The 144179-nt window shown below is 35.4% G+C and overlaps 1 pseudogene; it reads left to right on the forward strand.

Annotated features, from left to right (window-relative positions):
* The first annotated feature begins 50173 nt into the window (after positions 1–50173).
* LOC122479490 lies at positions 50174–99128 on the forward strand (annotated as a pseudogene).
* The last annotated feature ends 45051 nt before the right edge of the window (positions 99129–144179 follow it).

Raw genomic sequence — 144179 nt, forward strand, 5'->3', positions numbered from 1 at the left:
TTCAAACTTCAGTCTTTATTTTGTGATAGCATTAAAGCACATTTGAAAGGAACATATGTAATTTAATGGGATGTTACCTATTATATTACTAATGACATTTCCTAAAAAGCAAAACTTAATAAAAATATGAAACAAATATTGAATATTTTTGAATAGCAGGTGACATTGGACAGAAAAATAGCTCTTCTGTCACCAACATTAAATGGAACATTTTAGATGGAGGGGAATTCCTGAGGCGTTAGAATACTAAATCCTGCATTTATTGGGGGATGCAAGATGATGAGATAAATAGATATGACAAAATAAAGGGAGGATGGAGTTGGTGCTAGGTAATTCACTGAGGAGGGCGGAATAATCTGTACTTGGTAGGATTTAAGATTGCCGTGAGACCCACTGAAGGCTTCTGCGCAGCATGAGGAGAGAATCTTGTCTTAAATTATCAAACAAATTAAAAATAGCAAAATTTTGGTTAAGACAATCCATCTGTTCCAAAGCGTTAGACAGAGAGAGACTGAGGAAACCTCCAGGAAGGCTCCTGGGGTCTAAGAGTAGAAGGATGGTCACCCTGCAGCTGATTCTCCTCTGGGCCTCATTCAAGTTTATTGTGCCTGATCTAGCCAGGCTTGAAGGTAATATTTGGGAGTTAGAAAGTGAAAATACCTGAGATCAATATTTTGTAAAGGTACCCAGGATTCCAGTGCTCAATAACAAGGGAAGACAGAGACAAACTGATGCTGTAGCCATGGTTCCCAATGCTGGGTCACAGTAAAATTGCCTGGGGGGAGCTTTGGAAAAAAAATTCCACTGCCTGGGCCCCTCCTAGGTCATTCAAATCAGCCCTTGGGGGGTGATGCATAGGTATTACAAGGATTTGTTAAAAACTCTGCAGGTGATTTAATGTGCAGCCAGCCTTGAGAACTTCTTTTCTATAATAAGAATACAATAGCAATACTTCCCATAGAAACAGGGAGAGCAATCTCTCTAATCAGACCATACACTGCTATTTGGCAAATTTGATGTCTGTAAATACAAGAGAAAGATGGAGGGTGGGGTCTTGTCCTTTAAGGGGGAATATATCTGTTTCTTTTGTGGACAAAATAATTTCCTAGAGTGTAAATTATCTTTTAAAAAAAAACAATTCTGTAGGAGACATTTCCAAGAATATATCAGCTTTTTGGCTGGCAGGAAGAAGTCACAATCTGGTTACAGAGAGAGCCAATATATTATATAAGAACATCTTGTCATAGACTTAATTCTGTGATTCTGGTGTGCCCGTGAATATTTTTGATGGTGAAGACAAGTCTTAAATTATTTTTTCCTAGCACATAAGCATTGAATACGAGGAATTTGAGATTTTGTCTGTTAAGCATTCTAGTTCTATTTGCAAGTCAGAGAACAAATTCAGATGTATAGACCTTAGTAGTTTTATTCAGCAGAAAGCAGAGGGAAAAAATGTCAATGAACAACCACTGGTGGAACCCAGGTGATTTTCAGTGACTTGGTGCCATTTTATTATTTCAAAGTCAGTTTTTAACTTTTTTTTTTTAATGTTTATTTACTTTTGAGATGGAGAGAGACAGAGCATGAGTGGGGGAGGGGCAGAGAGAGAGGGAGACACAGAATCTAAAGCAGGCTCCAGGCTCTGAGCTGTGAGCACAGAGCCTGATGCAGGGCTCAAACCCACAGACCATGAGATAATGACCTGAGCTGAAGTTGGATGCTTAACTGACTGAGCCACCCAGGTGCCCCTCAGAGGCAGTTTTAATAACAGTCATGCCTTTAGGAAGCAACTACCCTAAAAATAAAAAGAAGAACCACCAAGAGTGTCTGCTGTAAATTGTGAGAATTAATCACCTTGCTGATACTACCTTGAGTGACGTCCAGCAAGTACTTCAAGGCATAACAGGGGGCAACGTCAATATCTCATGCATGAATAAGGCCCAGAAATGGGAAAGTCTAGGTTATTGTACAGTGAGCTGGAATTATGTGGTGGTTGTAGGAAATTTGCTTATTTACAAAAGGACCCTAAGCAGAGATCAGAGGCATGAAAAGCAAAGTCCAGCCACCTAGAAAAAGGCAATGGCCAGGTGAGTTAGCAAGAGAACAAGAGAAGAGGTTCTGGAAATAGATCCATTCTGAAGGGGACACCAGTCATATTAAGGCAGAAGCCCAGATCTACACACTGAGCCATTGTGGAAGAAATAGGGTATAATATCAGCTACATAGGTCCCAGAGTAGTCCGTTGATAGCCTCCAAGTCCCAGTAGAAGGTAAGATGAAGGCTTTTCAAATTCTTGCTGCTCCAGCTAGCATTTATTGTGGGTACTGGAGCTAGACTGGTGTGCAGGTGGGGCTAGATGGTTGATTCAGGTATGGGGGGGCTACAAAGATACAGAAGAAATGAGGCAGTAGCTGATCAGGAGTTGCTCCCAGGGAATATGATCCTGATTTTGCCACTTCCAGAAATAGCCAGTAATGGTACACCAAGAAAATTAACTTATTGTCACCTACCAAAATAATTTACGTCTTTCCTCTCTTACTTTCCTCTTTGCTAATGGAGATAGAACACTAAGTATAGTTGGAAGAAGGTTCTCTTTATTTTTTTTTTAATTTTTTTAACCTTTATTTATTTTTGAGACAGAGACAGAGCATGAATGGGGGAGGGGCAGAGAGAGAGGGAGACACAGAATCTGAAACAGGCTCCAGGCTCTGAGCTGTCAGCACAGAGCCCGACGTGGGGCTCGAACTCACAGACTGTGAGATCACAACCTGAGCCAAAGTCGGACGCTTAACCGACTGAGCCACCCAGGCACCCCAGAAGGTTCTCTTTAAAGCTCTCAAATTTTATGTAGGCTCCAAGCAGAGGTTTTCAGTTGGAGTGCATCACCTTTGGAGCTTTATCAAACTAAACATACCACTACCTTCTCTTCATCCCCATATTTTTCTGGAAATTCTGATTATGTTCTTTCCTTCTATCCCTCAGCCTCCCTACCCAGACACAATGCAGAAATCTTCCATATTTAAGATCCTTTTTCAGTGTCATTCATGACACTTGTAACTATGTATTTAATGTATTCCCTGCTAGGATGTGGACCATGATATTGATTTCTATGAGGGAGGAATCTGTGTCTGAAGTGGAGAAAGCATTTAGTAAATATCTAAATGAATGAGTGAGTCAATCTACTTGCTTATTGGTTTTTTAATTCAACACATTCATTGGCCCTCCTGCTTTAACAACCATAATGTAGAGAACATCTGAAGTCTTTTTATTTATTTAAAAAATTTTTTTAAATGTTTATTTATTTTTGAGAGAGAGAGAGACAGAGCATGAGTGGGGGAAGGGCACAGAGAGGGGGACACAGAATCTGAAACAGGCTCCAGGCTCTGAGCTGTCAGCACAGAGCCTGATGCGGGGCTTGAACTCAGGAACTGTGAGATCATGACCTAAACCAAAGTTGGACGCTTAACCGACTGAGCCACCCAGATACGCCTTATTTATTTTTTAATTATGTTACTTCCTAATCATCGTTCTCATTTTATTTATTTATTTTTCTTTTTTTTTTTCCTAAGATGTTTTTAAATTTAAATTCAAGTTAACATATAGTGTAGTATTGATTTCAGGAATAGAATTTAGTGATTCATTCCATTTTTATAACTTTCAGTGCTTATCCCAACAAGTGCTCTCCTTAATGCCCATCACCCATTTAGCCCATCCTCCCACCCACCTCCCCTCCAGCAACTTTCATTTTGTTCAAACCCTAGGGTTTGCCTCCCATTCTGTTTTCATCTTATTTTATCTTTTCCTTCCCTTCCTCTATGTTCATCTGTGTTGTTTCTTAAATGCCACATGAGTCAAAGCATATATTTGTCTTTCTCTGACTGACTTATTTTGCTTAGCATAATATACTCTAGTTCCATCCACATTGTTAAATATGGCAGGTTTTCATTCTTTTTGATCGCCAAGTAATTTTCCATTGTGTGTGCGTGTGTGTGTGTGTGTGTGTGTGTGTATACCACCTCTTCTTTTATCTTCGTCAGTCGATGGACATTTGTGCTCTTTCCATAGTTTGTCCATTGTTAATAGTGCTGCTATAAACATTGGGTTGCATGTGACCCTTTGAATCAGCATTTTTGTATCCTTTGGATAAATACCTAATAGTATAATTCCTGGGTTCCTGGATAGATCTATTTTTAGTTTTTTGAGGAACCTCCCTGCTGTTCTCCAGAGTGGCTGCATAGTTTGCATTCCTACCAACAAGGCAAAAGTGTTCCCCTTTCTCTGCATCCTTGCCAACTTTTGTTGTTTTCTGAATTGTTACTTTTAACCATTCTGACAGGTGTGAGGTGGTATTTCATTATGGTTTTGAATTGCATTTTCCTGATGATGAATGATGTTGAGCATCTTTTCATGTGTCTGTTAGCCATCTGGATGTCTTCTTTTGAAAAGTGTCTATTCATGTCTTCTGCCCATTTATTCACTGGTTAGTTGTTTTTGGGTGTTGAGCTCCCACTAGCATGCATGCACATACTCTCACGCTCTCTCTCTCAAAAATAAACATTAAAAAACAACAACAAAAAGAAGTTGCTGCTGCCAAGGTCAAAGAGATTGCTATGTGTTTTCTCCTCTAGGATTTTGACGGTTTCCTGTCTTATGTTTTGGTCTTTCATCCATTTTGAAATTATTTTTGTGTATGATATAAGAAAGTGGTCCAGTTTCATTTTCTGCATGTTGCTGTCCAGTTTTTGCAACACCATTTGCTGGCAACTATCTTTTCTCTTGTTTTTTTTGTTTTTGTTTTTGTTTTTTATGTTTATTTTTGAGAGACAGAGTGCAAACAGGGGAGGAGCAGAGAGAGACACACTGAATCTCAAGCAGGGTCCAGGCTCTGAGCTGTCAGTACAGAGCCCGACACGGGACTCGAACCCATGAACCACAAGATCATGACCTCAGCCGAAGTCAGCAGCTTAACCAACTGAGCCACCCAGGCGCCCCTAGACTGTCTTTTTTCCATTGGATAGTCTTTCCTGCTTGTTGCAGATTAGTTAGCCATATATCTGTGGGTCCGTTTCTGGGTTCTCTATTCTGTTCCACTGATCTATGTGTCTGTTCTTGTGCCAGTTGCCAATACCATGTAATATAGCTTGAAGTCTGAAATTGTGATGCTTCCAGCTTTGGTTTTCTTTTCCAGCATGACTTTAGCTATTGGGGGTCTTTTGTGGTTCCATACAAATTTTAGAATTGTTTGTTCTAACTCTGTGAAGAATGCTGGTCTTATTTTGAAAGGGATTACACTAAATGTGTAGAATGCTTTGGGTAGTATTGACATTTTAACAGTATTTGTTCTTCCAGTCCATGAGCATGGAATGTTTTTTTTTTAATTTCTTTGTGTCATCTTCAGTTTCTTTCATAAGCATTCTGTACTTTTCAGCATATAAATTTTGATCATCATTCTCATTTTAAATGACTTTATATATGGGAGGATGAAAAAGGTCTATATTTATTCTGAAATATACTACAAAATGCACTCTTAGACAAAATTTCTCCTTTCTGTCACCTCAGATTATTGAAGGCAAAGGGATATGGATATTATATGAAGGAATCTAGTTGATGGCCTCCCAGAGATGGAGGTTATACTCTCTGTCCTATTATCCACTATCATCAGCATGACTAAGTAGTTTTATTGTATCATAGAAGTTATGTCTCCTCAGAACACAGCAATACTATGCAGATGAGTGAGTGAACTGGATAACAGTACATTTATGTGCCAACTTTATTTATAGTTCCATGGTTACTGTATTATGATCATTCTTTAACTCTGTGAGCTCCCTGGACTTGTTTTTGTTTCTTTATTATAGCTCACTTATTATTCAGAAAGCTTTACATAACAGTTCCACTGATTTGATAAGAGTTGGAATTACCTGATAATATTGAATGTTTGGCCCAATAAATCAGTTGATGAAGAACGCTTGTGTGAATCATGGGAATATCTGATGAAAGAATAATGAATGCTCTTCCAGCCACTGGGGTTGCTTCAATGATAGCTTTTGTTAGATAGGTGTAATTTTGCTAAGGCTCAGTCTGGATTAACCTGGTCTAATAGTTGTTTTTTTTTTTAAGTTTATTTATTTATTTTAAGAGAGAGAGAGAGATAGAGGCAGAGAGGCAGAGAGAGAGGGAGAGAGATTCCCAAGCAGGCTCTGTGCTGTCAGTGTGGAGCCCAATGTGGGGCTCAAACTCACAAACTGTGAGATCATGACCTGAGCCGAATCCAAGAGTCAGCTGCTTAACCCACTGAGCTACCCAGGCACCCCATGATCTAATAGATTTTTATGGCAAATGTGAGTTTTCAAAGTTTCCTGTTTTTCTGCATTCTCCTCCCAACTACCATTTATGTCTTTTGGCTCTTTGTCTATGAGAATTTAGAATCCCTGTTACCCCTTCAGTTTTAGGGTTTTTTTCCTACCCTACTGTAAGTGGACTGTAACTTTTCTATGAAAGGCATGTTATCTACTTTGTCTCAATTTGTGATATCTGGCACCTAAATAGAGCCTAGGACAATGAAATCCTGCAGTAAAAACCTGTTGAATATGTAAACTTACCTACTATCCCACTTTGAATAAGGTGAGGGTGAATCTGATTAGCAAGTGCATACATTTTAAAAGTAACTAAATATTGACTGTATCCTACAACTTATCTGACTTGACTTTTTGGTCTCTGTAGAACTCCATATTTTATGCACGTGATATTCTTCTGTGGCATTTGTACTAACTATCCAGGCAGACCACTGTTGTTACTTTCCTGTGACCTTATTCTTCTCTTCTCCCCTTTGGGCCTACAAGTAAACTAGATCAGAAATCTCTCTTCTCTGTTCAGCGAGTTGTCCTTTCAAATTCCTTCTCTAAAAATTTTAACAATTCTGATTTAGGAAGCTTTATCTCAAGGACAAAAGGGTTGGGAATATGAAAGAATCTGAAAAAAGGCTACATCTCCCCTTGCCCTGCCAAAATCCCCCACATAAGATGGTCTTTTTTTCAACCTACTGATTTGCTTCTTACAGCTCTCCTTTAGGATGTAAACCCATTGGACACAACAGTGTATACCATTATATTTCAAACTGCTTCAGGCGATTTAGATTTTCAAGTCAGGGTAAAAACAATACAGTTTCAACTGTCATGACTTCAGTATTATCTGTGGTAGGAAAGATTGTAATTAACAGAATTATTATAGATACTAATTTTTGAAACCTATACTGAGATGTTTTAAAGTTGAATCATATTGAAAATCAAGTGAGACATAATTAAAATTACTTGGTCAATAAATATTTTTAAGTAGCTACTCTGTCTTAACTTTAGGTTTTTAGTTTTTGGTTTTTGTTTTTTTGAAAACAACAGAAAATAGACAAAAGAACATTAAAATTTAAAGATAACAAGCAGCATTTTGGTATATTTATTTGACTCAATGTATTATTTTTTGTATGAATTCAACAAAAATCAGCCATGCCAGAAGCAATTTATAACCCATATGATATTGGTGGATATATCATAACACACTCTCCTTTAGAATGAACACTTCTGAAAAAGCTATACATTTTTGAGCTGAAAGTGAACCATTAATAAATATTTCTGTTAGTGGTGGTTTTGTGTTTTGTTTGTTTTATAACCATATGTGGACCTGGTAGAAATCCTTCTAAGCACCAAGGTTTATTAAAGCAGACCTGGGCAACACCAAGATGTTAAAGAACAGAGAGATTATGGGTGCTGAGAGCAGGGATCTGGGGTTGGAAGATGGCATTAAAGGTAGCAGGGATCTGCTACATGTTTCTCTCCTGACAGAAACACATCACGAAGCAAAGACATAGCAGGAAACAAAACAATCAAAGGTCAATCTTCTTTTCTTAAAAATAATGCTACTGTATAAGACTCTTTAAAAAGATATATGATTATGAAAATAATTCAACTTCTTACATTTATCTTTTTGAAATTAGGGATTATTCTGTCTAGCTCAGTAAAGATGCCCTGCTTTCAGTGAGACACAAATCCACTGTGTAACAATTTGGAGGTCATTTCGACAAAATCTTTCGACATAATGTGGTATTTTTTTCAACTGCAGGCCTACATATGTCACCTCTTAATACTCATTACATAGGGAGGGAGTTTAAGGTAATAAATAGACCAGAACATGCCCCATGCTTTAGAGCCCTGATCCACTTGTCTGACTTTGTTCTAATTTATTCTAAATTGGATATAGAGTGAACAGTACTGTCCCTTATCATTATATTTCATTATAATAATTTAATTTTTATAACTTATTGCTCTACCTATGTCATATGGCCAAATTTCCCCTTCCATTATTGGAGCTAGCTTGTTGAATTTGAATTAGAGATGGGTCACATTTCAGAGACACCACAACTTTGTTCTGGTTAGAATTCTTATCTGAAACAAATAGACCATTCTTCATATTCAATTTTAGCCGTGAAGTTAATCCAAAGTAAATACCAAAATAAATTGTTGCCTTAGTGTGTACCTTATAACAATGAATCTTGTGAATTATAAAGATTTCCAATGAAGTTGTGTCCAGCAAAAATTGGGGTCAGAAAAAAATTTAGAACTAACTAGTTCATCTACTAATTTAAAATTCATAGTTTTAAGTCAGATATAGTTTGTTTTCTATATCTTATGCAGAAGAGGTTTGGCAGTTCTAAATTTTCTCTGTCATCACAGAAGCTAGATTATCCCAAAGTAATCATTGCATTTAGCTCAGAAACACAACTGCCCTAACAAAATGTTTCATTACACAAGGTTTACTCTGCTGTATTTCTGAAATAGTATAGATAACTGTAGCAGAATTTTTTAATATATTACTCTAGTAGATGTGTACCTTATGTTTTGATACTGCAGCTTTAATGCAGCCCTACTGAAACAAGGGTCTTTCCCTCTCTTTTTTTATTTTGGGTATACTTTGAAGCAGACTTTTTGCTAGGAGCAATTTGATGTGGGGACACTTATACATTATACATTTAAAAAAATCATTATTGTTTCATTTCGTTACTAAGTGCTAGGCAAAATAGATATTTTCCTTATAACCTTGAAAATAGATATTTGCCACCAAATACTCTCTACTCATTGACCATGGAAATCAGGAATAAAGTGGTTTACAGGTGGAGTAAGGTCTCTGAGGGCAGAACTGTAAACCACAGAGGGTAATTCCCAGGCATTGGAGCCTAATGGAGTTTACCCAGTTGGATTTGACATTGCTTAGCACCAGTGATTCCTGTCTCCCTTCCATTTTCTTCCTTTGGAATGGGAATGTCTACAACTATTTTCCTATGCTGCTTCACTATTGTATTTTTGGAGCAGATCATTTATTCTCTAATTTCACAAGTCTGCAGATAGAGAGGAGTTTTGCCCCAGAATGGCTCATACCTAGAGTGTCATCCGTACCTGATTTAGATTATTTAGATGAAGATGTTTGAGCTGCTGGTATTTAGGTGAGATTTTTTACTTTGAGTTGATGTTGTAATTATTTAGACTCTGTGGGATATTGACAAAGAGTGAATGTATTTTGCATGTGGGATAGATGTGAATCTTTGGGGACAAGAGGATGGGTATAGTAGGCTGAATAATGACAGTTATGTCCTTGTCCTCATCCCTGAAACTTGTGATGGTTACTTCATAGGGCAAAAAGGAACCTTTAGAAGTACTCAAGTTAAATATTTTAAGACTGGGAGATTATCCTAGATTATCTGAGTAGCCTGATGTAATCACAAATGTCCATATAACAGGGACACAGGAGGAGTCAGAGTTAGTAGGGAAAGTGATATGATGATGGAGGCAGAGATTAGAGTAATATGTTTTGAAGATGGAGGAAATGGCTATAAGCCAAAGAATACAAGTGACAATAAGAATCTGGAAAAGACAAAGAAACCAATTCCTCCCTAGAGCCTCCAGAAAGAATGCAGCCCTGTGGACAGCTTTAATTTTAGCTCAGTGAAACTGATTTCAGACTTTTGACCTCCAGAATTCAAAGATAATAAATTCAGTTGTTTTAAGCCACTAAATGTGTGGTAATTTCTTACAATAGCAATAGGAACTAATACTGAGGGTCCATATGAAACTGCTTTATAAAGATGAGTTCTGGTACAAAACTGAAAATTCCTTGAATATTTAATTCATACTTCTTGAAAAAAATCAAACAAATATAAAAATAAAATTATGTAATGGGAGTGGGAGTTGGAGATGAAGTCAAAGTCAGAAATGTCTGCTGCACACATTACTGGGTAATAAAGAAGAGGAATTTTACAATTTGGCAGGGATGCTTTAGCTAGTGTCCAAAAAACTGCATTAAAAACATTTTTATTTTGGTTTTCCTAGATATTTTCTCTCCTTTGTCACCCACCCCCACTCCTCTATAGCATTTCAAGTTGGACCTGCAGAGACCCTTTTGAAGGTTAAATGAAGTTCAAGGGCTTCAATTCTTAGTTTCCCTGCTGAGACAAAAGATACACTAATTAATGGCTTTTATGAAGTCTTGGCTTTTACTGGAAATAAAACCAAATAATTCCTCTGAAGACTTTATAACTAATTGCTGTTTAGCATAATTTGATTTGAATTTCTCATGGAAAACAGTTGAATGGAAACAGAGTTGATTATTATGAATCCAAAAGTTTCTTCATTTTAAGATTAGTCATGCTAAAAGCCAGTATATCATTATAAATTTTATTCTGCAACACATTTTTTTGTTTGTTTTGCTGTACTGTATGTGTTGGAATGAAATGAGTATTTGGAGGAACAAAGAATTTATTACATTAAGTGGTCTAAAACCTTTGTTACCTAAAAATTTCAAAAAAATAAGTTGCTCTAGATTGAAACATTTTCTGGATAAAATCTATCCTTTTAATCAAAAAGCAAATGTTGGGATGAGGGGGGATATATCTTATATATTATATATGCATATAAGCTGTGTGTGTATGTGTAGAAGCCATATTTATCTTTGCATGTTTTGGTTTTTATTTTAAACATTCTGGAAGGAAACATATATAAATTATACTTAGTTGTGATTTTTAAATTATATGTGTGATATAAATTAACTTTACCTTAGTGATATTGTACTTGCAATAAGACACTATTTCCTTGAGACAATGCATAAGGACACAAGAACAAGCTTGCTGAGATGCATAAAACCTGGGTGTACACAAGATTCAGGACATGCCCATGAAGAGTCACAGGTATGGCTGTGACCTTTCTAAAATGTAGCATAAAAAAGTAATATCATTACTTACATGTTTTAGTATATATGGAAAAAAAGATAAAGTACAACTTGTTATTGCAAACTGGAGGAATTTCTTCGTAAGGCCCTGATAAAAATGGCATGTTGTAATTCAATGAGCAAAGTCCTCAACATCTTTAGGGCCATTACTACAATGATTTTATAGGACTTTTTCAAATAAAGAGGCTTCATATTTGCTAATGGTTTGAAGCCAAAGTAAAGTTTGAATAAAAACAATCTTAATTAGAATCTGCCAAGTCTTCAAATCCGAGACTTCCTAAAAGACTTTGAAATTGTACCCTTTATAAATGGCAATATGATATTTAGAATAGGATTTGTGTTTGTTACAATCCTATGTGAAATCTGGTTGTTGTATCATTAATCATCTTTTACTTAAATTGAAGTTCCTTCCTTCCTTCCTTCCTATATTTTTTCCCTCCTTGCTGTTTTCCTCCCTCTCTCCCTTTTTCTCTTCTTTTCCTTCCTACTTTGTCCTTCCATTCCTTGCTTTCCATTTCTTACGTCGCTTATGTCCTTTTTGTCTTTTTTTAGCCTTCCTTCTTTTTACTACCTAAGAGTACAAGTCGAAGTAGAATCTAAAATGCTGAGCACATTCTCTGGGGCAACTATGAAAACTTTTTAAATGATTCTCAAGTTATTGAAGTGAGGGTAAAACCTTCACCTCTGAATTCAGAAGGCACTGTGTTGAGATGTCATTAATAATATTTTGAAATCTCTTGGAACATCTTATTCTCACTGGCTCCCTAATTGTCTTGACCAGCCCTCAGTGCAAACACTCTTGGACACTTAAGAAAGGGAATGGGAAGGAACTGGTGGCGGGGGTGGGCAGTGATCATTTTCTACTCAAATGTTTCATATTGCACATGTAACAAGTGAGTTATTAAGAAATATTTTGCTGTCTTCTCTTGATATTTTAGATTTATCACTTAAAGGATGCAAAGTTGTTTTCCCCTACATGCTTCTGTGTTCTCATGTTCTAGATTTTGTTCCATGGGTGGAAAGAACTTAGACTATACTCTAAGAACATTGTCACCAATTTAAGACAGCAGATCAATGAGCAGAATGTCCTCTCCCCCATTTTCCAGGCAGTGTAATTGTAGGTTCTGCCACAATCTAAGAAAGAATGCAGGAAGATATTGGACTTACTGTTAGTCTAGTTGTATGGCTTCATCCCTAGATTTGATTTGCACAAAAGCAAAGTAATGTTATTTCTTGTACCTTGAGTGTTGTGGAGTAATTAATCTGTATTGCCCATAGAAAATAATAATAATTGTACTTGAAATCCAATTCACCGATATATAACTATAAATAGTGTGCTTTATTCAGTAACTTGAACAAAGTTTATGGTTCAGTCTTTGAGGAGACAATCAAAGTCAGTTCACGTTAAAAGTTACTAGTTATGCAAATTGAATGGATTTGGTTCCAAGGAATGACCAAAAGTTTTAGATCTTCACAGGCTTATTCCAGGCTTAGCAATTTTAAATTTTTAGGTAATGAGAAATGTATTTGATTTGATTTTGCCTTTCCAGTCCCTTTCTTCTCTCTCCCTTTCTCCTTCTTTCCTCTATTGCTAGTGGTATACCTATCTCTACCTTAATGTTTATTTCTATTTCTATTCTCTAACTCTTAAAAAATGATAATAGTTAACAGCTAATCTTTACTGAGTGTTTAATGTGTGCCAGGTATAAGTCTTACATTTATTTTATATAGATTTGAGAGAATGGTGAAATGGAGGACAAAACAATTGTTGCACTTTAAAGTCTTATGAAAAGTGAACTTCAGTTTACATTTTGAAGTATTAAGCACTCATGTGAGGAATACCTACTAATGGTATTCATGAGAGAAATGTTCAGTAAGGTTATAGGTCTGACTAAACTAACTGGTCAGAATATTATTTCCTCAATCACTAATTTATCCCTCCCCCTATTTGTCTAAGCATATCTTAGGTGCCTACTATATATAGGGAGGTATACCAATAGTGAATACAAAACAAAGAAAGCTGAGTTTTCATCCACAGCAACCTGTATCCTGTAGTAGGTGTTGCATTTCCCTGCTGGAGCTCTGTCTTTAGGGATCCTGTTCTAAAACCAGTATATCTAATGTCAAGGTAACATCTGCCAACCTAGACCTTCATAAACTAAGACTTTACTGACTGCTATCAATCAATAGGGTTCATAGCTTCCAGCAGTTTGAGCAACTCTAGATGTGGCAAACTTGCTATGGCCATGACTGCCAGAAGCAGTTTTACAGTTATGACAGGGCAGAATTTTCATTAGGTGGTTTCATTAGGTGTATAACAGAACACAATCAGCCACAGCTCTCTGAGAGTCTAGAAACACATGGGCCAGCAGGAATAGGACATAGTAGTAATGAAGTCAAAAGCCACTCATCAGGAATCATCTTTAAAACAAGTAACCAGTGTCCCTTAGAATGTATGAAATGTTTACTGTTTCTTGGAAGTCAGAATAGTTGTTTATTTATAAAATAAGTATAAATGAATTGGATAAAACAAAGTTTAGACACTTTTTTTTTCCTCTCTAAGGTATAAATGAAGCAAGATAGATTGGTATAATGTGATAACACCTATGTCACTTGAAAGTACATATTTCTAGCATCAAGTCCAGATGGTTCATATTCATTCTCTTTCCCTTTCTTCTTCATTCTATTTTCTTTTACTTTCAGTTGTTTAGAGTTGTGATATAATTATTTTGTATTTTAACATTTGTCATTTTACTTTTAATTTTCCTGAGATTTTTTATTGCCTTTGTTTTTACTGGTTTATAGAAGCAACATATTTTTTTATTCTTCAAATTTGTTTTTCCAATTACATGATATACGGATTCTCTTTTCTCCCAGTGAGATCCCTCCCATAGTCCTTGATCTTCTGCTCTACAGTGAATTATTTCGTTTCTAGGCATGCTTTACACTTGTCATTATGAGACTTCTCTTAGATGTTCTTCTGTGTTAGAGGCACTGTATCCTGGGATTTTATACATTATTCTATCTTGTTTGAACCTCATTTTGCTAAAATATATACTCAAGTTAGCGTCTCAGAATCAGGAAATGAAGAGCAAAGAAATAAATGTTTGATAATTGCATATTAGAACTACTCTCTATGGTACCTTTATCCTTGGTAAATAACTTAACTAGACATAAGATTATCTATCCAAAATCATTTTCCCTTAAAATTTGCACATGCCATATTATCTAACACTTATTTGTGCTCATCAGAAGTCATACCAAAATGATTCTTACTCTATTATAGGAGATCTAATTTTTAGTCTTTGTAAGTCTAAGTCTTTGTAAGTTCTCTTTCTCCTTGGAGTTGTGAAATTTCATAAATATGTATTAGAATAGGACCTGCCTCATCTATTGTGCTTGCAAGTAGGTGAGCTATTTCAACTTACTTTCTTCAATGCTATGTAATTTTGGAGGGTCACATTTTGGGAAATTTCTTACCCTCTGTTTCTTCTGTCTTTTTCTTCAAATCTTTTTAGTGAGATATTTGATCTCTTCTATGAAGACTTTATTTCTATATTTTGTTTGCATATCCTGTCTCCTTTTACATTGTGATATAAATTTTACCATTATGTTGTATCCATTAGCAGCGTATCTTTTCACTTTTGAGTTTTTAGCTGAATCTTTATTAGGCTTTTTAAACTAGGGTTGAGGACAGGGGCACTATGGGTTCCTGTACCCTTACTAGACCCTGGAGATACACCATTTTCAGAAATTTGTTATAAACTCATTCACTAAAGATCTCCCTTTCAATTCTGTTTTCTTTGCTGTTGTAGATTTATACTCTTCTTTATGCATCTTCACTGTCAATTCAGTGGGATTTGGAAAGGCCTGGAGGGAAACTTGTGTAGCAATTTGGCCATATTGAACTGAACAGGATGCACATTTTCAATAGCTTAATTGGATGAAGAGCCTACTAGAAAATCTGGCTTTGTGTAGGAAATCTATCCCAAAAGATTGCCATCTCAGTCAGGAAACAGAAAGTGCAACCTAAACTTTCATAGACCTGAATTAAATAGGAAATTCTTATACCCAATCCAATAGCTAGGACTTCTAGCAGACTTGCCAATGACTAATATAGAGTGAGAATTTTATTTTGCTTCAGTCTATTTTTTAAGTAGTTTTTTTTTCATGCATACATATATAATCAGTTTGAGTAGGCAAGTCTCATGGGATATAGTTAGAAATCACCATTATTTTTGTCTTCCACTGTCCCCTTAAATCTGTTTGATGAGGGACAGTATGTTCCTACCACTGAAGAAGCCCAGGCCAATCCAAGAGTTACTTTAAATTACCAAGAGTCTTGATTAAATAATTAACATTTCTTGGTCCAGATAATATAAAGAATTTTAAACTTCATTTAAAATTAGTCTTCCATTTTTTCTTCTTCCTCTTTTCTCATCAGGATAACCTATTTTCAGCCCAACTGGAGTTAGAAGAAAGCAAGGGAAGGATTACGTTATATTCTCTGATTTAGCAAATGTGTAAAACTGACTCTCTCATGGGGACTTCGGTGAATTTTGTGAAGAATCTTCTATTCTCGTGGATTCTTGCGTCCTTCTCTCTGCAACTGCTTTGGGATGGGCATTACCTCTCCTTTGCCAGGATTCTCCTGAGCCCCCAGCTTCAGTACAAGCTCTTACCATTGGGGTCCTCTTGCCTAACAGCCTGCCTTCATTAGCTGAATTCTTTCAACAATGACCTTCTCACTATCCACTGCATCCATAACTGCAGGGCATGCATATCTAATTTTCTGAGTGATTCCTTAGAATTCACTGTTGTTTTTGCTTGAGGTTAGAAGATAACACCTCCTTGGCCTTTATGCCTCAGGGGATGGACTACTAGGCTAGTTCTCTTCAAATCAATTCTCCTTTCAAATTTCAGCAGTCAGGATGATCACTCAGAATTATCTTTGCCAGCATCACCTATGGCCTTCATACCTTAACCAAAACTGAGTAGGGAAAAGTCACATTTTAATAGTGTGTTATGCATGGGTTAATACTTATTAAGACACAGTGTTGAGGACAAATTTGAATGACTTTGGAAAACTCTGTGAACTGAGGAAGATTATTTAGGCTTGAATTTCATAACTGGAGTAGAATCTCATTAAAAGCAATGAATTAAATGGAAATGAATGAGTTGTTGCAATAAATGGCTTGAGAAAGCCACTAATTTGGAAGCAAAAAGTTCTGAGTGGAAGTTAAAAATATATTGACTTTTGAGAAATTACAACAGCATAAATTTGAGTAGGAATTAGTTAGGAGTTAAATAATAAAAATACATATAAGTAATTTCATTAGGGGAGGTAAATGGAAGGAATTGTTAAAAATGCTGACTAATTAATTTTATCATTAATAGGGTAAAATAATTTTAATTTCTAGAAAAAGTTCATAAGGAACCATGCTTGATTTTTATCTTTATGAATAATAGAAAATCACCAACTTAAAAATTCAGAAATGTAACAAGTATTTCTCCCATTTGTGTTATGTGCATATATGTCCTACTTTAAATAAAAATGCCAAAAGAACTAACAAATCAGATGGGACATGAAAATATGCATTTAAGGAAGGTGATTCATAAGTATAATAATTTCTGAAAAACTATTGTCTGACAGAATACATAATAGGATCACTATTCTGGATGAGTCCCACAAATGGGTTGCAATGGAAATGTGAGTAAGGTAAAAGGGCCCACAGTGACCACTGGGCCTGAACACAAACAGGCCCATTAGGTGACTCACCTCAAAATATCCATAAGCCCTAGCTGACCAATGGGCTACATACAACAAATGGGTTGCAAATTAATAGGTTATCACCTAAGACTTACTATGAACTAGAAGCTTTCTTAGTAACTAATTATATTTTAATCAAATGAATCCTCACAGCTATGTGGCAGATATTGTTATCATTTTCATTGTACAGACAAAGAAAGACATCAGGGGTTTAACTCCTCACAACTAATAAGCAGCAGAAACTGAATTAAAAATAAGGCCATCTGGTATGAGAGCTCTGCTCTTAGTCATTATGCCACTGGAAGTGACCAGACCCTTGTGAAAAGTGGAAGTTATCATGATGTTTAAGTTGACAAGCAGACAGGGGTCATAAAGTCAGATTTCTGAAGTTCCAAATGTGGGGCGACCTGATCCTGTGGAAGCTTGTGGCACAGGCAATGGAAGAAATCACCCAAGGCAGAACAAAGGAGATAGAAATTTATTGATTACACTGCAAGGGAGCAGCAGGCCCTGAGGGCAAAGGTAAGACTGCCAGAAGGCCATAATAGGGGGCTGTAGTTAAGAGGGAAAGTGAGGAGGTATGGGAATGTATGGAATTTTATTTTTTTGGTGCCTGTGCCTGGTTGTAAGTAGCCCATTGGTCAGCTGGTGCCAGTGGGTATTGTGAGGTGGGTCACCTAAGGAGTCTGTTTGCATTCAGTCCAGTGGTCACTGTGGGCCCTTTTACCTTACTCAAGTTTCCATTGCTCAAGCCTATTGCCTAAAAGTGGCCTCTACACCAAAGTTAGTCACATTTCCATGACATGAGACTTTGGAAGATAAGTTGAAGGTATTGGGAAGTACTTAGCAATGCAGTTCTGATACTGCAATGAACATGAAAAGTATTCTAACAAGCATAATATGGAATAATGGGAAGACCTTCCACCTATTACATTTGCCTCTGAATAATGAGCACGATGTGGCTAAATAGAGCATGTTAAAAAAATGACTCAGATTTGCACAAATGTAGCTTTGGTTGAGTCAGTAGAGGCCAGAGAGTGATGTGCTCAATATTATGATGTGGCCAACATAATCTGATGATGGCTGTATGAAGAATAGCTAGAGCCAGCACATAGAAACCCTTCTTAATCTGTACTGGAATGGTCTGACTGGAATATTGCACACCATTATGGACAGACTGGACATATTCATAAGAGATACAGCTCAGTCAAAAAGAGCCTAAAACCAGGTTGATGTGGAATAGTTGACTATTATCTTGGGAAGAGGAGAATGTAAGGGGAGGACATGATTTATTTTTTAAATATGTAAAGGCTAAGGTCTGTTCATGAAAATCAACTAGATTCTTTTTTTTCCCCTTGGTCTCAAGAGGCAAGGACAGATGGATATACATAAAAGGTTTCAGAGCAATATAAGAAAACACTTTTTCAGAGTTGACAAAAAATAAAATAGACTACTTTGCGATTAGTGATTATTCAAGTATTAAACTAGAGAAAATTTCAGTTAATTAACAGGTTGTTCTGTTTTATTGTTTTGTTTCTTCACTGTTTAATACAACTTGTTTGCCTAGTAGTTTTTGGCTGATATGCCCAGATTGACTAATTATTTTGAAATTGTGAAGATGCATCACAGTCAGTATGAATATGTTCACTATAATGTAAGTCTTTTTTTCACAGTGAAAATTGATGTTAGATGGCATAGTCATTCTTCACTCAGGGTAGTTTGCTCAAAGACATCTCCATTTTACAAGAATGTCTTACCTTAGCATAGATTTCAAATGCTTTGGTGATTTGTACTATGCTTAAATAAAGCACATTCTGGCATGAAAATGAATGAATGCCTCCTGGCACTCTGTTCACATATTCCTCAGAGTTTATGATAATTAGGATGCTTGTTTAATTGCTGTCCTTTTATTTCCACTGGGTTGTGGCAGCTAAAGAGCAGCTTTCAAACCATGTGTGTAACACACACAGGTAATTTATAAACTCATTTTAGCTGTTATCAGCAGAGGAAAAAAAAAAACCTTGAATGTCAATAAGTCAATGTTTTAATCATTTTGTCCCCAGTAATAGTAATGGCACACTTGTTCTCCTTACACAGGAAAGATGACCATTTGAGTGACTGTATTACATGACTGTGTCATTTTAGCCATAAGGAAGCATCATATTACTACAGTAATTTTTATGGAATAAGAACTCTTGAGATTTCTTATAGGTGCAGTTTACCAATGCAGTTATTTAAATATCTAGAAGTATAAGGTAGCTTTCAGTTGTTATCAGGAGCAAATATTTTATTCTATATGAGTGTTACTAAATAATTACTATCACTTAAAATGACTACTAATCCTATATATCCAATTTATTATGTTAGGAATGCTTAAAGGATATTGAATTTCTGAGGGTTGTTAATTTTAACTATTACAGTGTAATCATTATTTTCCAAATAGTACTCTTTTTATAGTAATTGTTTTTTTAATAATGAGCCTAGTTTCCTGGGGTATTATTATTGGGTCAGAATGGGTCAGAAGCTGGGGAGGTATTATTCCTTATAAGGAAATCATCTGCAAGTTCACGTTAAAGGCAGGATGAAATCAAGATAAAGAAAATCTGATTGTCTTTGTTGCATTATCAAAGGATTTTATTTTATGTGTATGTGTATTTGAAGCTATAAAATTACTTAATCATTAGATTCCTCATGCCTTCCCTTTTTATATGAAAAGTAATATATTAAATGTATTGTGTAGTTTGATTCAGTCCCATTTTTTTTTAAACCTTATTTCACTTTTGGCTGTGATTTACATTGAACTTTCCCATAAAGATCATGAAGTGAACAAATATGACTATTATCCAGAGAAGCTTGAGACAGCAATGGTGAATTGCACACTCTAAGGATTTAAATAGTAGAGTTGTATTAAAAAACTGTGATTGAGGGGCGCCTGGGTGGCGCAGTCGGTTAAGCGTCCGACTTCAGCCAGGTCACAATCTCACGGTCCGGGAGTTCGAGCCCCGCGTCAGGCTCTGGGCTGATGGCTCAGAGCCTGGAGCCTGTTTCCGATTCTGTGTCTCCCTCTCTCTCTGCCCCTCCCCCGTTCATGCTCTCTCTCTGTCCCAAAAATAAATAAACGTTGAAAAAAAAATTAAAGAAAAAACAAAACTGTGATTGAATAAGTGAAGTATGTAAACATGTATAGATAAATAAGTAGGAAGAAAAAGTAGAAAGAAATATTGGAAAATAAAGCAGCTGTTGTGTAAGGATGGATGGTATTTGGGGAAATACTTACAGTTTGCTAAGTTATTAACATAATTGAAATATTTTAAAGTCATCATTAAAATGGGTACCCAGTGCAATTTCTTGCCTTTAAGCAAGCAAGATGGCATAAAGATGTTCAAGAAGGGGAAAGGTTATAAATGGAAGGAAAGATCTTAGGTAGGGACCTGGATCAAAAGCCACACATGTTGTGGCTGAGAAGAATGATGTCCAGAAACTGATTTGCTTCCATTTTGACAGCTGTGGTAGATGAAATATCACCTGATTTCTAGTCCAAAACACTTCACCATGCCATTGTTGAAAGAACACTGAATTTTATAAGATCATTCCTAGGTTTAAGCTATTTTAAAAGTTATTTAATATTGGTGGTACCATTCAGTATCTGCTTCAAAACTGAAGGTAATATTTAAAGTTATGACCCACTTTTAGAAAAGGTAAATTCTTAAAAAAATAGAGGTATATTGACTATACTTTATGCATTAAACAAAAACAAAACAAAACAAAACAAAACAAAAAACCAACCAAAACAAAACAAAAAACAATTCCAGATGGATTGTAGAAATAAATGTGAAAGGCAAAACAATAAGCTTTTTAAAAAAAATCATAAGGGAATCTTTTCATGAAATGGTGCTGGCAAAGATTACTTAAATAGCATATAAATAGCATTAACCATGTAGAAAAAAAATGAAGAAAAATAAAAAGAAGTAAACAAAGTCACATTTTAACTAGAAATTTCTGTGCATCAAATGATATCAAGTAGTGGAAAAACCCAGCCATGGAATTGGAGAACATATTTGCAATATTATTATCTAGCAAAGGCCTTGTATCCAGAATATGTAAAGAAGTTCTACAAATTAATAATCAAAACATAAACAATTGAATGTAGAAATGAGCAAAAGTCTTGGACAAGCACTTTGTCAAAGAGGATATATAAATGATCAATAGAAATATGAAAATATGTTCAACTTCATTATAGAAACAAAAATTGAATTTGCAACATAATACCATACATACTCACCAAATGGCTACTTTAAAAAAGAAAAACCATACCAAGTGTAGGCAAGGATGCAAAGCAATTAAAACTCTCATACATTGAGAAATAGTATGCAAATTGATGCAAGCACTTTGGAAAACTGTTTGCTGTTATTTACTAAAGTTTAACATACGTATACCTTATAACCTAGTAATTCCATACCTAACATAGAACCCCCCCCCAAAAAGTGTACATTTCCTCACCAAATATTTTGTGGAAGCTCTAGAACTGAAAATACCTTTAAGAACTCAGATGTCCATAAATATATTGCAATATATTTGAATACCTGAAAATATGAGAAGAAAATAAAACATAAGAAATCTGCAAACTGGGTGGAACTCACAGCATAATGATAAACAAAAGACATCAAACAAAAAAGTATATATTATATGATTCCATCTATTGTATTAGAAATCAGGATAGCCTTGTAGAAGGATAACATCTAGAAGAGGGTAAGTAAGGAGCTTTTTGGATTCTGGTAATACTGGCTATACTGATCTGTTCACTTTGTGAACATTAATTGAGCGTGCAGTTACAATTTGTGCACTTTTCTATATGTATGTAGATTGAACCACAGTGAAACTTACAGATAGTGTAAAGGACTGAGGGACAGAGCCAGAGAGAGAGAGAGAGAGAAAAAGAGAGAGAGAGAAGAGAAAGAGAGAGAGAAGGAGGGGAGCGAATAAATGAGAATGGAAGAAAAATGGTAGAATATAGTCAGCATTGTGTGGATCCTTTGAAATTTACTGCGAGAATCTTTTGACCTAATAAATGGCCAATTTTGTAAATGTTTATACTTAAACAGATTGTTTATTCTGATTTGGGAGGCAGAATTTCATATATGATTGATAACTCAAACCTAGCAGTGGTTATAAAGGTTTTTGTTGTTGAGGTTTACTGTATAACTATGTTTTGTTTTTGTTTTTGCATGGTTTATGTTTTCTGAAAGGGGTATGACAAAATATTTAATGCAAATTTTTTATTTATCACTTCTTGTTTTGTCAGTTAATCCTTTATATATTTTAAAGATTTATTGTTGGATACATGTGTCTTTATGATAAATGTATCTTCTCCATCTATTCCTCATTTTTAAAATATGACATCTTTCTTTGTACTCTATTATTATTATTACTTTTTTTTTTGCCTAAAGTTCTGTGCTTCCAAATGTTAGTATTACTGGAGCTTTCTTTGGGTTCATATGTGCCTGATGTATCTTTTTGTATACAATTCATCTCATAGTTTCTATGTCTTTTAGTTTTATGTTATGTAAATATATTGTAATTGCTATTTTATTAGTACTTAGCTTTGTCTTTTTGTCCATAATTTCAATTTTATATATCATTTTGTTTCATTTTTATTCACTTTTGCTTTCTTAGAATAGCTGAAAGTTTTTTTTTTCCTGATGGTTTAAAAATTATGAATTCTTTGTAAACTAGTACAGCCACTCTGGAAAACAGTATGGAGATTCCTCAAAAAATTAAAAATAGAACTATCCTGATCCAGAAATTACACTACTAGACATTTACCCAATGGATACAAAAATGCTGACTTGAAGGGCCACATGCACCCAATGTTTGTAGCAGCACTATCAACAATAGCTAAATTATGGAAAGAACCCAAAAGTCCATGAATGGGAAGATGTGGTATACACACACACACACACACACACACACACACACACAATGGAATACTCCTTGGCAATGAAAAAAAATGAAATCTTGCCATTTGCAACAATGTGGTTGGAATTAGAGGGATTTATGCTAAGCGAAATAAGTCAGAGAAAGGCAGGTATAATATGATTTCACTAATATCTAGAATTTGAGAAACACAACAGATAACATGGGGAAGGGAAGGAAAAATAAGATAAAAACAGAGAGGGAGGCAAACCATAAGAGACTCTTAAATACAGAGAACAAAATGAGGGTTGCTGGAGGGTAGGTGGGGAGGATGGGCTAAATGGGTGATGGGCATTAAGGAAGGCACTTTTTGATGAGCACTGGGTGTCATATGTAAGAGGTGAATCACTGGATTCTACTCCTGAAGCCAAGACTACATTGTGTAGTCTTGAATTTAACTTGAATTTAAATATAAATAAATAAATAATAAAAAATAAAAACACTCATTCTAACTTTATTATTGTAGTTGCCATAAATTTAAGAACTATACTCAGTTTATTGACCCCTATTGTTGTATTTAATATATCAATATCTTTCTTCTAATAGGAGAAACACTTTTGTAGCTGAGGGAAAGTACTGGTTGGTGATTTAATGGATGTGCGTTTTTGATCAAGATGTAAGATGTATTTTTATTGTGGCTGATAATCAAAAATGTTAATGGTCACAAATCTATTTTGTAGTCCTTTTTTGTTTTTAAATGTTTATTTATTTTTGACAGGGAGACAGAGTGCAAGCAGGGGAGGGGCAGAGAGAGAGAGAGAGAGAGGGAAAGACACAGACACACACACACACACACACACACACAGAATCTGAAGAGGCTCCAGGCTCCTAGCTGTCACACAGAGCTAAACTCACCAACTGCAAGATCATGACCTGAGCCGAAGTTGGACGCCTAACTGACTGAGCCACCCAGGAGCCCCAATTTTGTAGTCCTTTTTAAAAAAAGGTTGATGTATTTCTTTTAGGTCGTTAGTTTACTCCTCTGTCCTAGTGCATTACCAAGATCATTTTTATTCAGGTATTTATTGCAGCACACTTCCAGCAGGGAGTGGTTCTCAGAATGATTGAAGAGCATTCAGGTATAAAACTTGTAATAGGAATGTCTCAACAATCAATCTTTTATATTTCTTTAACCAAGCTCTAGATTTTCCAAGCATAATAAGTTATTTTCATCTTTGGAAATGGTTTCAAAAGAAACAAATCAAAAAAGCAACAAAGAAAAGAAAAATTACTAAAAATTAAAATGGTTTTACTTTTTATGTTTCTTTTAATTTAAAAAAATCTGAATGGATAATCTGACAGAGTAGGAAAGATATAGCCAACTTCTTCCTGTCTAATCAGTTATGGTTAATGGAAGCCATTCAGGTTAAGGAGTAGTTTTGATGAAGGAAGAATGAGAATGACTTACCACTGATATCTGAACATTATGCTTACATTGATTTCTTATTTATCAACATCATTTTAAAATCTTATCTTCATTTACATAATAGGTTATTGCATTCACTGACTTTAGGAATGGGTAACACTTATTAAAAATTGGAATAAGTAGGGGTGCCTGGGTGGCTCAGTCAATTAAACGTCTGACTTCAGCTCAGGTCATGATCTCGCGTTTGTGAGTTTGAGCCCCACATGGGGCTCTGTGCTGACAGCTCAGAACCTGGAGCCTGCTTCGGATTCTGTCTCCCTCTCTGCCCCTCCCCCACTCACACTCTGTCTCTCTCAAAAAAATAAATAAACATTAAATAAATTTTTTTAATTGGAATAGGTAAAGATTTTATTGATAGATAATATACCAAGTTGTTATAATTTCTGTTTTTATTGTGTATTGCCAGTATCTGTTTTGATAGGTTGGTCTTCCTGTTGTACATGCTTTAAAATATTTTTATTAACATGAATTTTTCAAATTGGCTCTACAAATTAATTTCACAATATCCCCTGATATAGGTTAAATGTAAAACTTATTCACTAAATAGGGGAACTAAAGGCAAAGGGAGAGATTCAAGTTTTCACAGAGCAGCCTTGCCTTTCTTATAGCAAATACAGACAATAAAGACTATTTTTTGCCCAATCTTAATTCAGTATTAATTGAATTAATTCACTAATTAATTCAATATAATTCTAGCAATTTTCATGAAAACCCTCAATACCACCCATTTCTTCTTACAAATTCTTTAGAGAACACAGAAAATAGAATGAATAGCAATTTTGAATCAAGAAGACTTGAGCTTAAATCTTGACTTGGTAGTTGACTGACTGTATAATTCTGGCCAAGTGACATAACAGCTCTGTGATGCAAAAATATCTTTTTGCTAATTATCTTTAATTTGTAAGGTGCAAGTAACCAATTAGAATATAATATACACTTTATGAAAGTCATTTTTGTTCATTGTGTGTTACATTTCTCCTAAAGTGACACATAATTAACCATGTGTCCTCTTCTTGGTTCAGTGCTTTCTGTAAGATCCACAATAAATTAAAGATGCCAAATCTTAGATCTCAATGCAGAAAAATAAAGTGGACTTTCTCCATAAAAGCCATTTATATGAACTGTGAAATCTTAAAGACATAAGATATGTTAAAGATTCATTACATTTTAAATGAATGCATACTCACTCTTATGAGCCTAGGGTAATGGCTGCTGTAATCGCTGTTGAAAACCATCAATCAACAACTTCTTTTAATTCCACTAATAAGTTGACAGTGCCATGGATCCATTCACATATACTTTCATCTTTCACCAGACTCTCACAAATATTGCATAACAATCTTGGCAGCCGCAGGTATGAGGAGTATGAGGTATATTCCCTCAGGTATATGCACAGTCCAATCTTTCGTTTTAATTTTTTAGCAGATGTTTTTCAAATATACATTTAATACTTTTTAAGTGAGGAAGAAGTCCATCTTTATTGAGTGTTTATTGAGACTTAATGTTTATTGAGTCTTATATGCATTATCTCATTTAATTTTGTAACAACTCAATGAGAAAGATATGTCTTATCCCCTCTTATGTAGATTAGAAACTGCATCTCAGAGTTATGTCACTTGGCCAAATTTACATGGTCAGTTAATTGCCAAGTCAAGAACTGTGCTCTCTTAAGAAGTAGTTGAAGGAAGCTATGTAGTATTATTAGGGTTATCCTGGAAATTTCTAGGACTCATTGGCCTACCATTGAGGTGACCTCAGGAATAATAGTTTCATGATTTTACTTAACACATTAGGCCCAATAAATCACAAAGTATCATGGTTGTTGAAAGTATTAACTACTCAAACAAATGCTAATAGTTTTTGTTAAAAATAACAGTTTTCCTATTGCACTGGTGACTTGGATGCTACAATAAACATCGTGCAGATCTTGATCCAGTAGTTGTACAATATGAATTTCATGGCATAATTAGTTCAATGTATTGCAACAGTAGTAATGCATTTATGATGTTAAGCACTGTCTTTTGTGTTGCAAAAGTCATATTGTGTTCTTCAATTTAAAAGAGTTTCTTAGCTCTTGAAAATGACAGATTTGGCAATATTTTAATATTCACTTAGAATTTGCATGTGACTTATTTCCATTTTGAACCTCTGTCTTGTAGTCCACTTTATGCTGCTTTGATTGAAAGCAATTTTGGAAATCGCTTATATTTACTTCCATTGTGCCATTGACTCCCAAAGTGGAACATAGCTCTCAGTCCCCATGATTTTTAAGCACTTCTGGAAAGTTCAGATCTCCAGGTAACTGTGAATTAACTTTCTGACTACTACTTTCTTTCACTTTCTCTTCTTGGGTGTGGGTTTAAAAACAATGACATACAGAGAAAGACAGATACCATATGTTTTCACTCTTATGTGGATCGTGAGAAACTTAACAGAAGTCCATTGGGGAGGGGGAGAAAAAAAAGAGGTTAGAGAGGGAGAGAGCCAAAGCATAAGAGACTCTTAAAAACTGAGAACAAACTAAGGGTTGATGGGGGGTGGGAGGGAGTGGAGGGTGGGTGATGGGTATTCACGAGAGCATCTTTTGGGATGAGCACTGGGTGTTGTATGGAAACCAATTTGACAATAAATTTCATATTAAAAATAAATAGGTAAACAAACAAACAAACAAACATTTTAAAAAAACAATGACTTACCTGGGGAAAAGAGCTTGTTGCAAAGTCTAATGTCCTCAATACACTCAGAGAAGCAAAGGTAGGGGTGTGAGACATGAGTATGAGAAAAAGATGATGAAAAAGAAGAGGTCATGTTGTTTATATGGTGTTGAAAGAAACTTACCAGAAGAGAAGCCAGTTGCTTCAGTAACATCCGAACATTTTCCATTGTCTTCCAATACCTTAAATAATTAATATTCAGAGCTTCCCAACTATGCTAAAGGCAATGGTGGAATAGAGTTTGTAATTAATATTGGTTCCCTAACTTTTCCTCATAAATAGGACTGCTAGTTTACCAAAGATCACAGCTGAAACGATTTTCCCAATTTCTTTCTTTCTTCCTCTTTCTTTTCCACCCATCTGAGTGAACAGATGCACAATGCTTGACTGAGGGGTGAGGTTGCTGTGGTGGTTTTCACTCCATTGTAGAGGAGTGTGTGTTTGCTTTTGATAAGTAGCATAGATACCACCTCACCACTGGGTGCTTTGTTTGCCTCTGGTTAGTGTTTCCCTGTGGGAATGAGATGGTTCTGTTTGTTAAACAACTTTCTTAACGTTTCCAGAAAAAAATAATTAGGAAAGAGACTCTGTGCCCTCTGGTTTAGAGATACTACAAAGAAATGGGGAAAAAAAAGCTTAACTACGGCTCTGAAAAAATATCTAAAAGAAAAGGAAATTCATAGTTTTATCGAATAAAGAACTAATAAGCCCCAGAAATTAACCTTTTGGGAGCTACTCTGCTTTCAAATATGATCACACAAAAAAGACAATTGCAAACTTATGTAAGACGCAGAGCACCTTGCCTGAGTAAATGAGGTATTAGTGCTTAATCACTACTGGTAAAATATAGCAATATTTAAATCTAGTTTCTCCTCCCCCAAATGGTTGGCATTATGCTTATTACAAATAAACAAACATTTATTAGATGCATTCTATTCCTAGAGTCATACTAGGTGTTGTGAAAAATATAGAAAATGCTTGAGGCATTTCCTCTGTTCATAAACACAATATGTATATGAGAGGTGGATACTAGAAAGCATTAAATTGCCAAATCAGGTAATAGCAAGAAGTACCATAGGATTTTGGAAAATGTAAAAGACTGATACACGATAAAGCAGCAAGGATGGTCTTGAGGGGGAAGTTAGGACAAAATGTCTTTATTCATATCATCATTCATACTCAAAGAATGAAGAATTTAAATCGTACCTGAGTTATAGTGCTTTAATGCACCAAGATGTATCTGATGGCCTCTTCAACTCTGACAATACACATTGATAATGGTGTTTACTATTTTCAGTGGCTGTTGGCTTTATTCACCATCTTTAGTTTGAAACAGTCCCATGGATCTGATTGTGTCAAAACCAACGTGTCTGATAATAATGTTATTTCCCAATAGATACCAATAATACCACATTATATGAAGTTACAAATGTGGACTAAAACCACTACTATAATCAGAATAGTTGGTGTCAATCAGAACATATTTTTCCTTTAGAATTTGTTCTGAAGATTTAAAAGCCTATGAAATATAAACTTGATGGGTTTTCTCCTAGAAGAGTAGTCCCAGAAAATTGATATCTGATTTCCCTCCATCTTTTAGAGCATAACTCCAAAATGAAGTTCTAGAACAAATGGAAGTTTTCTGCAGTAGTTTAAAGAGCTGTTGGAGATGTATAAATGATTCAGAATTCACATATGACCTCTATGCATTGGCATCAGTATTACTTCTGTGCCACCAATTGTTTTAAAGGACAGAATTAGTAGCCAACAAAATCTTGGAATTGTGCCTATGGCATACTCACTGAAGCTTGGTGTCAATGATATTCTACTTAAACTGGTGAACAATGGATAGAAACTGTATGTTTTGGCAAACTAGCAAATGGTAACTACAAAAAATAATAAGCAAAAATACTGAAAATTTGCTAGGTTAACTAAGGGTAATGTGGGGCTCCTAGTAAGTTTCGGAAGTAGCTGGTTCAATATAAAGTGCAGTTATCAAAGGTAGTATGGTTTTGTTTGTATAAAGACATTGTACATTTCAACAAAGCAAGGAAAGATCCATAAGCCAGAGTGTTTTGTAATAGCTGTAAATTACCTGATGCCTGAGATGGCCGTTGCAATCCATCTTTTCCATGATGATTGACCTTGGAAACCATACGAACCATTGTATCCTTGTTCTGGTAGTACTCAGTCTCAGAACATATGTAGTCATTGCTCTAAAGCTGCTGCTGTGAAGAATAAAGAATGCACACTGCTAAGTCCTACCTTCCAAAATCACTTTATTGCATGATATAGAAAAAGCATAGGCATAGTCGTGGTAGCAAATAGAAAGGGACATCGTTTGGTATTGGGATATTATTGAATGGAAGTGGCTTTTTCTAATATCACAAACTAGACATATTTAAGTGCTAATTTTGGCTAATGTGAAATGATGAAATAATAGTCATTCAGTATTCTGAGTAGAATAATATAATGTACTATAAGTAGGACATCGTTCTGGATACTACTATATAAGGAAAAAGAAGTAGAGATAAAAATTTTAGTAATTTGGTACTGTACTATCTGATATGGTAGATCCTAAATGTACGTGGCTATTTAAATTTAATTAACTTTCTAATTTTATTTAATTTAAATGAAAATTTAATTTAATTAAAAAATTAATGAAAATTTTCATTAAATTAAATAGAATTATAAATTCCAATCTTTAATTGCATTAGCTACATTGCATGTACTCAATAGTCAAAGATAGATATTGGCTACCATATTGGACAGAGCAGAATTTTCCATCATCACCAAAAGTTCTATTGGACAGGTCATTTATTCTAGAACTAAATGATTTTTATATATGTGAAAAATATGGGGAATATAAAACAATAAAGCAAATGCAAACAGGAGACAAATATTAGTATTTAAAAGAAAAGACAAATCTCTATAAATGAAATCAAGGTTAGTTTTTCAAGCATTCATATATTTAAAAGGGTACTCAAATATTCTTCCTATCTCAGCATGTCAGAGGAATTCACAAAACTGATAAAAGTGAGTCTAAATACCTCCATCATAAATTGAGTTTCTAAATTTTACATGCCGTTCTTCAAAAGGGGTGACCAAAAGGTGGTTTGATGAGTTTTGGCACATCAGCCTCTGATATGGGCTGAATTGCGTTCCCCCAAAATTCATACATTGAAGCCCTAAGCTCAGTGTGATGGTATTTGGAGATCAAACTTCTGGGCAGTAGTTAGATTATAAAGGTGGAGCCTTCGTGATGGGATTAATGACATAGGAGACAAGAAAGTAGTATGTTCTTTCTTTTTCTTCCTTCCTTTCTTCTCCCCACCTCGCCTTTTTTCCTGTGAGGATGCAGCAAGGGGGCAGCCATCTGTAAGCCAGGAAGAAGGCTCTCACCAAGAACCAAATCTGGGGGTGCCCAGCTGGCTCAGTTGGTAGAGCATGTGACCTTTAATCTTAGGGTCTTGAGTTCAAGCCCCACATTGGGTGTGGAAACTGCTTTCAAAAATAATAAAGACAGAAAGAAAGAAAGAAAGAAAGAAAGAAAGAAAGAAAGAAAGAAAGAAAGAAAGAAAGAGGAAACTGCTTTCAAAAATAATAAATAAATAAATAAATAAATAAATAAATAAATAAATAAAGCCCAAACTGCTGATACCTTGATCTTACACTTCCTAGCTTCTAGAATTGTGAGAAATGAATGCTTGTTGTTTAAACCAGTTTATCTGTGATATTTTATAATGGCAGTTCGAGCCAACCTCCATTTGGCTATGGGTTGATGAAGTGTGATAGTCAGGATTTCTTCTGAGACAAGCTAGATGTGATGTTGTTGCATTTCCTATCTTCAGTGCAGAGGAAGAGGGTTCTTTCTCCTTCACTTCATGCCAAGTAAGGGAGAATTCCAGAGGAACCTTGGGCATTCTTCACTTGAGTCTCCTAGAGATTGGGGGATGAGGTTATGGGTATCTGATTCATGCCTAGAAAAGTGTAAAGGTCAGTGGCTGGCAGGTGGGCAAGGCAGGTCAGCTCTGAGAGCAGAGCTAAGAGCAGCACTCTAGGAATGGCCTCTCCTTCCAGAGCTTGGCAGGGCAAAAGCACATTTTTTCCATGAACCTGATGTGGATTCTACAGAAGAGAGTCAGGCTTAAGTTGTCTTGCAGTGGACAAAGGACAAAACAGGACAGAGGAAAGACAGACTCATCAACCAGAAGAGACTTGCCCATGTCAGAGGATTGCAGCTAGAAGTCCTCCAGCAACAGGAGTCTGAAATCCCTCAGAAGCATCCCAGAAAACAAAAAAGAAACAGCATTTGGTTAACCAAATCCATAGGGTCCCAATATTAGGTTATACCTATACCAGTCAAGTGAGACCTATCTTCTTTTTGCTTCTCCTTTGTCTCCCCACTCATACCTGAGGAATCAAGAGGGAGCACTGTGAATGGGGGAGAAGTCTAAAAGAGCCAGAGGTGGGGAGTAAAGAAGTTGACTGTAGCCCCGGTTCATATGGGGGTATTGAGTCCAGGCTTCAGCCAGGAGAAAGAGAAATTTTCACCTGAATGAGTGATTACATTAAACTGGGCTAATCTTTGAAATACCAGAAACAACTATACAAAGAAGAAAGGAAGAAAGATATTATAGTGATTGACTGAAGGGGACTTAGTGAGAAAGAATTTATTTGCTTTCTGCTCATAACTTACCAGAAGCAGTTTATGCAATAAATCTGATACATATAACAAAAGTATTTCTCCCTAGTGCAGTTAAAAATTTTAAATCCTTTAAAGAGTCTTTTAAAAGTTCACATGCTATATTGTCAAGTCCAAGTCGAGGATCTCCATTCAGATTAATTGAATTATTTCCATTCAGAGTTTGTCATCATCATTTTTTGCACCAATTAGCACCAATCTGAAGAAGTGTTATGAGTAACCTGGGAACCAACATTTTACCATGGGTTAACTTTTAATTTTTTGAACTTATGTTTCCACATTTACAGATGGGCAATGATAGCCTCTAGAACACTATCCCTCTTCCTTAAAACAGAGAAGTTTCCTTTATTTATTTTGCTATTCCTAGTGCCAAAAATGGTGCCTGGCACATAAGAGATATTCAATACACATTGAATGAATGTCTTTCCTGCCTACTTTATAAGAATACTGTGAAGATCAGATGAGGCGGTAGACATGACATGTTTTAAACACTACACCAAAGCCAAAGGTATATACAAAGTGTCTTTATGCAGGATGGAAGTGATTTGAAATGTCCAGATGCCATATTTCCCAGACACATTTGGTATCTAGTCATTCAACTACAATTTATTAAGTGCCTGATTAGGTTAAGTGTTTTTGTTTTGGCATGTCTATTCCAATGTGTCTTGACTGCTGCACATGCCATAAATGTAAGGATCTTAAATGATGCCAAAGAGGCAAAGAAAAAGAATTGGGGGGCAAAAATGTTTTCTTAAGAAAAAAATATAAGGGAATCCGGGATAACTCTCGTGCTAAAAAATGAGGAAAGGTGCCCGAAGACCTGGTTTTTATAGGCATCTAAAAATGATGGTGACAATAATGTAATTCTAGATCAGTGGACTGGCAGACTAGCATAATATACAAGGAAGCGCAGATGCCACAGCTTCATTGATCACTGAAATGCCACCTGCTAAAATGCCAGAAGGAAGACATAATTAAAATTATGTAACCCAAGGAAGAGCCTTTTTTTTTTAACTTGAAACTTTCAGAAGTGTTCTCTACAGTAATGTGTGTGCATGTGTGTGTGTGTAGTGATTTCCAAAATGATAGAGCAAAAATAGTTTGCAAGCCATATTTAGATTGAGGCAAGTCTGTAAGTCCTAGGGCTCTCATTCCCTGCTCATTTTTCTGTAGCTGACAATGAAAATACACACTCTTGTAACAGCCTTTGCCTTTTATAGCCAAAGGGGTTGTTATGAAAGATCGCAGACTAACAGCAATAGTAGAAGGCTTACATATACTACACCTGATTTCCAGCAGTAGACAGACAATGAAATTTGAAAGTATCCTGTTTAGGTTCTGTGCCTTAGGGTGAGCATAGGAGAAGGAAGAGAATTCTTTTCCCGTCATTTTGAAGTCAACATTGCATTGTAACCAAATGCACACACATATGCCTGCACTTCTTTCCCCAGCTGCTCCTTCTGGTTAATTTGTTTATTTCTACAAGCTGTATCTTGCCAGTGGTTTTATCAGCCTCTCCTGCTACTATAAATCTACCCTATTACTTAATATGCTGCGGTAAATAATTTGTATTTGTGACTGTAAACGGTACTGGCAAACCGCTCTCGGTGATAAGCACTTCACAAAGTCTGCAGTCTTTATTTGTCCATGACAGACAGAACCCTACTGTTTTGTGTCCTGTATTGAGTGCGAATCCAAAACCGTGAGCTTCACATTTTCTGTTGGCCGTTGACACTTATACATTAAGCTATATGGGAAGGCGACAACTGCTTTGGTTGTTATTTTGTATGTGATTCATTCTTTTTTCATGTTTTTTTTTGAAGTAATGCAGTGACAAGTTGCATTAAATAATTAAGAGATTCTGTAGAGGTTTAAATGTCCACCAAAGATTATTAAAAAATGAATCTCACCAAAGGAAAAAAAAACACACCTATTTTTAAAAGAAGCATTTATGTTTACAGGATTAGGAATAGCATAAAGTAGTATAGTTGAGAAAAATTACTTTTTCATACTTTTACAGATGACATATAATTCTCCAATTGCATGCTGTGTGGACCACTGCCAAACTTGGGTCACCAGAATTAACTCCTCTGGCAAATTAGTGTGGGAATAAGAGAATTGCTGTGCTGTGCAGTCTTTTACTTGATATTCAATGCCACATTTTCTCGGTTTCTTTTTTTCTTTTCATTCTACATTTATGCACACAAATGTACATTTGTATCTGAGTACCAAAGCTATAATGATTCGGTGACTTTGTACATGATTTAAATGCACTAATTTTGTAATTATGAGCACAGTAGATGCATATGCAAAAACAGAGGCACTCAGAAAATTGTGTCCATTGAATTTAAATGAAATAAAAGAGTTCCTATTTAAAAACTGAACTGATTAAATATTATTCCGACATGAAGCATAATATACCATTTGTTGCTGCTTTGAGACACCTTTTCTTCATTCCATCAGTAATTTGTCAAGCTAAGACATGTAACCTATAACCTCAAAGTAACAATACAGGAATAATTTCTTGTGATGTGCAAGAACAGTAGTCCTCAAATAAGATGCACATATCAAACCAATAGAATAGAAGGGAAGCAACTTGAACTGCTGTTGAATATGATCTCTAATCATTACCAGGATGATATGCACTAGATTCTTTACCTCTGCAGTAGGATCTTTCCTGAAAAATCATATTCATAGTTTGTAAACCCACTGGAGTGCTGATGGAAATCTGAATCCTGAGGGGTGCTCAGGATTTGTTTATCATTATTTCAGTTTAGAGTGGACACAGCATCATTGTGTCTGTTGTATTCATCTTCATGTTCCCAGTGCCTAGCACATTCACTGGGACATAGAAAATGTTAAAAATTATTGAATGAATGATGGATGGATGAGTGAATGAGTATAATTTACACAAACTTACACAATTAGTGACAAAACTATCAGGAATGCTTATGCACTGCTGATAATTATGTAAACTGGCAAAACAACTTTGCCAAATGGTATAGCATTATCCAGTTAAGATGAGGATATGCATATCCTGTGACAATGAATTCCACTCTTATCTATATACATATATATATACATCTCCAAGAGAAATGTATGGTTATGTGCAGCACAATAAATATGCACTATGTTCATAGTAGTATTCTTTAATATAGCCCCGAAGTGGATTCAACCTAAATGTTCTTCACTAGTGAAATGGATAAAAAAAACATGGTATGGTCATATGAAAGAATATTATACATCAATTAAAATAAAATTTCCAAACATTATATTGATTAAAACTGAAAATCGCAAAGGAACACAAAATGCATTTCCATTTGTACAAGCTCAAAGATAGGCGAAACAAAACTATGTTGTTTAGGTAAAGTAAATAGGGGTAACATGATTAAGGTAAGGAAATTAGTGCTCTAAAGTCAGGAGAGTGGTTATCTCTATGGGAAAGAGAGAGCTATGGTTAGAAAAATTTGCATGACCTGGGGAGTGTATCTGGTTGTAATGATGTTCCACTTCCTGACCTGATTGATTGTTATAATAATATTGATTAAACTCTCTATGAAGGTTTGTATACTCTGCTATAAATATATTTCACAATAAAAAAGTAAAACAGGTAGAAATTCAATTTATATCTACCGTTAAAACAGTTGGACAGTATATTGATCATAAACTTCTTATGCAAGAAGCTACTGGCAAAAGTAACATTTTTCCTCAACCTTATTGAGATAAAATTGACACACAACATTGTACAAGTTTAAGGTATGCAACATAATGATTTGATATATGTATATGTTACAAAATGTTTGCCACAGTAAGTTTAGTTGAAGCATCCTTCACCTCTTACAATTTTTTGTGTCCGATAAGAACTTTTAAGATCTTACCTCTTAGCAACTTTCAAATATACAATATGGTATTGTTAACTACAATATATCTCTAACAACAGGTCTCTAATAATTTTCTTCGGATAACCAATATTATACTTATCAAGTCATTATTGGAATCATAAAATATTAACGTCAACTGTCAAGTAGTCCAGCCTTTTATGTCATGATCCAGATGAAGCCACTGCGACCAAAGGGAATTGGCTAAGTGTAGGTAAATCTCAGTGTTAGAGGCCAGAAACGCCAGTCTTGTTTCTCTCTAATACTGCAGTGTTTTTTCTCTAAATTTCTCTCCAGTCAAGACAGTTAAGGGGAAAATGCTCATTCCTCCTTTCTTCTCCTTCAGGCCATTGGCTATTCATGTCATAATACATTTTTTCTAACTTTCCCCCTCCGTAGTCTAGCTGCAGTAGAGTGAATAAGATGAGACCATGGCTTAATAGTATTAACTGACCCTGACGTGAGCTAAATTGTGCGCAAAATGAATCATTAGTTTTTTATGCAGAGGGGGTTCAGATGGAGGTTTTGATGAAAGATTGAGATTGATGCAGAAGTTTTTGAAAGCCAATTAAACTAAGAACCTAAGATTAGATTAGACTGAGATTAGACCCTACAATCTTCCTTCTTAACAACTTCTTAAAAGTGAAAATTTTATCAAAAATTTATGAGGCTACATACAGATTGACCTTAACCTGAAGAATTTAGCTTTTTCTTTTTTAGTAGAATTTTGACTTTTTTTGAATCTCACAAAATATATAATATGACATTATAAATGTTAACATTTGTAAAAGGCACATACCGTGGAAACTATAAACAAAAATGCCAGTTTTCACTGCAATAGCTCCTCTAGAGTTTCTATAAATAAGTAAGAGAGTTTAGGCCTAAAACTTTAAGTACTTTCTAAGTTCTTATAAAAGCCTTTACAGGACATTAATTAATCTTTAAATTCAGCTATCTAAAGAAAATAAATTTTAAAATGACACTGTAAACTGCCTGAGACCCTATGTATTCCAGTATTTTTTGCAAGCTGGAAATCTTATGAGATATTTTGGAATTAAGATCCACTGTCTTCTACAGTGGATCTTAGTTTTCTTCAAAGAGAATTATGGGCACCAGGAAGTGGAGAGCACCATAGTAACTACGTTTTCTGATCTCACATCTCTACAAAAGCTCCAGGACCAAAGACAGATTATCCTGGTAGCAGCAATGGGAAAAGCAGATTTTGTCTGTGACCCTCCATTCAGGGAATATGCACTTCCTGCTTAATAGAAGTGGTCCAGATTGCAAACGTAACACCCCAGAATTATTCTGGAAGGAGAGCTGGAAAGACACTCAAAAGGTTGTAATGAGTTTGCAAGTTGTGTTTGTTCTACACATATAAGCGACCAATATTTTCTTGACTACTTTAATGATAGTAAAATGCGCATTAACTGAGAACATGATGTGATCATTATTATTCAGTTCCCCATGTGCTGTAACCACTTTTTAAAGCTAAAAAAAAAAAAAGAAAGAAAGAAAACAAATGAGGGGAAATAAGGCCTGAAGATCATGTTTCAAAATTCAGAGTACAGAACCAAAAATGCATAATTAATAATAGTAACCACTATTTACCAAGGACTTAGACTAATAAAGTACTTCACATTAAATTATTGGTTGTTCCTCACAACTACATTAAGATGTATAATGCATCTTGCAGGAAAGAGAAATTTGATACAACGGATTTTAATTCAGCCTCCAGGATATTCAATAGAAAGATCATTTGAATATCATTTAAAGATTATACTTCAAACCTTGAACATAGTATCATTCTAACTCTGAATTCTTTATCTTTCATTCATATCACTTTTTTGCATGTTTTCTTTTTGGTTTCTGTATTTTTTTTTATTGGGTTGATTGGTTAGTTTGGACTATGACTGGTTCCAAAAGCAGCTTGAAGCAGCTTATGTATATATAGGTCCACAAACTCAGGTTTGCAAAAATGTCAGGAACAGGACCCATCTCTGTTGTTCTTGGTTTCATTGGCCTTCCTCTGCTTTCCCTCATCCCCCACCTTCTTCACTCACAAGAGCATTCTTCCTTCTCTTTCCCTCTTCCACAAACCCCTTTGCAATTTTTTTAAGGGTATAGGCATATGGAAAACAGAAGCAAGAAATACTTGCATGCTATTTTTGTTTCATGGCTGCTCCTTTTAGTATCTCACCTACAATACAAAGCTGAAAACATAGTACTAAAGGACAACTAAAGAATAGGTAGTTGTATAACAGGCCAAAGTAATTTGGTGCAAGAACATAATTCTTTAATTTATAAATATATGTATCTATCTCTGTGCCATCTCATTCTGAAATGCATTTGGGGAGTTTATACAAATACTGTATACTATAAAAGGCAAAGTACATAACAAGGGAAATTGGAATGTGTATGAGAATGGGGATTTTAGGAAATAGTATAAATCCAAGGTTAAGATTAGCACCCAACATTGCATGCTAAACCTTAGCTCTAAATTTCTGAATTTCCTAGTCAAGAACCCAAATGGAAACATAAACATTTAGACATTTCATGGAGTCCAAAAGATGAAGAATGAGCCAACATAGCGTGTCTGTCCTTGAGACCTGAAATTTCTTCCATCTACATAACAGAGAAACTGTCTCAAATAGTGAATAGTGCCGTCTACATAAAATAACACACACACACAATCAAATGTCATTGCATTTCTGATGAAAGTAAGTCCAATGTTGTGGTTAAGAAAGTGGAGACTTAGGGGAGGAAGAGACTTGGTTTGGATTTCAGCTCTGCCACTGCATCTGTGTGACCTCAGTTAAGTATTTCCTATGGAAGGCCTCAGTTTCCTCTGATGGAGAACAAAAGCACCCAGTTTATAAAACTGTGAGCCTAAATAATTCCTGTAAAGATGTTGTCTGTCCAGTACAAAGAGGCAACTTATGTTAGTTTCTAATATTGTCATTCTTCTTCATAATCACTTATTCAACACATATTTATTGAATGTTTACTATATGCAAGGCACCATTCTAGACACTGGGGATGCAGCAATGAAGAAAACAGATCAAAATCCCTGCCTGCTAAGAGTTTGAATTAAACTAGGAGGAGGCAGACAACAATCAAAATACTTAAGTAAAATGCATAGCATGGTAGGAGACCATAAATACAGGGAAAAAACACGAATGAGGGCAAATAGTGTCAAAGATAAGTGTGGATGGTTTCAGTTTTAAATAAGGTTGCTGGTAGAGGCCTCTCCTAATGGGTTAGCGAGAAGGCATGAGTTTATGTGAAGGAAGGCATACCAGACAGAGGGAGCAGAATAGCTGTTCATAAGTGTTTAAGGAATAACAAGGGGACTAGTTTGGCTGAAGCAAAGGAAAGTGGAAGAGAGTGACAGAAGATGAGGCCAGGGAGCTGATGAGGGGCCAGACCCAGTAAGACCTTGTAAATACCTTCTTGCTTTCTGCATGTGAGGGGGCTACTAGAATTAGAGCAGAAGAGTGATGTGATCTCACTTGCATTTTAATGAGGCCACCTGATACCTCTGTCAGGAGGCTTCTGGGTTTATTCAGGTGAGCAGTAATCATAGCTTGCATCATGATGGTAGCAGTGGAGGAGGTGAAAACTGGTTATCATCTGGATTTTTTTTTTTTGAGATTAGAGGCGACAAAATGTGATGAAGGATTACATGTGGGATATCAAAGGAAAAGAGGAGGCAGTGATGGCCCCAAAGTTTTTGATCTAGCAAATGGAAAGATTGAGTTGATGTCAACTAGATAAAGACCTAGAGGTGCTAGGGGAAGACTGTGAGAGTACCAGTCACAGGGAAAATAATATCAGCATCAACATTATCACTGTTGTTGTTAATACTGTTTTCCTGGGAGCAAAGTGATGGCATATCCCCAAACTGTAATTCAGAAGAAGCACTTAAATGAAGATCTGAGAGAATGTAGTATAAGTGTGCAGCTTTTTGATGGTCTAACTAATGCAAGGGTAAATTTAGGATATTAGGAGGAATTAATGAACTGCTTATCCTTTAGGCAACCTTCCAAGTTATTTCTTACGGCAGCAGTGTTGATAATATTTGGACAACAGAGAATTCTTTGGCATGAAACTGTCATGTTCTTTACACTACTACTTAGGGAAAACCCATGTGCTTTGATAGTCAATTGAGTGGATGGTATAATTAATGATCTAAAAGGAAAATGAAAAAAAGAATTGTACTTGAAGAGATAATCATCCCACCTTCACAAAGAAGGTGAGGGAGTACACAGTCAGGGTAAACATTTTCCTCAGAAAACAACACAAATAGAAAAATAAAGGCCCTCAAATTCTTTTCCGTGGAACATTGCTCTAATAACTTTGACCTGGCAAAATTTCAAAGGAGTATTACCAGTCACGTAACATAGAAACTTTTCGTTAACAGACCCATGAGACTTTTAATTTTCAAGTAATATAAATTCCTTATGAATTCAGCAAGACTGATTAAGTTGCAAAAATGCATCCCTGAGTAGCTATGTGGGTTAACCTTCTATAAGATATGATGTTTACTAGACAATTAAGTGTTATAGGACATCTCCCTCAAATAGAGATTTTTTTTTTTGCTTTTAGAATACTAGTCCTTAATTCTTTGTCCTGACAATAGTGAATATGATGTTTAATTGTCTATTGAGACTTCTCTTACTTTGAGATAATAAAAGCACATCAGTGGCAACTTACTGTTTGTGGTGATAGAGGTGTTTGCATTCAAATCAGTCAAAAGCAGTTTCAAGCACACCTGTTAAGAAAAGATGGGTAAAAAAAACCACTGCTTTTTCAGAGCACCTAAAATTATTATCTAAAATGTGGCCATTCTTTCTGGAAAAGGTGATTGCTTGAGAATTTTTGGCGGGTGTAGTATCCCCTTCCATTCTATGAAAAATATCTAGAAAATATAAAAATAGGGGGAAATCTGGAACAATGCTGGAAACTAAGGTTTAAGGAAACCCATAAACCTGCCACTAACTTAAAATACATTTTGCTACAATCAGCGTGAGTGGGGCATGAATAAAGAAGAATCTATTTGTAAATCACTGGCTCCAAAGAGAAGGATTTTTCTTATAGGAATTTTTGCAGTTGATATCCTGGAGAACATAACCCTTACTGGATTTGGAGAAATAAACTGAGGAACTGACCAGGCAAACCCTATGTAGGGTTCTATTGAATTACATGGATCCCATAGGTCATATGTCATAATGGCACTGAAGCTGGAAACTCAGAAAGGTGAAAGGAACAGAAAGCCTGCAGTAACAATGACTGCAGTGAGTTGGGGGAACATTCCAGTCACTTCCAAGATAAAACTGTATTAGGGCTTTAGGAGCTGTTGATCTGAAATAGTGGTAGCCTGATACTGAGTAGGAGGCTTTGTTGGCTGGAAAGTTAGTAAGACTGGTCCAAAGAAATAAGACTATTGGTGCACCTGAAAGAAGGCTGGGTCTCGCCAAATTTAGCTACTGACCCAGAGGCTTCTTTAAAAACAGGAGAGTGGTGCCGGGGTGGCTCAGTCCATTAAGCATCAGACTCTTGGTTTTGGCTCAGGTCACAATTGCACAGTTTGTGGGTTCGAGTTCTGTCAGGCCCTTCAGCATGGAGCCTGTTTGGGATTCCCTCTCTCATTCTCTCTCTCTTGCCCCTCCCCTGCTTGTGACCTCTTTCAAAATAAATAAATAAACTTAATTTTTTTAAATAAAAAATAAAAACCGAGGAGAAAGCATGCAGAGATGGAGTTAGCCTGCTGAGATCATTCACAGCCTTAGTGGCCCGAGTCCTCTTAGCAGCCCATTAGCAGCATGTCCTCCAGTTCGAGCTTTGAAAGAATTCCTCTGACAGCATGCAAGTGGAAAATGAGGAGGCCTAAGAAGAATCCTCTTGCCCTGTTTTCATGGGAAATAATAGACATAGGTGGCCTTGCCATCTTTGAAAAATAAAGAAATTCAAAGAGAGGCCTATGAAAAGATTTTATAATAAAATTGAACACAAAGCATTCAAGATGCAGAGGGGAAAAATTTTTAAGAAATAGACTTTATTTTTTAGGGCAGCAAAATTGAGCAGAAAGTATAGAAATTTCCCATATACCACCTGCTTCCACACATATATTGTCTCCCCCCATTAATAACACTCCCCACCAGTTTGATACATTCGTGACATTCAATGAACCTACAGTGACACATCATTATCACCCGAAGACCATAGTTTACATTACAATGTACTCTTAGTGTTGTACATTCTATGGGTTTGGAGAAATGTATAACGAATAACATGCATCCATCATTATGGTATCACAGAGTATTTCCACTGCCTTAAAAATCCTCTGTGCTCTGCCTATTCATTTCTCCCCACGCCCCTGCATCTCCCAGCAACAAATGATCTTTTACTGTCTCCATAGTTTTGCTTTTTCCGGAATGTCATAAAGTTGGAACCATATAGTTTGTAGTCTTTTCAGATTGGCTTCTTTCAATTACTAATATACATTTAAATTTCCTCCATGTATTTTTGTGGCTTGATAGCTCATTTAGTTTTAGAGCTGGATAATACTTTATTGTCTGGTTGTACCACAGTTTATTTATCCATTCACCTATGGAAAGGCACTCTTGGTTGCTTCTAGGTTTGTGCAATTATGAATAAAGATGCTATCAGCATCCAGAAACATATTCTTGAAAAAGATTTTATATATAAAGTAAGAAATTTCAGATTCTATTTGCTTTGTCCTTTTGACAAAGGAAGAAAACATAGACTATACAAGCCAAGAGATAAAAGGTGAAAGAAGAGAGAGGCAAGCAGGTGTTTGAAGAGAGATCAGTAACATAAGGGATTAGGTTATGAAGTTATAGAAGAATTTTAAAATGTTTTAAAAACCAATTAGGAACAGGAACTATACAACAGGCAGCTGAATGAGTGCTATAGATCTCAGAATGTGGATGATAATAATAAAAACAACAAACATTTAACTGAACAGAAAAAAGATGAGTGGTGTAGAAAGCAGCATAGAATTGCTGAAGAAATCAGAACATACTAAAAATGATACTGGGGCACTTGGGTGGCTCAGTTGGTTAAGCATCCAACTCTTGATTTCATTTTAGGTCATGATCTCAACAGTTCATGGGATAGAGCCCTGAGTTGGGCTTGGTGCTGACAGAGGAAAGCCTGCTTGGGATTCTTTCTCCTCTCTCTCTCTCTCTCTCTCTCTCTCTCTCTCTCTCTCTCTGCCCCTCTCCCACATTCCCTTCTCTCTCTCTCAAAATAAATAAATTAAAAAAATTTTAAATGATACTAAAACACATAGTAGAAGATATTCCATAGCTAAGGATGTAATTTGATAGTTAACAAAATTTATAGAATTCGTTTTAAAAGAATAAGACATGGTAATACTATTGAAATTTAAGCAAAAGGAATCCAATAAGCATTCCGGCAAGAAATAGTGAATAAATAACACTTTTCTTGCCGGGGCAACAGTATACTCAGATCTGTCTTCTACAGTTGTAGAAAAGAGTAAACAATAACTAGGCTTTTTTTTTTCCTTCTTGTTCCATTATTGAAATTTTCTAATATATACAAACATGGGGAAACTTGTATAATAAACCTTATGTACTCTCCCCCCCCCCCCAGCTCCACATTTATCAACTCATGCCAACCTGGTTTCTTCTATATCTCCACCCATTCCCCCATACCCCAATCTTGGAAGCAATTCTAAGACATTGTATCACTTTTTTTTTTTTTTAATTTTTTTTTTAACGTTTATTTATTTTTGAGACAGAGAGAGACAGAGCATGAACGGGAGAGGGGCAGAGAGAGAGGGAGACACAGAATCGGAAACAGGCTCCATCCAGGCTCGGAGCCATCAGCCCAGAGCCCGACGCGGGGCTCGAACTCACAGACCGCGAGATCGTGACCTGGCTGAAGTCGGACGCTTAACCGACTGCGCCACCCAGGCGCCCCGACATTGTATCACTTTGATCATGAATACATCATTACATATCTCTAAATTATAAGTACTCCTTTTAAAAGAACTGAATAATAACAAATCATTACCATATCTAAAAAAATACCTTTATAATATCATTTAATAGCCAATCAGTGTATAAATCTTCCCCAATTTTATATATTTACTTTTGGTTTGTTCAAATCAGGATCCCAAATACATTCACAAATTTTTGGTTTAGTCTCTAAAGTGTAATTTAAGCTATAAATGTCCTCACCCATTCTTTTTTCCTTATAACTTATTTGTTGAGGAAATAATTATTTCTCCATCCTATAGTGTTGGAGGGAAAACACTATGATTTAAAAACTCTAAATTTAGCTAATTTATTTGTCCATGAGATTAGAAAATGTACCATCCCTGTACCTTTCCTGAAATGCAAACAAACAACAAAATCTGTGAAAATAAAGAATCTCAAACTGGAAATGTTGTGGTATAGAACTGGCAATGAAAAAGGATTAACTCTTAAAATTACAAATCTACCTTACCAAGTAGAATGAAAATGTCGTGACTGATTTTTAAAATCAAAAGTACATAATGTCTGAGTCTGTAATCCTAGATGATTTCAATAAAACCATATTAAACTGATCTTTTCTTTTGTAGTGAATAGTCAACACATTTCTCCTTCATGCTTAAAGTGGGTAATTAGAAAGCAAAGTTTAACAAAATAAAAGCAATGTTAAGACATATATACTTTTTAAAAAGTTTTTTTTCAACAACTTTGCTTAATATTCATCACAAGTACAAATACACTGAAGAGGATTTATTTAGTTGTTTACCACTTTACTAAATTCTGGACTCAATATTTCCAAGAATACCTATCTTTATCCTACATTTTTTTTCCAATAATAAGTCATTTGGCAGAAGTATGAGTTTTTGTTTGGGTTAGTTCCAGTAGTTTATTTTTCCTTTGTTTCCCTTGCCTTGAGGAGCCATGTCCATAAATATGTTGCTCAGGCTCGTATCCAAGGGATTACCGCCTAGGTTTTCTTTTAGGAGTTCGCATCTCACATTTAGGTGTTTAATCCATTTTGAGTTTATTCTTGCCTCTGGTGTAAGAAAGCAAGCAGTCCAGTTTCATTCTTTCACATATAGATGTCCAGTTTTTCCAGCACCATTTGTTGAAGAAACTGTCTTTTTCTCATTGTAATTCTTGCTTCCTTTGTCATAGATTAATTGACCATATAAGCATGGGTTTATTTCTGGGCTTTCCATCCTGTTCTGTTGATTATGTGTCTGTTTTTGTGCCAGTACCATACTGTTTTGATTATTATAGCTCTGTAGTATAGTTTGAAATCTGGGATTGTGATACCTCCAGCTATGTTTTCTTTTGTGAAGATTGCTCTGGCTCTTCAGGGTCTTTTGTGGTTCTGTACAAATTTTAAGATTTTTTGTTCTAATTCTGTGAAAAATGAAATTGGTATTTCTGTAGGGATTCCTTTTGGTTAGTATGGACATTTTAAGAATTTTAATTATTCGGATCTGTGAGCACAGTATATATTTCCATTTATTTGTGTCATCTTCAGTTTCTCCCATGAGTATCTTATAGTTTTTAGAGTATAGGTCTTTCATCTCCTTGGTTAAATTTATTTCTAAATATTTTATTTTTTTGTTGGTATAATTGTAAATTGAATTTTTTTCTTAATTTCTCTTTCTGCTGCTCAAAAACAACAGATTTTGGGTTTTTAATTTTTTTTATTTAAAAATAATTTTTTATTAGTTTTCTTTATTTTTGAGAGGCAGAGAGAGACAGAGCGTGTGTGGGGGAGGAGCACAGAGAAAGGAAGACACAGAATCCCAAGCAGGCTCCAGGCTTTGAGCTGTCAGCACAGAGCCCGATGCAGGGCCCAAACTCATGAACCGTGAGATCATCACCTGAGCTGAAGTCAGACGCTCAACCGACTGACCCACCTAGGTACCCCAAAAACAACAGATTTTGTATTATACAACTTTACCAAATTCATTTATTAGTTCTAATAATTTTAGTGGAGACTTTAGGGCTTTCTATATATATATATATATATATAGTATCACATCATCTGCAAATAGTGAAAACTTTACTTCTTCCTTACCAATTTAGATGCCTTTTATTTCTTGTTTGATTGCTGTAGCTAACACTTCCAGTACTATGTTGAATATACGTAGTGAGAATGGATACCCTTGTCTTGTTCATGATCTTAGGGAAAAAGCTCCTAGTTTTTCACCACTGAGTATGCTGTAAGCTATGGGTTTAACATATATAACCTTTATTATACTGATGTATGTTCCCTCTAACCTCACTTTGTTGAGTTTTTATCATAAACAGATGTATCTTGTCAAATGCTTTTTCCGCATCCATTGAAATGATCATATGTTTTTCATCATCCCTCTTGTTAACGTGATGTTCTTACATTGATTTGTGAACATTGAACCATCCTTATATCCCTGGAATAAATCCCACTTGATTATGGTGAGTGATCGTTTTAATGTACTATTGAATTTGGTTTGCTAATGTTTTGGTGCAGATTTTTGTATCTGTTTATCAGGGTCATTGGCTTATAGTTTTCTTTTTTGTAGTGCCTTTGTCTGCTTTTGATATCAAGGTAATGCTGGCCTCATAGAATGGATTTAGAAATTTTCCTTCCTCTTCTTTTTTTCTTTTTTTTGCAATAGTTAGTTTAAAAAGAATAAGTTTTAACTCTTTTTTAAATGTTTGGTAGAATTTACTGTGAAGCTATCTGGTCTTGGACTTTTGTTTGTTGGGAGATTTTTGATTACTGATTCAATTCCATTACTAGTAATTTGTCTAATCAGATTTTCTGTTTCTTTTTTATTCAGTTTTGGAAGATTGTGTGTTCTAGGAATTTATCAGTTTTTTCTAAGTTGTCCAATTTGTTGGTATATAATTTTTTGTAATATCCTCTTAAAGTTGTTTGTATATCTGTGATGTCAGTTGTCATTTCTACTCCTTTATTCCTGACTTTGAGTCTTCTCTCTTTCTCTCTTTTATTTTTTAAATGAGTTTAGCTAGAGATTTTTTTTCATTTTGTTTATCTTTTCAAATAATCAGCTCATGGCTTCGTTATTTTTTTTCTGTTTTTTTTTAAGTCTCTATTTTATATATTTTTACTCTAATCTTTATTTTTTTTCTTCTACTAACTCTGAGTTTTGTTTGCCCTTGTTTTTCTAGTTAGTTTTAGGTATAAATTTAAAGTATGTATTTGAGATTTTTCTTGTTTCTTGAGGTAGGCTTGTATTTTTAAAAATTTTCATCTTAGAACTGCTTTTACTGCATCCCAAAATTTTAGGCTGTTGTGTTTTCATTTTCATTTGTCTCCATTTTGTTTTGATTTCCTCTTTAATTTCTTTGTTAACTTTTGGTTGTTTAGCCTCCACATGTCTGTGTTTCTTCCAAATTTTTTCTTGTAATTGATTTCTCGTTTTGTACAGTTGTGATCTAAAAATATGTTTGATATGATTTCAATCTCCTTAAATTTATTGAGACTTGTTTTGTGGCCTAACATGTGACCTATCCTGGAGATTGTTCCATGTGCAATTGAAAAGAATGTATATTCTGTTGTTTGGAGATGGAATATTCTGTATATATCTGTTAAGTCCATATGATCTAATGTGTCATCCAAAGCCATTGTTACCTTGTGGATTTTTTTTGTGGATAACCTAGTCATTGATGTAAGTGAGGTGTTAAAGTGCCCAACTACTTTTGTATTACTGTTAATTTCTCCCTTATATTTGTTTACATTTGCTTTATGTATTTAGTGCTTCTATGTTGGTTGTGTAGATTGGTACAATTGTTATATCCTCTTGTTGGATTGATCCCTGTGTCATATGTAATGCCATTCTTTGTCTCTTGCTCCAGTATTTGTCTTAAAATCTATTTGGGGGGCACCTGGTGGCTTAGTCAGTTGAGTGTGTGACTCTTGATTTTGACTTAAGTCATGATCCCAGCTTCCTGAGATTGAGTCTCATGTCAGACTCTGCACAGAGCATGGAGCCTGCTTAAGATTCTCTCTTTCTGTCTCTCTCTTTCTCTCACTCCCTCTCTTTCTGTCACTCTCTCTGCTTCTCTGTGCTCTCCCCCACTTATGTGCTCTCTCTTTCTAAAATAAAATTTTAAAAATTAAAAAAATAATCTAAAAAAATAAAATAAAGTCCATTTTGTCTCATATAAGTATTTCTATCCTGGCTTTTTTTTTTTTCTTTCATTTGCATGGAACATCTTTTTCCATCCCTTCACTTTCAGTCTGTATGTATCTTTAGGTCTGAAGTGAGTCTCTTTTAGGGAGCATATATATAAGTGTCTCTCTCTCTCTCTCTTATCCATTCAGTCACCCTAGATCTTTTTTTGTAGCATGTAATACATTTGCATTTGAAGTAATTATTGATAAGTATGTACTTATTGCCATTTTGTTAATTGTTTTCAGGTTATTTTTGTTCTTCTGTGTCCCTTTCTTCTTGCTCTTTTACCTGTGGTTTCATGGCCTCCATTAATGTTGTGCTTGGATTTCTCTTTATTTTTTGTGTATCTATTATTTTTTTGTTTGTGGTTACCATTGGTTTCATATATAATAACCTATGTGTATAGCAGTCTATAATAAGTTAATGGTCACTTAAGTTCAAACACATTCTAAAAGCACTAAGTTTTTAGTACCATTCCATGTTTTATGTATTTGAAGTCATATTTTTACATCTGTTTATGTATCCCTTTACTAATTTTTGTGGATACAATTGATTTTACTACTTTAGTGTTTAACTTCCATACTACCTTTATGAGTGACTAATCTATCTTTAGTATAAGTTTGCTTTTAGCAGTGAAGCTTTTTTCCTTTCATAATTTTCTTCTAGTTATGGCTTTTTCTTCCCACTTAAAGAAGTATCATTAACATTTCTGGTAAAGCTGGTTTAGTGGTGATGAACTTCACTTTTGTTTGGGAAGCTCTTTAGCTCTCCTTCAATTCTGAATGATAACCTTGTGAGTGGAGTATTCTTGGTTGTAAGGTCCTTTTCCCTTTTAATACTTTGAATAAATAGTGCCACTCCCTTCTGGCCTGTGAAGTTTCTGCTAAAAAATCAGCTGATAGCTTTGTGGTGTTTCCTTTGTATATGACTATTTTCTCTTGATGCTTTTAAGGTTATCTCTTTATTATTAATTATTGCAATTTTAATTATTATTGCTGTGGACCTCCTTGGGTTCATTTTGCTTGGGGCTGTCTGTGTTTCTGGACCTTGATGTCTCTTTCCTTCCCCAGATTAGAGAAGTTTTCAGCCATTATTTCTTTAAATAAGTTTTGGTTCCTTCTTTGTATCTTTTTCTGGGATACCTATAATGTGAGCGTTATTATGCTTGATATTGCAGAGGTCTTTTAAGCTATTCTTTTTTTCTTTTTGCTGTGCAACTTGGGTGCTTTCTACTACCCTGTATTCCAGATCACTGATCCATTTTTCTGCATCCTTTAATCTGCTGCTGATTCCCTCTAGTGTATTTTTCATTTCATATATTGTATTCTCCAGCTCCAACTGGTTATTTTTTTTAATGTTTATTTGTTTTTGAGAGAGAGAGGAAGAGACAGCTGCATGAGCGTGGGAGGGGAAGAGAGAGAGGAAGACAGAGGATCCCAAGCGGGCTCTGTGCTGACAGCAGAGATCCCGATGAGGGGCTCGAGCTCAAGAGCCATGAGATAATGACCTGAGCCAAAGTTGGACGCTTAACTGACTGAGCCACCCAGGTGCCCCCAACTGGTTATTTTTTATATTTTCTGTCTTTTTGTTGAAGTTGCCACTGAATTAATTCATTCTTTTTTTTTTAATTTAACATTTATTTATTTTGAGAAAAAGAGGCAGAGTGTGAGCAGGAGAGGGAGAGACACAGAATCTCAAGTAGGCTCCAGGCTCTGAGCAGTCAGCATAGAGCCCAACACAGGGCTCGAACTCACGAGCCATGAGATCATGACCTGAGTTGAAGTTGGACGCTTAACTGACTGAGCCACACAGGCACCCTTAATTCACTCTTAAGTACGATGAGTATCTGAGAGACCATTACTTGGAACTGTGTATCAGGTATATTGTTTTTCTCTGTTTCATTTTTTTGTTATATTCTTTTATTTGGGACATATTTCTCTGTTTCCTCATTTTGTCTAGCTCTCTGTGTTTGTTTCTATGTATTAGATAGATCAGCTATTTCTCCTGGTCTTGAAAGTACTGGCTTTATGTAGAAGAGATTCTGTTGTGCCCAGTAATGTAATGCCACTGATCACCAGAACCAGGCACTCCAGAAGTGTTCCCTGTGTGGGCTGCATTGCCCTACTGTTGTGGCTGAGCCATGATTGCTGTGGGCACACTGGTGGGTGGGGTTGGCCTTTAGACCAGCTGGCTATAACAACCCACTGCCTGCTTTGGTACACTGGGAAGGGTTTGTTCCCATGCTGTTGAGAGGCATGGCTGTAGCCACCATAGGCTTGCTTGTGGTTCAGGCCAACACCCAGCCTTTCTGTCTGCAGTTAGTGTCTGTGACAGCTACACGCATACCAAAGGGCAGCACTTGCTCACTGCACAGCCAGCTAAGAGGCCTGGCTGCAGGAAATCCCAGAACACTGGTGTGTGAGGTTATCTCCCTCCCTGTTCAGGGCAGGAGTTACTTTGGTGGGCCACCGGTCCTGTCAGGGGCTGCCTGCCAGGTGTGCTTGGGAAAGAGCAACTTCAGAAGGGTGCCTGTCCTGGCAGGTGGTTTGAAAGGGGCAGATTTACAGGAGAATGCTGGGGAAGGACATACTAACATGGTAGATACAGCATGTCAGAACTAGCTCCCACAGCATCTGGCTATCTAGGATGAGGGAGGGCAAGAAAAATGGCACCCACCAGCATTTTTGTTCCCAGAGAAGTTTCTTGCAGATCCCTGCCCCTCCAGCCTAAAAAGTAAGATTAATCAATAGATCTCCTTATAGTATTTCCCAGGTGCTTTTCAGATGGCTGCTTCTGTGCTGTGTCTTCAGCCAAGTTATTTAGCATGCTGTCTCTTTAAGAGTGGGGATTTAGTTTCAGACATTATAGGGACTTGTCTTCCCAGTACAGGTTCCTAGGGCTGAGGAGCATTGTGTGGAGTCTGATCTTTCTCCTCTGTGCTTACAATGGCCCTTCCATTTGTGATTAGTTACCCCTTGGTTTGGTTCCCCACCACATCTTTGCCCTTCCCCCCCCCCCTTTTGATGTGGCCTTTCCTCTATGTCTGGTTGTGGAAGATCTATTCTGCCAGTTTTCAGAGTCAGTTGCAATAGTGTGTCAATGAGGTGAGTTCAGGATCCTCTGACTCTACCATCATCCCCCTCGGACTCTGAAGAGCCATTTATTATCTTCCCAGTATGAATATTCTGATGTGAACTCTAACTGTGCTTTTTACCCTTTTACTTTAGGACTGATATATCCTCAATGTGAGATTGTTAATGTTGGCTAAGAAATGAGTGATCATTAAAGATATCCCTTCATTTGTGACACCGAGAGTCTTTTATGAAGTATGAATCCTCACATGTTTTGCAAGTGATGCTCTATGAGTAATAGATTTCCAGTGTTAACTTCACTAAATTGTTTCTGCAGCATGAAATACATGGTCTCCCCCAGTAAAATTCCTTCTTCCGGAAAAAGAACTCACATGGGAGAAAAAAACCTATGTCTGTAATCAATGTGAGAGAGCCTCAGTGGCCATTCATTCTTCAAGCAACATAAGTGAATTCATACTCATGGAGGGAAACCATAAAGTCTCTATAGGAACGCCTTCAATTTATACTGTATCCTTAGCATCAGAAATGTTATACTGGAGAGACACCATGTAAATGAATGTGGAAGAACCTTCTTTCAGAGTGTGCATGTACACAGACACCAGAGAATTAACACAGGGTGATAAACTATATAAATATAATGAATGTGGAGAAGATGTCAGCTAAAGAGCTCAGTTTTATTCACACCAAAGAACACATGGTAGAAAAACTCTATGTCGGAAATCCTTGTGGAACAGCCTCCATTGATAATTTGTCCTTTAAAAAACATTAGCAGATTCACATGGGAGAGCAGCCCCCTTTCTCTAATCACTGTGGCAGGACCTTTAGTTAAGCTCTAGCCTTGGTATGCACAAGAAAACTCTGAATTCTAGTAACATGTAAAATAGGAAAGAATGTAGGAAAGACTTTACTGAGAGATAGGCACTTTAAAAACATACAGTTTCCAAGAGAGAGAGAGAGAGAGAGAGAGAGAGAGAGAGAGAGAGAGAAATGTATAATTTTTTAAATACTGAAAGACAGGGTATGGGGAGAAATCATAAGCCCTGGACTCGGGAGAAAAATTATAAAACATATATCCTAGAAATGTAAGCCTCCTAGTTTTACATTCTTATTCTGTACCTGGGCAAAAAAGGGGGCTGGCCACATGGATTCTAGTTTATTTTTTATAAAAAATTTTTTTTTAATGTTTATTTTTGAGAAAGAGAGACAGAGTGTGAGTTGGGGGAGGGGCTGAGAGAGAGGGAGATACAGAATCTGAAGCAGGCTTCAGGCTCTGATTTGTCAGCACAGAGCTCGACCCAGGGCTCAAACTCATGAACCATGAGATCATGAGATCATGACTTGAGCTGAAGTTGGACACTAAACTGACTGAGCCACCCAGGTGTCCCATGGATTCTAGTTTAATAAAGACTGTTAGATAATAAACTAAAAGTTATACCGAGACTTTAAAATATTTCTGGTGGGTTAGATTTGTTGTCTAGTCTGCCACAGTTAATATTTAGTGTAATTTCATTGTGATTGAAGAATGTTGCCTGTTTGCATTTTACTTTTTGGAATTGATTGAGTTTGAGTTGATACCTTACTAAATGATTTATTTTTATAAATGTCTCATAATTATTTGGAAAAGAATAGGTCATCTTTGTTGGATAGGTATGAATTGCTCTGTCTTTCCATTTTGGTCTCTGTCTTTCTCCATCTCTTCCTCACACACACATAGTCTCACACACAGGCTCCCTTAATCCAAGCCACTGTTATGTCTCATCTTGACTCCTACGGTAACACTTAACTAATCTCCCTGTCCAACATTTGACCCTGTGTACTCTACGTGGTCAGAAGAATCCTTTTGAAAATGACTTATATAATGTCACTTCTCTGCTCAAAACCTTCATCTCACTCAAAATAAAATTCAAAGTGCCTAACAAGGCCTGTAATGACTTACACCATCTGGGCCCTGACACCTCCTCTGACTTCTCCTACTCCGTTTCTCCTTTTGCTAACTGCTCTACTCACACTGGCTCCCTTGCCCTTCCTTCAACCTGCAAGTATAGTCTTGCCCTAGGTGTTTTACTGTACCACTCCCTCCCTGCTACACTCTTCCCCAGACATGTTATATAGGACATGCTCTCATTACTTCCAGGTCTCTACTAATGTGTTATTTAAGAGTCCTTCCTTTGCCAACCTGTCTAACCTTTGCTAACACCTACCTATCCCTTTATGCTGATTTAATTGTATTCATTGCTCTTAATCATCACATAGAACACTATATGTTTATATGTTACTATATATTTATTTGTTATTTATTTAATATATTTGTGTATTGTCTGTCTCCTTTCACTGGAATACAAACTACATTGCTATATCCCCAGGTCCTAGAACACTGCATTTACTCAATAAATATTTGGTTAATGAATGTAACCCACTCGCATCTTTCTGTTTGCATACAGGTAGAATCTCTAACACCCTAATATGAGAGATAAGGTGGGGCTTCTAATCATCCATTTTGCTTTGACCTTGCAGCCTCCAATTCAGGAACATACTCTGCTTCAGTACTGTAGGCTAACTACTACATTGATATTTGGAAGTATTGTTCTTGAAATCTGTCCCTGAGGTTAGCAGCACACTGGTTTCTGGATATATAGTCTTCATCATTCATACTATAAAGAAATAAAAGGCAATAAAGAAATAAAAGGCAGCTGAGATGTGTTCCCTAAGATTAAAAATGGAGGGAAACAATGGCATGGTCCTGGTGGCATTATGGAGAAACATTGTATATGTTCTTTTCTCTTGGGGAATGTATCCCCAGGATATTTAGTAGACTTTCATTTAATCTTTTATTGAGGGTCTCTCTTGAGGGACAGAAGGTTCTGGATATCTGAACTCCCACTAGGTGGAGCACTTTCCACATCAAGGGGTTCTGGAAACCTTCCCTGAAGTCACTAACTCCTATAGTGATAAGTGAGCATTCATTCATGCCTTCTGATTTTGAGTGGGATAAATTGGACCTAAAAGGTGAGGTGTTTCAGCAATTGCAAGTATATTCCCTACTTAAGCAAAAAGTCTATGAACACTAATTCCAATGAGTCCTGTATGAATTGTCCTTAAGTTAAGCTGCCTGTGTGGGTAGGACATTCTGCCAGAAGCAGAAGGCACAAATTTTCCATTTTTGGATCTGATAACTTCTGCAATTGTAGGGGGTGGAAATCACTGTCTAGATTAGTTTTAAAATTTATGTCCCCATTCATATATATGATGTTCTCAAAAGCAAGGAGATACTCACAGAGTAAGGCCAATTTTATCTTCTGACCTTGAACCTAGAGAACCACACATTACTTATGAACTCACTGCCCAAGTAACATTTTAAGGCTTGGAAGTAGGTCTAGTCCATCTGTTCAACTAGCTTTTGCCTTTCTTCTTTATCACTTGAAATGATGGAGGTAATGGAGATTTTCCTAGTGTCACACATTCCTCAGCCACAGCGAAATCCCCAAATGCTTAGCCATTTCTTCTCCAAGAGTACTGATGCCACCATTGAGTCCCAGACTGCCTTCACTCTCAATGGGAAATGATTTCCATGACCTGAGCTAGAGAAATTCACATCTTTATTGCTGATGTCTGATTCTTAATAGACATTGGAAAATTATAGTCTGGAAGAGTAGAGCTATTGTCCCTAATCCAGTTCACTGTGAAACAGGATGTTTAATGGGGTGTTAGTAGTAGTTTCTAGTGAAGCCAAAGTGACAAAGTAGAAAACAATGGGTGACAATTTCTCCCATGTTCTAAAGTAAGTTATGAGACTATTTGCATATGCCTTGCATAGGAGGTTTTCAACTTTTGGCCAACTGGTCAATTGTAAGAGGATAGAGAAGATGAAAGGAGATTGGAGAGAAAATGTCTTTGTAAAAAGTTGTTGAAATGCTATGGCATATCCCCACATTCAACATGACAGGGGAAGGGAAGTGCTTTTTCTCTAACCTTAACCTCAAATAGATTGAGGGAAGTTTCAAAGAGATCATTCAGATGCCTGAAAGAACCAAAGGACAAGAAATGGAAGTTTCTTACAGAAGCCCAGTAGAAGGCTGTGATTTTTGAGAATAATCACTTTCTCAAAGACATAAAAATACATGTTTCCTGTGGATATATGCACAGAGAGTTGTGTGGAATTCTCTTATTAGTATTATTTCTAAGAGTACAACCTGGAGTTTTGGTAAAATTCCAAAAGAGATTTTCTCATGGGCTCAGACTGTTGAGAACCAAAATGTGCAATGGTGGTGATGGGGTTGGGGGTGTCATCATCATCAGCCCCCTGGAAACTACATCAAAAATTTCAGCAAGAGATTCCAACCAATGAATATCCTTCATGGAACCCACAAAGTACACTGAAAAGTACAAGTCAGCATATAACATATACCAAGCTAAGAGAGAACTGAATCCAGCTTACAACTCTTTTCATTTAAGGAGCTATTCTCTGCTCCTTATTAATCTCTACAACCTTTCCAGCTTCAGAGTATTGGCATTCCAGTGAACTGGTGTGGGTAGAGAGAGAGTAGCTTCAAATGGGGCAACAGACTAGAAGTAACTATGCCCATATTTCTCCTTGAAATGTTTCCATCTAGAGCATACAGAAGGACTTTGTATTATCTAAAATAGAACAAATGAGAGATGGGATTTGCCTGAGATTTTATCCAAGGACAAAAAAAGACTTGCCCTCAAGAGTGAATTTTCAGAAGCAGTCATGAAAAACAATTGCCTTATTTTGCCTTTTTATTCTGCCCTTTGAATATGCCACGTACATTTTATATATTTACATATATAATATATAAATATACATATATACTATAATATATATTATACGTACATTATACATTGTATATAATTTGTATGCACATTATATGTTACATGCATATGTACATACATATATCTATCAACATTGTTCATTTTCTTATTTAAATCCTTTACATCCTGAATAGGTTTTGCTTTTATTTTCTGATACCTGAGATAGTAGTGTGAAATTCATTGTGATTGTTGTTTTGTCAAGTTTCTTCTACACTAACAAGTTTTTCCTTCTATATTTTAAAGCTATATTGTTTGATCCAAAAGGTTTCTGTTATTTATTTTATCTTAGACCACTTTAATTTTTTTCAATCCTAATTTTCACATCAATATTATAAACTCTGCTTGTTTTCTATTAATGTTTTCCTAATATGTTATTTTATATTACCTTGTTTTCAAATTTATGTTATTTTGTAGGCTCTTGGGTTTGGATATACACACACTTTGCCTAATCTGAGAATTAATATTTAAAATTACAGATATCTTTTGGTATTATTTCTGCCATCTTATTCTAGTTTATTTCCCTAGTAGTAAAAACTACCCTTAAGTTTTTAAATTAAAAAATAGAATTTGAGAGAGAGAGAGAATGCAATTGGAGGAGAGGGGCAGAGGGAAAGAGAGAGAGAATCTTAAGCAGGCTCCACTCTCATTGCAGAGCCTGACATGGGCTTCCCTTAAATTTTTAATAGACATATTTAAACATATATTTTGTTATCAGTGAACACATCTAATCAGTAACCTCTCCTGTGAATGAGCAAAGATTTACTAAATTTTTTAGGTATTTATTTTTCCTCTCTATTTACTTTCACATTTTGTAGCAATTGTTCATAATTTTAGTTGCAGTATATTATACTATGTATTTGCATTATGAATCCTTAGGTAATAAAAACAGTATATTTCACAGGTACAATATAAATAATTATTTGGAATTAAATAAATGTTTTCCTTATATCTTAGGTTACCTGTCTTTTATCTCTTGTATTTTTGTTTTGTTTTGTTATTTTGACAGATATCAGCAAGAAAAACTATTAAATGCCCATGAATCATAATATTTTGAGGTTTTAAATCATTATGAATATAAAAATGAATTCAAAATACTGGTCATAAGATTTGAAGTTTGCATTCCTCATTCCTCATATCTTAGAGATACTGCTGTTTTTTTCTAAAATTTCATGTTTTAGGTTAAAATCATAGGGGCGCCTGGTTGGCTCAGTCCGTTAAGTGGCCTACTTCAGCTGAGGTCATGATCTCACAGTTTATGAGCTTGAGCCCCATGCGAGGCTCTGTGCTGACAGCTTACAGCCTGAAGCCAGTTTCAGATTCTGTGTCTCCCCCTCTCTCTCTGCCTGTCCTCTGCTTGTGCTCACTCTTGCTCGCTCTGTCTCTCAAAAATAAATAAGTAAACTTTTTTTAAAAGCGTAACATAAGATTTTTTTTTTGCTTATGGAAAGAACATTTTCTATATGGTTTTAATGATTTTTTTTTCTTTTTTCAGTTCTTAATTTTGTTGGTCTATGTGTTTTCTTTTTTTTTTAATATTGGCCTTTATATTTTCTTTGATTATTTCTTCTCCATTTTCTCTGTTGTCTCTCTCTGGAATGGCCATTTTGCTGGTTATTGGACATCTTAAATCAGTTCTCCATATCTCATAGCTTTTCTCTCAAATTTTTGCCTTTCCTTTTGCATTGTGTTCTGACAATTTCTTCTTTCACCTTTCCCTGTCCCTAACTTAATCTTTTCATTTGCTCTTTTTCTCTATTCCCTTCCAGCCTTAGCCATTATTTTATTCAGTCTTCTTGTTGATTCTTTAAAAATGATGATCACGATTACTTTTTGAGAATTCTAATTGGATATGTTTGGTCATTGGTATTATAAAGGATGGAATGTAGGAAGACCTTTTCTAGTTGCTAGACTGGGCTTATTTATCTCTAGAGGCCTAGGATAATACATGTATTATGATTAGAGAATCCCTGGCTGTCATGCTTTGGATGGAAAGTATTTGGTCAAATGGATTCTAGTATGAAATGCTCTGCATAGTTGAATTTCACCATTCATGAAGAAATCTAAAAGTTGCCTGGCGCATGACTCCATTTTTGACTTAGTTTCTAGCACCCAGAGTATGACTCTCTGGAGGCAGATTGTTCTATTGTTAAAACAGAGAGCTGGCTGTTCTTTCACTTTTAGCTGGTTTGAACTCTGAAGCTAGCAATTCTGAGAGCAGGGGAATTAAACAGATTTGTACAGCCCTTTTATTAATGGGTCCACTGATTGCCCCCAGTTCCTACTGCTTCATCTTGTATTTGTAACAAGGGTCTTCTTAAAACACTCACTTTTTGGCAGTTCTGTTTTTTAAACTATTGTGATTTCTTAAATTTTGCTTGGCTTTTCCACCAATCTCATAACATATATATGTTAGTTTTCAGAATTTCTCCAATATTTGATTTGATAGGCATTCTTTCTCATTCATCATTAGTATACTGGATTTATTCTTACTTTTATTTATATTTTACCATTTTAGTGGAATTTGGAAAGAACAAATATACAGATGCCCTTCGGGTTTTAATAACTCAGATTATTGGATTTAGATATCTGATTATTAAACAGCAGGTACCTCTTTATATTAATGTAAGATGTCTTGTAATATTTACAGAATAATCATTTGAAACAGCTGTGATTCTGATATCCAGTTCTCTGAACTATTTTACTTGCAGATAGTAGAAGTAGGATGTTTTGTTATTTATGACTTCTCCTTCTCACATTTGTTAACTTTTACTGAGGAGATACATTGAAAATCTGCCAAGATAACACATTCAGAAGCAGAAATACTCAGGAAGAATATCAGCTGCATTGCCTTTGCTTCCTGAATTCCAGATCAAAACATTCAGTCAGATGCTTTCCTCCTACTCAAACAAAGGAGATTGCCAGGGTGTAGAAGGGGAAAGAATCAATGTTCTTTTGCTACTACTAGCAAATAATGGCAATGACTCGTCCTCATATCTGCATCTTATAACTTATTAAAACAAGTAACCATTAAAGATATGATTTAAGGTGGGAATTCTACTGGAAAACGGTCATAGCATAGCATCCTAAACACAGTTATTCTGTTATCAAGCAGTTGTGTTTGGAGGCAATCGTATCTGCAAAGCTTGTTTTCAAATCATTCCCAAGTGGTAGCTCTTCCTTTCTGAGGTACTTAATGGATCAGGATCATGGACTCTTATTGATAAGCAGGTATTTTCCACCTTAAACTTTTCCCTTAAATGATAGAAGGATCTTTTAGTCCCTTGCTCTACAAAAACATAACCATTTAGGGACTTGTTATCTATTAAAGAAGAAAGAAAAACAAATGTGCACTGGGTAATTTCTAAAATAAGTCACTCTTCCTGGGAGAGACTCCCAGCCATGCAACCTTCAGAATGAAAACAAAAATGAATGAATGATTTAGCAGTAATATTGTTTTCGATTTTGATGTGAGTTAAACAGTGAAAGTTATTCAGAATATTCTTTCATTCAAATTAATCTTCCCTGGATCCTTCATACATTATTCAGAATGCTGTGGTAGAATGACCAATTCCACATGAATGCTGGATGGTTTATTTTCTTCTAAATAGAGCCTCTGCCAGCTGCATGAATAACCATAACTCAATGACAAATTTTTTAAATGTAAAATATTTTTAAAAAATATTATTCCTATTCCTTTTTAGTAACTACTTTTATTGCCATGCTGGTTTCTAAGTGACTGAATAACAGCATAGATTTATCAAAGAAAGAATTGCCACTCTTCTAGTATTTTTGGACTAGATGATTAATTTTAAAATAGTTCATATTTTGTAAACAAGGCGTAATCATGGCTATCTGCGTCTCTCAGGAGTATTTGAAATATTAATTGATGATGAAAGAGAGAGAGGTGACAAAGTAGTCACAGTGGAAAGCTGCCTACCTGTGGAGTCAGGGGCTCATTGTGTTCAGTCTGGGTGGGGCTCAGAAATGTACACTTTTAGTATTATTTAGAGATGCAGATATAAGAATTGTACTTTGAGAAACATTAAAGCACAGCGCTCTTCAAACTTAAATGGGAAAAAAGAATCAACTAAGTTCAGATTCAGTAGGTTCTGGGTTTTCCCTGAGATTCTAAATTTCTTGAAGAGCTCCCAGATAATGCCAATGCTGCTGATTCAGAAATACCCTGAGTAGCACAAGGTGTCGAGACTGGGCTTCAGCTTCACAAATCCAAAATCCCAATTTTGTCAATTCACAGGATTTGATCATGAAAAGACAACACACAACAACCAAAGAGATAAGAGGCTGATGTATAAGCCAAATTACCTGCTTAATGATTGCCCTGGTTCTTAACCCTGAGTACTGTGAGATTCACATATAGATTGTCAATATATACAGAATTGACCCCAATTCCAGAGAATTCTGATTTAATCAGTCTGCAGTGGTAGTGACATGCATAGTTAAAACTTCCCAGGTGATTCTGATATTCAGCCACATTGAGGACCGTTGATTTACATTGCAAAATAGATCAGATGCCAATGTCAATTGATCACCATGCTCCTTCCTGAAGAGATGTCTACATGGGGAGCCAATATGAAGTTGGTGGCTCACCTGAGGAAGTAGAAATCACAAAAGAAGGGGTTAAATAACCAAGGGGCTAACCTCATCAAGTCTGTTAGGTATCCTTTCACGAAAGGATACACCTGAGAGACAGGGGGTAGTGTACAGGTAGACCCCTTTGGTGCCCTTCTTCATTTCCTATATTCTTGCATTCTGAGTTCCCACTGTCTGTATACGAAGGCAGACTATCCCACCTCTGGTATTCTTCTTCATTCTTGGAAACTTATTTTTAGTATTAGCTCATGCAAGACTTATACTTTGTTTATTTCTGTTTACTGAATCATGTATTTCCAGCTCCCCAAAATTCTTAGTCCTCTTGATTAAAAGTGGACATTTCAACATCACCTCCATGGTTCACTTCATAGTTCATGCCTTAGGGTAGATTTTCTTTGTATATGACATGTATTTTCTGTTATATTTCCCACTTTTTGGGTTTCTTCTTTGACACACACCTGCTGACTTTGTATTTCCTAAATCTTTTGTTCAGAATCACTTAGATGAATACATGAAATGCACAGTATATATTCTGCTAATTTTCACCAAGTTGATGCAATAGCTGTAATATTTGAAGACAACTGAAATGAGATTGAGTAGAATGTATTTTAGTTTAGGGTCATAGAACAGTACTACATTTTCCTGTCATTTAGAAAAAGTGTTTAACGTAAAACTGAAATGATATGTACAAAGGCACGTTCTTACAAAGGCACTTCAACCTGAGCACTGGACAAGTGCCAGTGGAGCATTTGACTTTTTAAGTGGGAAAATGGCTGACCAAGAATTATTCTTTTTGGGAGGGGGTAAACTTTTACTACCATTAAACTCAATGGAAGTTTTAACAACGTATCATTTTGAAGACATATAAAAGGAAAGAGGTAGTAATCAGAATTTCTTTGTGAAGTTCTGTCAGACTAATTGAATTTTCCTCTCTGTCAGAATGATAGGACTGATATATCAGTTGAAGTAACAGCTGTAATTTACCTTGACTTTAAATGAGCTTCAGCTTCTACTTGTTTGGCATACAAATTACAGATTCTTAAAAATAAAAATAGTCTAGACTAGAATCTTGCATGGTCGGAGTTTTACTTATTCATACCAGATACTTATCCAAAATTACCTAAGATTTTTTATCTATGTGATATATTTGTATGTACTTGACACACAATTGCAGATGAACCACTGTTATATAGTAATAACAGGAATATTATGTGTGGGTGTGTATGTGTGTAAATCACAGACGAAGCCAAGAATCTGCTAGTGGAATATTAACTTGGCTTGAGATACCAGTCCTGACTTTCTAAAGAAGCCATAGCATATGGCAATAGAGCCCAGAAATGGATAGTGTATTAATCAGTTTTCTCCAGAGAACAGAGCCAATAGTACACACGTATGATGGAATGATGGGATTCTTATTTTGCTCCCCTATCTTGAAACCCATCAAAATCAACAAAACTAAAATATTTAGATCCTCAGAAAGTGAGGTGAAGCCTGAATCTGGCCTGGAGAGTGGCAGGTATTCTCTATATGTATGTTACATTTGTTATTTTTAACATAGTAAAGATATGTATATTAAGAAATTGGCTCATGTGATGATTATGGAGGCTGAAAAGTCCCGTGATCTATCTTCAAGCAAAAGATCCAGGAAAGGCAGTGGGGTAGTTCAGTCCATTTCTGAAGACCTGAAAAGCAGGAGAGAAGAGACCATAAGTCCCAGTCAGAAGGCAGAAGACTTAACAGCACAGCTCAAGCAGTCAAGCTGAGGAAGGGAATTCTCTCTTCCTCCACCATGTTGTTCTACTCAGGTTCTCAGTGGATTGAATGATGCCCACCGGTATCAGGGAGAGCAATCTGCTTTACTCAGTCCAGATTCAAATGCTAATTTCACCTGGAAATATTCTCACAGACACACCCAGAAATAATGTTTAGCCAAATATCTGGGCACCCCATGACCCAGTCAAGTTGACACATCAAATTAACTGTCACATATAGCTACATCCATCCCAGCCCTCCCCAAGGTCTTTCCATTACCTGCTACGCTGTGGAAGACCTAAAATCAACATCATCATTGCACAAAGAAAAAAAAAAAAGAAACAAAAGAAACAAAAAGGAAGTTAGGGACCTATATGGAAGGAAAAACACCTTAAAAGTTCAGAAACCAAACCAATTTCTCAAACACAATTCATACAGCAGAGAGATGTGGTTCAGACTTAGGCATCATGTAAATACCATCTGCCAAGTGTCAACCTTGTTCTCCTGGAAAACTGAATATGCAAAGAGAGGAAAGCAATGTTAGAAATAATAACCCCTTTGAATAGAATTTTATAGTAATAAACAAAAGTCCTGTTATCTCATTTGCTACTCAGAACATCTCTTTAGATGGCAGTTGCAGGACGCTAGGGTGGCTCAGTTGGTTGAGAGTCCCACTTCGGCTCTGGTCATGATCGGCTCGGATTCTTGAGTTTGAGCCCCATGTCAGGTTCTTGTTGCTAACAGCTCAGAGACTAGGTTCTACTTCAGATTCTGTGTCTCCCTCTCTCTCTGCCCCTCCCCTGTTCGTACTCTGTCCCTCTCTCAAAAATAAACATTAAAGAAAATTTAAAAAAATAAAGTGAGATGGCAGTTAGTACTGTAATACCAGGTTTTCATATAAGAAAATCAGAGTATTTAAATGTTAGTTTTTAGCACCCACCCCCGAGGATCCAGAAGCACATACAGAGGACTGCAGTTTGTACCTCTCTAAAACCAAACAAAGAACAACAAGTCAGAGAAATCTCCCTTTGGAGAACATGTTTCAAAATACCAATCCCTTATTTCAATTTATTAACACCATGCAAGAATTTAATGTATCTAAGTTCAACATTTGCAAATTGAAACATCCCCCCATGGGTTTCCATGCATGGTACATTCCATAGTTTTTCTATACCCTATTAATCCCCTAGATTGAGAACATCTAAAACATATGCTCATATATTAGACCTCTCAGAATGATAACATTAACCTTTAGGGAAAATTCTAACTGAATCAAGGTTAGCTTTTTTTTTTTTAAATGTTTTTTTTTTCCAACGTTTATTTATTTTTGGGACAGAGAGAGACAGAGCATGAACGGGGGAGGGGCAGAGAGAGAGGGAGACACAGAATCGGAAACAGGCTCCAGGCTCCGAGCCATCAGCCCAGAGCCCGACGCGGGGCTCGAACTCACGGACCGCGAGATCGTGACCTGGCTGAAGTCGGACGCTTAACCGACTGCGCCACCCAGGCGCCCCAAGGTTAGCTTTCAGTGTTTTCCCAGATTATGCAATTTTATGCAATTTCCCTTATATGCAAGTTTCACTAAATTTAGAAAAAACATACATAATATCATTTGGAAGATGAGGCAAGTTCCTTATTTTTTTTTATTTGTATAAAATACATGTATTTGTTCATTTTGGTGGGCCTTAAGAAAGCAGAATAAAAATGCCACTGCTCCTTCTTCTTAAAGCAGAATTCAGTCCTTTATTCTTAATGGATCACTCTAAATGGTATACTCTTAATATCTGTAGAATCATAGAATACCACATGTCACATTCCCTTAAAACTGTGGTCCAGCCAAACATCTATGATCACCTGATTTATGACAGAGACCAGACAGTATAATAGAGAAAATTTGGTCTTTTCAATAAATTGTGAAATGAATCTCACCTCGAATTCATACCATGCATATAAAACAACCATAGATAATTTCAGATTACATCTGGTATAAATTCAGGAATATCTGGTAAATAAAACAATAAAACTTGCAGAAGAAAACATTAAAAAAATCTTCATAGAGTAGGCAAGGATTTCTTAAATAGGAATCAAAAAGTACCAATAATTAAAGAATAAAAAAAGATAAATAGGACCATATTAAAATGGTTCATCAAAATGCACCACAGGAAAAGTGAAAAGGCAAGGTACAGACTGGGAGAAGGCTCTGTATTTGAGCTATGGGCTATAGTTTGCTAACCCCTAGTCTAGAAAATGTAAATAAATGAAAGGAAGGCTAAGAGACAGAAACATTTTTGTGAAAGAAAGAAGACATTTCTGTAGTAAACCACTGGAAGAGAATCAGACTTCAGAAGGACTGAGTCATCAAATATAAGTCCAATGGAAAAAAAAACTCACAAAATGTCTAAGGTTACCAATTTTATGTCCAGTCTGTTTATGGTTGGAAAGTAGCATTTTCCCCCTCAAATGAATATCATATCTGCAAAGGACAGGGCATATCTTAAGAAATCAGCATTGCAAAATTCAGGGTTAAGTTGTTTTGTTAGAATATGTAATACTTGTGTTTTCATTTATTTGAGAAACTTCACTTACTCAGCTGACTTTTTTTTTCTTGGAATGCAAAATGCAGATACCTGATGGAATTCCTGATGTGCACACTTTTGATGGTGACAAGACAAAATGTCAGTTTTACATCCACTTATGAAGGGTCCCCACAGCAATATCTCAGTTCATAGAGATTATTATAAAAGGCATAATGACTTCAGGTATATTTCTAGGGATTTTTTGCTTCATCAAGGATATAAGTATATTAGTTAAGATGGTTTTCACTATAAAGAAAAGAAAATTCAATTCAAATCAGCTTAAATATTGAGAGCTCTGGAGGGGTGTCTATTAACTGAATAAATTCACAGGTGGTTCAGGAAGCAAGTTCATTTCTCTGTTCTGTAGCTCTGCCTCCTCTGTGTGTTGGTTTCATCATCAGTCTCTTTATAAAATGCTTTATAAATTTGTTCCACATTTATAAGCAGATCAAAGGCAGACAGAGTGACTTTCAAAATTTGGCCCATAATTGAAGTTGCTATCCCAGGAGCCATCATCAAACCTGCCCTTACATGTCTTTGGTCTGAAATCGATTATTCACCTATTTCTTGGGCAAATCTTTATCACCAGGGGAATGACCCTGGTGTCAGCTGCCCATCTTGAATGAATCACTGAGCACTGGGGTTACCTTGAGTAACTTAGTCCACTGCTTCTCAAAGTGTGGTCCCCGAACTAGCAGGGTCACTATCACCAGAGAATTTGTAGAAATGTAATTTCTAGGGCCTCATTCTAGACCAACGAATTTGAAGCTCTGAGGGAGTACCCAGCAATCTGTATTTTATTGAGCCCTCCAGAAGAGTCTGTACACACTAAAACTTGAGAACCACTGTTTTTGACTAATCAGAAGCTTATCTAGAGCTGGAGTCAAAGCATCAAACTACACAGCTACTAATTAATTGAAGAGATGTGAAGTGCATTATAGATACAGCCATAAAGTCAACCACACACCAAGCATATAAAGTATACTTATTTGATAGGGAACAATTTTAAAAGCATTATGTGTAGTCAATTATTAAAGTTGTGAAATGTCATTTCTTGGAGTATATGTTATATGAGATACATTTTTATTTGAGTGGTTGATTTTTCATACTTTGGATTGTGCTCCTTAAAGGTGATTATAGAAGTTGCTTTATTTAATCATGACCAATTTTTTAAAAAATGTATTAGATTTAGTAGAGAGAATAAAATAGTAGAAAATAGAGTGCAGCAGTGTGAAATTTTTATTCAAATGGATATCTGCATGTGTAAATATATGTGTGCTACTAGGTTGTAATATAAGATATTTAGCAACTAGGTGTCTAGGGGCAAATTGCTCTGGCTTATAGGTTGTCAGTTTGCATAGTGTAAATATTATACCTCTCCACTGCCCCATAGCAGATGTCAGGCTACCAGTGTGGCTCCACTTGTCTGTGGATGCACAATGCATGCCACTGTAATGTGTTTCAACCCTAAAAATAAGTATAAATAGCCTCAAGCATATAGTAAAATGTAATAATTAGAAATTGTTAGGTTTTGAGCATTTATTACCTTTACTTTTAAGCATTTGATTTTAAATTATATAATTTAATGTTTAATAATGGCCATCTTTAACAACTGTTTCACAGTGTTCCCAAAAAGTTAATAATCAGCTCTTGTGAGCTGGTAGAAGCCAGCTCAAATACGAGTAGACTGTGCCAGAAAGTTTCAGAGCTAGTGGCTTAGGCCATTCCCCATGCTTTCTGCTGACTCAAATGTTGAGGGAAAATGGCAAATGTAATAAGCCATTTCAAAACCTTTATCCTGTCTCTGGACTACCTAAACTTCTCTATTAAAATAAGGAAATCTGATTTCCATCCACTCCTCTTTTCCATAATCATATTATTTTCTCCCTAAAAATTGGCAACTGTATCCATCTTCAAACTAATATACCTGATGAATTGGGTTTGGGCACTGAAGGGAAGAGAGGAGTTGAAAACCATCTGATATCCAAAGATTGGTATAATTTTATGTCATTAACTTCAATGAGGAGACAGGAATAATAATAATTTAAGTGCAGTTGACTGGATCATGTTTACCATTCAAAGGATTCCTTCAATAGAAGCTTTTCTCACAATAAGCTTTAGCACATAATGATATGATAAGAAAAATAAACAAGGGCACCTGGGTGGCTCAGTCAGTTAAGTGTCTGACTTTGGCTCAGATCATGATCTCATGGTTTGTGAGTTTGAACCCTGCATCGGGCTCACTGCTGACAGTGCAGAGCCTGCTTGGGATTTTTGTCTGCTTGGGATTTTCTCTCTCCCTCTCTCTCTCTTTGTCCCTCTCCTGCTCACATGCTCTCTTTCTCTCAAATATAAATAAACCTTTAAAAAAAGAAAAATAAACAAATAACTAATGAAATCCATTCTGCCTACATATTGTCTCTAATATTTCATGAGAAGGTATCAAAGGAAGTACCTTATGCAGGGAACAAAATTTCAAATATAACAACAAGATAATTGCCATATAATTTTTTTCTCTGGCACTTTCCTCAGAGTTTTTTGAGCATGTTAATAATAAAATGAATGCAAATTTATTTATGAATGATGTTTAATTTCCACTTAAGCTGCTGGAAAACATCATAAGCCTTTCCCTCAAGGCACAACTTAAGTCCTATCTTTTTTGCAAAATCATTCTTAATGACTTGCTCCAGTTTATTTACTTTTTATTTTTCTGATATCTATTATACATATTTTTTGTGGCAAAATTAGAAAGCTGTTGTTCTCTCAGTAACATCTTACCTTCATTAAATTTTAAGATCTGTAACAACAGAATATTTTGCTTTATTTTTGTCCTCTGTAACCTCTACCAGCATCAGGAACATAGTAGTATTCAATGCCTTTTAAAGTCTATTAGAAAGAAGTGTAAGGTTCTGTACATGAGCCTACACAGTCAGCTCCCCCTAATAATATTAATAATATATTAGTATAATTATTTAGTATTTAATAATGCTAGCACTATTCTAAGTAATTTACATGGATTATTCATATAATTCTTACCACAAACTTTAGGTAGTAGAAAGAAAATTATCTCCTGATCATATAGTTTAAGGACCAGCATCCAGGAAGTTTGGGTCTAAAATCTGCACCCATAATCATTCTCTCTACCATCGCACATACAGATATGATCAAGTGATAGCAGCATGTTTCAGAAGTCTACCAACAAAAATCCCAACACTGGTGGAGTTCAGTGCTTTTAAGATTCTGTACAAATGGAATTTAGAGTTTTGGAAGTTCTCTAAGTGTAACCCAGTAAATGATGTGAAAATGGCAAGTGTGAGACCAAATACATGAGGAAATATGAGAATAAACTCAATGTGATTTGAGCTCCTTAGAAAGTAAAAACAAAACAAGAGACTTATGGTCATTCATTAAAAATTTACTGGGAAGACAGGAAGCAGGAAGATGAGATGTGACATTTTAGAACCACAGTTCACGTCTTTTGTAAGGCTTAACCCAGAGGACCTGCAAGAGCTAAGGCAAGCTGAGCTTTGGGTTGGGCCATCCTTTCAAGGCTCTGCCTTATTCAGGTCCAAGAAACTTAAGTATTCCATCTCTAATCTTTAATTTCTAAGAAAAGTCCAACTAAAAGAGGCTTTCTGAAACACAGTCTGCTTAAATGATTTATATGAGGAATTCAATACTAATAACCAAAACCAAGAGTCCTGTGTGATTTTTTTTTAAAGGATATCTTTTTATTTAAAATAATGATTTGGAAATCCTAAAGGATCAGGGTGATAATCATATGCACTATTCCACTGCTTCAGCTATTTCTTAAAGGAGATAACCTGAAAATAAAGACAACAGAAATGCAAGTCTTGGGCCTCAATTAAGTCATCAGTCTTCTTTCTATTATGTAGAATGGACTATTTTTTCACTTGTAAAAAGTTAAAATTATTGTTTCCTGTCAAAGATTTTATTTGGTCATTTGAAAGTTCTATGACATTCCAAATAAGGAAAAAAATATAATCCAGCCTCTTTCTGGATAAAATGTATATTTCTGGAAAAATATTTTTTGAGTTCTAATAGTGTCCAGTACTTATCTGTTCAGCAGAATCAGAACTCATCCGATATAAAATAGAGTAGGGCAACACTGCCTGGGAGCAGTAGGGGCTGAAGTCAGATAATCTTAAATTGGAAGCTCAGCTTTTCTTATTGGTTGAGTGACCTTAAGTTACCTAATTTTTCCTAAGCCCCACTTCCAAATCTCTGACATGGATATGAATGGAAATATTGACTCAGGGGATCATTGCAGGAAATAGATGATCCAATAGACATGAGGTGCTGAGTGAAATAAATGGAAATTACAATGATATAACGTAAAGTCAACACTCTGCTTTTCATTCATGTATTATTCATAGCATAACTGATCACAAGAACATTTTTCAAATTTGTATTGGCATTGTGGTCCATTTTGTTCAATTCTTTATGTGTTGACATAAATAAGATACTATTTCAAAGTATTGCAGTTTTTCATAGGGAGGGTCTTATAAGCATAGATAGATAGATAGATGGTAGGTAGGTAGGTAAGTAGTTATATACTTAGTATTTCCAGACAACATATTGCCACAGTTATTTAGGAGGTACCTGCTAACTACTCTATTTTCTTCCTTTGTATGAATCTAAGATTTTCTTTCCATTCTGGAATATGAAGAGAAAAATATTTAAGAAACAGTCAAGTATTAAGAAAGGGGAAGGTATTTAAGAAAAGAAATCAGTCTCTTGAACTTTGGGTTTGTGTATGTTTTTGATGTGGGATAAAGTATTTGTTCATAACAAGATCAAAGATCTGTCTATTCAAATGTGCTTCAAAAAGAACTCCAAAGAGCAAATATACATTATTTTTAATTATCTAAGACATTGCCCAATAATTGAGATTACAGTATAAAAGAGAATAGCGGCAGGTGATAAAAAATAATTTCATATTACCTAAAGGGAAAGTTGACAATTCAATGAAGATGTTGACTGGATTTTTCTCCCTCCTTTCACTGAGGTTATTTCTTTCCATCTCCAAGGGCCTTTCTCACAATAACCTTTCTTAAAAAAAAAAAAAAAAAGAAAAAGCTCAATGACATTGCCTGCAGAAATCATATGCTGCTTCTAAAGTCAGTCATAGGTTTTGCTTCAAGGCAAGAAAATACGTTGCTCTCAGTCACACCTCAGTGTGTCATCTTCAGAAAGCCTCACATTCCTATAAATGCAACCCCATCTCTTATAGTCAGACTGAAATACAGACGGTCCCAGCTTAATATAGTTTGACACAGTTTTTTGACATTATGATAGTGCAAAAATGGTACTCATTCAGTGGAAACTGTACTTTGAATTTTGAATTGTGATCTTTTCCCTGGCTAATGATATGCATTTCGATTTAGAATATTTTATTTTTTTTAAATGTTTATTTATTTAAGAGAGAGAGACAGAGAGTGCATCCACACCTGTGAGGAGGGGAGGGGCAGAGAGAGAGGAAGAGAGAGAATTCCAAGCAGACTCCACGCTGTCTGCACAGAGCCCAACATGGGGCTCAAACTCACAAACCCTGGAGATCATGACCTGGGCCAAAATAAAAAGTTGTTGCTTAACTGAGTGAGCCACCCAGGCGCCCTGATTTAGGATATTTCCTACTTAGTGGGTTTTTTGGGATGTAACCCCATCATAAGTCAAAGAAAATTTGTATTTCAGGAAAACTTGAATTCCTCAAAAGGAAATGTTACTTACACTCTAGTTTTGTTAATGTGTTCAAGGAACTGTGGGTTTGGTTTTTTTTTTAAGAAAATAAAGAAGATGCTAAGATATCAAAAAAGGGAACAATGAATTTGATAATCATATATGGATATATGCAGCGTGTATTAAAATTACGCATGTTAGGGGAGCCTGGGTGGCTCAGTTGGTTGAGCGTCCAACTTCGGCTCAGGTCATGGTCTTACGGTTTGTGGGTTCAAGCCACGTGTCGGGCTCTGTGCTGACACCTCAGAGCCTGAAGCCTGCTTTGGATTCTGTGTCTCCCTCTCTCTGGCCCTTCCCCTCTTGAGCTCTGTCTCTCCTTCTCTCTCAGAAATAAACATTAAAAACAATATGCATGTTATTTAGAAATATCTTAAGTAGGATGGTTTAAAAAAAATTTTTTTTTTTTTTGAGAAAGAGCACACATGCATGAGCAGGGGAAGGGCAGAGAGAGAGAGGGAGAGAAAGAATCCCAAGCAGGTTCCGTGCTGTCAGTGCAGAGCCCAACACAGGGCTCGATCTTACAAACTGTGAGATCATGACTTGAGCCAAAACCAAGAGTCAAAGGCTTTAATGACTGAGCCACTCAGGCACCCCTAAAAATTAAAAAAAAAACAAACTATTAGCTTGGTCTTAGTAGGCTATGTGTACCCTTTTAATATAATTATTAACTGCTATCATGGTCCTTCATATTAAAAACTAACACTGAGCTGTGACATTAGGCCTCTGGATGGTTATAAACTCATCTATAATTCCCTTTAGTCAATCTAATGACCAGTAGGGATAGGGAATGCCTTCTGCAGTGAAAAGGCAGAATTAAGAGAAAATTGAGGCATGCTTAGCAAGGAAAGGAGTATAAAGCCCACTGACCCACTCAAGCCCTCGTTAATATTATCTATCTTTATCTGAGCTAATCTACAACTATTCTTTGTTCTCCTGGGAAGAAAATGAAAAGTACAGAAGCCCTGGTATTCTCTTGGCTTACTACTTAATGTAGGGCCTCTCTCAGACATTGTTTTTGATAACTCCTAAATAGTCCTCAGCAACCATGTTGAGTTATAATATTACCTAGCAGAGCAAACAGTAAAAAACAAAAATGTCACATTAAGTTTCTCAAAAGAATGGGGCTCCTGGGTGGCTCAGTCAGTTAAGCATCCGACTTCGGCTCAGGTTATGATCTCACAGTTCATGGGTTCAAGCCCTGCAACAGGCTCTGTGCTGACAGCTCAGAGCCTGGGGCCTGCCTCAGATTCTCTCTCTCTCTCTCTCTCTCTCTCTCTCTCTCTCTCTCTCTCTCTCTGTCTCCACTCCTCCCCCAATTGCTCTCTGTTCGTCTCTGTCTCTCTCAAAAATACATAAACATTAATTTTTTAAAAGCCTCTCAAAAAGAAGACTGCTTTATTTCTTTGAGTTATTATTCCTGCAAGTTCATAAACACTATATTATAAAACGTTGGCTGGTGAGTCTTTGTTTTGTCCTGTCAGCCAGAGTTTTGACATGATGACATCTGACTTGGCAGGGTTGTGTTTCTTGTAAAGGATGGGGGCAGAAGGCCATTCAAAGATAAAGATAATAAGGAGATGAATAAAGTGGCTTTTAACTCAAAATGCTATTTTGTGTAGGATTTGTATTTTGTCAAAATTGTTTTCCACAACTAGCAAAAAAGCAATTAAGCAAATTAATTCAGCATCTACTGTATAAACTTGATACAATATACATATGTATAGACCATCCAGAGTATATAGTATAATGTATTTATTCCACAAATTTATCTAGTTTGTGCTAGACACTTATTAAGGCATAACATGTACCCTTATAACGGTAAACAAAAGACCCTACCTCATGCATTTTATAGTCTAGTGGAGGAAAATAAACATTTAATAAACATCTAAACAAATATACATATAATGGGTTAATTGGTGATAAGCGCTTGGAAGATATATAAATATCAGTAAGGGGGTTGAGAGGGACAAATAGTGATGTCATTTATTATTCAGTGAGGGATTCAAGGGCCATGAAATTGTGAAAGAGCCTACCTTTCTGGAATGATGCCTATCTGGGAAGATTCTGTAGACTACTGATTTTCACAAGTTAAGGTACTATAATGTTATAGAAAAGAGATTTTATGACATTAGGTCTATGCTAAACAATTTTCAATATAAATTACTTTTGAGTATAGACTATAAGATGGTTTTGTAATCAAATCTCATCAGAATCTGACAGAGACCTTACAAGAAAAGATAATTACAGACTATTCTCTCTTCTAACATAAATACAAAAACTCTTACCCAAAATATTAGAAAACCAAATTCCATAATACATAAAAAGGATAACACAAATGATAAAGTTGGGCTTATTCCAATGGCACAAGATTTAAAAATTAAATCAATATAACTTACAAAATAAAACAAGAAAAGACATATTCATCTCCACTAATATAGAAAAGGAATTTGATCAAAATCATTTCTTCAGAGTTAAAAAAAAGTAAAGCTGTTAAACTAGTAATGAGAAAGATTTCCCAGTCTGACAAAATATTTATGACATTATATTTAATGATGAGATGCTTAATATTTACCTCACTTAATATAGTGGCAAGGATACAGTATAGCCACTTCTATCCAATATTGTGCTATAGAAACTGTCCAGTGAATAAAGTGAAAAGGAATGAATGTGAACAGATTAGAAAAAAAGGTGACAAGTTGTAGATGAAAATAACATAAGAGATTCTACAGAAAAGTTATTAGAGTAGTAAGTAAATTTAGCAAGGTCTCTGCACCTGAAGCAAACATTTAAAAAAAAATGTATTTCTTTATAACATTGTGGTAGATTTGAAAAAATGGTCACCAAATACATATATTTTGACATATATATCAAAAGACATATGATAGGGGCATCTGGGTAGCTCATTCAGTTAAGCATCTGGCTCTTGACTTTTTTTTTTTTTTAAACTTTTTTTTTTCAACGTTTATTTATTTTTGGGACAGAGAGAGACAGAGCATGAACAGGGGAGGGGCAGAGAGAGAGGGAGACACAGAATCGGAAACAGGCTCCAGGCTCTGAGCCATCAGCCCAGAGCCTGACGCGGGGCTCGAACTCACGGACCGCGAGATCGTGACCTGGCTGAAGTCGGACGCTTAACCGACTGTGCCACCCAGGCGCCCCTGGCTCTTGACTTTTAACTCAAGTCATGATCTCACATTTTGTGGATTGGACCCCCATGTGGGGCTCTCTGCTGCTTGGGATTCTCTCCCTCTGTCTCTGCCCCTCCCCTGATCTCTCTGCCCCTCCCCTGCTCTGTCTTTCTCTCTCAAAATAAATTTAAAAACCTTAAAAAGAAAGAGACATATGATATGTTCAAAAGTTTTGTTAGGAGTTCAAAAAGAAATGTTGAATTCCTAACCCCTACTACCTCCAAATGTAACTTTATTTGGAAGTAGAATCTTTGCACGGGTAGTCAAATGAAAGTGAGGTCAATAGGGTGGGCTTAATCCAATATGACTGGTATTCTTATGTAAAGGAAATTTGGGCACAGAGACAGATGTGTACAGGAGGAAGACAATGTGAATACACACAAGAAGATAGCCATGTGACCAGAGTGGTGCATCAGCCAACGAACACCAAAGATTGCTCACAAACTACCAGAAGCTAGGAAGAGGCAACAAAAGATTGCCTCGCACATTTCAGGAGCATGGCCTTACTGATTGCCTGCAAAACTGTTTTATGCCACCCAGTTTTGAACAGTTCATTACAGTAGCTCTAGGAAACTAGAACAGTTCATATTTGTATTATTTGTTGCATCTAAATTATTTGGAAACAACCCAAATATTCATCAATGGTAACATGGATTTATTTTTATTTTTATTTATTTACTTTTAATGTTTATTTTTGAAGGAGAGAGAGACGGAGTGTGAGTGGGGGAGGGGCAGAGAGAGAGGGAGACACAGAATCTGAAGCAGGCTCCAGCCTCTGAGCTGTCAGCACAGACTCCGATACAGGGCTCGAACTCATGAACCGCGAGATCATGACCTGAGCCGAAGTTGCATGCTCAACGGACTGAGCCACCCAGGAGCCCCAGCATGGATTTTTTTAAATGTTGTGTGTTCACATATTGGAATAGATGTATTCATGCATTGGAATGGGAATAACAATGAAGAGAATACTGCAGCAACCAGAGATAAATATATAGATGATAGGTAGACAGATATGATAAACCCATACATAAAGTTGAGGAACAGTTAAACTACTCACTGTTGTTACAAGTCAGAATAATGATGACCTGTTGGGAAGAAAGAGGTAAGGAGTGATGTGTGGAGGTACAATCCTCTTAGTTGTAGAATGAGTGAGTATGGTGCTGCTATTCTTGAAATAGCCTGAAACACTCATTCTATGATTAAGAGAATTGTAGAAGCCAAATCTACAAGACAAGCTACTTAGCAGTATCTGAGAAGCAGCCTGGAGGCATTGTTAAAATTGTGGACAGTGGACCCAGTCTCCCACACCTACCACTTACTGGCCAAGTAACTTTGGGTTAACTTTTCTGTGCTTCCATTTCTCATCTGTGAAATTGGGATAATTATCTCTCTTAGGGGATTACTTTGAGGGCTATATAAGTTAATGCTTCTAAAATATTTATAATAGTGCCTAAACATTTAATATATATTTAGTATATATTTATTAAATAAATATTAATATGTATTTATATTTATTATAAATTTATGTATAGTGTATTTAGGATATATTTAGTACATAAAATCTTGGAAAAACAAACAAAATTTGAACTATGGAGATTTCATGTTAAGAATTAAAATGGTTTCCTTCTTTTGCACTAGTCTGTATAAACCAGTACACAGGTGCACTTAAGCATTAAGCAGTACATGCAAACAAATGTGTCCAGGATAAGAACACATTCTGAATCTTAATAAAATAACATCTTGAATTGCTATAGATACTCACAATCATGATAAAACAAAACAGTTAAAAATATTATCTACATAAAGCAAAGACACTGATAACATACTGTCAAATTGTAGTTGTCTTCCTAGGAACATCAAACTATACTGGAAAGCAGTTTCTTTTTCTTTTCTTTTCTTTTTTTTTTTTTTTTTACGTTTATTTATTTTTGAGACACAGAGAGACAGAGCATAAATGGGGGAGGGTCAGAGAGAGAGGGAGACACAGAATCTGAAACAGGCTCCAAGCTCTGAGCTGTCAGCACAGAGCCCGATGCTGGGCTTGAACTCCCAGACTGCAAGAACATGACCTAAGCTGAAGTCGGACGCTTAACTGACTGAGCCACCCAGGCTCTCCGAAAGCAGTTTCTAATTATTGTTCATGTTTTTAGGTATCAACACATGATTTTAATTAATATGTATGACCGTTAAAAGTTCATAGTAGGTAAGAAAAAACTATGTTAGCATTAAAATGTGACTAGCCTTTTATATTCCAAAACTTATACAAATTGTCAGGTATTCCCTATTTCCTTATTAATAGCAAATTATATAAAATTATTTCTGTGGGATTTGCAACAAAAGACTGTCTTCCCACAGTGTTGATTCTCAAGATTTAAATCAGTATTGTTTTCTGGACATTCATTTTGTCCACTTCCAAAAATTAACTCCTAACACAGTGGGTTTCCTCTCAATCATAATCCTGATGTATATTCATGAGTTCCAGAATGAAGGGCTCAGCAATACATCTTCCATCTTCAATCCCAATGTCAGCCTATTTGACCCCTTGCTCTACCCCAAAGGGAGTTTATTTGATACCATTAGTTTCATAATACCAAGAAGGTCCACTAGGTTCACTGACATAGTCATCCCTGAGAATGGACCCACTGATCATTTTCTGCTGTCAGATCAATCCAAGACATAGTAAAAATTGGTTAACTCATTTTTCTGGATTCTAGCAATTAAAAAATAAGTAGAAATAGAATATGTTCTCTCTTCCTTTTGTTTTATTGAGAAATAGATTTTAGTCTCGGCATCCTTGTTTTATGTATGTATGTATGTATATCTTAAGTTTATTTGTTTATTTTGAGAGAGAGAGAGCAAGGGAACAGGGAGAGAGAGAATCCCAAGCAGGTTCTACACTGTCGGGGCAGAGATGATGTAGAGCTTGAACTCACAAACCTTGAGATCATGACCTGATCAGAAATCAAGAGTCTGTTGCTTAACCAACAGAGCCATCCAGGCGCCCCTGGGCCATCTTCATTTTAAAATGTAAATAATATGTAGATATATTTGTAATCCATTGCAATTTATTGAAAGTTGTAAAGGTTTGACTTTTAAATAATACTTCATGGAGTATTAATTATTAAGCTATTAAGTATTCCATTTTATTTTTTTAATGTTATCTAAATTGCAGTTGGAAACAGAAGGAGCAAGGAGCAGGAGAGAGACTGTAACTCACTTTATGAGTTTAGGCTACCCTCCCCCCATGTCTACAGTCCACTCCTATACTACTGACTACCCAATATCATGTTCCATTCAGCCCAAGTTGAAGTCTTTACTGTATTACATAAGGTTATATTCACCTGTCTTTTGTCTTACTTTGTGAGATAGGGTAGACCAGTTTCTAGGAGCTTATTTCTATTTAAAGAATTTGAAAAGCATTGAGGAAATGTAAAATTAAAAATATGTACCTGTTTTTCCATATAACGTGATCAATTTCATTTAGCTATTGTATGGGAGCATTCAGAGTCTCTGCCCTAAGGATTCATTATTCTACATAGAAAATAGGCTTTGTGGCTTTTGGCAGCTTGATATTTTGTTATCCTTTATATAGGTAGGAAAGAGCAGGCTGATTGAAGAGATTCATTATAATGTAGTTTCAGTTCCTTGATCCTGTCCAGTGGGGAAAACTGAAGAAGAATCTGCTAAAAATAGATAAGCAGAATGTTGAATAAACAAAACGAAGAGACCCTTTCTTGTTCAGGTTTCTTTCCTGAAAAAGCCTGTGGGAACTGTTATTTCTGAACAGGTCCTGCTAATTAATTAGCACATGTTAAATATCTGTGCATTTTGAAAATAAAAATCAACATTTGGTTCATTTATGCCACATGAATAGATCTAAGCCTTAGTGGGAAGACATATTCCTATATACAAATTATTCTTTCATAGATGGAGTAGTTTCATCCCTTTAAAGTTAGCTGAGAAGGAAAAAAAAATCAATATATCAAACCTCATCTTCTAAATTACTCCCATTGAAAATGAAAGATGGGTTTTGGAGTTGAAGATTTAAGAGAGCAGATGTAGAAACTGAGATTTTGGCAGCCCTGTCAAAAGCTAATGAGCTCTGGGGAAATCCAGCTGATACAGAGTTTGGATAGACTACTATCTAAACTATAGGGTGTCTAACAGCTACAGTGAACTGGCTTCAAGGTGGCACACAGAAACTGACCAGAGGTAGTCTTTCCCAATCACGTATAGAATTATTCAGTATTATAAAAGACTACCCAGTGTAGTATTACTCAATATATTTAGAATTAGTGTTCCTATTAATATTTGCACCATACCTACTCTTTTTGAAGCAGGTAAAAGTTCACAGTTCTTTAAACTCTTGGTAGGTGCCTTACATGGTTCATTAGTCACCATAAAGCTATGGATGGTCTTTGTTTCATGGAGGCTATCTAGGGCAGGCCTGTGGTTAATATGCAGTTGACTCTCAGAGAGAGTCCCAGAGCCTTCAGCCAGCCATTAGAAGAGCAGAGGGATGGTATGAAGTGTAGTAAGACAAAGTGTAAGGAGAGTATGAAAGCTCAGGGTTCCTGTACTCCATGGTCGGGAACTCTTTTTATAACTGGTTCTCCTAGTGGTTTTGCTGTTTGTTTCCTTTCTATGATTGGCTATATACTACCTAATTTCAGTGTGTTTAGTGTTTTAGTATGTTTTCAGTGTACAAATATAATTAGTGCATATTTGACTCTGCTATTCCTGCACATCTGGCTGTAGATTTTCAGGATATACAAATTAGGCAATCTTTATATATTGATGCTGATAAGATGCTGCCATGGGACTTCAAGTCAGAATTCATACATACACATTTTCTAGTTACTCAATCCTGCTCTATCAGAGTTTGGAAGGGTATGGAGTAAAAGTGGAGGTGGGAGATACTAACATGAGTGAACAGGAATCTCTCTCAAAGACTGTTGCCCCCAAGTATATTGGACCCCTCCATTTCGGCACCCCTCCAACTTGGCACCCCTCCAACTCATGGGTCTAATCCAGTGTTTCCAAAAAATCCAATCTCACTGTGGCCTCTGTCCCTTCGTTCCAGTGGACTCAGCTTGATGACTCACACCCTAGTAAACTTTCAATGACTTCCCATTAAACTTTAGGATAAAGTTCAAACTTTTTATCATAGCCTGTATGATCCTATACAAATTTACCCCTGTCCACCAAACCTTGTCTATATTCTAGGAAATAGTTGGGTATCCTTACTCTTCTCTAAATTTTCAAAGCACCTCCTATTTCAAAGCCTTTGCCTTTTTCTTCTCTCTGCCCACTGTTTGCTCTTCCTCACTCTTCATTTTTGTAACTGAAGTATATAGTCTTTATCTGGCAACATCAAAGCAACAGAGTTGTCAAATGTTAAGGGAAACATGGTGAAAAATGGCAATCACTTGCTGTGATGTCAATATTTCCATTTGTTTTGTATTTTTTTGTGTGACAAATTGCCATATATATGTGAGGGAGGTCTAAATGTCCTTCCTAATTTTTGTAAAAAAAAACCCAAAAAACAAAATGAAGGATAGTTAAGCCATTTTCTATTAAGAAATCTATGTCAGGCACATTCTGCATTTAGAAATCTGCAATGAGTGCTACCTCAGATCAGAAAGTCTATTTGCAGAGGTTAATTATTCACAAACCCAAATCTTATAAATTCATTTTTTTAGCCAATAGGCATTTATTGAGTAACTGCTATATGCCAATCACTCTAAAAGATAGCATGCAACATTTCCAGTTATCCTGTTCCCAGGGAACATATCCAGTTCCCTGATCCCAAGGAAAAGATACATAGGGAATACACTGTAACGATATTTTACTTTCTTACAAACATTACCTGAGAATGTATTATGTGCCTATCACTCTGCTAAGCATTGAGAACATTAGAGCCCCTGATTTCAGAAGTTTACACTCTTTGGCAGAAATAGACTTAAAATTTTTTTCAATATATTTTCCTAAGTATGATATGTTACAGAGGTTTAAAAAAAAAGGAAGGAGGAATAATGAATTAATAGTGAGAGAGGGGACAGTGGGTCATTAGGGGATTTTTCCTGGGGTTTCTGAGAGTATTTGAGTTTTGAAAAGAGAAGGAACAATGTATTCTCAACCAACATGGGATGTTCCCCATCTTTCCCTTCCACCTGGAGGTAAAGGTGGTTTGTTAGTTTATTTGTTTTTTAATTTTCTGTCTCCCCACTGTTCTTCTAGAAAGGTTCTGCCTTTGGCTAATCAGTTACAGTATTTAATTATACAAGTCAAGAGAAGGAAGAAAGAAGTCCTGAGTGAATCATAACTGGAGGAGAAGGTTGGAGATAATTTAGTAGGAATATGAATAGAGGTTGCTATTGTAAATAGGACAGAAAAGTAGAGACTTCTAAAACTGTGGCTCTTCTTAGGCTATATATCACATATATGGGGTCAAGAACATAACTATCCAGGAGTAATAGAGAGTAATGTAAGGAAATGTGTGCTCAACCCATTATTCTAAGGTCTAGGGCTAAACAACATTGGACGCAGAAAGGTAAAGAAGACATTTACTGAGAAGACAGAGAGCAAGGATATGGACAGGGACATAAACACATACCATAGCATAGGGTCTTGAGGTGATTGTAAAAAGCTTGGTACTGAATATTGTGTAGAGAGAAAGGGAATGTAACAGAATGGAGATGTAAGTATATGAAGCTTGTCTATGGGATACACCACTGGAGTATGGAAAATTTCTAATCAGCCACTTGGTTCATACTTCAGGAGCTGTTTTGACTTACTGTGAGTATTAAACTGCCAAAGTGGCCAGCTAATTGGTCTGACTTCTCATTGGCACAGTCTTACTCATTGTCTATACAGTGAAGTTGCTTGTAGAGAAATGCTGGCATAAAATTAGACTGGATTAATCTGTCCAGGACATTTGCAGTATGTCTCAGCACATTGTCTATCCTTCCCTTGTGTTTGTACTTCTGTTTCACAATTATAGGCTAGCAAAATTCTGTTGATATCCCTTCATCCCTGTGAAACTGGTTGTAATCTTTCTGGACTCTGTTGTCATTTTTTTATTACCAGAGGTGGATTTCAGGTGAAGTTAGTCAAGACTAAGCTTCAGGGCCTATCACTTACAAGGGCTCATTCCATATGAATCTAATATTTAACTTGTAATCTTGTCTTCTTTTCTTAAATAGGGATCCCAAAGTTGTATAACATGCAGGCCACATCACACCTGGATCTACTCCTGCAGTAATCTCAGCTATAAATATGTGGCCCAAGTTGAAATAGCCGTCAACAGTATTTCAGTCAGTTCTTGAAGCTAAATTGTAGTTCCTTATTTTCACTGTTTGGTAGACTCCAAAAATGTGATGTGATTTTGACCCAGATGTTAAAATATAAATTATTCATTATGAGGTTTGCTCTCCAAAGGGAGTACATAAATGTGATTCTAAAGTGATTCTAAAAGTTTTGAATTGCCAATTCAGATATAATTACTGGATGATGGAAAATTTTATCTCCTCATAATCACAAATAAATATACATGCAATGTTTTGTAAACATCACATCAGATTTTATATATCATCTTATTTAACAACTGTATTAAATTGCTCGGGCTGCCATAACAAAGTGTTTGAGCCACAAATTAGGTGGCTCAAACAACAGAAATTTGTTGTGTTCTCGGTTCTCGAGGCGAGAAGTCTGACATCAAACTGTTAACGGGGCTGGTTCCCTTGGAAAGCTGTGAAGAAGAACCTGTTCCATGCCTCCCTTTTAGCTTCTGCAGATTTGCTGGCAATTTCTCTTATTCCTTGGCTTCTGCTTCATCACCCTGGTCTCTGCTTCATCTTTGCATGGTGTTCTCTCTGTGTGTGTCTGTGTCTAAATTTTCCCATTTGATAAGGGCACTAATCATATTGGATTAAGGGCCCACCCTAGCCCAGGGTGTTCTCATTTTAACTAATTACATGGGCAACAATCCTATTTTCCAGTAAGATTAGATTCTGAAATGCTGAGAGTTAGGACTTCAACATATGAACTCTGAGGGAACAGAATTTAAACCTTACCAACTCATGATAGTAAATAAATCAGAAGGAATATTGACATGTATACAGTTGGCTTGCTTCTATTGGGGGAGCGGGGGTGCTTACAATTCAAGTTAGTAGCTCTAGGGATCTGTCTTGAGGAGGCACAGCCAGAGTCAGCAGAGCTAAAAGTATTGAGCACGTTTCTAATGACAGTGGGCATAGTTATAAGTATGTACTGTGTTTATGGTCTGGAGTTCAGAAAATATCATATCTTGCCCACAGGTTGTGGCCTCAAATACATTTCAATTCTAGGGCCTGCACCTTTGTAAAAGTAACTGATGCTGAAAGATACACAGTCCAATCCTTCTTGTCCTGTTAAACCTTGAAGCTTTTTGGGTTTTTCCTTTAAGGGGGGAGTAGTACAGACAGTTTTGAAGTTCTGTGAACTGTTTTAGGGCTGTAGTATCTTAAAAAACATTCTGTGAAAAAATTGACTCCCTCATATAAAAATATATGTATCCCATTCAAAATAAAATTTTGAAATTCCAACTTCCATACTCTCATGGAGATAATGGTCTCCTTAATTTTTTGAGCAAAGTTGCCTATAATCCATATTTCATGTTAATTGATGAAATGGAATTATTAAAAAAGAAGGAAATTAAGGAAGAGAAGGCAAGGAAGAAAAAGAAAAAAGAGAAAGATGACCAAATGTGAAGAAAAGAAAAACAGAGAAAAGACTTTGTTCTGAATTTTCAGAAAGCCTCTCTTAAGTAAGTATTGTAGTTCCGTAAATAATTCTGACTGCCCAAGATAAAAGGAGCAGATTGGCCAATTACTTTCAAACTGTTTGATCAGATCCATGTTTTCATTAATTATTCAAGCTTTAGGACTCATCAAAGAATCCTAATGCATAACTCAAAAGGAGGAGCAAAAGCTAAGGCACTGGCAAATGCTTTTTATGTTTAAGATTTCTCCCACTTATGACATATGTGCTTCTGAATGTTGAGCTGATTTAAACCCTGTCCATGGGAAGGAGGTTGACAGTTTACCCTTTTGGAAAAAGGGAAAGAAGGACATAAATTAAAGGTGCTTAAAAAGTTGTGTCAGCAAGTAGAGCTACAGGTGCAGGACAAAATGACATCCTTGGCTTTATGTGACCTACTCGTAGGTTGTCCCTATTGTGCCCACCTCCTTGGCCTGGCTGTGCATTTGATGCTGCAGGCCAAGCAATGATTGACCATATATAATAATGGTACTTGAGTCTTTACATGAAAAATAGTTGTAACAACAGTTTAAGGATCATATGAAAAATGAAATGAGATGATTAGACCCAAGAAGGAAGGATGATGCAGTGAGATCCTGCAATAATGTGAGAGTAAGTTCCCAAGAAACATTTTTATGAAGTCTATAATGTATTACTTTAGTTTTATCCTGATTGTAAGTTATCAGACCATTTTATGGGCACTATAATGTCACTAGAAGTGCATGTCTAACAAAATAATAGAGTGCATTACCGATTCCTCTGTGATGACCACTGCAGAGAAACTATTAGTCCCATTTGTCAATGTACTTTGGTGTCTAGTAACTTTAAAGAATGGATACTTGTGAACACTATTCAACATTTTAAAGATATTGTTTCTCCTCACGTACAGTCCATTGAATCATCAATTTTGAGTACCTCTATTTGTCCACCCTTGCCTTTTCAGTAAGCTGATTGAAAAGTAAACAACAAAAACACATTTTGAATGACAGACTAGAAAATACTAACAGTGTGTGAATGGAATTTGTAAGATCTATTTATTATTTCAAATACAATTGGTATTTTGTTACATTTTGGGTATTATGCAAGTTGGCCTAGAATATTAAAATATATACAACATAGATCTTCAGAATAGTAAAAATCTGCCTTGCAAGAAAAAGCTTAGAAGTCCAAAATAGTACGGTTCATGCCATTATAAGGAATTTCTTTACAACAGATAGATTTAGCAAGCTCTTTAAAAGCATAGTTTCAGATATTGTTTATAGTACTATATTTATGTAAAGGAGTTTGCTTTACCAATTCTAACTTCAACCTTCATTGACTGATCTCATGTTCCCAATCCTTTATAATCCTGAATACCACTACCCTTCTCCTTTCCAACTCCTTTAATTATTAAAATGGATGAAGAAAAAAGAAAAAAAAAGGGAAAGAGGAGAGCAAGAGGGGTTTTCCTTTAGGAAGAGCTACTGGTTTGCTCTGTGCTTTTGAGTCAATTCCACCAATTGTTAAACAGGGAACTGAACAAGGTGATCTATAAAGCGTCCCTGCTCCAGATCTACAATGCTATGATGCCTAGCGGGGGCATGAAAATAAAAACTGTAAACAACAAATAAAAGCAAAGGGTAGTGTGGAACCAGCTTTCCAAAATTGTCACAAGTGCTCAAGAACAACTTTTTTAATTAAGATTCAGCAGCAGTATTTTGTATTGCACACCTTTAAGTCCTAGGTGCACTATTAACTAGCTCTGAGACATTGGGCAGATCATCTAACTCCTTATAAACCACAATTTCCTACTTCTTACACTGTTAAATAAGAATAATGATATTACTATATAGGTGAGGATTCAGTAAGGTGATATAGGCTAAAATGTAGTACCAACTAAGTGTTATCCAGATGTGTATTGGCCATGATTAATTTATTCTTCAGTTACCTATTCACAAATATTCATATATATTTTATGTCAAAAATTATACCTAATACTGAGCCTCCACATTTAAATGTGGTCTGCCATGCATTTGTAGGATTGAAAAGTAAACTGATTGCTTTTGTTTTAAAAATATATATGACTGAGAAGATATAACAAGTCACAGATTCAAGTGTGTAGAAGAAAACAACTTTTATTTATCTACTACTAAGTAAATGCAAGTCACCTCTCTGGTCCTTTTTTGATTGTTAGCAGAAAATCTGATCTTGCCAGTGGAAGTGACTTGCACCTCTTTTCTCAAATTCATTGACTTTTGGTTCACTTCAGGGTTTTGTATCACCACCTTTTTCTACCCCCCCTGCCTTCTTCCCATTGAGTTCTTTTGTCTTGTCCTAGAATCAGGATATCTGATCTGTGGTTGCCTCTCTGTTTTCTGCAGTCTTGGTTGTCATTTGGCTTCTGTGCTATAGGCATTGAAAACATGGAAGTTGTTCTGTGGGACCATAGGGTTCTGCCATTGAACACCCAGACTCTGTTTGGCTTTTGCTGACTTTGTGGTCCTCTACAATTTAGCAGCGTCCTCCACCTGACCCCTAGCTAGAGATGTCCATCCTGCAAATTTTGGTTAGCTATGGAATCCCCTCACATCAAGCTAGAGTAACATTCTAGGCTCACTGATTCCCAACTTTTAACTCTCATTTGTCCCTCAGTCATGGTCTTGAAAATTTCTTTTATTTCCTCCCTACCTTGTGAGAGCTAAAGAAAGCTTGGGTAGGATTGGGGTCCATCTCAGTCCTTCTCTTTATCTAGATCTGCCTGGCTCACACTTCGACCTACTGCAGTCAGCTGGTTTGGTGAAGGGTAACTGCCAAGGTCATTTTCTTCTCAAGTTCCAGAGTAGATGTAGGGGAGTCAGCATGCAAGAGTTACTAAATATTTGGGGGAATTTCTGTCACCCAACCCTAGAATTTCAATCTCAACATAGTTTCAGGGAGTAAGGCCACCTATACTCTTTTTGTTCTCCTTTCTCTCTCTCTCCTTTTCTAGTCCAAAAAGGATTTTTTTTTTTTTTATCACCTCTCTGTTTTATAGGAAAACTGCTCCAATGGCATCACTTCTTTTTCTTACACTTTCTCCAAGGCCTGAACCCTTGCTCCAGGATTTGGCTCTTGATATTTAAATCCAATCTTTTGGATTTTTTTTTTTTTCTTTTAAAGCTGCTGGTACTTGCAATTCAAAGCCTTGGTTTTAAAGACTATTGTCTGCACGTTTACTTACAGAGGTCAAATTAATTGCTCAAAGGCCAAAAATGTGATTCTTTGTTCTCTCTGAATCAGCCATATCCTGAGGCATAGAGAAAAGTACTCTTTGCCACTTAAATATAGTAGAAAAATAGAACTAAAAGAAATTGAAAAAACTCAATACTTAAATAGCAAAATACCTACTACAGAAAGAAATCCACAATGAAATAAAATAATAAGTATACTATATATTTATCTATGTTTGCCCAGCTCCATAAGGTAAAAGAAAATCAAAACAACAAATGTGCCATATATATGTGTGTGTTTTAGTTATGTGCATATATATATATATTATATATATATATTATATATTACATATATTAACATGTTAATATATGTAATATATATAATGTTTTTGAGCTGCACATGTTATCACTGACTCTGTTTTTAAAAATCTTTTTGGGGCACCTTAGTGTCTCAGTTGGTCAAGCATAAGACTCTTGATTTTGACTCAGGTCACAATCTCACAATTTGGGAGATCAAGCCCCGCATCAGGGTCTGTGCTGACAGCATGGAGCCTGCTTGGGATTCTCTCTCTCCCTCTCTCTCTTGCCCTTCCCTCATGCTCACTTGTGCTTTCTCTCTCTCTCTCTCTCTCTCTCTCTCTCTCAAAATAAATAAACATTTAAAACAATATTTTAACATGAGCATACTATCTTGGTTTAATACTTCTAGCTATAAACATCATTAATTTATATATCGAATGCCTACTATATGCCAGGAACTAGGGATAAATAAGTGAAAAAGAACAATGGACATGTCCCTGATCTATTAAATGCTAAGAATTTCTCAGCCAACAAATAGACATCAAAAATCCTCAAGCTTACATCTCACACTGTGTAATCTCCGAAACTTTATCTTTCCAAGATGTTCAAAGCCACACCTAGAATCTTCACGTGTTCTGTCTGGTGGTAAAGTAAACCATATCTGGCATTTCATTCTCCATCACCACAGAGAGTACTGTTAGATCCCCAAAAGAGTTAACCCGAGGAACACAGTTTTAAGGCTCATTTCTAAAAAAGAAGAACCTTGTAAATGAATAGTATCAGAAAGAAACATGCTTTTTGTTAATAATTACAACTTACTGTCCACCAATAGCTATCATTTCTCAAGATGCAACTGGTTTTTAGAAGACTACAAAATGACTCCATCGGTTTATACGACAGAAATTTGATATATTTCCTTTCTTCTTGGATTTAAAATTGGATACAGCATAAATTCATCTCTCTTTATAGTTCTTTGCTAGCAAGTAAAATAATCTCATAGTCAGATTCTATTATTGCTAAATTGAAATTAATAGTATATCAAAATTTGAGGAGTTGAATGGTATTTTACAGCTATACAAGGGAGATTTCACAGTTCCACTAGGACTGGTTGGGTTTTTTTGTTTTTTGTTTGTTTGTTTTTAACAATGACATTTATTTTAAGCCTTCTTTTTTCTTTTAGTACATGATCTGGTGAGAAGTCAGGATGAATTAAGGATGATCATGAGATTTCAGTAAATTAACTCTTTCAGGACACCAGAGCTTTATCTTTTAGACACTAAATATCCACAAGTGCGAAATTTAAAATATACATTTTCCACAATCTTGTAGGTAGGTCAGTTCTTATTAAACTTGCATAATATAGAGAGTCTTTTTAAGGGAAAGCAAAAACAAGGACAAAAATCTTCTCTTTGAGCCCCAGTATTAAATCACATTTATTACATTGTAACTTAAAAATATGCAAACCTAAAACCAGGCATAAACACCTTATGCTTATACCTCTTACAAAACATAACAACAAATAAAATACAAATCTACAAATGTGAGAATTTCAATTTCACAATATTGGTTTTTAATGTAGCAGGAAATGTTTTATTAAAATGCAATATTTGTTCACTATGTGAATATGGCATTGGCTTGCTACATAGAAGATTCTTATCCAGTATGACAGCATGGTGTACAGTATAGTGACCATCCTTCTCATGTTTTGTTTGTGGAAACTCTCTTTGTACAGTGTCATCACTGGTTTTTTTTTCTAGCTCTGTTTTTATTACAACTTCCTGGTGCCATTGTATTTACAAATATGAATGCTGGGTTCATTGGAGAATATGTTGCTGTTAAAATAGTGGTCTAGAAGACCCAGAAACCACTTGGATTATTTTTTGAATTACTGTGGGAAATCAAAACACAAACATAAAAAAATATTAAAGGATAATTTTTAGAAGGGCAAACTCAAAATTATTATACAAGTGTGAAAAAAATTAAAAAAATATTTCACTTAGTTATTAATGAGGAACTAATAAAATGTTATCACCTGGCTCAGTAGGGTATTCAGAATACCGCACATACATGGTCAAGTCAGGAATGTTGAAATGAATCTCCAAATAGATAGATATAAAGCTGGCCTTTTCCCCTAGGGTTGGAATAGAGAGAGAAATCAATTTTTTCTCCATTAAGAGGAATTTGCAGGTCTTTGGATAAGTATTATTTTAATTGTTATCAGTAATGTATAATTTACAGCTCTGTAAAATAGCTAAAATTGCCCTCCAAAAGAATTAGATAGCCAAGAAATATGTGCTAGATAATGTCTCCTTTCCATTAAAGATACTCAGTCTTCTTTTGGTCCATTCCAGTCTTTCACAATTTGTCCATCCAGTATGTTTAAGAGGAATATGCAGACTGTACAGAACCTATCTCTGTGGAAACCTTGGAGATCTTCTCAGCTCAGCTCTTCCTCTTGAGAAATGACTTCTAGCTATGAATGAATGCCCCATCATGAGCCTTTAGTCTTAAAGGAATTTGTAGCTCTCCCTTCAAACATAAACACTAAGCAGCTGTTTGGATGAATTCAGTGACTTCTAAGGGAAGAAGAATTATGATAACTAATCCCAAATCTTTTACATGTGGAAATTGTGCCCAAAGGCAGAGTTATAACGATAAGCCAAATCTTCAATAGGAATGATAGAGCTTTCTCTTTTTCTCTTCCTTCCTTCCCTCCCTCCTTTACTCCTTCCTTCCTTCCTTGCTCCTTCCTTCCTTCCTTCCTTCCTTCCTTCCTTCCTTCCTTCTTTTTGCTTTCTTTCGAGGGCAATTGGGCAGTTACCAAATACCAGGTATTGCATTAAGTATTATATATATATATATAATTAAGTATATATATAATATATATATATATAATTAAGTATTATATATATATAATTTCATTAAATATCATAATAAGCCTATAGATATATGTATTTTATAAGTAAGAAAATTCTGCCTGAACTAACCCCATGTTAAAAATTAAAGAAAAGATTATTAGATGAAAAACAGGGCAAAACCAAATGTATATTTAATGAGATCTGCATTAGTAATTAGGAAAATATCTTAAGGACTTAGATGACACATTTTGTCCCCAAATTAGCTCAGTCAATATTTATGGAACACATCCTAGTCCTTCCCACCTCACCTGGGAAACTGAGTGCCCAACTTACTTTTTATTTTTTTTCAGAGCCCTGTGTATGCATTTGTCATAGCACTTGCCAAATGAGATTAAATTATCTTTTTATATGTTTACATCTTCTTACCATCAATGGCTAAGCTATGAATTACTTTAGAGGAAAAGCCGTGTTTGATTCATATACCCCTAGTGACTTGCATAGTGACTGGCATATACTAGGAGGTAATATATACCTTTGAACTTACCTAAGGAATGCATATGTAATAAAGCCATTTCCTACAATTGAACCTCTAGAAAAATTGAGTCCTAATCACTAATTCTAAATGTTTCAGTGCTGTTATATAGATTTTAGTACTTAATAAATCCATTAAATTTGGAGCTGCTTAGAATTTGCTCTAAGGACAAATGGGAAGCCTTGTCTTATGGGATACAAAGCCTGCAGGCTGAATGTCATGATGTGACATCTCTTTGAGAGTGGGGAAGGAAGCTGTGACAATGCAGAAGCCATTAGAAATCATCTAGAACTTTGCACCACAATTATGTATCTAATGGATTGAGATTGAGAAAGCTTTAAGTGCCAGTTTTTATAAGGTTCTTCAAATATCACAAACTCAACACCACGTTTTTTCCTTAAAGTATTTCTTAAAATACCAGTGACTATCAAAGAATGACTAAAGAACTGGGAACCCAGGGAGCTGATATTTACATTGGCAGGAAGAAAGAATGCAAACCAAACTAAAGTCAGATCGGTAGAGTAAAAATTAGAAAAGTAGAAGGAAAAATTACAAGAAAATATTCCATTGTGTTAATTATTATAATCATCAGCTATTTGGTGAATAAAAAACAAAACATGGGATTTAATAAAATGTACTACTTGGTCAAAATATTTACATTTCTTAAATATTTAATGTGTTAAGCCTACACAAACAGGAACCATAATTCCTAATTACAATAGAGGATTTCTTTTGAATTTGTCACTGACCAGAGTTAGAAAGTAGTACAAGTGTCATTCCACAGTTTGAACTACAAGCTCACAGTATTTTCTGTGGATACGTGGGATAGTTCTCATTTTTGAGAGAGTTAAGAGTTCCAGTTACTTTTGAGTTTTAGTGGCCATTTATGGTCCTTCCAGTAGAATGTAACCCAAATCCTAAATTGTCTGGTCAGAGACTGGGAAGGACAGTAGAAATCAGTGAGAGGCAATGTTGTGGATGCATGCTTGATTAAATACAACACATTCATTATCCATCACGGCCTTGGTTTAAAGTACACTTCTCATTCCGAGGCCAATTTTTGAATCACTCACTATTTCTAGTGTCTCACTATGAGGTTTCTCATAGAGCAATCTTTAAAAACTCATGGTGGTTTTCTTGTAGACAGCTTCACAAAATAAACCACAGCATAGTCCTCCTTAATAGGCTTGGAAATTCAATAATTATGTGGTTCATGTTTTATTTATTTGTTTTTAAATTATATTTTTTCATCTTTCTGATCTTATAAATGACTCCTCCCATTTTGGAAAGAACTTTGGACAAATAGGTTAGAAAGCCATGAAAAAGAGAAAGATGATTTTTATACCAGTTAGACAAAGGAATATTTTCACGTACTTTAAAAATTAGATTGCCCATAGAGAGACTTCATTTAAAAGTGTGTTGGGGTGATGGTGAGGGAGATGTATTTACCTAAAAGTACTTTATATTGGAATGCTGGTCCATTCATGGTTATACTTTGTTTGTGTATCAAATACTGTACCTGTCACAAGCTTGGATTTATTGTGCGTATGCATAGTGCTTGTTGTTGGGAAAGCCTGCAAATCCCTTGTTGGCAGCCGTCACCAGAAGTAGATGCACCTGTCTTCCCAGCTGGGATTTGCTCATGGGAAAGAGGGTCATTTAACACCATGTTATCCTCATGGACAGCTGTATCTATAAGTTGCCCTAGGGTATGGAAGACCTAAATTCTGTTTTACAAAAAGACTTCAATGTCCAAATGAAATTTGACATGAAAAGTATTTTGACATTTTGATTCAGTAGATTTAGAGAATATTTAGGCTTGGTTTAATAGAAAAACATCATTTAGTTTGCTTTAGCCTGATCACTCTAACAGCTTTTAATGACTCAGTGAACACCAATATTTTCAGCTTAGATTAGCTTGGGGTTTAGCATAAAATAGTTCATTCTGTTTTGATGCAAGCCCTTAGTTAAAATATGGTCCTTCTCTCAAAGCTACAACCATAACTCTTTGGTTTTGTCCGTTTTAATTGTCTATTTTCCCCCAACAGGCCCTAAGCTCCATAATAGAGGCTGTGCCTCTTTTGCTAACCATTATTTTTTCTAGCACACTGCCACTGTGTTAACTCTGGATATATCCGTGCTTAATAAATCTTTGTTAAGTGGATACCTAAATGGAAGAATGAAGAATTGTTTTTCACTGGCCAGGAAGGCGGTAAAGACTTCTTCAATAAAGACTAGGTGATTGAAAATCATCCCAAAACTGAGAGGTCTCTTTGAGTCCCTTTGTTTTTCATTTTTTATTATGGTATTTACTTACAATAAAATGTAGGCTTTATGAGCACAGAGCCATAGAGGTTTTTCAATTGTGTCTACTTATATAATCACTAACCCCATCAAGACAGAGGATTCTTCCATTATCCCAGAAAGTTCCCTCATGCCATTTTCCAGTTAATCTCTCACAACCAGTGTTCTAATGATCACCATAGCCTCGTGTGTGTGTGTGTGTGTGCCTGTTCTAGAGCTTCATATAAGTATAATCATAACCAAATAAAGTATGTACTTTTTTTGTCTGTAATAAGATTAATAAGGAAGGGCTGCGTTATTTAAAAAAAACTGCTGTATGCCTCTCCTTGGAGGATTTATTGTCCTACCTTCCCACTCTCTAATCATTTGCTCTTAAGAATTTCAAAGGTATACAGAATAGGATTCCCAGAAGTAGAGTTCAGAAGTACCATCAAACTAATATCATTGTACTGTGTGCCTCCATAGTCAGATCATTTGACAAATCAAGCCGATCAAGAGGGGCATATTTTAGAACTGGGAAGGCAGCCCGCCTTCCTGACTTCTCTGAGCTTTACACAGCACTGCACCATTGGTTTCGCTTATCCTCGAAACAGTTCTGTGGGTAAACAACGTATGTGTAACAAGTTGGAGAGGTTAAGAAGGAGCTCCAAAATTAGATATTTCCACTAAAAGTCTCCTTTAAAATGTATTTTCAGTAACATGTAATTCTTTGTGGTGTAGAGGGTGGTGTTTGGGGTAGAGCTGCAAAGGTTTGCAAAGAACTGTAGTCAGTTTGCAGGCAGTGGAAAGAGGCTTGCCAAGTAAAGCCGGCAGAAAATGGATTCATCGAATTAGAGCAGTCCATGATCAACTGCCAGAGCCGGCTTATTTTCTTTGCTAGTTCCAAAAAAGAATGTCTGAAACTTTGTGGTGATGGAAGGCTATCTTATAGAACATGCTGGCAGAGCACACTTTTTCACTGGCTCAGGTCAGTATTATTATAGACTTGATGGGGTACTTAGGGCTCTGGTAGAGATTTTTAGGTCAGAAAAAAAATTAGGCATAGAAGATTAGGGACCAAAATGTGTTAGTTTATTTCATAGCAGAGTAGAGCAATAAAACAGTCTTAGCAAAGCCACAGACAGGACTGGCTAAGCCTAACAATTTTTAACTTTTCTTGCAGAAGCATTTGCTATTACTAATGAGACCAAAGAATCAAATTGTGATCTAGGGAAAGGAAGTAAATAATCATGAAAAATAGTTAATATGATGTTATAACAGAGAAAGATGCCATTCGAAGATGGATGTGGGGGAGATTATAAATGATTGAAAGCAAGTAAATTCCTTGTCCAAGTTAAATGTTCTGTAAATGCTGATTATTTTGTACAAGATGGTTGGATGCAAGATATGTGGCAATCATGAAATGGCAAAAGAGAATGTGAACTCAGAAAAGAGTGTTAATGTTAGCTGAAGTGCACCAAGGTTATTTATATATTTCTCTTGCCCCTCAGAGCTGGTAGAGACGCTTCAAGAACTGCTCAGTCCCGGAGTGGAGGGATTATGTGAAGACCCCAGTGCTTTATCCTGAGACCAAGTGCAGAGGTTTTCATTATAGGGTAAGAGCCGATTCCTACATTTGGTTTTGTAGTGCTTGAAAATTAATGAAACTGTGATGTAAAATTGGGCAGTATTATCAGAAGTATGAGGATACTCTGAATTTGATTTTAGCTTTGTAGTAGCTTAAGCCTTATACCTTTCATGTGAAGTATGTTGAGAAATAATTCCTTGGCAGGTATTATCCTTATGTTTGAAACAGGATGATATGTAGAAACAATGGGAATTACAAAGCACCAATCTGGCCATTTTAGATGAAAACATCTTTAGCGAAGATTCTCTTGTGAGCTGCCTTTTTCTCAGCCTTTTTCTTAGCATGCCTACGTAGAAGAGAATAATATTCTTGCGATACACCACAGAGGCTGCTTACTACCAGAGACAACTCGCACCAATAATCAGATCCAGAGCAACTCCACAGCTGAACAATTTGAATCTTAGGACATCTATAAACCATTATTTGGGGGAGCTCTGCTGGGGAACAATAGAAGTTTTCCTTTTTGAAAGTGCTAAATATCCCCAGCTTTGTAGGCATCCAGGTGCTTGGAGTCTGGATTTAGAGGAGTTTTTCTTAGAGGGAAAAAAAAAAAAAAAGGATACTTTGGATCCCAAATTTTCACATGAAGGTAATTTGACCTAAAACTTGACCAGTATCCCTGATTTTGTGTCACAAAAAATGAACCTAAAATATTTTCTCCTTCTTTCTGTTAGTACAATGATAAAGAAGCTCTCTCCTAGAGAATCCACAGGTACATTTCAGTTCTGGCAAGGCTCCTTGTTGTCCTAGAGCCCTGGGGAGGTTTACATAAAACAAAATCTGCCCTAAGAGTCACAAGTTTCCCCAAGAGTCTGAGATGTGTACAGCTTATGCCTCATTTCAATATTCAATCTAGTCTGGGTAAGTCCTGTTAGTTGTCTTAGTAGTCATTTAAAAAATGATTATGTGTTCATCAGTTTTGGGGCCTGATTCAAACCCAGACTGAATACTGCAGAATTATAGGTTTCAGGCTAATGGGACCCGGATACTCTCTGGTATTTCTTCTGTGCCTTATTCCAGTATCATCACAGGTATCAACATAATTATTATCTCAAGAATAAATGACAACAACAGGGATGTCCAGTGGTATCACTGTGAAAGATTGGCATAAAATAGCCTTTGGTCACAATTCTAGAAGTTGTCTTATCTTACCAGGATTTTTGTCTTGTTTTGATTTGGTTTATTTTGGTATTACAACCTTGGTGTATTGGGTCTTGCTTTAAAAAAAAATTGGTAAACAACTTTTTTTTAGAGTTTTAGGTTTACAGCCAAATTAATTGAAAGCTATGGAGAGTTCCTATGTATCCTACCCCAAAACACACATAATTCTTAATATCTTGTATAAGCATTGTACACTTGTTATGATTAATGAACTAGTATTGGTAGGTACATTATTATTAAAATCCATTACGTATGAGTTCACTCTTTGTATTGTACATTCTTTGGTTTTGAAAAATGTGTAATGACATATTTCCATCGTTACTGTGTCATGTAGTATCCCATACAGTACTGGACACTGCATTATACAGAAAATACAGAGTATTTTGACCACCTTAAAAATTTCATGTGCTTTCCCTCCCCTCACATCCTGGCAGCCTCTGATCGTTCTCCTACCTCCAGAATTTTGCCTTTTCAAGAATGTCAGAATCATACAGAAGATAGGCTTTCAGACTGGCTTCTTTCACTTAGTAATATCTCACTTAGCTTTTAAGTTTCCTTCATGTCTTTTTGTGGCTAGATAGCTCATTTTTTATTGCTGAATAATATTCCATTGTATGAAATATACCATAGTTTGTCTATCCATTTGCTTCCAGAAGAACGTCTAGGTTTCTTCTAAGTTTGATAGTTATGAAAAATCTGCTCTTAATATTTCTCTGCAGACGTTTGCATGGACATAAGTTTTCAACTCATTTGGGTATATGTCAAGGAGTGTGATTACTGGACCATGTGGTATGAGTAACTTGAGTTCTGTAAGAAATCTCCATACTGTCTGGCTATATATCATTTTGCATTCAAAATGAAGAGAATGCCTGTTGCTTTACATCCTTACCAGAATTTGGGGTTGTCAATGTTTTGAGTTTTAGCTATTCTAGTAAGTGAGTAGTGTTTTCTCGTTGTCTTAGATTTTTAACACAATTAGTTACACAAGATCATAACTGCCCAGAATACTCTGAACACTTAGCCACTAGAAATTTCTTCAGTATTTACTTGACAATGAAAATTATTAAGAATATGGGTTTTCCCCTGGTAACATCGACTGTGACAGTACATTTTTATGAGAGAAGTATGTGTGTACACCTAAGTGTATATTTAATGTGTGTCTCTGTATACCTACTATTCTCTATTATACAAAGAAGGAATAATAGGCAAAGACTTTTCTAATAATACACCTTTAAAATGAAAATATGCAGAGTAAATCAAAGATAGTTTCCAAAAATGAAATATGAGTATTCTATAGATCCTGATATTAGAACAGACCATGCTCGATGTTATTTAAAGCTAACTCTCTGACAATGGTAAGCTGTTTCTAATTAGGCATTCCTAATTTTTGTATTCAGTTAAATTCAGCCATGTAGATATATCTATAGGAAGGAATTCTTTATTGCCCTTTCAAGTTGTAGTAATTTTTCTGTATGCTTGGTGCATGTTTCTCCTTTAGATTTGATTATATTGCTTTGTAAGTATGCTTGATGTGATAAACTTCCATTCTAGAGGACTACTTTCTCAAACATAAGGACTACTTCTCTCATAATTCTATCTTTAAAACATAGCACAATGCCTGTGTTAAAGAAAAAAATTTCATGACACTTTATTAAAGATCGTAAGGAAGACTTTATTCAAGAGAGACTATGGCAGTGGAGTTTTTCCAAAGGGGAGAGAGATGGACCTCAATCCCCAATACAACATGGATAAGTAGAAATTTATAGCCAAGGATCAGGGTGGGGATCAGGGGATGGAAAAGTACCAGGCTAGGGGAATTCTCCTTAGACTGACTCAACAGGATTCTTACTGAAGGCAGACCAGGATGATAAGATATGGAATAGAGAGAATGAGAAATTTGATCTAATATCAAGATACCAAGGGAAGAGTATTTTCACTGAACTGATAGCAGAATTCTTGCTAAAATTCCACTAAACAGGTCAAAGAGAGAACCCAAGGTCAGAGCTCAGTTGAGAAGAGGATTCAGAGGACCCTGACACAGATTTGGTCCAGGAGAGAGTATTTGTCACCTGACACATAGTAGAATTTTAGTGAACATGTATGATGTTGTTATATAGATGGCTATCCACCACATACTATAGAAATCAATTAACAAAGTCCTAAAGACACAAGGCAAGCATTGTAATTTAAGGAAAAAAGAGGGAAATCACTTTAAATGATGTAAATAATCCTGTGTAATGTTCAAGACTAAGCTATTAAACAAAGCATGGATTTGACTAAAAAATAAAACAACTAACATACATGAGCAGTTTCTATGTGCAAAACACAATCTCAATGGAAACAAAAATGCAAAGATAAAGTAGACATGTTCTTTCTAAAAACGATGCACTCTAGTGGAGGAGAGATGGGGGAGAGGGGTAGGGGAATTGTTTTGTATTAGTGATCACAGATTATATATATATATAAATTTTTCCTCCCTGTAGTGTGGTTGATGTTAAAAAGTACCCCCTGAGAATAAAGTGATAGGGAGACCAGCCCAAATATAGGAATCAAGAGAATGTGCCAACAAGATTAACTTCATGGCCTCTTACAATGGTTTAGTTGAAGGAAGATTGTGCTACTAGGTCTGAAAATGAGAAAACAAACTAATTGGAGAGACCAGCACAAAAATTGTGTTTAAGATTAGAAAGTTTAGAAAAGACTGAAATGTGTATTTAGTAAATGGAATGAATATTTTCTAAATAAAATATAGTGTAATCACATCACTAATGAATGAGTTATTTCAAAGGTATGAGTTATAATATTTATAATTATAAGGGGAATAATAAATACCCAAGAGTCCAAAAGTGGGGGAATGATTGAGTTACTTAGTATCACTGTTCCAATGTAATATTTTCACTGCTTTAAAGAATGATGTTACAGGAAGTATCTAACAATGTTGTATCAAAAGAAAAATGAGAGTTGATATGACTGTTTCCCAGAAAATACATATGTATATGTGGTAAAATTACAGGTGTCTTGAATTCTAAATCTTTTCTTAGATATTATATGGTATTCACAAAATCAAATGCTAGAATCTAACACCTAGATGAAGTGGATCAATAAAATCTGGAATCAGAAGCCTTTGGTCATGAATTTTTAATAGTTAGTAATTTTTTTTTTCCTTTTGGCTGGGCTCACCATCTGCCAGTAATTTGCTGAAATGACTGCTCCAAAGGGGAGAGGAGAAGCACCTTCTGTATGTTCTCTAAGCCCTTTTAGAAAACATGGAGTGATTCCTTTGGCCACATACATGCCAATCTACAAGAAAGATGATACTGCAGACATCAGGGGAATGGCACTGTTTAAAAAGGAACCCCCCATGGATGTTACCATGCCAAGACTGGGAGAATCTACATTGTCACCCATAATGCTGTTGTCATTGTTGTAAACAACAAGTTAAGGACAAGACTCTTGCCAAGAGAATTAATGTACATATTGAGAGTATTAAGCACTCTAAGAGTATGGATAGCTTCCTGAAGTGTGTGAAGGAAAATGATTAGAAAAAGAGGAAGCCAAGGAGAAAGGCACTTGGGTTCAATTGAAGTCCCAGCCTGCTCCTTCCAGAGAGGCACACTTTGTAAGAACCAATGGAAAGGAAAGGAGTCTGAGCTGCTGGAACCCATTCTCTATGAATTCATGGCTTGATAAGTGACAAAAATATAAACAATCCCTGGACTATGAAAATATTTCTCTAGTTGGATGGAAGTGTAGTATCCCCTCCCCCAAATAAATATTTAACCATAAATAAATAAATAAATAAATAAATAAATAAATAAATAATTTTTAAGTAAAAAGGTATTTTGAGATTATGTTACCATTAAGCTCTAGCAGTGATACCCACATCTGGCTGATTAATGGAATCATTTGGGGGACTTTTTGAAAATATCAATTTCTTAGAATCTAGACAAGTGATTCAGTTTCTGCAGATCTGAATTTTTCAAATGCTGTATTGATAGCCTTATTGATTATCAAATGTTGTCAACAATTTGACAGTTGACAGTTGTGGGGAAGACAGTTTTATGCCTCCAAGAATTTCTGCAATAATCAATATATGACAAAAAATATAAGTAAAAAATAATGTAAAAGTCTAGAATGTGTAATGTATATAACATAGTAAATAAAGTAGAAGTTAAGACAAGGGGAAGAATAGCCCCTTGTTATTAGGAGGAGGATTACCTGGGAGGGCCTTCTTGAACAAGAACCTCATAAGCATTGGTGGCAAAGGTAGAGTAAATGCTGCAGAAATTATCCTCATCTTAGTAACCCTCATGTTAGGATGAGGGGTGATGACACAATGAAACACTTAGACATGTCAGTAACACAGTGGGCCCATTTGGGGATGCCAGCTCTTTCACCAGTCCAAAGTGTAAGCCCTCCATCCTTTCCCTTGAGGCCCAGGTCCCTTTCCAGGCTTTTCCTCCCAAGTTGGATCCTGGTTCTGGGGCAAGGGGTGCCTCCTGGTTGAAGAGGTTTTCAGTACTTTGGGATGGGAAGGCATGTGGAGTCTATAAATCATTCTTTTTCAAGTGGGGGAAAGGCATATCAGTATATTATGGAAAGACAAAATATTTATTATTTATGTTTATTAAAAGGAATTATGGGTGTACCTCGGTGGCTCAGTCAGTTGAGTGACCCTTTGTTTCAGCTCAGGTGTGATTTCACAGTTCATGGTTTTGAACCCTGCATAGGGCTCCTCACTATCAGTGTGGAGCCTGCTTGGGATTTCTCTCTCTCTCTCTCTCTCTCTCTCTCTCTGCCCCTCTCAGCTTGCTCTCTCTGTCTCTCTCTGTCTCAAATAAATAAATAAATATTAAAAATTTTAAAAATGAATTATGACTTCTAAAAGAGAATCAGTCACAGAGTAAGTTGAACTTGAACCTTTACAAATAGGTATGATTCCCTCCCCACCCCCGCCAAACATGAAAGGTAGAGGTGAGAGGCATTTCAGTGATGGGGACCACATATGCCTAAATCTGCCAAATGTCTTTCTTCTGTAGACTCAATTTCTTCTTTAATACAAATGCCATTGTTTACACTCACATTCTTCTAACTTATGTTGCCTAAACTGATAGTAAATTAGTTTTATGCCACATAGGACCCAAGAGTAGGAGGTCAACAAATACTTCTTAAAGAAAAAATGCCAATAGCAGCTTGACTCGAGTGGACCAAGGAATGGCGTAAGTGAGGCCGGACATGATTGGTAGTCATACTAAGCAGGGTGTCAAGTTCCAGAATAAGTAATTTTGACTTGGCCTTATAGTGAAGGTTTCTGAAAATGATAATGAGAAGATAAATGTGGGTTTTGAAGAAGAAAATCAGCCAACAGTAAAGAAGATGGATTAAAGAGAGGAGGAACAGGAAATGCAATTAGCATGCTAATTAGCTAATTACCACAAGAGGAAACCTGGACTAGGCTGTTGGCAGTGAAAAGAAAAAGAAAGTAGAAGATAAGAGCAAAGTTTTTCAGCTCAATTAGAGTGATATTGATTGATCACCTACTAAGTGCCAATCACTGTTCTAGGCCACTGGGACATCAGTGAACAAAATGGAGCATATATTCTATCTGGAAAACAAGCATAAGGAGCAATAACTAATACATATAATAAGTAAGGTATATTATTACATATCATTGGAAATTTTAAATGTTATAGAAAAATAAAAATCTGAGCAGAGTGAAGGGGGTAGGGGCAGCAGTTTGCAATATTACATAGGATAGTCAGGGGAAGAAGCCTCACTGAGAAGGAGCAAAGGTTTGAGGAAGGTGAGTGAGGCAGTACCCTGAGGGAAGAGCCTTTCAGGCAGAAGGAAAAGGAAGGGCAAAGACCCTAAAGTGGGGATGTGCTGCTAATATCCACATTTTGAATTTAAAATCTATCCCTTGGCAAGATGCTCAATTGTACCAATTACCAACTACTGAAATGGGGGATTTTGCTGCAGGAAAGAATCTTCTTGCTTTGCAGTGCTGCTTCAGGCCAAATTGGATTACATTTCAAAAGGACAAAAGAAATAGAAGAGTGAATTAAGTAGTCAGCCTTGGGCCATGCCCATAGTTAAAGTCAGTGGGAGAAAATAAAGGACATAGAAGTCAAAGAGAAGCCAGAATCTCATTTGTTCCTTATAGCTGATTAAAGAGGGCTTGGCTAAGAAAAGGAGACTCCCAGATGCCAAATGTTGTAAAAAGATTAAGGGAGAATACATATTACGGAAACAAAAAAAACAGTGGGGTTGAGAAAAGAGGTGTTGGGGTTATGAAGGCCATTGATGACCCAGGAGAGAGCAGTTTCAGTTAATTGAGAGCACAGTTTTATGAAATGCTCATCTAGTCATGTTGCCTATACCAAGAACAATGGAAAAATCTGTGCTGTTAAGAATGAGTAGTATCATAGACAGGTTGATTATCAACAATCCATTAAAGATATTTTAATAATGTTTTGAAATCTATCTTTGATAAAAAGTGTTGACAACTTTGAGAGAGTAAAATGAAATGTGTTAGGCTTCAAACTGAGGATGTATGCAACTTCTCTTTACCCCTTTGCTCTTCCCTTCTGCTCTGATTTTTAACAAGGCACAAGGCACAATATTGACATGTTAAAGAGGTCTCCACATACTGGGGTTGGGTAATGTTGCAGTATTGATCAGTTTGCAGAAATTCTCTGGACTGGGGCACCTGGGTGGCTCAGTCCATTAAGTGTTGGACTCTTGATTTCAGCTCCGGTCATGATCTCACGGTTTGTGGAATTGAACCCCTTGTCAGACTCTTCGCTGACAGCATGGAACCTGCTTGGGATTTTCTCCCTCCCTCTTCTCCCTCTCTCTCTCCCTGCCCCTTCCCCCACTCACATGCTTTCTAATTCCCCTCCCCACCTCTCAAAATAAATAATTAAGCATAAAAAAAAATTCTCTGGCCTGAAGTATAGTTTTCTTCAGGTCATCACCAAAGCTTGTATTTTATTAATGTATCAACTCAAGTCTTTTTCTAGCACATGGTGATGTTCTGGTTTCAAAGGCTTACAGAAACATATGGTTATCCTAGAGTTAAGAGTGGAACCTGTCATTATTTGGTAGCAAAATAGCTCCCTTAAAGTTCATGCAAATTAAAACATAGCAATAAATAACCTGGGTGGCTCAAGTGGTTGAGCATCAAACTTCAGCCCAGTCATGATCTCACAGTTCATGAGTTTGAGCCCCACATGGGGCTCAGCACAGAGCCTGCTTTGGATCCTCTGTCCCCTTCTCTATGCTTCTGCCTGACTTGCGCTCTCTCTCATTCTTTCAAAAATAAATAAACATTAAAACAATTTTTCAAAAAACAAAACAAAAATAACAACAAAAAACATAGCAATAAATAAATAGTACTCAGTTAAGCGTCTGACTCTTGATTTTGGCTCAGGTCATGATCTCATGGGTTTGTGAGTTCAAGGCCTGCCTAAGGCTACACACTGACAATGTGGAACCTGCATAGGATTCTGTCTATCCCTGTCTCTCTCTCTCTGCTCCTTCCTGGTTCATTCTCTCTCTCAAAATAAATAAATAATTAAAAACATTTAAAAAAAAAAAACAAAAAATAAAACATCACAATAAATAATGACTCAATATACTTCTATTTAGAATGTCAATAACAAAATGTATAGGAGTCAGGGATTTATAAAATTGGTACATTCAACCATGCTTCCTGCTTCTTGTGCTATGACCTAGAATTCACTTTTTAAAACATCTTTTTTGTGTTATGTAGTGAATCTATCAGGAAAAAGGGCTTTGAAAGCAGTAGGATATTAGCCATTTAAAGACTGGAAAAACATCTAAATATAAGAAAAGGGATAGACTTGTCATTCCAGAAAACAAATAGGGAAAGTATGTTAAAATTGATGTGATAGGTCATGGAGATTATTTGGAATTTCAGGATTTATGGTAAGGAAATTTCTGGAGATCAGATTCATATTGAAGGTCAGTCTCTTTGCCCTTATTCTCTTCTTGCCTCTTCCTTCTAGATTCCCATCATTCTCCCCCTATTAAAACAGGATCCTGCTCAGGAAAGGATCCACTGTCACAGTCTTTTATAACTTCCTATGAATTTAAATCAGTGTGTTACTTCTCCCATGTGTATTCACATTTTATTTTCTTAATGTTTATTTATTTTGAGAGACAGCATGTGAGCAGAGAAGAGGGGATAGAGAGAGAGGAAGAGAGAAAATCCCAAGCAGGCTTTGCATGGTAAGTGCAGGGCCCCACTCAGGACTCCATGTCATGAACCATGAGATCATGCCCTGACATGAAATCAAGTCAGATGCCCAACAGTCTGAGCCACCCAGGTGCCCCATATTTACACTTTATTTTTATTTTATTTTATTTTTTTAATTTTTAATGTTTTTAATTTATTTTTGAGAGAGAGAGAGAGAGACAGAGCATTAGGGGGGAGGAACAGAGAGAGGGAGAGACAGAATCCTTAACAGGCTCCAAGTTGTGAGCTGTCAGCACAGAGCCTGCTGTGGGGCTCAAACTCATGAACCATGAGATCATGACTTGAGCCAAAGGCAGACACTTAAATGGGCCACCCAAGCACCCCACCCCCAACCCATAGTTGCATTTTTAAAAAAATGTTTATTTATTTATTTTGAGAGAAAGCATGAGCACACATGCACCTGCGTGAGGGGGGTGGGGCAGAGAGAATCCCAAGCAAGCTCTGCACTATCAGCATGGAGCTCTATGCAGGGCTTGATCCCACCAACCCTGAGATCATAACCTGAGCCAAGATCAAGAGTCTGATGCTTAACAACTGAGTCACCCACGCACCCTGGTAGTTGCATTGTTAAATATATTTTCTTTTTGCTGGCAATTTATAGTAAAGGAACTGTGTAGTTCCCATAATTGCAACATGATGAGATTCTCATTGCTTCTAATTAACCTGCCTTTTTCTTTCTCAACTCCACAATTAATTTGGCTAAATTGGTTAGCAGACAAAAAAATGTAACTACACTAGCTGCATGTTGCTTTTACTGTGGACTGTTTGGTACTTCCATTGTGTTTCACATGAGAAAAATCTTAAAGTCTAGACTTTATATTCTGTGATAAAAATCACCACTTTGTCCTTGAAGGCATTGTCTCAGAAATGATTTTTTAAAAGATAGCACCATTGGTTTCATTTCTGGGAAGAGAAAAACATCAGTCAGAGTAGTAGTAAAATAGTAATCTAGTATGTTTGGTATTATGAGACTCAAGGATTTTGCAATAAAATGAAATATTTACTGAAGAAAAATTGGCATATTTTGTTAAGAGGAAGAGAGTTGAATTGCTATATTTGACTGCAAATCTGGCAACACTAGAAGTAGTTACTTAGAAGTAAAAGTTTTCCTAAAGCTTTTTATTTGAATTAGTTATTGTAATTGCATCAATAACAGAATTCTTAATTTTTACAAGCACAGAAGTATGCATAGGTTTTTTTAATCCTGTAATATCCCCAAATACTTAAGACATGTGCTTTATAGAAACAGAGTGTCAAAAGTTCAGAAATAACAGAAGTAAAACCAATGAATTACCAAAGTAGTAATTAGTACAAGTTTATTGTGCACACACCAAAAATTTTGCAAACTGGAAGCCTTCAAAGCAAAGTGTGGAATGAGGCTCAGGAGCGTATTGTTATAAAGCAATTCATATAGTGAGAAAGCAGTGACTGTTTATTCTTGACAGTGATTAGTTATAATGTTAGGATTTTCTTAAACAATAAGGAATTCGTCAGTGGTTACCTCAATATCTACCTTGAGAAATAGTTTAAAATTTGCTTATGATTTCCAGAGGCAGAAGGAAGAAATGATCCAGGTCAAGTTCATCTTGTGAAATAAGCTAAATAAAGCTTTGCTTATGTGACTGAACTGGTTTTGGCTGCCCAGGAAATCTTCAAGGTTCATCTGTTGTTTTGATTATAACAAATCCCACTTTTGGTTATTCTCTCAGCAGGCTAAGAATATGACTAAGCAGTATAGCAGTATTTTGGTTACTACCATTGATGTAGTCAGACTGAAGAATCACATGTCAGTGTTTGCATTCATCAGGCCAGAGGGCCTTGTAACCACAGGATTCATCATTTGTGTGATTATTGTTGATTTGATCTAGTTGTCTGATCCTGATGAGCACCATTTGGCATGTGATTGACTGACAACAGGCTTTTAAGACCCTCAAGGCAATACAGTGCACTAGAGAGGTCTATATGGTGACTATAAGAAGAAAAATAGCCAAGGATTAAAAAATTCACTGGAGGACAGCTTCTCATGAGCCAAGATTTAACCAGTTAAGTGTTTCAAGTAGGTTATAATTTAAGTTATTTACGTAGGCACAACGTGATGTGTTAGCAAACATCCTTATGCTTACTTAGGACAGGATGAATATTGAGGATGCTTAATTTTAGGAGACGGTGTTGTGGGTGAGCTTCCACCTAAATTAGGTGGAATATATGAGATGAACAATCAGGTAATTTAATGAGAGGTGTTTTTATGGAAACAAAAGAGAAACACAGCTTAATAGTTTGAACAATTTATAAGTTTCTGAGTTTGGGAACCAGCCAGTTGAGATTTCCGTATACGGGATTCTAAAGCATCCTCAGATACAGTGAGAGCAAGCAGGGACAATCTGACAGATTTTCCTGGTTTGCAGTGTGAATGTGTCTGATGATCTTTCTGAGTGTCCACATAGCAACAGGCATGAAGATGGTCCACACATCCACTGGAGTGGTGATTTCTCAGGAGTTTATATCAAGTTGTCCAGCTTTAGCTTGCATGACTTCAAGAAAAAGATAGTTTTAGTTTCATAGTGATTCCAAATCTTAAGAATGGGAGAAAACTGGAAATGTTAGTTTGAAAAATTCCAGCCAAATATTAGAGGAAACTAAAAGAATTCAGGACCCAATCCAGTTTATGGGTAGAAAACAAAACCTCAAAAACATTAACAGCACTAGGATCTGATACCCACAAAAATGTATTACTGAAATATAATTTTTCTCTCTATAATCATCCCCATTTCCTTCAAAGATAACCACAGTAAGACTAATTTGTTTGCAAACTAATTCTGATTTCAGTAAACTTGGCCCGGTTATTTACCAAAGTGTAGCAAGAACAGTGGTTGGCCATATAGTTCTTTTGTTTTTTTAAAGTTTATTTATTTATTTTGAGAAGAAGGGTGGGGGCAGAGAGCAAGGGAGAGAGAGAATCCCAAGCAGACTGCACACCCAGTGCAGAGCCTGCTGTGGGGCTCAACTTCATGACCATAAGACTGAGATCATGACCTGAGCTGAAATCAAGAGTCAGATGCTTAACAGACTGAGCCAACAGATGTCCAAACCATATAGTTCTTTTAAAAAATTTCTTTAATATTTATTTATTCTTGAGACAGAGAAAGAGCATAAACAGGGGAGGGTCAGAGAGAGGAAGACACACAGTCTGAAGCAGGCTCCAGGCTCCGAGCTTTCAGCACAGAGCCTGACGCAGGGCTCAAACTCAGACTGTGAGATCATGACCTGAGCTGAAGTCAGATGCTTAACCAACTGAGCCACCCAGGTGCCCCCATATAGTTCTTCTAAATGTGCTTTGCTGGACCTTTTCATAGGGTATCTCAGATTACATTTTCAAAAGCCTTTCAAGGCTAGGAAGCCAAGCCAAGGATTTGTCTTTGAATTCAAAGAATCAACTATAGCAATAACTTGTGAGTGACAAAAGAGCCATGGTTAAAGAGCCATGGTTAAAGATCTGGTGAGAGTTCACACACACACACACACACACACACACACACACACACACAATGTTGACAAGTAAGTTTGTTTTTTGTGTGTGTGTGATTTACAATATTTTAAGGTAATAGCTGGAATTATGACTAAAAAATATCAATTTTTAAGGAATTTATATAAAAATTTAACTTACTTATTTTAATGATATATGTCCCATATAAATATGATCTAAGAAGGTTAAACATTACTTGTTATTTGACAATGTTCCCCATGAAATTTAATATATCAAGTTTAAATAAACTAACTTTTCTTTTTTTAAATTTCATTCAGATATGATTTGAGGAGGTTTAAATGTCAAAAGATTTTTTTTAATGTCAAAAGATTTAAAATACTTGATCAAATAGTATCATAAGTCTCTGTGAGACAACACTTCATTATCCATTCAACTCAAAAGTGAACTTAAAAGATGTCAGAGGCAAATACAAAGTTACATGGTTATACAACTAGTATGTACAACTATTGAATTTAACTCCATTAATGGAGAAGATTCTGGGTTTTTCTTTAAGAAAACCAGGACCTGACAAAGACAACATGAAGCACAGGGAATTATTTTCATAAGACACAGAATCTTTGTTTCCTAGGCAGAATACATTAAAGGTAAAGAAAAATCTTTGTTTATAATTTCTTATTAAGATCAACTGATGATCTAAAGCAAACTTTGTCATTTTAAAGGAGAGAAGCAAATTATAATTTTGCACCAGTATTCTTTTGATATTAAAAGTACCCCCCTTCTTTTTTTTTTACCTTGTTAACATAAATGTATTCCAATCTTAGCTTGACTACATATAAAATTCCTTTCTGAAGATTTCTTTTTCACAAACCTACAATTTTCTGTATCCATTCAGCTGTTGTCCTATCTTTTTTTATTCTGGAACAATTATATTACTTTAGGACAAAATTACTTTCTTTTGTCCTTTACAAAAAACCAAAAACATTCCATGTCCTTCATATCTTTTCTTACCCCTCCAAAATTCTATTTTCCTTACCCACTTTTCATATTCAGTCATTTTCTTTTATCCTTATTACTTCTAGTAGTTTAATTAAACATATATTAATTAAAATTCTAATCTCCTAGAATCCTTAATGCCTAGTGAAAACTAAGAAGTAAGCAGTTGTGGACTGGCAAATTTATAATTACATTTCATAATTTTTAAAAGTATATTCTTCCTCATAGTAAATTTTTCGGTGTGGCACAAAACATGTTTATTAATAGACCCAAATATCTGTTGTCTCTCTAAAAATTAAAAAGCCAAAAGATGAACTTATGTTTATTATGTAATGTTTTTCTTACTTGGAAATTATTTAGGTATTCAATGAATATTCATTATTTAGTTTAACTTAGTATCAACTTTTATTTGCATTTATTTAAATTAATTGGTTTTAACAGTTATGTTTGGGTTAGACATTGAACAGCTAACTGTTACATTAAGTAACTTTTCTTGTTGACCAATTTTGAAGAACTAGAGATGCCCTGAGCTTATTGGATTAGTAAAACTAGGTAGAAAAAGTTGTATGTTTGCATTACATTTAATATTTACAACTCTCAAGACATTCCTGTTTTTATTAAACAACAAACTTAAACTAGCTTTTATTTGTCAAAGATTATCCCAGATCATTTACACTTGAAAAACGTTTGGGTTAGTTTCTGTATTTCTGGGAATTTTAGGAGTACTTAATTTTTATAAGTGCTTGTTTTTCTTTAAGCCAATTAAATTGATCTCCTTACAAATTAGTTTTGGCAATATCCAGAGTTTGAAAAATATCACATATTTACAACATACATCAGGTGGCCCAAGTTACGGTTACCTGCTCAGATGGCCAAAGAGATTTTCCTGAAGACTTTTTATTTGCACGCTGCAAGCATCCTTTTAAAGCTATTTTCAAAGTAATTTTGTCTATTAGAAGCTTTTAAACACCAATCAAAGAATGCACTCCATTGCCTCTAAGAAGTTTGGAATCCTCTTTTTTGAGGATGCCTCTTAAGGTGCGCTTATCTAAGTTAAAGTTTCTCCAACATGGCTACTACAGTTCCCAAAGCTCCTACAATTTCCAAAACACACAAGATCCTGGACCATAGACCAGGTTGAACCCATCTCTGCCTTAAGATTCCCTAAGTCATCTTAACTACGAGGGGCCTTGTTTTCTAACAATTGTTCCAAAACACAGGGAATCATGTATTTTTCCTCCTTTTGAAAAAAATAGGACAAAGAAGCTTTATTAAGCAAAATATGGATATGCACAATAAAGTCAGAGAGCTCAAAAGGCAAAGAGAGCAGTACTGGGATCCAAGAGAGATTTATTCTCAAAACCAGGGTTAGTAAGAAAGCAGTGAGCTCAGCAAGCTTTGTAGGTACAGCACCTGTTTGTTTACAGGCCTTGGAGTCATTAGGCATCTTCTTTGGATCCTACGTCTGATGCCATGGCATGCCAAAAGTTTAGAAATAATAGAAGTAAAACCAGTGAACCACCAAAGTAGTAATTTGTACAAGTTTATTGTGCACACACCAAGAAGATAATTTGCAAACTGGCAGCCCCACAGACCAAAATGTGGAATGAGGCTCAGGGGAATATTGTTATAAAGCAATTTATGTAGTGAGAAAGCAGCAACTGCTTATTCTTCACAATGATTGGTTATAATAGTAGAATTTTCTTAAATGATAGGGAATTGGTCAGTGGTTACTTCATATCAACCTTGAGAAACAGTTTAAGTTTTGCTTATGATTTCCAGAGGAATAAGCAAGAAATGACCCAGGTCAAGTTAGTCTTATGAAATAAGATAAATTGTATGACTAACTGGTTTTGTCTGACCAAAGGATTGTCAAGGTTAATCTCCATTTGTTTTTAATTTTCACAGGAGTAAAAGGGAAAATAAAATAAACATCTCAAAACTCTATATTAAAAGATGAAAGAAATTATGTTTTCCCTTCCCCTGCAAAGAGCAGCACAAGAACAATTTGGGTGGAAAAATAAGTGAACCAAGTGAGAATGCTTGACTGGCTTGGAACCTGGAGATACCTTAGTTAAATTCACTTATCTGCCCTACTACTAGAGTAGTTTAAGTAAAATCTTGGGGATGGTGGGAAAGGAGTAAGGTGGGGGGAGGGGGAGAAAGGGAGAGGGAGGGAGAGTGAGAAAACTAAGAAAGAAAGAAAGAAAGAAAGAAAGAAAGAAAGAAAGAAAGAAAGAAAGAGGCAAGAAAAGAACGTGTGTGTGTGTGTGTGTGTGTGTGTGTGTGTGTGTGTGTGTATAAGAAATAGTCTAAAAGACAGGTACAAAAACAAGCTCAGAGGGAAGAATTTGAGTTCCAAGTAGAGGAAGATATTTGATAATCTTTCAAGCTTATGGTTTGACACCACCGATGGCTTTTGTTGCTTTGGAAACATCATTTCACCTTCTTGCATCTGAATTTTTCTGGGAAAAACATCCACTTAATGTCACAGTAGCCTCACAGGAACAATTTAATAGTCCCTGTTAAAAGCTTGTACGAACTCTCAGGACTGAAGATGCAGTTTTGCAAAGGCATTCGCAGCCTCTGTCAATCTTAATTTAACAGATTGAGAATTTGATTGTTTTATTACCAAACCATCAGTTGCACAGAATAGAAGGCAAGAACAATTCTTTACAAGTTGTTAAAATGCTAGTTAAATAATGACCAGAAAATTGCAAATTGACCTTCTTTAGTGGCATTTCTAAAAGATGGCTTCAATACGCCCAGCTTTATTTCCTTACTCTAAATGATAGCTCATCAGACAAAGTTCCCATGTTGTGCCATTGATGGGATCTTTGGAGAAAATTCCTTTCCTCTATATTTGTTTTATGAGTTGTGGCATCTTCTCTTGGTTTGACCATATCTGGAGGATCTGGCTATATTCATCATGAGAGTAACTGCAAGCATTTGAATTCTGTTCCACACTAGGACCCCAGACAGAACTTAACTTAGGAGGAGCAAAACATGCCCATTTTATGCTTGTTATAAAAGCAAGAGTGTTTGTTCACAGCTTCATTTTTGTGAGCATCAGTAATTCTTTAATACATTGCTAGTACATGGGTCTTAAAATGAATATGACTGACAATCCCTTGACTAATGTTATTGGAATTTTCAATTCACTTGCTGATTCTAACTTATTCCTGGGGTAAGAGTAGAAAAATCTTGCAAAGAATGATTCATAGGAAGATTGATCCCAGTGAGGTAATTATAGGCTCTTTAATAATAGTTGATTGTTTGAACCACAATTCTTTACTGATGATAGGTCTATCATACTATCTGGAATAGTGAAACTATTAGTTATAAATTCCTAAAGTAGAATAATAGGACACCCTTTGAAAAATGACATTTAAGTAGCCATTGAGGTAAACAACTTTATAACATATTTTAATAAATTAAAATGCAATGATTATAAAATTATTGTCCTTTTAAATAATTTTATAAGATGTTATGTCATAGAAGTAAATGAAATGGGCTTTGAGTTTACAACAGTAGAAAACCTCTTAAAGTGGATATTTAGGCTGATTTTTTTCTGATAATATATCTGTTATGTATAAATGAAAGCAAATACAATATTTATTAACTCAAAATTCAAAAATATTTACATTGATTTTACTTTAAGTTGTAATTTCTATCATAGTTTAGTAAAATTAATACATAATGCAGCTAATAACTATTTCTAGTTTTCAAACCTCAAGTTTTGTTTTTCCATATAAGCTTTTAAATATGCTAAAAATAATTTCTTGATTTTACCTTGAAGTTCAAACTTTTAAGCAATAAATTAAAATAAAAAACACCAATACCTTTTATTTACAAAACAAAATCAATGTTTTAAACATGTATGAAACAGTTTATAGTTGCCTCTTAGTTGTAATGTAAATATAAGATTGATTAGATCTATTCCAAATTTGGAAACCTTTTGCTCCTAAAGACAACTCTCCAAAATATTAATTCACTCATCTACAGCAGCAAAAGAATGTCAGTAAGGTTGAGCCACTAGTGTGCTACTCTTGCAGTAATTACATACCTTGGACTTTACCTTGAAGTACTTGCTTATTTGTTGGAATTTAGCCTTCAAAGTAGTGTTGAGTTTGAGATGAGTACATAAATGAATTACATATGACATTTATAGCAAGGCTCTAGAGTCTCATTTCCTCTCTAAATTCTTAAAGTGTTAAATCCTTTGAAGTTTTAAGCATAAAGTAAAATAAAACTTGTAAACTAGTAAAATAAACTTGTCTTATATCACTTGTACATTCCATTTTTCTTACAATAGATGCAAAAGACAGTGGACTATAGATGATTCATTCATTCATTCATTCAAGGAACATTTACTAAAAAGTCTCTTTTATGTTAGGCAGTGAACAAGGTGGTGAAAGCTTCCAATTTAGTAGTAGAGATACACACTGAACAACACATTTCACCCATCTATCCACAGATGCAATTATGAGAAATACTGCAAAGGAAAGAACAGGAGGTGAGTGCATTTAAGAGAATGCCTTACCATAAAAGGGTCATGAAAATCCAGGAGTAAGGTAGTTAAAGGGAAGGGGAACATCCTGGAAAAAGCAATCTGAATGTTCGAGGGATGTATTCATTAAGATATTTTCTGAACAAAAATTGACAAAACCAAAGGACTATAAATGTAATTGAATAAGATTTTAATTACTGCTTTATAACATATATTTTCAGATATTTTTAAAGTTAAGATTTTTGACATACTGTCCACTAAAACTTCTTAAATTTTTCTTCACAATCCTTCCTCCCCAACCTCATGGATTAACTCAACTATTACATAAGTATTTAAAGGAGTGAATAGATCTGATGAGTGTTCATGAGCGATTATTTGTGAAAAATTTATGGGTGTGTATACTTCAAGATCTGCAGAGTATCTACCTGCCATGAAGTTTCCTTTCACCTGACTATTACCCGGGCTACTGCTGGTTCCTGAATACCTGCAAAAAGTAAAAAAGCTTACTGCTAAGTTTTAATATGTTAGATTATTTAAAGCTTCCAATAGCTGCTGTATTTTATGTGATAATGTCAAAATACAGTAGCTTGGCTATGAAAACTCTTTATAGTAAATGTGATCTCCAACCTACGCTTCTAGCACATTCCCCTTTATTTCATGAACACAGTCTATGCTTTGGCCAAAGTAGTTCATTTACTTTTCCCCTAATGGCACCCTAAGTTATCTCACTTCCAAGATATTTCCTCCATCTAAAGTGCTCCCTCCCAATTTCTATTCTTCAAAAGCCTACTCGATCTTCATAATATCATCACTGACCACTCCACTCCAGAGTACTTTTTTTAATCTGAATTCCAATTTAGAAATCATACAAACTCTCTAATAACATTCTATATTCCTGGATGCCCTTGTGGTTGGTAACCCAAAACTGAATTGGCTTCTTTGTGTTAAAATTTCAAGTGCACTTTGTTTTCATTATTTTGTACATAGATTCCATTTCCATACCTGTCCTATATTCTAGGATGGTTTTTCTTTAAATCTTTGAGGTCAGGGTGCTTTTCCCATATTCAGCGTTCAGTAAATGCATGCTGCTGGGTTGATGAAAAAGAGCAGAGCTATCAATAACCACCAAGCAAAAGAACTACTGAATCTTCATCATCAGGAACTTTCTGGCTCCCTGGATTAATACGCAGTGGGTACAATTCCATAACAGATTAATTGCCAGCAATCATGAAGAAGTTAAAATAGTCTCAGAATTTAAAAGCTATACTTGAATCATAATGAAGTTTCTTAATTTTGTGCCAAGCCCACAGATTGAGTGCCTGGTATTGTTTAGCTGGCCTTATTTACTTAATGATAATCATTTCCTGAGATGGTGTAGAACATTGAATTAGAATGGATATAAGTCTAGCCTAGAATCCATATCCTACTATTAGTTATAAGTAGCTCAATATTAGATATTGTAAGTGACTATATGTCAACTGTGAAGGTAAGCACTAGCTAGTTTTTAGGATCTCAAATCATCTCAAATTTAAAGGTCAATTTTTTTCTGTTTTCACTATGATTGCTTTTCATGCAGAGGCAAATTATAGGACTATTACAGGACTATACAGATACCTCTTTTCTTTTAAACTGTTGAAAAAGAAAAATATAGAGGGGAGCCTGAGTGGCTCAGTCAGTTAAGTGTCAGACTTCGGCTCAGGTCCTGATCTCGCAGTTTGTGAATTCAAGCCCCACATCGGACTCTGCTGACAGCTCAGAGCATGCAACCTGCTTTGTATTCTGTGACTCCCTCTCTCTCTGCCCCTCCTTGCTCAGCTCTGTCTCTTTCTGTCTCTCAAAAAATAAATAAATGTTAAAAAAATTAAAAAATATATAGGAAGAAAATCGCTTATCAGAAAGAAATAGGTTACTTCAATTTCCATTGATAGCTGGATGGTTAATTAAATTAAGGTACAATAGGGTGCCTGTGTGGCTCAGTTGGTTGAGCGTCCAACTTTGGCACAGGTCATGATCTCACAGTTCATGGGTCTGAGCGCCGCCTTGGGCTCTGTGGCTGACAGCTCAGAGCCTGGAGCCTGCTTTGGATTCTGTGTCTCATTCTCTCTCTGCCCCTCCCCTGCTCATGCTCTGTCTCTCCCTCTCTGTCAAAAATAGATAAGTATAAAAAAAAAATGAAATATGCTTAATTAAAAAAAATAAATTAAAGGTACATTTACTAAATGTAGAATTGTTAAATTGTAAATATTAATTTACTAACAATACATTTATTAAATGTTACTATGCAACATAATGCATATAGCCATAAAAAGGAGCATATATTTCTCTATATACTCATATATAGAGATCTCCAAATATATGAAGTGAACAAGCAAGAGACAGATCAGTGTGCAGGATATGCTGCCATCTGTATAAATGTAATAAAAAGGAATATGGGTAGATCTACATATATGTGAAAAGAATATATCAGGAAGAGCATAATAGGCTGATCATTCTTATGACTCTGGAGGAGAGGGGAGATTGTTAAAATGAAAAAATGAGAGACAGTCTTTTTGCTGAATACACTTTGTATTTTCTAAATGTTGAACCGTGTGACTGCCTTAACTACTAAAAAATAAATAATATTCAGAAATTTAGTTTTAGTAATGTACTGTGTGTGATAATCATGGAATTACAGAATATTTATTATAGTGTTATTTTACTTTTTTATTTATTTATTTTTTAATTTTTTTAACGTTTTATTTATTTTTGAGACAGAGAGAGACAGAGCATGAACGGGGGAGGGTCAGAGAGAGAGGGAGACACAGAATCTGAAGCAGGCTCCAGGCTCTGAGCCATCAGCTCAGAGCCCGACGCGGGGTTCGAACTCACGGACCGCGAGATCGTGACCTGAGCTGAAGTCGGACGCTTAACCAACTGAGCCACCCAGGCGCCCCTATAGTGTTATTTTAATAAAACATTAAAAACAACACATGATAGAATGTAGTTAATTATTATATTCATTCATTTATTAAAAATAATGAACAAATATATGGAAAATAAAAACTGCAATAGATTAAGAATCTACATGATTTTAGATAGGCCAAAAATATTTTTGCATATTTGTTTTTAATTTAGAGAGCCATCTAAATGTTAGGAAACAATTATTGCTGAATGGTAGGTTTTCCTTTTTCAACTCTTCTGTACTTTCTTAATTTTCTACATAAATTATATGTTGAGGAAAAAAGTTATCTGAAAAGAAGGGAACAATGAATGACATGAAAAACATAGGACAACTAATAAGATAGACTTGAATATTAATAAAATGAACATTTTTTTAAGTGTATTTATTTTGAGAGAAAGACAGAGAACACAATCAGGGGAGGTACACACACAGCGGGAGAGAGAGAATCCCAAGCAGGCTCTAGACAGTAATCGCAGAACCCAGTGCAGGGCTCGATCTGAACCATGAGATCATGACCTGAGCCGGAATCAAGAGTCAGATCCCTCTCTGACTGAGCCACCCAGGCATCCCCAAAATGAACATTTTTTAACTTACTACCTTTACTCATGCAAAATGTATTTCTTATTGAGAACCCATCATTGTACACCAAAAAGATACAGTGCTAAACACAAAAGACAAAGTCCCTTCTATGGTTGAGCTCACATTTTGACAAGACAGAGATACAAAAATAAACATAAGATATGTTAGCAAATGATAGGTACCATGAAGACAAATGAAGCAGGATAGAGGGCAAGTTGTTAAACGAATGACATACTTTGAATTAAAAGTGCAGTTGGAAATAGAAGCTAAGACAACAAGAATCCTTTTCTCATTCCCAGTATTAGGTGAAAAGATTTTAATATTTCAACCATTAAATATGATGTTTCTACAGATACTTATCTAGAAAATTTTTATTGGTTGTAGGGTATCCTTTATATTCCTAGTGTTCTATGAATTGTTATCATGAATAAATTTTGAATTTTATCAAAATTTTTATATATTCTTTGAGATAATCATGCTTTTCTTCTTTATTCCATCACTCTGGTAAAATGCATGAAATAATTTTCAAATGTTAAACCAAAAATATTCCTGGAATAAACCCATTTTGGTTTAATTATATTTATTATATAAACTTAAATAATATTTTATGCATATAGAGGATTATAGATGCAAAGTTGTATTTTTAATTTTTTAAGTTTATTTATTTATTTTGAGAGAGACAGAGAAAGCATGAGTGGGGGAGGGGCAGAGAGAGATGGAGAGAGTGAATCTCAAGCAGGCTCCACACTGCCAGCACAGAGCCCAACGTGGGGCTTGAACTCATGAAAGTGGGAGATCATGACCTGAGCTGAAACCAAGAGTCAGGCGCTTAACTGACTGAACCACCCAGCCTTCCCACAAAGTTGCATTTTATATCCATAGAAATCTGTGTGTGTTATTTATGTAAATATATATACTTGCATAATTTTTAAGTATATTTATATTCAGTGGGAAAAAATTGTGTACAATTCCTATTATTTCTTTAAATGTTTGAAAGAATTCACAGACTATCTATGGCACATTCTTGCTAAAAGTAAGTAAATAAATAATGTGGGATCTTTTCAAACCTACAGATCTAACTACCAATTCACAGAAAATTTAGGGGATTCAGGAACAAGTTAAATGACACCTGAAGAAGTAATCAGCCATATATAAAATAGCAGAAAATTTAAAGGATAAATGACCTGGTTTTTTCATCATATTTAAAGGTAAAAGTTGAAATCTTTCTATCACAACTTCTATTTCAAGTAGTACTTTCTATTGCCTGGTACAGAAAGGGAAAAATGAAAGGTGGAATAGTTAGTTACAAATGCAATCGTAAGCCATATTTGAGTTTTAATTTTTTCCTTTTTTTAATTTCAATTTTTTAAAATCTATTTATTTAAACTCAAGTTAGTTAACATACAGTGTAGTATTGGTTTCAGTAATAGAACCCAGTGATTAATCACTGACATATAACACCCAGTGCTCATCCCAACAAGTGTGCTCCTGAATGTCCATCATCCATGTAGCCCATCCCCTCCACCCTTGGGTTTTAATTTGAACAAATCAACTGCAGGAGACATTTTGAGACATTATGGAAACTTGAACATCAACAAGCTGTTATTAAAACTGAATTATCTATAATATATAGGCTTATCATAATATTATTTTTATCGTGTATATTGGAAATGTCTATCATACAGTTCAGTGTTTTATAAAAAAAAAGAATAAAAAGGTATCGTCAGCTTACAAATGTACAGTTTTTGCTCCACTCTTATTTCTACTGCTGCTATAAAATAATATACCTGTTTCCCTACTGTACATGGTTTATTTTAAAGTTTGAGAAATTTTTCAAAATTGGTATGTATTTCACTAGCTACTTTTTAAAGAGATTTACTACATTTTAGAAAGAATACCAATTATATGTTTTTGTAAAAGAAAAATAAATATTTGGAACCAAATGAGCAAACTTATAGCAGTTTTAAAAAATATTTATTTTTGAACATTAGAGGATTGTCGACCAGTAACAGTTCCCTGTAGTAAACAAGAACAAGGACTGTTTTTTCTCTTTTCTTTCTGCCTTCCAATCTCTCTTTAATGTGTCCTATTGAAAGAATCTAATTGGAAGCCATGGGGGAAAGGAGAAATAAAGTTCAGAGTCCCAGCACCAGCTTCACAGAGCCGAGTGTAAATGAGTAAATTTGAGACTGAGTTATAATAATGATAACTGGAAAGCAGAGTATCTGTTATTTTATGTGGTAAATTTTGATCTAGTATTATTTTTTGTTACTTGTAGTCAAATTATGTAAACTGTATAGAATAGTGACTAATAATGTAGACTTTTAATTTTATTTTATTCAATTATTCATTTTTATTATTCTTTTGAGAGAGAGGGAGGGAGTATGCGAGCAGGGAAGAGAGACAGAGGGAGGGAGGGAGAGAGAGAGACAAAGAAAGAGAGAGGGAGAATCCCAAGCAGGCTCCACGCCCTGCAGAGAGCCCCACACAGGGCTTGATTCCAAGCACTTGGGATCATGACCTGAGCTGAAATCAAGAGTTGGATACTCAACCGACTGAGCCACCCAGCCACCCTGCATGTAAACTTTTTAAAAGCAGCTAAATCCTGGCTCGTACTTGTGCAAATGTGGGTAAATTACTGAAACTTTCCAAGCCACTGTCTTTTCATCCATAACATTGGTATATAATAATCATATCTACTTCATGAAGTAGTTTCTTTACCCTTGTGAAGAAAAGATGAATGGTAAATGAGTAGCCTGGTCACATATGCAAACTGCTATAATTTTTTAATAATCATCATCTTGCTATCATTATCATCATTGTGATTTATAAACTTTAAAATACACCAAAAGTTTATTTTTAAAAGTGAGTATGAATATTCTGATAATTTCGTAACTGATTTACCATTTTTGATATAGTCATTTTACAAATTATCACTTTTAATGATATTGCATTTAATAACCAAAATAATACTGAGGAGAAAAATAATTGTCTTCAGCTTGAGTTAATCTAATATAGCTGGGAAAACCCAGAGATACAGAAGAGATTTTCCTCTGGAGGTAAGAAGATAACTAGATTTAGCTAGATACCTATGGATTTGATGTACATATCTACTTCAAATGTTATTATTTCCTTTAGTATGTTTAAGGCCAATCAGGCATCTTAAAAGAGACACAGTTGACATGGAGAAGGTGCTCTCTTCAGATTGTCTTCATGTTCATGTTGGAGTTTACAAAGGAATCCTTAGCCACATGCCACTGACTAGGGTTAGTTAACACAGTCCTACTGATGAAGCATTAGCTGAGCACTCATCTGCTTATAGTGAAGCATAAATCAAAATGCTGAAAAGTGCCTCTGCCAACAGGTTAATGCCTCAAGGATGATGTGCAGCTCTTCATTGTCTTTGTACTGGATACAATGCCACCTCCATTCTTGTTCATTAGGATGGAATATTGACATTATCTTTGTTTTCCATCTTACTACCTTCAATTACTTTATTTTTCTAGGGAAATTAAGCCCTCATAAAGCAAGTTTACCTCAAAATTTTCTTCTAAAATGCATGGTGTATTTGCTTTAGATTTCAGATGTTCTTTGGGATGTATTTATCTCGTGAATCTGCTCAACCTTTCTTGGGAATCAAAATTTTTTTTATTATAAAATAACTTTTATGCTATATGGTTAAAGAATTTTCTAGTCGTGGGATGCCTGGGTGGCTCAGTCAGTTAAGCATCTGACTCTTGATATCAGCTCAGGTCATGATCTCATGGTTCGGGAGATTGAGCCTGGCGTCAGGCTCCAAGCTAATAGCAAGGAGCCTGCTTGCTGCTTTCTCTCTCCCTCTCTCTCACTTGCTCTCTCTCTCTCTGTCTCTTTCTCTTTCTCTCTCTCTCTCTTTCAAAATAAATTAATAAAAATTAAAAAAAAAAGAACATTCTAGTCAACAAGTGACTTTTAAAAACCAACTTTACTAGGTCACAAGACAAACTACATAAATTTCCCACGTCTGCCTATATATGTGTTTAACATATTCTAGTAATTCCTATTCTGAAGCAAAGTTAGGCAGAATGGATTTTATCTTCTATTAACCATTAATTTAAATCATATTTGCCCATTTATGGTTTTTCCCTTTCATCCTATTATGACCACCCTATTTAGTTGCTGTGATACTATACAGAGGTAGAAGATTCTGTTTAATTATGCTGAAAAAAATCCAATGTAATTTTTTTCTATCTCCAAGGGACATTTGTTGTCAACCTTCTTTCTTCTGGCAGGCCCTTATTTCTTGTTTGGACTGATACAAGAACATCTTTAATGATTGCCTTCGTGGTGTCTTGCTACTTTCTACACCATCCTCAATATTTCTGCCTATGAAAGTTCTCTAAGACATAAATTTGATTTTTCAAATTTTTTTTGCTTATAATTTTCAGTGCTTCCATAGTACCTTCAGAATTAATTTTAAACTTTCCTGTGACATACAAGGCCAGGCTGATCACTCTAATCTTGAATTCTGACCAAAGTATCAGAATAAGCTTAAATTCTTAATCTATAATTAGGTAGCTGGGTCACCTTTGGCAAGTCATTTAATCTCTGGGGGCCTCTGTTTTCTCATTTGTGAAATGTTGGAAATAATACTACTGTTAACGAAGAAGGCATTATTGTTGAAGAGATTGAAATGAGTTAACATATGTAAACTGCTTAGAACAGTGACTGGCATGAAGTAGAAACTATAACTTCAGCTATTATTATTTTGTTGTTGCTGTTACTTTTTTTTTAAGTTTATTTATTTTGAGAGAGAGAGAGAAAGTGTGAGCGGGGGAGGGTCAGAGAGAAGAGAGAGTGAGAATCCCAAGCAGGCTCTCTACCTGACAGTGTGGATCCCGATGTGAGACTCAAACCAATGAACTGTGAGATCATGACCTGAGCCGAAGTTGGACGTTCAACCAACTGAAACACTCAGGTGCCCCACTGTTATTTTTTAAAACATTTTTCTTATAACAGCATTACCAAGCCCATGTACAAACACATGTTATACTGCAGCCACAATGATCTGATCATACTCAGAGTGCTTCTTTGTCTATCTCTATAACTTTCTTTTGCTCTTCAAGATTTATTTCATTTTTCAATCTTGTGACCATTCCTCATATGGGTTACCTGTTTGTCATAGATGCCATCCACTTACTTACTTATTAAAATTTACTTTTTTAGTAATCTCTACACCCAATTTAGGGCTCGAACTCATGACTCTGAGATCAAGAGTTACATGCTTTACTGAGTGAGCCAGGCAAATGTCCCCATATTTAGTTAAACATATAAAATTTAACCTTCTTGACTATCTACATTACAAGATTATAAATAGTTTGAAGACAGAAATTTGTTGTTTTAGATATTTTAAAATCTATGTACCATGAACATGACAGAGGCCAATATATATTAAGTGCTTGATAAATAATTGAACATTTGTCTTTTGTGAAACAGAGACAAAGATGAGATCAGGTATGTGAAGGATGGTATGTTTGTAGACAAAACGGAAAAAAATAAAAAATTCTCCTCAAATGAATTTTCTTCCCTTTGCTTAAACATGATGCCATCACTTTCTGCATTGAGATGATATCAATGTTTTTACTGCACATTTAAAGGGAAATCAGATTATACAATATATAGAAGCTACCTTTCCCTTCAGAGATAACAGATTAGTAACAGCAACAGGTCACCTACTGAGCAAGCTTTTGTATTTTCTAAAGGAAATGCTGTTTCTTTATAGGAGTTACAAGAAAATCTTCTCAAAGGAAAACCGTTTTCGGTCTGGAAAGAGTTAAAAATACAGCAAATTTTATACTAACATGATACTACTGTTAACCAGTTCTAGCCAGTGGGTGTACTGCCCATATAATCAAGAAGTGCTCTTCTGAAGTTTTATATGCACTTTTTATTTTCTGTTTTATAAGTAAGCCTCTTACTTTTTCATTGATTTCCGTTATAGTGAGAAGAGCAGTGGTCCAGAAACAACCTATGAATTACATTATCTAATTTAATTAAGGTGAACTGGAAATTTCTCTAAAGATTTAAGTCACCAGGCAACTAAAAATGAAACTTTAAACTAGCTCTGTAGTGGACATAAACTTCTTCCATTTACCATCATTATCCACTTTTACATTCCTTGACAGGAATTTATGAATAATTCTACAGGCTCCTCCATGCTGGATTTACATAAGCAAAACAGGCATTTCAAAATGTTAGTCTATTGCTTAGTCCCAAACAGTTTTAGAAGAAAATCGTTATCTTTAATTTTATGAAGCATACCTCTGATTGTGTGACACTCAAGTCTATAGAAACTATTTTATTATAACAATATAATCTAATTTGATCCAAGTATCTGCGAACTCTCCTTGCCATGGGGTTTACTGGTCAGAGGATTCAATGTGCTTTCATCAATAGAATTTTGATCCTAAGTGACTTTGCATGGAAAGAGAAGTTCCTGGGGCAGGGAGAAAGGTTATGGCTGTAAGAAGAGAAAAATCAGGCATTAACTATTTTCCTTCAAGTGCATCATACTACGAAACACTGGGAAATCCTAACAAATGGAAAGTAAGAAATTGATTGATTGGATGTAAATCATGAGATTTTGTTCTGGATTTTCATCTGAATATAACAGACACCCAGCTTTCAAACAGGGATAAAACATTGTAAAAACACAAGTTGCTGTCAGTATCAGTTACTGACTGCTGAATTCCTACCAATCATTTGCTTTCTGTTACCTAGATAGAGCAAATATTCAATATTCAGTAGTTACTCTCTTCATCTCTGTCACATTTTACCCTAATTTCCCAAAGATTTTTCTTTGCTCATTCAGTTATTCTTTAAATCAGTTTGTACCTGTATTTCTTGTAAGGCTCCAAACTGCATGTGAAAGGGTCTAGTAAATTCAATATCTTTCATTATTATAAGCCTTTTGCTGGGAAGAATCAAATGAGTAGTGTGAATTTACATTGAGCTTAAGAAAATGATTTTCCATTTGCTGGTTTTTGAATAAGTAAATAGGAGTCAGCTAAATTGGTTAGAATATGGTGCTAATGAGATTAAAATTGCAGGTTTGATTCCCATATAAGGCAATTAGTATTATATGGAAGAAAGCTATTCAAAAGCCATAATTTTGATCCCCAGTGGAATTCTTATGAAACAGGACCCAGGATATGAGTTGTAAAGCAAGATTTTCTCCTTGGGTTAAAAAAAATAAGATAGAAAAAGTTAAAATAATTTAGAGCATGCAGTTTGTCAACTTGACAATAGTATCATCATTTTATATAAGTCTACATATCAGCATTTAAGTGGACACTTAAGTGGAGTATGGACTTAGTTGATTTCTCCCTTAGCTCTGCACCATTGGAAATCACTTAGCATCAGTGGGAATACTGAGCACAGAGTAGAACTGCAGAATGCAAAGAATAATTGAGAAATGGCCCCCTGCTAGAGCAATTATTAAGACTTATTCCTTAATTACTATATATGTTCTCTCGAACTGAGTAATACCAACTTGGAAAATATTTATATTTTTATTAGATACATATACTGAGATGAGCATTTATATTAAATGTTATTTTACCTTGTCTGTTTCTGATATGGCAAATCTTAGCTAATCAACATGGATATTGTGAGTACATTTTATATGTGCCATATGTTTTCTGCATATTAGCCAGCTGTTGGGATATTAACAGTAAAATTGAAAAACCTAACCTCATTTTAGGCTTGTTATGAATATATTAAATTAGCCTTCAATTATTTGATTTTTAAGTTAAAACTCAATAGCTTTATTTTAACAGAAATATGTGGTCACTGTAGGGAATTTGGAAAATATGTAAAATTTCAAATAAAATGGATATATGATGTATTCATAATCCCAGCCAGTAAACACAATTATTTCCTTTTATGTTTCTTTTCCTTTTATGCAAAAAAAGTATCAATATGAAAAACAGAATGAAATATAGATGCAAACTATAGCCTGGATTTTTCCCCCCACTTTCCTATCAGTCATTTTTCAAAAACACTACTTTAATGACTATATAGGGCTTTATTGACTTAGGGTTAAATTATATACTGTAATTTTAACTGTTACCCAACCTTAGGATTTATCATTGTTCATATTTTTTCGTTATTTGAAATAATGCTTTAGTGAACATTTTTGTTTATAAATCTGGCCAATGTAGATGAGAGAGTCTACATTGGTTCTTTAGATAGTCTTAGGACTGAGGTTATTGGATAAATGGTTTGAATATTTTCAAGTCTTTTATCACAGATTGCCAAATTTCTTCTCTCCCCCCTAAATTACCCCAGTTGATCCTACCACCATCAGAATACAAGGGTGCTCAATTCTTCACAGTCTTACCACATCTACTGCTTCAATTTTAAAATCATTAATTGCTACAATTTTGTGTAATTCCTAGAATCTATTTCCTATGTCCTTTATTTTTAGGCAAATTTATGTTTTAAAAGATATGTAATTCATGTATATTTATTTCATTGCACCGAAAACATGGAGGTATTACTTAGAAAGATCTATTCTACCCACAAAGCAATATTAGTTTTTTGTAAATTGATGAATATAGATAAATTATAGATCAGATATATGGATGAGAGTTTTAAAAGAGAAAATTATTTAAATGTTGACCCAGCTATATTAAGTATTATTAACATGGCCATTGTACCACAAAATTGAGAGACAGTAATGTGACTTCTGCCATAAGACTTCTAGAAAGGAAGCAGCAACCTAACTTTTATGAGACGAACTTTTGGTATTTCTACTAAAGAGTAGAGTATTTGAAAATACTCAGCCTCTTGGAGGATAGGTCTGAAAAATCTATTAAGATTCCTTGAGAGGGCAAACTACATGTACAAATTCTTTTCAGAGTTAGTCAATCACATTTCTCAACCTCAGAAGAGGGTTGCCTCTATCCCCAGTTTTGCTCGCTTGTGATGAAAAGCATACTCCGTTAAAAGTATGTAATTAGCAGATTCAGAAACCTTCCAGATGTCTCTATTGTTCATAGTCACACCCCAAGATGTTCATGAAAATTTCAGTGTTGGGGTGATCTTTCACTATCCAAAGATATATTTGATCAAGGAAGAAAGATTACCCAGTTCCCCAGTGTTTCTTGTGTATTACATTCTCAAATTAAAATATTTTGCCAGTTAGAAATTTTTTAGCATTTCTTTCAAATGAAAACAGATTTTTAGAATCAGAAGTAGGAAAACAGTACCAAAAAAAAAGGATTAAGCCTTACCTGATCTCTCTGAATTCAAAATGGAATGTTTCCACCAATTGTTATTAGTGTGAGATTTTAAATGTTTTCCAATGCTTTTCAGATTAAAGAATAGAGTTCACTGGAGGTCTTGAGGTGTGCTTCTACATTCCCCACAGTATGTATAGTGAAAGTACTATAAAGCAGGAAAGTACTTTCAAGTAGGAAGAACTCCATAAGTATTTGAGGGAGATTATCAATATAGGATTAGCCCAGAGCTTAATGGTAACTTGGAATGTTCATGTTCATTCTTCCCTTGGCCCTTCCTCCTCTTACATGCTATTGAATACTCCTGACTCCCTATCAAAAGCCCCTACCATCCTGTGAGCACTCAGACACCACACCTCTTCTGTTCCCCTCCCCCAGCCTGAATCCTATCCAAATTTAATTTCATTCATAGTTCCATGCTATTAAAACTGAGATTGTTTTAGACTTTTAGAAAAAACATCTTAATGTCCAAAGACTGATTTCTATAATAGGAATAAAAAAAATTATTAGATCTTTATTTTTGAGAGAGAGAGACAGATAGACAGACAGACAGACAGTGTGCCAGCAGGGGAGGAACCAGAGAGGGAGGGAGACACAGCACCTGAAGCAGGCTCCAGGCTGAGCTGTCAGCACACAGCCTGATGCAGGGTTCAAATTCACAAACCGTGAGATCATGACCTGAGCTGAAGGATGCTTAACTGAGCCACCCAGGCACCCTGGGAATTATAATCTTGTAGTCAAAGATATATTTTGGATCAATACTTCAAATCACACCAATTATAAAAAGGCTCACTCTTATCCTCCAGTCATTCAATTCTACTCAAGAACAACCACTGTTAGAAGTTTCTTGTGTATCATTCCGAATACATCCCATATTAATTGTTTAACTTGTTAGCAGGATGCTAATAAAAAAATTTCATTTTTAGAGATATTATGTTGAGTTTTCAGTTTTTAGAATGGCTAATTCATGAACATTTTTTGAAAGTTAAGTACAAAATAGTGTACAGAGAAAGTACTTGCCCATCCTTCTCGATACTCCATCAGCCAGTTCTTCCAGAGGACAAATACTTTTCACCAGTTTCTCACAGGAATGTGTGTATATCAAGCCAAAATAGACACACCAGCAGCACCTTGCATTTGTTCCCTTAGACAGTGTATTTTAGAGGACTTTTTATATCAGTAAGTATAAAATGATGTCATTTTTAAACAGCTATGTAGCATTCTATTGGGTGTGTATATTCTAGTCTATACTGATAGACATCAAGGCTATTTGCAAACATTGGATATTACCAAAAATGCTGCAGTGAATTTCCATGTTCATATGCTATTTCCCACATGTAAAAATATATACAAAGGATACATTATTAGGAGAATTCCTAGGTAAACTAGTAGGTGCATTTTCAATTGGCAAATGTCGCCAAATTGTCCACCATGACACCTTATGCCAATTGTACTTCCACCTCCACACATCTCTATGACATTGCCTGTTTCTTCAGACACTGAACAACTCTGGATTATCAATGGTTTGACATTTGTCAGCATTAGAGAAAGGAATTCATGTTTTGCTATGATTTGTTTCAGCGTATTTTCCTTGTTGCTTGCTGTATTGGAATTGTATTACCAAGTTTTTCAGTCTACGTTTTATTTAGCAAAATATTAAGAACATTTCCCACTTATTAAATATTCCTTACAAACATTTTCAAATAAGCATATTACTTTGAAATAATTTTAAATTTACAGAAGCATTGCAATGATAGCACATTTGTCTTTTGCTCCTCATTCATTTATTTAGTTATTAATTGTATCATTATGGACTCATGTATGTTTCACATCTTAGGATATAATCAATCCAACACTAAAGTATTATTTTTTTTTACTCAAAAATTTCCAAATTCAGCCATTGGGGCCTTTTTCAGGTTGGCTCCTATGTCCCTCTGACATAGCCTAAACCTTTTGTTAGTTGAGCACATCCTTATTTTCTAATACAAGATGCTCCAGGATCATCTTGTATTTTCCTTGCCCCGGCCTTGAAACCATCATTTCTCCATTTCCTTCAATGGAGGGTACTATCTAATAATGAAGTCTAGTCAGAGTATATTTGTTGCTGCTAGTGTTAGTGATTCAAGGCCCTCTCACTGGACCCAATTAAGTAATATATGTATGTGTGTCTATGTATGTGTATATGTATGTATGTACACATATATATGTATATATGTGATTATTTCCTTATCTATATCTCTGTACATATGTTAAGGTAAACATGCGTCTGTGTTCATGTCTCCAATTCCAATCTGGCAGTGAAGGGTTCATTCAAATCTTCTTTTCTTATTTATCTATAACTTCCCTCTGTGGCAGTGTGATTATTCTGGCCCTCACTATCCACCATCTGTTTACTTATTTGCTCAACCCCAGTGTATATGTAAAACATTTTTAGAATTATTAACCTATATCCATGTGAGAAACTTAGCAAGTACAATTTTTTTGTAGTTCTAAGTTGCATTTTTTATATAAGCCAGGAGATTGAATATGTTTTCATATGTTTAAGAAACATTTGATTTTGCTTTTCTTTTGAGTACCTATTATATTCTTCATACATTTGAAAATTGAGTTATTACTAATTTTTATAAATTTGTAATTACTTTTTACACTAAGGAAATTAGCCTTTGATCCATGATGTGAGTTGTAAATATGTTTCCAGTTTGTCATTGGACTGTATTTGTATGTGTGTGTGTGTGTGTGTGTATTTATATTTATACACATACATATATATATATGTACTAATCCATGCAAATGTTTGTATTATATGAAGATAAATATATCAATCTTTTATACCTTCTGGATAAAACGTTTTTTTAACTTGACTTATTTTTTTCTACTTGGAGGATAAGTTTATACACAATCCTCTGAATGGATGAGCATATAATAATATTTTTTCAAACCAAATAATAAAAAAGGTGTTACCACCTCTTTTGTGTACCCAAATCTTATATTTTCATATATGTGTCAAAAAATCTCACTTACATACATGAGAACTGGTATTTGCCTGATTTGTATTTTGTTTTTTACTGGCTCTTTTCTTAGCAGAATATATCCTAGTAAGAGTGTAAGTTACTGCAAAACTATTTTAAAGAAACCTTCTGCCAACATTATAACCAACCTAACTCAAAGCATGTAAGGAGATAGTTTCATTTCTACAGGGAAAACATCTGACAGTCTTCATTTGTAAAATTTTCTTCTACACATAATTACTTAATTCTCAGGGCCAACCACAGCATCTTCTGCAAATTAGTTGCTCCTCAATCACATAGTGCAGTTGCTATACTTTATAACCCAGGTCCTACACCTGTTATGGCACTGAATTTTTATTACAACAGGACTAAGCTGTGGTGAACCAGTGGGAGACTTCTTGTTTGACAAGTATCTTAATATGTATTACAGATATCTCTTCTATGGTTAGCATTCTCATAACTATAATAGATTTTAAACTTAGTTTATACAAAATAAGGAAATCCTTACTTCTTTACATGAAGTGTAGAAGCTTTTTTACCTTAAGCAACAAAACTATGCTTCTGTCAAGTATCCATTTAAGACCTAAATACTGAACTGTGAATCGTAGACAAATAATTAGAAGGTTAATTGCTGATCATGAATTATCCATCTATTCTTTCTTCCCCTTGACTTTTTAAAACATGAACTTACACAGTAGAGTCCTTAATGGTTCCAGTATAGACAATTTAAATTTCTCTATTTCCCCTCAAGAATAAATCCTGATAATAAAACTAGCTAGCAAAAACAAAACAAAAAAGGCAAAAAAGCCAACTAGCTAGCATGTTCTCTTAGTTCATTTAGTTCTCTAAACTAGTTCTTTAATATTCAGCTTTTCCATTTTTTAGCCTATTGTTTTTCTAAAAATCAACCTTCCTTTTTAAACTTATGGGTTTGGTGGAAAATAGATGTTTTGATGCTATGTCTCCAATTCTATTTTTATAATGAATTCACTTAACATTTCCTCCATGGTAAAAGCAAAGTATATTCATTATGACATATTTGAGAAAAATACCCTAAACTTAGAAAAAAAGAGAAGGCAATCACTTCTATTCTTACCTCTCAAAATTACCTCTCTTAATTTTTTGATGTATTTTATTTAATCCTTCTATTCATAGGGTTATTGTTATCTTTTGATCCTGTAATATACACAATTTTATATTAGCTTTTTAAACATAATATAATCATACAAACATTTATTATGTTCTTATAACAATTTGTGACTTTATTCTAATGGGCATGCAATGTAAATCATCTCAAAAATATTTTTTCAGTTAATTTAATATCAACTTTTACTTAAGAGGATAAATAATGGATCTGTTGGACTGTTATACCAGGAGTTAGAAAACATTTTCTGTGAAGGGCCAGATAGTAAATACTTCGAGTTTTGCAGGTTATAACGTCTTTGTCACAATGAATCAACTCTGTCGTTGCAGTCCAAAAGCAGGCATAGACAATACACCAACCGGACTTAGCCCATGGGCTGTAGTTTACCAACCCCTGTATTAGATTATTAGACAAAGTGAGTAAACAGAAGTTGAGATATTCATGCTTGTAAAAAATAATTAAGCCTATTTTCTTCATTTAAGTACCTATAAAGATGTCTTGTGTCACCATGTGCCATTGTGTCACACACAATGTGTGCATGTGTGTCTCATAGGCACAAGTACCCAAGAACTCAGACACATGCATGTGAACATGAAGACATTTGCATTTTTATCTTTAGGGCTCCTCCAAATGATGGAATTCAGTGTGGCCGATTAAGGCCTTGAAACTTCAAATATTTTGGCTGCTTTGCGTTATTTCATGATTTTTAACTATATATACTCTTCTATCTTACTCATTATAAAAATAATTTATGGTACTTGTTAATATTTTAGAAAGTAAAATAAAGAGAATGTAGTACCAATTACCAATATTTCTACCACCTACACAGAGCCATGTTAATATTTTGTTGTAGTTCTTTCCAAAATTTTTTCTTTGAATATACATTTGGATGCTCTTTATTATATTATAAATTTCTAATTGATGGTAAATAGAGCACATTTCTCTAAGTATTTCCATAATGTTTGGATTTTATTATAGTTTATGAATTTATCATAATTTATTTAATTATATCCTGTAATGTCATATTTATATTCTTTCTACTTTTCTATTTCTGGGGTTTTTTTTTGGAAGAAATTCCTAAATGTGAAAGTGCCATGGTCAATTGTATGAAATATTTATGTCCTTTGATATAGACTACAAGATTTTATTTCTCTGAAAATTTCAATTTGCAGCCATACTAATGGCTTTTGAAGTTGCCCATCTCACAATGCTGTCAATGTTATGATCTTGAAAGAATCTATTATATATTTTCTCACTTTCTCACTTTTTCCTACTAGAACTTTAGTATTTGGTTCATTTTAATCCATTTTCTTTATATTAAGGATATTAAATCTTCATCCATTATACTTGATATAAATAAGTCTCCCCATTTATTTATTTACAACCTCAGTTTATGAGAGTAGAAAAAGGCTAATAAATTTATGATCACTTTTGCAGACTAAAACTAAAGATCATATTTTGTCATTTAGTTATAAAAGATTCATTTATTCAGATGAGTTTGACTGTTAAACTAATTGACTTCCTTTTCACAAAACCATAAATAATAGAACTTTATTTCCAAACTACAGGTGTATTCATCCAAACAAAATCGATTTGACCATATTACATGATGCTTTATAGCACAATAATAATTGCAATACTGTTCATTTGTATATAATTTAAAAGATTGTTTTCATTTAAAACCCCATCCTATCCCCTTACAACATTGTTGTGCTTTTCATTTCTAATAATTGAAGAAATGGAGACATTATAAGGTCAAGTGGTTTTTAGGATTTGCTGCTGTGTATTGGCAATACCAAATTTAGAACCTAAGTCTGCCCATTCTAACCAGAAAAAGAATATTTTTAAAGACTTCTGTGTGTGTGTGTGTTAAGTTATTCCCAGAATTGTGTTTAAAAAGAAAGGAATTCAAGAAATTGTTGTTCTTTTTTGATCTTCAGTTAAAGAGGAAATCGGATGAGTATGAAGGGGAAGATTAAGTCAGGAGGATAGAAAAAGAAAAAGCATATTGTAAAATACTGTGTACCATGGAGAGATGAGCCACACATTTTGTTTTCAGCTTTTCAGTAGCCAGCACAAAGAAGTAAACATAATCTTTCACCTGTGCTTGGAATGGCAGCCACCCTTCTTGCTGTGGGCCATGAGCCAGACCTGAGCCAGCCCTTGCCTGTCTCTCTAACCCCATTCTTCCACTCTCACTTGAGTTGGCCTCACTCTCTTCCAAGAAAACGTCAACTTTTTCCTGTGGTAGGGCTTTGCATGTGCATTTCTTCCATCTGGAGAACTCTACCCTCAGGCCACTCCTTATTTCGGCTCCTTTTTATCCTTAGATCTGTTTTGTGCCTCTGGAGTCTCTGGCTACACTATGAGGGGAGCCTCTCCTCCTCCCTTTATTCACTCTCACCTTGTTCTGTTCTTGTTCTTCACAGCACTTTCTATGATAAGTTGAGGAGGGCCCATGTTTACTCCTCAGAGACAATATTGATTAATGTCAAGAGTATATGCTCTATAGCCAGACAACCTACATGAAATTCTACTGCTTATAGTTGTGTGCCATTAGACAAGTCACTTATTCTCTCTATGCCTGAGCTTTTTTCACATATCAAATGTCCTTGACTTAAGTACTCTTACGTGAAATAAACCTGCATACTTTAAGCAGTTCTTTTTGTCGTTAATTCTTCTTTCATTAATGCAGGTCTGCACAATAATGGCAGAGTACAAAGAGAAACTATTCCATCAAATAAGGTGGTAATTATTGGAATAGCTTTTGTTATGTTTTGTCTTATTTTCTGAACATAGATCTCTAGGATTCCTAAGGAGTCTCCTGTTTTCCAGCTTTGTGCTCATGACTCTAAATCTGCTTCTCTCTTCCCTGACCCTTTTACAGTGAAACTCTTCCAAAGAATTGTCTACCTTCTCTGTTATCTGCCTTTATGTCTTGATCTTATTTCAGTTGTATTTTCTTTCCTACCCTCCATGGAAACTGCTTTAATCAATGTCTCCCGTGGTCTCCACCTCATTGAAACCCCTACCATTGCTCAGCTTTCATCCTACTTGACCTGTCAACAGGATTTGGCACATTGATCATTTGATCCTTATCAAGCCAATCCTTTACCCAGCCTCCAGGACATATAGCCTCCCAGTTTTCCTCCTATTTCCCAAGCTGTTCCATCTTCATTCTTATTACTAGTTTTTCCTCATCTCCCTAATTCTAAATGCTGGCGTATTTCAAGGGTAAACCTTTGATTCCATCTAGGTCTGCACTTACTTGATAGGTAATTTTCTTTTCACATATCTTAAAATACTATCTATACACTGGCAACTCCCAAATTAATACTTCTATCCCAAACCTCCACAGATGATATATCCTTAACATTTACTTCCTTGTCACCTAATAGAAGACTCAAACTCAGCTCATGATTCAAAACTTAACTCATGATCTCTCTTCCAAATGGACATCACCAATAGCTGCCCCCATCTTAGTAGCTCAAGGTAGAACACTTGGAATCATCCCTAATGCCTTCCTTTTTTCTAATCTGATCTTTTGATAAATTCTCTTGGTTATACCTTAAGATATATCTAGAATCCACACACTTCTCATTACACTTTGTTGCTACTACTCTGGTATGAGTCACCATTTTATTTATCACCAGAATTATTTCTATAGCCTCTTACAAGGTCTCACTGTGTCCACCCTAACTCCCAAGTCTTCATACAATGACAGAAGCAATTCTTTTAAATCGCAAAGCAGATTATGTCACTCTACTTCTCTCAGCTCTCTAGTGGAATCCCATTCAAAATGATATCTAAAATCTTTACTGTGCCCCATGACACTTTATTTGATCTAACCCCTTCTTACTTCTGCTACCAGTCTCTCTTGCCGATTCTGTCCTAACATGAAGCCGATCTAGTCTCTGTGACATTGATTTTGCTGCTCTTTCTGCTTAGAACTGTCTTCCTTCAGATATTTGCATAGCCTGCTCCCTCACATTTTATTCCGGTCTCTGCTCACATATCCCCCTCTCAAATAGGTACTATCACCACTGGCCAGTGCTAACTACAGTGGTACTCAATGTCTCTCTCTGTCTCTTATCTGGGTTTATTTTTGTTTGTTATACTTCACAGTACCTGATATATTATGAGTTTTTGTTTATCTCTTTTTGCTGTTTGCTTGGCTAGAATGTATGTTTCATGAGGACATAGGATTTCTATGATTTCCCAGGTCCTAGATTAGTGCTTGATACACAAAGGTGCCTATTAAACATCTTCTGAAGGAAAGAATGAAAGGGCAAGTGACCTCTATACAAATGGATTACATGCTGCTACAATAATTCCTTAAAAAAATTTTTCATTTTGTTAGTCAACTGATCCATTTTCTTTGATATTTAAGGTTCATTTTAAGTGAGACTGGGAAACAGGTATACTAGAATTGTGAGAATCAAGGATATAGGAAAACCCAAAAGCTCGTCTAAATCACCTACCACCCTCCTGCCTGCATAGCACTCAGGCAACCATCCATCTTTATTGAATGTTTGTCTTATTTTTACTACTCTTTCAGAGCTTTACAACCTTGATGGGAAACCTTTTCCAATATTTAATTATTCTTTCAATTGAACATCTATTATTTAAGTCACATCAGATTTGATCACAAAGGTTTAAGCTCTTTTTTTGGGCGATCTTGTGGGAAAATAGAAAATTAATTCTGCTTACAAAATGCTTAAGCAGATTAGCCTGCGTATTCAGTATAGGTGTACATAGTAGGAAACGCTAATGCTCAAATGCTGCCGAATTAATCGTATGTGAACAAGAATTTTTAGATACTTCAAGTACTTCAGGGTTTTTATGATAACATGTTTTTATTCATTTAATTATTTTTGTTGTTTGCCTTACATACTTTATTTCCTTCTCTTACTAAAAACACAGACATCAACAGTCCATATAGTAAATGAACTGCACTAACTTCAAAATAAAAATCCCAACGTTTTGCATGTCAAAATAATAGTCTCAATGTCGTGTTAAAGTTTTAAATAATAGCTCCTCTATTTGGCTAATGAGGTGCTCAACACAAATGTTTTGGGGGTGAACTGGGGTGGAGATGGCAGAGTGAATGAAGGGGGTCCAAGCAGAAAGAAAGGTCATGTCTGGAAATTGATGCTCACTTTCTATGTTTGTTACCTTGAAGAAGATTAAGGGAAGGGTGGAACCTCCTTATAATTTGGCCCTTTTATTTTTATTTTTCTATAATGTGTTAAGACTAAGCCAAATAAATAACCAGACATCAGATATGAAGATTTAAGCTAACAGTGAGAATAGGGACTGCATTATTAAAGCCAGTCACAAAGGCTTATTTCCAGGATAGGAAAGTCTAATGAAATTATTTTTTCTTTAAATAGTGCATGGCTTACTTCCAATAAATAAAAATGCACTAAAATAAGAATAATATATGTTGCTCTAAAAAAATTTGTCTTCACAACAAATGCTACCATCTAGATACGACCATTATGAATATTTTCATGCTTCCTATCTTTCTCCTACATATACTTTAATATATTAATGAGAGTATAATGTTAATTATACTCTATAATTATGTACCATAATTTTAATTACTATTACAATATATGCCTATTCTTACAAATGCCTAATTTTCATGATCACACAATAATATCTTATAATTTATTAAGGTTTGTTAATTTACTTAGCCATTTACTTATTGTGAATACTTTGGTTACTTCTAACATTCAGTGTTATATTTCCTTGCACAAAACTTTTATATCACCTTTTTGGGATAAATTCTTTGTATAAAGAAGAATGTGGGGCAAATGTTCTAAAAACTTGTCTTCTTATCAGTTTTGGTCTTGTGCATTTATCATAATTTTATTTTATTAAAAAAATTTAAAATATTTTTATTTATTTTTGAGAGAGAGAGAGAGTGTGTGTGTGTGTGTGTGTGTGTGTGTGTGTGTGAGAGAGAGAGAGAGAGAGAGCAGGGGAGGGGCAGAGAGAAAGGGAGACACAGAATCCAAAGCAGGCTCCAGGCTCTGAGCTGTCAGCACAGAGCCCGACGTGGGGCTCAAACTCACGAACCTCAAGATCATGACCTGAGCAGAAGTTGGAACTAGCCACCGAGGTGCCCCCATCATCATTTTATTTTAAATTGCTAATTGAATGTCATTGTTATTTTAATTTGAATAGTTTTGTTTACTACTGAAATTGAACATTTTCTCATATTTATTAGCCATTTGTGTTTCTTCTTTGGGGATTTTTTCATATAATATGTCAATATACTATTTGGGTCCTAGTATTTACATTCTTCGGTAAATAGTTTCTGCAGTCAGAACAAGACTAACTAGTTCATGGTCCATTTCATTTCTCTGCTAGTCAGTTTACCTTAACACTACAGAATAGTAAAGAAATGTTAAAGTCCATGTACCACATAATGGCTTAGAAAATATCCTTTTTTTATGCCCTATCCAAACAGGTTCTAAATAAAATATCATGAATCATTTTATTTATAGGCAATACTGAGCTACTTAAATTTCTTTTATAGGATAATTTTGTGTGTGTGTATGTTGTTTCAAATCAAGTAAAGCATGGTTCTTTGTCCACACTTTTATATATTTTCTTAATTTACAGTGTTCTTACCTATACTTACAAACACACACATACATTTCTCATTCATTTACTTATTTTCCTTTTTGGAAAAGGGGAAAAATAAAAATAACATTCATGCTCAATGTGTATTAATGTTTATATGTAAAATGTGTATGCTTAGTGCTGTTTTTCAAGTAAAGAGATTATATTCTTGGAGGAAAGAGTAAAAGAGAGTAAGATAATGAAATTTTGGAGGATTAGAGAATAGAAAGGAATTTATTTAGGATTTGTTTTGTTTTTAGATATTAAATATATTATTTAGAAATACTTATGTAGTTATACGTTTTTAATTTTTAAGAAAGCCTTTACAAACTATGGTAAAATTAAACATCTTGTTATAAATTGAGAAGATACAAATAGAATGTATATTATAGGGAATGGTCCAAGAGAAACCCCAAGATGGTAATTGAGCTGACTCACGAGCTACCCTAAGGACCCTCGTATCTCTGTCAAGTCACCTATGACCACAAACACAAAGAGAAAATATATATGTGTGTCCAATATTTATATTTTGGGGACACAGCTACAGTTAAATTGGGTGATCTTGGGGTAATTTGTGGCATATTATTAGTGCTTCATTTTCCTACAGTTTTAGTAATCAAATCTAGACTGGCAACTGTGAGGGAGGAGGAAATCAGTATTTACTAAGGATTTATGATACTCTGTGTTAGGCACTGTATACACTTAACACCTACAATGGTTCTGAGGAGGTTTTGTTATCCTCATTTTACAAAAGAAGAAACTCAGGGGCGCCTGGGTGGCGCAGTCGGTTAAGCGTCTGACTTCAGCCAGGTCACGATCTCGCGGTCCGGGAGTTCGAGCCCCGCGTTGGGCTCTGAGCTGATGGCTTAGAGCCTGGAGCCTGTTTCCGATTCTGTGTCTCCCTCTCTCTCTGCCCCTCCCCCGTTCATGCTCTGTCTCTCTCTGTCCCAAAAATAAATAAACGTTGAAAAAAAAAATTTAAAAAAAAAAAAAGAACAAAAGAAGAAACTCAGAGGAGCATAGACACTTGTGATTACAAAGGTAGCAGCTGGCAGAGCCAGATTCAAACCCAAGTCTGATTCCAAGGACCATGACCTTTCACAAAACCATCCTATTTTATCATAGGTTCTATTGCCTACATCATCAAAGAAACAAAGGAACAAGGGGGGAAAAAGATTATCCTATTCTCATAGAATAAGTAACTAGAAGGTGGAAAGAATCAAAACAGGAAATCAGAATTATAGTTGTTTTTTTGTTGTTGTTCTATTTATGGTAGGGATGAATTGGTAAGGCCACAGAACATGGCTGCACAAGTTGAATTTTGTGCATCTCTAGGAATTTGATGAAAATGGTGCTTCCTTGAGTTCTCTAATTTATACCCGACACAGTGCAGCAGCCCACTATGGGAAAATCATGGCCATCTGGTCTTCGGAGTTGTGACATGCGACCTGCAATGTAATTTCAGGAAAACATTAGAGGAAGGGATGCTGAATTTCAGAGAAAATTGAGTTTGGTCAGTTGACTGAATTAATTTAGTGCTGGAACATTTTACTTGCCCATTCTTATAGAAAGAAGTGGCTCTATCCTTCGAATTTGTTTAGTCTGGGAAGAAGTCAAAGACAAAATATACAAATAAAATTAGGATGTGAAGGAGAGCCATCGCTTTCATCCCTTCAGTTTAACCAATGCTATGTTACTTCTCCGGAATAAATGGTTGGCAAAAATTACATTTTTACAGCAATTAGATTAGGTAATTTTTCTTCTATATTAAAAAATATGCTGTTTATGTCACTTCTATTAGATAACTTTTATTATTATATAGAATATAGGCATAAAAGACTTTATAAGTCAAATCGTATTTTGCATTTAAGTAATATACAAGGTCAAAAAGTCTAGTTTTAAAAATGCCTTCATTCAGTATAACAATATTACAATTAGATATTACAATTCATTCCAGATACACATTTTCTAAAATGTCAGGAAGAAAGAAAGAGAAAGAAAGAAAGAAAGAAACATAGAAACAAAGAAACAAAGAAACAAAGAAAGAGTGGGGATGGTAGGGGAGGGAGAAAGGAAGCAAGGAAGGGGGAGGAAGGGAAGAGAAAAGAAAGAAGAAAGAGATAATAGGAAAGAAAGAAATTAGGGAAGGGAGGAAGGAGAAAGGGGATAAGAGGAATAGTGATGTAATAATAATCAAAAAATTCTTAAATGGCATCAAATCAACTGATATATTTGTCATTTAAAAAGACATAATTTTGGGGCACCTGGGTGGCTCAGTTGGTTGAGTATCTGGCTTCAGCTCAGGTCATGATCTCACACTCCATGAGTTTGAGCCCCATGTCAGGCTCCTGTGCTGACAGCTCAGAGCTTGGAGCCTGCTTTGGATTCTGTGTCTCCCTCTCTCTCTGCCCCTTCCTCACATGCAGTCTCTCGAAAAATAAATAAACATTAAAAAAATAACAAATAAAAAAATAAAAAGACATAATTTCTTTTTATAAAGCAGATTGCAAAACATTTATTTGTCCTAAAGTAATAAATGTGCAAAAAGAAACATGCACACACACAAACCTACACACACATGTCATTCATCATTGCTCTATAAAGTCTTCTACCTTGTATTTGAATGCCCTTCCCTTCCTGCCTCCCTATGCCTTCAGCCTTCAAGAAAGCAATTCTGTTTTAGAGATAAGGATGTGTTTGTGTGTTGAGAGGAGAGAAAAGAGAAAGGAAAATGTACAAGGAAAACAAAACATCTCTGGTACCTTTTATGTAGGATTTGTCCCCAGAAGACTCCAGGAGAGTTAAGGGTCCTTTAGGAACCAATATGCCCAGGCCCTTCCTCCCTGCCACCCTAACACAAGGACTAAGGAACTGGAAAGTGACCCAGTAAAGTTGCAGACAAAAATGGAAGTTTTAGCTTGCCCTTTTACCTCAACACTCTAACACTGTGTTTTGGAAGGTAAATTTGATCTGCCTACTTCTTGCTAAACTTAGATTTCTAAAAGCCCGAAAAAAGTCCCAGATTCCTGATGCAAGTAACTGAAGGTTGATGTAATGATCAAGAAGATAGGGGGAAAAATCATGATATCTATATCTGCAGTCTATCTCTGAGAGAACTGAATGAAGATATAGTAGGAAGGGACACAATCAAAAAAGGACTTCAAATCTAAAGAGATGGTAGTTAATTATATATATATATATATATATATATATATATATATATATATTCTTCCTTCAATTGCCCTTGCTCCTATTTCTACAAATAGAACATGGATCCACCCAATGGTTGAGCCAAAACACCAGTTCTGTGAACTCCTCCTTCCCTCTCCAGGCCCCTCCTGCACAAGCAGCAGCAAATCGCAATTCCACCTCAAGACATTTCTGACTGTTTCTTGCCATCTATCTAAGCTGTTCCCCTCCTTCTGCTCCTATTGGTGGTCCAAAGTAACCCCAAATCCATGATGTCTCGCAGTTGGAAGCCCTTTCCAAACTTTTTCTTGGAACTCCTGGATGCTTGTTCTGAAGTCCGCTGTGCTCCCAGTTTCTTGCCTTTGCAAATGCCTCCTCTGATCCATGTCATATTGACTCATATGCTAAGATATATGCTGTGTCTGGTTACTAGAGAACTAACAAACAAAAGACTTAAAAAACTGTAAACAAAAAGTCTTGGTGTAGCCGAGTAAACCATACAGATGTATGCATGACTATACATACATACACAGATGTGTACATTTTTAAAGTGCGTATATCCACATGTATGTGGCTATGTATGCTTTCTGTAAATATATATATATATATATGTCATGAAAACATGTATGTTTTTTGAAAGTCTTGCAAATAGTAGGATGGTTGGGAATCTAAAACCTGCAGCATTGGTGAGAATGTAGGAAGGGTATCACTTTCGGGTTTGTAAGTGCTGTCTCTCTTTTGCTCCTAACAGAGCTGACTGCTTAAGACTAACATGTTAGTGAGCACCTTCCCTTAAGTCACCCTGGGTAGAGCAGTGATCTTATCACACTGTTCCCAGAAGGCAGCTTTGATTATTCTCCAAACTAGGTTTGCTATGCTCACCAACATGAAAAAATGAAAAAAGAAAATAAATTCACTTCATCCTTGTATAACCCAAATAGTATTTTAGAACATTATGTAAATCACAGAAATTGCTGAACTAAATATGACATTAAAGAGAGTTTTAACAGGGACTTCTTAAAAATTCTTACCCGAGGTTTCTTGACTTTCATGAAAAATCTATACCTGCTTCTAGAGCACTGATAGATAATACAACTGATATTAGGCTAAAGAAAAAATAGTTTATTCATCAGGCCTAATTGTACCTTAAAATCTATGTGACAGATGTTTCTTGTACTCCAAATTATTGCCTTGTTATTGTTAAAAATATTCTAAAGGTGACAGATCTAATTATGTATATACATATATAGATGTATGTGTATATATATAATTGTTAATGTAAAAATGGTAAAAAGATAAATATGCTGTTTGGGTGTTTTTTGTTGTTATTGTTGGTTAATTGTTAAAGACACTGTGCCAAAAATTAATGACAAATGAAAGCAGTCCAATAAGAGTAACAAAAGTAGGTTAATCTCCTTAAGCTCACATAAATTATGGCAGCCTCTGTTCTTTCCCCAATAGTATAAACATGATTGGAATTCCTAAAAAGAGCTTAGGTAGAGTATACTCATTTCTTTTTCTATTTAAACAAGGTTTAGACTAGACCAAAGTTACCTTTATCAATGAAAAAAAAAAAAAACAACAACAACACTTTTGTACTGTAATACAAAGCAGACAAATGAGACCTCCAAGGACAAAAAAAAAAAAAAAATTCCAAATATGCAAATATTTGGAATTTCCTAGATTGATGCAGGTATACACTTCAAGCAAAGGTTAGACAAAAATTATTCATTATCCCAAATAAACCGCAACAATACATTACTTTGCAAATACTGGTTACCCTCTTTAAACAAAGTGATGTATTTTGAACCTCAACCTGATATGATTTATGGCACTGATATATTTTGTGAAGAGACAGGAGGATAGTGCTGATTATTCCTTGACATTATAGCATAAAGTGTAGGTCATATAAACATGCAGAAATTGAATTATAGTGAAGTCACCTGCAGAACTATACCCATTCTCTTCTCATATAACTCTATTCATAGTTAACCAAAACCAGCCTTTGTTCTGTTTTTTACTTTATTGATCAGAAGGTAAGCTGAAGCAAAGATAATATAATTTGGTTTACACAAAATACTAATAAAAACAAGAAATTATCAGATATAATTTTAAATTAAATTCAAACAGCTTTTTGGAAATCCTCTAATTCTTCTATTTTCCAAATCTTGGATTATATTTAAGTTAATCGTGAATTTCCCTTCTTCCAACTGTTAAAAGACATCCCTGTTCCTTAAAGGAGAAAGGGCATATGGAATATGACTCAGATTTTATTTATTAGGAACAAGTTGAATCCCCCGAAACAAATGAGTCTAAACTACCTACAAAATGGTCATTTCCCCAGTCTTGTATTTGGCAGAACGCTAGTCATCTTTTCTGTTTCCAAGAGAATCCTGTTGACTTTATTCTTGTCTAGTGGTGGTCCACCTCGGATGATAACAGTAAGAGAAATGTTTAGGCCAGAAGTTGCCCAGATTGCCTCAGCTCTGGGTTAACTCGTTCAACTAATGGACCAAAAAAAACGCCTGCACATGTTCCTACTCCATGTAATAGTGCCCTGCTACTCAAAAGGGTTTCCAAACCAGCAGCATCCTTCTCTCTTGGAAGCTTGTTGGAGACACAAACATTTCGGGCCCCACCTCAGACATATTGAATCAGAATCCATATTTTAACAAAATCTCTAGATGATTCATATGCCTGTTAATGTTTGAGAGGTGCTGCTCTAGGCTACTTGGTGCTTGAGCATTCTTTCTGTTAATTACCCTAATGCTCATTGGTTTCCTTTCAAGTACTGAAACTATGGATCGTGCCTTTTTAATCTATATTATGCCAAATATCAGATGCTGACTTTCTGTTACACTTTAGAGATGCCAATTGGTGTTAAACTAACCTCTCTGGTTTCTTTGGTTATTTTATTGTCTTTATGTCTTTGGCTGTCTTTGGCGGAGAAGTGTGTTTTACCTCACATGTCTATCATTTCTAAAGTACCATTACATCTACCTTTAGATTTTATTTTACTCCCCATTACATCTATTTCTGAAAAATTAAATTATTTTCTTTCTCAAACATTGAGAAAGAGGAGGCAGAGATATTGGAAATATGCAGTGATTTCATTCAAACAAGGTTACCAACCAAATGGCAGCAATGGATTATTAATAATAAATCATTGAAATGATCACTCTTCAGTCTTGGCACATGCAAATCAGTCATTCAAATAACCCCAAATAAAAGCATTAGTTATTCTTTGTTTGGGTAAAATTCTGAAAATTATTTGTTCTTGCCAAATGGTAACATTTTTGTAATTAATGGCTTGTTCTTATTTTTTAAATTCTTCATGCATATGCTTTTTTAGTAAAGAGTAAATTCTGTGTCCTTGGTTTTCAAACAGGCTGCTCATTTTGCATTCTTACTCTGCATTCTTCCCTTTAAGGTAGGAAAAAGCTGTATTCCCCTTCCTGATTTTACTCTGATTATATGATCAGGAGGATAGACTTTTTAGCCTTCCTGAGTTATTTTGATTAAAGATGCTAGTGCTTGCTCAACTCATGTTTCTTTCATTTCTATTTCTCTCCTTATCTCTAAATACTAATTTATTTTATAGCAACCAGGTTATATATAAGCAATTATCAGATGAGGACTAAAAACACTTTTTCAGTAACCTGAAGTTGGAAAAGTATTGTGGGTGGCTTTTTCCCGTTTCACTTCTTTCCCAGAGGTATTTGAAAATGCCTCACAAAGGATTTAAACTATTGTGAAGTAGATGAAGGTTTGAGGTAACTCGAGCGTTTTTGGAGTAATCTGGAAATTTCAGTTTTGATATCTGGAAAAAGTCAGAACTATTTAGAAATGACCTCAGTTCTCTACTTCCTTTTTATCCCTACACACAGAATTTTCTACAATGACTGCAATAGTTCCGCACATTTATTGAGGGCCTATTAGATTTTTACATGTGATGATTATATCATCCTCCATGAATGTTTTCCAACTCACCAAACTTCTAACAGTGGCTCCATAAGGCAAAATTATGTAACTCGTTATTCCTAATTAACCTATGCTTTGAATTTCCATAGTGGTTAATCTCTTTAATATGACCTATTACCTTAAAAGACAAATCATCTAGTGGAAATTAAATTGGGTTTAGAGGTCACAACACAAGGTTTTGGGTCTTGAATCTGCTGTTTGCTGACTGATGTCCCAGAAGGAGCTACTTGAGCTCCATTTTTTTTAATGGCAATATTAATACTGACACTGAACTTGGAAGGATATTTTGAAGACACATGAAATGCTTTTTTATAAATTCTTCTGAACCAAGGTTTAAATAAATCCAAACTGTTAGCTGCTTTCTAGTGCTTTTACTGTAAGTTTTTACATTTGTCCCTCTATCCCTTTAAAATTTGAGACAAATATATTTCATTTGTCATCTTGTATAAACGATGTAAGATAATTTTTCTGCCTGCTCTGATAAAAAAAAAAGGAAAGGATCTGCCCTTTCATAATTTATCTGTATTCTTTCTGTGTTTTCAACAATGTAACTCAGTTGTATTCAATTTTCTAAGATAATGTTAAAGATTTAAAATAAGCCTTAAGAAGTGATTCTGCTGTGAGGTATCCTACAAAACATAGAACTGTGATGGGGAACCCAGATGGTGGTTTTGCTATATGCTTGTTCTGTTAAAATGTGGGCAAGTCAGGGTCTATCTTTTCCACCTGAAAATCTCCATATTTGGAAGAAGGGAAAAGCAGTGGCACAGTTTCTTCCTTATGGACAAAACTATATATAGTGATTTAGAAGCCTTTAGTTGTTTTTATGCCATAAAATGAGATATAAATTCAGCAGAATGCTTTTACAAAGGAATAGCAGAGTATGTGAAATGACTGTAGTAATCGCTGGTCTACTTGTATAAACATACTCTATTCTCAAAGATGTGACCAGGGTGTTGATGGAAAATCAACTCTACAAAGTGGAATTCTGCTCCTCTATCTTGTTTTTAAAATGCATGGGTTATAGGATAGACTATAGATATATAGTCTTCTCAGTACTATAGTATTCTAGAGATCTGTGTATGATTTGGTATTAAGGCTTTTTGTTTGGTAAGATTAAAGGAAAGAAAGTCAGGTAGATTCTAAAACTGAGAGTGACATTTTTACATGTGTGCCATCTTAATTTTCACACTCTACATTAAAAAAAAAAATACTCCAGAGTAGAACATTTTGAAGAGGGAGCTTAAAGTTCTCCCTGTGAAAACATATTTTCCCACTGGAAATAGTCTCATAGGAGGTTTCCTAATTAAACATTAATATTAAGAGATTAGAGGGACTAGACATGATTGATTTATTAGTTGTTATTTCGCTCAGACATTTTGGAAGGAAAATAAATACTAATTATGCTCTCAGCTGGGTCAATAAGAGAGAAATTTTTATTTATGGATTTATCCTCTAGAACTGGGGTGCTGGTTTTTGTAAATAAACAACATGTTTGAAGAAGTCTACTTAATAATTACTTAGAAAAACAATGAATTTAATATTTATTTTAAACCAAGCAAGAAATAAATTTATTTTGAAACAAGGACTATATAGATGCTTTCAGTCAGCTAAGATGAGATTCAAAAACTTTTTGAAGTTCTTTAAAAGTACTAACGC

Source organism: Prionailurus bengalensis, chromosome C1, assembly GCF_016509475.1.
Source record: "Prionailurus bengalensis isolate Pbe53 chromosome C1, Fcat_Pben_1.1_paternal_pri, whole genome shotgun sequence".
In the NCBI taxonomy this organism is placed as follows: Eukaryota; Metazoa; Chordata; class Mammalia; order Carnivora; family Felidae; genus Prionailurus; species Prionailurus bengalensis.